Consider the following 134,669-nt stretch of genomic DNA (forward strand, 5'->3'; position numbering starts at 1 on the left):
TAAAATCTATTAGGAATGAAGCTCTTAAGAGAATGGGTCTATTTTATTCAACGGTTTGGCTTTTTTTCAATTATTAAATGTATCTGTGGAGGATGAATTGAAACAAATTTGGCATCAATTTTATTCCTATTATCACTTTTTGAGACAATTGCAAAAAACCTTCTCATAAATAGAAGTAGAAGGAGTATAAAAATGTTACTCAATTATTTGAACAACTCAGTTTTACCGATAAAAAAATCTTTTGAAGGTATACCACTAGAAATAATTTACTGTATTAGTTGTCTATCACTACAGACACTACTAATGAGCTGGCTAGGGGGCTGGAGGGACCCCAGGTAACCTCAGCCTGGGGTCTAGTCTCCAGAAAGGTCAATGTGGAGTTAGCGGGATGGAACTTTTAGCTCCGCCTCATGAGGGAGAAGAGAAGGACAGGAGATCGTGTTCAATCAACAATGCTTAATCAATAATGCCTATATAATCAAACCTGCATAAAAATCCCTCAGCAACTGGGACTGGGAACTCCTGGGTTGGTGAACAGTTGAGGTGCTAGGAAGGTGATGGGCCTGGGGGATGGGGGATGGGCATAGAAAATCCTCCCCTCCTCCATCCCTTGCCCTCTCTCTTCCATTTGACTGTATCTGAGCTAGATTTTTTTATAAGCTCGTAAATGTTAGTAAAGTGTTTTCCTGAGCTGTGTGAGCCTTTCTAGCAATTATCGAACCTGAGGAGAGGGTGGAGGGAAGCCTCAGTTTCCAGTCGGTCAGTCAGAAATACCGGTGTGAGCGCAGTCTGGTAGGTTTGTGCTAACTCCAGGTAGGTAGTGTCAGAATTGAACTAAATCTGGAGTTCCCGTTGTGGCTCAGCCAATTAATAACCTGACATATTGTCTATGAAGGGGCAGGTTTGATCCCTGGCCCAGCTCAGTGGATTAAGGATCCAGTGTTGCCTTAAACTGTGGCATAGATCGTAGATGTGGCTGTGGTGTAGGCTGGCAGCTGCAGCTCCATTTCAACTCCTTGCCTAGGAACTTCCATATGTCTTGGGTGTGGTCCTAAAAAGGAAAAAAGAAAAAAAAAAAAGAATTGAACCTAATCTGGAGAAGTGTGGTAAAAACACCCACACTTTTTTGTCAGAAGTGCCCTGAGTTAATGCACTTCAGAAGCCAGTTATCTCAGGTACCAGCAAGCTGGGGAGACGGTGCACCCTCCACTCCCCCAGGACACTGGCACAAATCCCCTCTCCTGGAACAACTGAGCCCCTCTCTCCCCTGTCTTTCTTCCCTTCTCCACTAGGAAAGCCTGGGGGCAGGGTTCAAGTTTGGTTTTTGTTTCTCTCGTACCCCAGACAGCTGGCTTCCATTCACTTCCACCTCCAGACCTAGACACTTTGCCTTGAATCCGACTAGTTTGGTCGAATTTACAATGGTTATTTTTCAAATGAGAACACCGAGATTTTGACATTTAAAGCGAATTTGCCCAAGCTCACAGAGCAAAGCAGTGTTAGGACCTAACAGCTGTGCTCTCCGCTCAGTTAAATTCAAGACAGCATGTTTTAAGAAGCGATCTCTGCTTTCAGGAATTATCACCCCATTACCCCATGGGTAACGTCTTCTATTCTTCCCACACACATTTGGAAGGTTTCCCTGGCTCAGCGTTTCGTTGGCAAGGCTAATGTTCTGAAGTGATGCTGGAGGATGGGAAAAGGAAAGGGGCTTTCCTGTGAGCATGAGGTAAGAACTAGAAGATTGGCGAGGACAGGGAGTGCTTAAGTTTCTAGATGTGTCCTGCCAGATTCGACAAGAATTCTTCACGAAGAATCAAAGAGAAGGGCCCCTGGTAAACCACTGTGTCTTCCCCTCACCCACTCTCACTCACCTACCTCCAGGAACGTTTTACTATGACTCAGCCCCAGAATTTTTGAGTCAGGGACACACCCACACATACTTGACAAGTCTAGGCCTAGATGTTCTGTCTGCTCAGACCTCCAGGCTTCCCTAACTGCTTTGAGATTAAGCTGGGTCTTTCTCAACAATCATACGGTTCTTTTCTCTGGTTAAGACAATCATTGCAACATAAAACAAAATTGCAACAGTCTGCCCAGTGTGGCCCATTGGGCAGGTCTAGGAGAACCCGGCAAGACAATCCTGGGCTATGATTAGGACATTAGGAAATGTGAGTCTTTCCTAAACCAGGGAAATTCTGAGGCACCTGTTAGGAAGCACGCCTGGACTTGTGAGGCTCCAAGACAGGTGCTCGTTTTCTCATTTTGGCCTCGTGCTATTGTCCTCAATTTTTAAATTAATGTATTAGTTTTATTTACAGTGATAGTTTCCACTCTTCCTAGAAAACATAGGCTAATACCGAAAAACATGGACAGTTTTGTGTCTATAAATGATAATACCTTACTAGGAATGAATAACCCTAATAGCAAACACATATATAGCACCTACTGTATGCCGGGCATTAAGTTCTTTCCCTGTATTAATTCATTTCATCCACACAGCAACTCTAGGATGTCAATTCTGCTATCATCCTTGCTTACAGATAGGAAAACTGAGCCACAGAGAGCTTAAGTAACTTGCCCAGTGTCTCACAGCTATTAAGTGATGGGTTCCAAACCAGAATTTATACCCTTCACTACCACACATTCCTGTTTCTCAGATGGTGTATTTCTGAACAAGACTCAGTAAAAGCAACAATCTCAGACATCAATGGAAACCATCATTCAGATCTCAAGAGCCTCCCAATCTCCAACAGATGTAGCAGTCTCAAATGCGAACAGAAAAATATGAGAAAGGCTTTTGGTCAACTACTGAACATCTTTACTCCTGTCTTTCTCTAAGAGAAAAAAATAATGGAGAGAGTGGGTATGCAGATTAACTTTGAAAAACAACTGGTGAAAATGGGATTCTGTCAAAGAAATGCAGTTGACTATCAGAACAGTTTTATAGAGATGCAAATCAACTCCTCTGTAGGAGATCTATTCTCCTGGAGTTCCCATGTGGCTCAGCAGTAACAAACCCAACTAGTATCCATGAAGATGCAGGTTCCATCCCTGGCCTCGCTCAGTGGGTTAAGGATCCAGCGTTGCTGTGAGCTACAGCGTAGGTTTCAGACACGGCTCACAGCTGTGGCTGTGATGTAGGCCAGCAGCTGCAGCTCCAATTCAGTCCTTAGCCTGGCAACTTCCATATGCACAGGTGCAGTCCTAAAAAGAAAAAAAGGAAAAAAAAAATGAGCTATTCTCCTTTTGTAACAGAAAATAATAATTTGTACAGTATTTATTTTTAAATAATCTGAATCATTGTTTGATGATAAATGCAAACATAGAACAACAAAAAACTACACAAATATCAAACCCTGAAAGATCTATCTTTTAAAAAAGGTAGCAGAGTTCCCTGGTGGCTGAACTGGTTAGGAGTCCAGCATTGTCACTACCATGGTTCAGTGTGGGTTCAATCCCTGATCAAAAAAAAAAAAAAAAAAGTAGGAAGATTATTTTTCCTTCCCTGAGTCTCTGATCTAGGATCCCTAACATCCGGGAAAAAAAAAAAAAAGAGATAGCTAAACCTTCTATTAAATGGGTACTAATTTTGAATATGATTTCTTCTTTTTAATTTTTTCACTGTGATATGCACCATAGTATCAAAGAGTGTTTAAAACAGTTTAAAGAATAATTATACATGAACACTTGTGAAACTGCCACCACTTGTTATTAAATTCTGAGCCACGGAATATAGATGGAAAGTTAGTATCTCTTTTCATATCCAAATTCCCTCTCCTTATATAAACACCAATTGGATTGGATTGGGACTTACCCTAACAGGTCTCTCTTTAACTTAATCACCTTTAAAGGCCCTATCTCCAAATGCAGTCCCATTTTGAGGCACTGGAATTTAAGATTTCAACATGTGAATTGAGGGAAGGAGGACACAATTCAGCTCAGAACAGTGACCTTGAAGACAAAAGATGGCAGAGCCACAAGGTGGAAAGAACCTGGGTCCCTGAATCACCCCTTGGAAGAGAGAGGACCTCTCCGCCAGGAACATCAGTATTAGATGTTACGTGACCAAAAAATGAAATTTTCATTTTGCAAACTCAAACTTTGAGATTTGTTATAGCAGTGAGCCTACACTGAGTAATACTCAAGTAATAGAAAACTCAACCATCCCTTACTGAGTTTGTTTACTGACACCAGGTATTAATACACTGGCTTTGGGTGATGAGAAAAGAGTGCAGACAAAGAGAAACAATTCTAGAGCTATACCCTCCCAAACTGATTTCATGAAATTGACCGTGCACAGTAAGTTCTACAGTGAATTAAAACATTAATTAATGCCAAATCAAATGAGTAATTCAAATTAAATTTTTTCTTTCTTCCTTCCTTCCTTTCATTTTAATGTCCACACCAGAGGCATATGGAAGTTCCTGGGCCAGGGGTTGAGTCCAAGCTGCAGCTGCAGTAATCTGGGTCCTTTAACCCACTGCTCCCAGCCAGGGATTGAACCCTCGCTCTGCAGGGACCCAAGCGGCTGTGGTCAGATTCTTAACCCACTATGCCACAGCAGGACCTCCCAAACTAAATTATCTTTAAGTGCAATGAATAGTTCTGGTTCTTAGGTGTGCCTGAAAAGAACACAGAATTACACTTCTGAATTAGTTAATTTGCAAGTGTTTGGGAAATTGATCAAGCCCATATTCTGACAGTTTTATGAGCTCCTCTAGGTCCGTTGAATGTGACTGCTGGACGCAAAGGGTCTGCCAACACTCAATATTTTTCTGTTCAGAGCCAGTAAATTAGGATTTTAAGGGAAGAACAAGAGGAACTAGAAAGGCAACTCCTGGAGTTCCCGTTGTGGCGCAGCGGAAATGAATCCAACTAGGAACCATGGGGTTGCAATTTCAATTCCTGGCCTCACTCAGTGGGTTAAGGATCCGGCATGGCTGTGAGCTGTGGTGTAGGTCACAGACAAAGCTCCGATCTGGTGTTGCTATGGCTCTGGTATAGGCCGGCAGCCGTAGCTCCGATTTGACCCCTAAGCTGGGGAAACTTCATGTGCTATGGGTGCGGCACTAAAAAGACAAAAAAAACAAAAAAACAAAAACAAAAAAAAATCAACTCCCTGAAGCTTAAATGTCCTCTGCTGCTGAAAAGGGGATTTCCCACAGTGAGCTATAAGAAGATGCTGAGCACAGATGTGGGATATAGAGCAAGTGATGTTCATGGACAGTCTCTCTGAATTAAAGGACACACAAGGCATGTAGGAGATAAAGGATGCTCGTGGATAGAGCTGGGGGTCTGTAGGTCCCACAGAGGGTCCCTCACAGCTTCCTGGTGCTAGTGATGCCACAGCTGACCCTGCCACCATCCCCATCTGCTTCCTGGTCCCCAGCCTCACTGAACTCTCCCCCTCTTCAGGTCTTGTCCATCTTGGACAACTTCATCTCATCTTCAGTGGTGGGAGAACTGGATCTGACTGATCACCTATTCCTTACATCTTACATCTGGCTATGGGCTTTTGAAACAAAACTCCAAGAGTTTTTTCTTGTTTCTGTGGTTCTGATAAGACATTTCTCCCTGAAGGCAATAGAGCTTGGTTTCTGTCCACACAGGAGAAAGAAGTTCATAGAACATCCCATCAAAAACTCAGTCAGTACATCAAAGCATCTTCCTGCCATGATATCAAAACGGAGCTGGAAAAACATCACCCTCATTTGCATCTCATTGGAGGAGAAAACAGTCAAAGAAAGCTATAACTTATCTAAGGAAACATTTATGGCCAAAGGCAATCTGTTCTCTTGTGGAAATTCTTAGCAATAAATCTGATGGGAGGATGTGGTCACACTGCTTGACAGAGAAGTGACCTGCTATGGGGCAAAATGAAACAATCCTCAGAGACAACATGAAGTTTATGGATTCCCAGGCACTGGGGTCTTCTTGCAAAAGAAACATGACCCATGGAGTTCTCTTGCAACACAGCAGGTTAAGGATCCAGCATTGTCACCACTGTGGTGCAGATTCAATCCCTGGACCGGGAATTTCCACATGCTGTGGGCCATGGCTGGAAAAAAAAAATTAAAAAAAAGTATGACCCTGTTTGGTGGCATTCCAAAGGTACATGTCATCTAGAGTATTCAAGTCAGGGCTACAACCACGAGAAAGGACCTTCTGTTTAGATGACGAGACAATATTGAGCAAGGTTTAGAAATACTACATTTGACTTAGAATTAAACATGAGCCAGTCGGGGATGGCTTTTTCCCTTGTTTCACAGCAGGCTGAAAAAAAGCCAAACTTATAGAATGTTTAAACATTCAAAAGTTGAAATGATATACAAGGCTTCAGGCTTCAAGACCATGATATTTGACAAGGCCCTTATCATTGTGAGACATTTTGCTTTTGAGAGTATCAGCAAGTGACAGATGACTATCAGCTTTTTGGCCCAAGCTCAAAGTATTATTTAGGGTGGGTTGACTCCTCAATTTTTTTTTTTTTTTTTGCCCTTTTTTTGAAATAGGGAGGCTCTGAAAAAGACCAGAGACTCTCCCTCGGATTTAGAAACAGCCAAAGATGAGCATAAACATACACAAAGCTAAGAGCTGGTCAGCCTCTTCCAGGGAATCTGAGCAGGAGATGGTCAGTGTTACTGAGACATATTTTTGGTGGTTTGGTTGGTTGGGTAGGAGGGTGTTTGGTTTGGTTTATCACTGCATACAATATACAGAATAGGTGGCAAGTCACAAGACAATTAGCCATTATGGATACATTTCTCCCTCATTTTTCTACCTTTCCTTATGCTCTGAATTTTGAAAGATACAAATGTAATTTAAGAATAGACTGATACAACAAACCAGTGACTACACCCAAAAAGAACCAGACTCACAGATACAGAGAACAAACTAGTGGTTACCAGTGGGGAGAGGGAAGGGGGTAGGAGATTAAGAAGTACAAGCTATTATGTATCAAAAAAAGCTACAAGGATATGCCATCCAATACAGGGAATATAGCAAATTTTTCATAATAACTGTAAATAGAGCATAACCTTTAAAAATTGTGAATCACTGAACTGTACCTCTGCAACTTATATAATATTGTGCATCAACTATACTTTCATTTGGATAAAAAGAGTGTTGAGAATGAAGTGAAAGGGGTGAAGTATGGGAGTGGCCATTGCCTGCCGGGTCCTAAGTCCTGGTGATACGGTGGACACAGAAGCACCAAGGCCCCTCTGCTCAGAGGCGCTCGGTTCTAGAGTAGGCATCAGACTGGTGACAAATCCACAAATCCATATCAAGCGGTGAAGAAAGACAAAGCAGTGTTGGGGCATAGCAAGTGATGGTGCAAGTTTTAAAAGGACACTCACGGAAGGCTTCTCTGACAAGGTGAAGAATCAAGAGAGAACAGAAGCAGGGGACCATTTAGGAGAGCATTACAAGGATCCAGGTGAGGGACGACGGTGGCTCTGACTGCAGTTGAACAGAAAAGGGCCATCCTCAGAAGGAACAGCTGACAGAATTGCCAATGGAGCAACAGAGCATGAAATGTAATAGGAAGGAGAGGTGCCCTGAATGGTCAAGACATCTGAGTGTGGCCTGAGTGTGCTTTGCTTCAGAACCAGCCCAGCTAAAACCCAGGTATCTTTTTTTTTTTTGGTGCCCAAAACATGTGAAAGTTCCATGGCACATCAGTGACCTGAGCTACAGCAGTGCCAATGCCAGACCCTTAACCTGCTGAGCCACCAGGGAACTCCAAAACCCAGTATCTTGTGAAAGATGAATGATGCTTCCCTTTTCTGAGCATCTGTTACTTACTTTGCAACACACCATGCCCAACCCTTCCGTTGTCTAGATTCCCAGTAGTCCCATTATCTCCATTTTATAGTTGCACAAAAAGGAATCCTGAGCTCAATACATTCACCGGGTCACAGCACAGGTGAGGGGTAGAACTGAGACTAAAATGAACGTTTTCCGGGGTACCCAGGGAGTTCTCCCAGAGGCCAACAACTCCGAGATAACTGGGACCATGTGTTCCAGCATGCATATTTCCCACACTGCCCAGGCAAAGCACCTGGCTTCTCAACAATGTTCATTGAATGCATTCCCCAAGGGAAGAGGCCACGAGCATCTCTATGGTGAAGACCAAGGTCTTTGGAGTCAAATGGATCTGTGTTCTACCTCTTAGCTCTGCATCTAGTCTTCTGATTGAGCAGACTTGCAAGCCTTCTAACCTTCCATTTCCGTCGTGATAAAAACAGGTGGGGATAATCATACTAGCATTGCGAGTTGTTGGAAGGATTAAATGAAATTATACTTACAAGATACTTAATGCAGGAGCTGGCACACATCAACCAATGGGAAAAGGTAAACAATGATCAAAACAGGGACCTAGAGACAGTATTTAATTCCTCCTCACTCCCCAGCCAATGGAGCAGTGCCTAGCAAACCTGTTATAAGACCCTGTAACTTAAAATAAAGCAAGGGGAGGTCTCTGGTGCTCAGCAACACTGGGCCCCACCCTGCCAGGCCCAGCAGTGTTGGCTGAAGAACGCGGTCTGAGTCATCCCAGCTGCCGCCTGGGCAATTTTAAGTCCCACGGGGCCATGTGTCTGACCAGATCCACAACACCCCACACCCAGCTTTCCTGTTGGCAGAGAGATAAACGACAAAGGGGAAAACCCAATGTATGTCTGGGTGTCTGGACAATCAAGTATGAGACAGGGTGGTCTTAGCTGAGTCTTTACTGAGCTTTGGTTTATGTAGGGGATGGCAGAGAGACAGACCCCTGGCTTCTACAACACTAGTCTGCAGAGGAAAGCAGAGAAGTGCAGGTGGCTAATTAAACAATGAAAGCTATTTCCATATCCGACATAAGAAGCTGAAATCAGGGAGTTCCCACTGTGGCTCAATGGAAACGAAGAACTAATATCCATGAGGATGCGGGTTCCATGCCAGGCCTACCTCAGTGGGTCGGTTTTCCAGCATTGCAGAGAGCTGTGGTCTCAGACACGGTCTCAGACACGGCTCGGATCCTGTGTTGCTGTGGCTGTGGTGTAGGCTGGCAGCTGCACTTACAGCTCCGATATGACCCCTAGCCTGGGAACTTCCATATGCCACAGGTGTGGCCCTAAAAAAGCAAAAAAATAAAAGAAGCTGAAATCGTTTTCAGTTCTATTAACTTACCTATTTGTTTGTTCCCCTTCACTAGCTGGTTAAAACAAAAAAAAAAAAAAAAAAAAACACACTTCCTGATAACTACCCTGCTGAGTCACCCAACAACTGTAGTCCGTCTTCAGGAACAAGAGGGTATTGAACTGGCTCAGTTTTCAGGTTTGCATTAGATGACCTATCCTCATCACCTCCCATCCCCCCATCTAGTTGTGGGGTGGTTTGCTTGGACTCCCCCTCTCAATGCATCCCCTTGGAGGCTGTGTTGGTATCCTCTTTTGTGCTGGAGCTTCCCAAATACCTAATGGTATAGGAAGGAGTGGAGAGAAGCTCAAAAGCCAGGCCCCTCCACCCCATCTCCTCACACCCTGAGCAGCAGCAGAATCCACCAGAAGTCTACAGGAAGTGCTTGAAATGCACACCAGAAATATCTCAAATTATAATATTCTGGGGGCTCAACATGATCTAGTTCATCATGCTTGTATTCTTATTGTTTCCTCTGAGAGAAATGAGCTAGTTAACTTCTCATTCTTTAAGATTCTTTGTGGTGGTGGAAAACCTTTAAAAATGGATTTCAGGATTTCCCTTCATGGCTCAGGGGTAACGAACACGACTAGTGTCCATGAGGAAGCAGATTCAATCCCTGGCCCTGCTCAGTGGGTTAAGGATGTGGTGTTGCCGTGAGCTGTGGTGTAGGTCACAGATGCAGCTCAGATCTGGCATTGCTGTGGCTGTGGTGTAGGCCAGCAGCTGTAGATCCAATTGGACCCTCAGCCTGGGAACTTCCGTATGTCACAGGTGTAGCCCTAAAAAAAAGTGGATTTCCAATATCTCCAATTCCTGGTATTTATGCCCTAGTAATCCCTTCCCTCTTGTTAAAATCATGTGGGGATAATCATACCTACTGTTGAGAGTTGTGGGAAGGATTAAATGAACCCCTTGAATGAACCCCTTGAATGTAGGTTGTACCTAGTGACATTTCTAACAAAATGGAATACAGAGAAAGTGATGAGATATTACTTCCATGATTAGATTATAATGACTGACTAGTTCCCTCTTGTTCTCTCTCTCTCTCTCACTCTCTCTCTTTCTTTCCCAATACTTGCTCTGATAAAGTAAGACGGAGAGGCTCATATGGCAAGAAATTGAGGGTGGCCTCTAGCCTACCACCACTTAGAAAATGAGATCCTCTGTCCAACAACCATCAAAGAATTGAGCCCTTCCAACCACACAAGAGAGAGCTTAGAAGTCAGTCCTTCCCCACTTGAACCTTCAGGGAAGACCGTGGCCCCAGTCACTTGATTGCAAATTTGTGAGAAACTCTGATACAGAAGATTCAGATAATCCATGCCTAGACTCCTGACCACCAAAACTCTGAGATAATGAATGTGTATTGTTTAAAGCTGCCAAATTTGGGCTATTCTGTTTCACAGAAATATATAACTAATGCACTCATCTCAGGTAACATCTATTCTATGACACATCTTCAATATCTCCTATGAGACACACACACACACACACACACACCATTCTGTGAGTCTCAGAGCTCCCTCAGAACTCCCCTTAACACAGTATTTAAAAGATTAGTTGTAATAATCTGTTTTTTGTCTTGGTCTCCCCACTAGTCTTTGAGACATTTAAGGCCGTGACAACTATTCTTGGTTATTTTGTCTTTATATCTGTAGTGTCAAATGCAGTTCTTGGCACATATGGTCAAAATTATTTTATGAGTAAATGAGTCGGTGAATGCCATTTTGTTAAGTGATGCAGGGGATTAAACAATAAATTAGACCTGTGTTCCATCCATAGGAGCTTATAATCAAGTTGAAGAAGCAGACATAAAATCAATTAACAAAAATGTGAATGAAATCAGTGTTGTATCCTGATAAGAAAAATGTGCTATGGAAACATAAAAGAAAGACTGTCCTTTCTGATTGGGGAACCTGAAAATACTTTTTGAGAAAATACCTTTTGATACTGGCCTTGAAGAATAACAGAGCTTTGAGCAGCAAAGATGAGAAGGAAAGGAATTTGAAATTAATGAAAACTATAAACAAATCCTAGAAAGTAAAGAAATAAAGCTAGGAGACAGAGTCAGGTATGTGCCCATGGGGAGAAAGCAGATGGAGAAGAAAACTGGTAATCAGCTTAAAGGGAGCATGTGAGGTCATTACTCTTAGAGAACATGTTGAAAGCAGAACCTTGGGAAACTGACATTTAAAAAACCAAGAGGAAAGAGGAACTTTCTAAAAAGAGCTCAGAGGGCTTTACATAAGTCTGAAGGAGGAGGTTCAGAGGTTGAACATGATGCAACATAAAAAGAAGCCTTGGGATGTGGCAATTAGGTTGCTAGTGACCTTTAAGAAAATGATATCTATGAAAAAGTGGAGATGGAAGACAGATTACAAAATGATAAAAATATAGTATGTTTGAGGGAATCAAGGAAGAGTGGCCTTTGGAGAAGTCTCAGTGAGGTAGACCTTCTGTTAAGACTTCTAATCTCAGAGTTCTCTTGTAGTGCAGCAGGTTAAGGATCCAGCATTGTCACTGCAGCACCTTAGGTCAATGCTGTGGCGCAGGTTCAGTCCCTGGCCCAGGAACTGACAAATACCATGGACACAGCAAAAAAAAAAAAAAAAAGACTTCTGCTCTCTGGTGAATTTGATAGTGAAATAACTCATCTGATAAACATCTTTCTTTATTTGAAATAAAAAATACCTGACCCTATCAAGTTGTCTATACCTCTACCTATAATATTCTAACATAATTACTATCAATTTATAATGTCATTTTTTGGTAGTTCAAGTACTCACTTTTTACTCAAAAAAAAAAAACAAAACAACTTATTGGGATTTTTAAAAATAAAGTGTAATTGATTTACAATGTCATGTTAGTTTCGGGTATACAGAACTGTGATTCATATGTATCTACATGTATATCTCCATATATATATAAAATTAAATCACTGGGATATTAATTTGCCTACTTTAGGGGTTTTGTTCTTCCATGTACACTAGGACTAAAGTTGTATTGGATCTACTAAAAAAATGCAAAAGGGGGAGTTCCCAACATGGCTCAGTGGTTAATGAATCCGACTAGGAACCACGAGGTTACGGGTTCGATCCCTCACCTTGCTCAGTGGGTTTACGATCCGGCATTGCAGTGAGCTGTGGTATAGGTTACAGACATGGCTCAGATCCCTCATTGCTGTGGCTGTGGTGTAGGCTGGTGGCTACAGCTCTGATTAGACCCCTAGCCTGGGAACCTCCATATGCCACAGCTGTGGCCCTAGAAAATACAAAAACAAATGTATGTGTGTGTGTGGTTTTGCTCATCTGTGTCCTCAACTAAACTGTAAAGTCTGTAGTCAAAGAGGTTGCTTTCTCCATCTCTTCACTCAGTATGTACTTAATAATTCCACTAAAACCATGGTAGTATTCAGTTTTCATAAACTCTTCATAATCTCCCAGAGTATCTTTTCAGCAACCATTTATTGGGAGCTTACTGACTGCCAGGCCCTGGGCTGAGAGCTTTGCGTTCATGATCTCTTTTAATTCCCTCATGAACTTTGTGATTCCACGGGGCTGGGAGTTATTTCTCACAAATGGGCCAAAAGTAGAAAAAAGAAATGAGACACTGTTTATTTAGATGGAGATCACCAGAGTTAAATCTGCTAAAGATACACTTGCAGGCACATTACAGCCACACAAGGGTGACCACACAGAACTGAGGCCATTTCCAGGACATGAGACTTTCAGTTTTTTGAGGTTTTGGGGGGTTTTTTGTTTTATTTTAAGTATTGGGATACCTAATTCAGAGAGGTATTTTGTTTTATTTTATTTTGGCCATGACCACAGCATGTGAAAGTTCCCTGGACAGGGATTGAACCTGAGCCACCAGAACCACTGCAATGACAATGTCCGGATCCTTAATCTGCTGTGCCACAGGGGAATTCCCAAGACTTTCAGTTTTAAAACTAGGGTAGTCCCAGGCAAAGGAGGACCAGAGAACATTCCAGAGTCTTTAGGAATGAAACAATAAAATATTGCCATAAAAAAGTGGGCCAGACGCTATATCCCTTCAAGAATATGTATTGTGAAGAGAATTCCAATGTAATCATAATGTGAATGGGGTTGAAAATTATAGCAGAGTATGTCTCTGAACATGCAGAAAGAGAGTTTTTCATTTCACCAGCTTATTCTTGGAAAAGTGCTGTTTGCAAGTATGCCACACCTAGGCCATATAAACCTCCCTTCTTTCTCCTTTACGTTAATTAAAATCTGGAAGAAAAGTCCAGATTTATCATCCAGGCTGGTACTTTCCCAGGGCCCCAAGGAGTCATCTGTGAAGTGTTAGCCTGACTTCCTCATATTCTTCTAGAAGCACATTTTGCAAGTTAAATAAAAGTTTTAGTCTCGATTTGCTAATTCTCAGAAATCCGTCCTTTTTGATGTGACACCAGTGAAAACTTCAAAAGGAAGAAAGAAGACTTTTTTTCTCGCATTAGTTACAGGTGCTGTATTCTGTTGTATTTTTTTTTTTTTTCCCCCAGCATGGGATGTTTTTCCTCCTCTGGTCTCTGATGAAGTGATAAATGTGTACTGTTTCCTTAAGATGGAGGATCTGGGAACCTCTTACTAAAAAGCAACCTTTATAAAAGCAAAGGATTTCATAATCCAAACAACTACATATTACTCCCTGCCCCTCCTCCAACACGTGTCCCAATGAATCATCGAGGCCGCAGACTGGTTGATTTTGATGTTCTACAGTGTTTGGTTTTGTAAAAACGATGGCAACAATGTCTTCTTCCTTCCTAATTCCTGCTAGGCGTGACAAAAATAGGGCAGTTACGGCGGGGCGGCCGACAAAACACACAAATAGCTGTTTTTACTGGATTATCTGAATTCTTTCCTTTCCCCTTACAAATAGCTCCTGCAGGTCTGTCTCAGTAGGTGCTGTTTGGGGGTTAGCTGGTAAAAAGCGAGGCGGTGGGGAGTGGATCTTTCAGAATCAATTCCTCTCTTGTCCAACACGAAATCCCTCCTCCCCGGGCATATGCTTCGGGCAACACCTTTCCAGCTGGCTCAGTCGGATTTCTTGGAATAACGCGTGAGAGTGAGGTTGCAGAGTGATCACAGGAGATTGGGAAGCGATTAGTCGCTCCTGACGTTTCAGAGTGATCACGGGAGATTGGGAAGTGATTAGTCGCCTTCTGTGCTTGAGGAATTCGAACTGGCCCTCCACTTAATGGTATTTTTCTCATTTATCAGCCGGTTTAATAATCAACCATCCACCCTCAGAAAACTCGGGTGTAAAAAAACCTGGCTGTCTTGAATGAGACGCTGGGCTGGAAAACAACTGGCTTTGCTCTGGCATGAGGACCCTCCCCGCCCCCACGTGGGAAGCTGTTGTGTCCTGGTGGCAAGAGGAGAAAGCTTTGAAGTCAGGAAGGCACACGTTCAAATCCTGTGTCTGCCATTCATTTGTCAATTGACTTTTGAGGAATGGCTGATTCCCTGAGGCTGTTCCCTTCACTAAAAAATATGAAAGAGAATCGTATTTTCCAAATAGAAGGATTGTAAGCACTAGATGAAATAATAAAATTATTTTTTCTAAAATGGTGATCAGTAAAGGGTATTCATCTTGAAGTTCTGTTCCTAGGAGGACAGACTCAGAGCACCCCTATGGAAACCCTATGGGTGGATGAAACTCCAGTTTCCTAAAGCCAGGATTTTACCTCTGTCGTCCAAATTAACAAGTTTTTGGTTTTATCTCAAAGGAGAGCCTGTGCTTTGGGATTCCCCACTAAAAAGAGCCTTATCCAAATCTATTGGAGTCTTAACTAACTAGACTGATTCTTCCTATTTCTTGCGATGATATTGTGAAAATCAGGACTCGAATTTTTATATGAATACATGCAAGGGGGCTTCAGGCAAATCAATAGTATTCATGAAACCTAATATGTACAAGGTGACAATTAATGCTCTGCCAGGCATTCCCATCGTGGCTCAGTGGTTAACGAATCCAACTAGGAACCATGAGGTTGCAGGCTCGATCCCTGGCCTTGCTCAGTGGGTTAAGGACCCGGCTTTGTTGTGAGCTGTAGTGTAGGTCACAGATGAGGCTCGGATCCTGCATTGCTGTGGGTCTGGTGTAGGCTGGTGGCTACAGCTCAGATTAGACTTCTAGCCTAGTAACTTCCATATGCCAGGGGTGCAGCCCTAGAAAAGACAAAAAAAAAAAAAAAAAAAAAAAAAAAATTGCTCTGTCATCACTAAGAGGTTACAAATTAAAAGCAGATGGCCTCATCAATGGAAAAACTTCCACTTCCTCTCCAGCTCTTCTACTGCCCCACCGCCTTCCTTCAGAAGGTTTCAGTTTGGACTAATAATGTTAATTGGGCAGGATCTTCCATAACTTGGTGAGGAAGCTAATATCTAACCCTTCATTTTGAAGGTAAACATAACAACATTCACAGAACATGACTGAGCCAGATATCGTGCATATTCTCACCCCATTTGATTCTCAAAATGGTGGGAAATTGGCTCATTTTACAAGAAAATAGAAATTGAGCAATTTATCCAGATTTCCCCCAAGAGTAAGTGGCCAAACAACTGACTGATTTTAGAGTCAGAAGCCAGTGACAATTGCGGGAAAAGAATTATTGTGGTTTTGAAAATAGCTGGATGACGACGAGAAGCTGGAAATGAACAAATCTCAGAAGTTTAGATTGTCGGTGAGGGTATAACAAAAAGGAGAGAAAACTTTTCTGAAACGCTAGAAATATTACAGAGGTATTTGCACATTCTATTTTCAATCCAAACCCAAGCTAAGTCTCCATGCACTGTGTAGTTTCTAATCACAGAGTAGAAAGTAGGAGTTCCCACTGTGGCTCAGTGGAAACGAATCTGACTAGGAACCATGAGGTTTCGGGTTCCATCCCTGCCCTCTCTCAATGCGTTAAGGATCCTGTGTTGCTGTGAACTCTGATGTAGGTTGTAGACACAGCTCGGATCTGGCGTTGCTGTGGCTGTGGTGTAGGCCTGTTGCTGTAGCTCCAATTTGCCCCCTAGCCTGGGAACTTCCATATGCCGCACCTGCAGCCCTAAAAAAAAAAAAAAAAAGAAAAGAAAAGAAAAAAGAAAGTACACTGTGGGAGGCCGTCTGAGATCCAGACAGGACTTCTAAGTCAAGGAATGCCAAATCCCCACCTATAATTCTTAGCAATTTTCTCATTTCTCTGGTGTTGTAAAAAGTAGCCAGTTTGGAAGAAGACAGTAGGTGGGTGTGACTGTTTGGATTTGTTATACCAATGTCTGAAAGTCCTTGCAAGAGAAGCTCCAGTTAGTGCCTGGATTATATGGACAAAGGTTTTTGCTCCTGAACCATGACCTGTTACATAAGAATACCCAGGTGATTACACAGCCAGGTGTGTTTTGTCATGTGACTCTAACTATTTTCAGCCTCATATAAGAAGCAGTGACACCACCATCAGGGAAGCCAGAATACATGGGGAAGTCTCACTTCCCAGAAAACACAGGTCCAAGAAGTTCTTGCATAATTTCTCCAGGACTTAGAATCAAGATTCGGGAGAAGAATCTGGAATACACACACACACACACACACACACACACACACACACACACACACACACACACACATATATAATCTGGATGTGATTAGAAAATATATATTACTTAATATAATTAATATATATGGATACATTAATATATCTGGATTTTATATATATATATGGCTTTTTACATTCACTCTTTTACTTCTGTTTGCAAACTCTTCAGTTTTCTTTTTCTTTTTCTTTTTTTTTTTTTTTGCTTTTTAGGGCTTCACCAGAGGCATATGGAGATTCCCAGGCCAGGGGTCAAATCAGAGATACAGCTGCTGGCCTACGCCAGAGCCACAGCAATGCCAGATCTGAGCCACATCTGTGACCTACTTCACAGCTCATGGCAATGCCGGATCCTTAACCCACTAAGCAAAGCCAGGGATTGAACCGGCAACCTCATGGTTCCAAGTCCGATTCATTTCCACTGGACGAGGACAGGAAATCCCAGTTCTCTTTTAATACTGTCTGAAATGAAGGGGATTAGTAGGACTGGGAGTGTGATGGGAGACTTTTTTCAGCCCCTTTGTCATCCCCTTTTCTCTTTCACACAAGGGAATTTAGAGATGATCTGGGTCTCTTAATTTCATAGGACTAACTCTGGCTCATACAGGCTGCCTTGCTCAGGGTCACACAGCTCAGTAATGGCTTTGCCTTGCAAGTTCAGCTTAAGCTCTCCAAAGTGGGGTGCTCTTTGTATCTCATCACTACCAGTCAGGTCACCATTCTGTTCAAACTGTCAGTTATTTCCTAGGGCATCTTTCCCTCTGACAAATGTCAGAGGAGTTTGACAGGATTCTCACCATTTATGCTGTTCTTTGCCCAGTGGTCTGTGTGTATCTGGACAGAGTTGCAAGGGATTAAACACCCCAAATCTCAGTGCCCAGCATCTTTAGACTAAAGAACAACTTGCTTCCTTCATAAATACATGATAGATGATCAAAATACAGATTCTTCTCAAATATGCAGACTACTGAAGTTTTCTTTTTAATGTAACTGCAAATCAAAAGGTATTTTTTAAATTCATAATAACTTTTTGTCAGTCAATAGATAAATTACAATTATTTGGACAAGGAGTTCTCTTGTGGCTCAGCAGGTTAAGGATCCCACCTTGTCACTGAAGTAGCCTGGGTCATTGTTGTGGCACAGGTTTGATCCCTGGCCCCAGGGACTGCAGCATGCCATGGATGCAGGAAAGGAAAGGAAAGAAAAGGAAAGGAAAGGAAAGGTAAGGAAAGAGAGAGAGAGAAGGAAAGAGAGAAGGAAAAAGAAAGAAAGAAAGAAAGAAAGAAAGAAAGAAAGAAAGAAAGAAAGAAAGAAAGAAAGAAAGAAAGAAAGAAAGGAGAAAGAAAGAAACCAAAAAAAAGAGAGAAACAAAAAAAAGTATGTGGGCACAATGGGAATTTTTTCACATTAAAATAGAGTTCCCAGGAGTTCCTATTGTGGCTCAGCAGCAACAAACCTGACTAGTATCTGTGAGGACTCGGGTTCGGTCCCTGACCCCCCTCAGTGGGTTGAGTTTCCAATGTTGCCATGAGCTGCAGTGTAGTAGCAGATGTGGCTCAGATTCCATGTTGCTGTGGCTGTGGTGTAGGTGAGCAGCTTCACCTCCGATTTGACCCCTAGCCCGGGAACTTCTATATGCCACAGATACAGCCCTAAAAAGAAAAATTAGAGAGAGCAAGAGAGAGAGTTCTCAGAAGTCTTATACATAAATATCATGAACTGTGCCTAAGCCTCTCTGTGTGACTCCTTATATAAGAGAATCTGGGTACTTTTAGCAAAACTAACACCAGTGGTTCAATCCTGGCTATGCAGAGGATTAGGGACACAGGCATAGGGACACAGACAGGATTCCCTCTTCCAGTGACCCTCACATCATGTCATGCACTGACCCCACACTTTATGATGCCAATGCCCCTGTCCTCCAATTCTGTCATCTCCCATTGACTCGGAGGGCAGAAGTGGGTCAAAGATGTGGTTCTTAGATTGAGGTCACACACTTAGGGTATCTTTTGGGTTCTCACACTCAAACAGGAAGGCCACTAGAGTCATACCTACTTCTGCACATGAATAGCTTCAGATGAAGCAATACTTGCTGCTCGGGGCTAGGGCAAAGAGAGAAGCATGAGGTCACCTACATGGAAACTGCACAGCTCCTCTTGCCTGGCAGACAAACCCAGGAGCAGCCAAGGATGGGGTCTCACCTCTAATTAGACCATGAATCTCTGTAGGCTTTTTTTTTTTTTTTTTAACTGACTTTATTTGTTGAGCAGTTTTAGGTTTACAGAAAAGTAAGCAGAAATCACAGAGTTCCCATACACCCTATCATTTCCATCAGTGTGGTATATTTGTTACAATGAGCCGATATTGATACATTATTAGTAATTAAAGCCCATAGTTGACATTGGGGTTCTTTCTTTCTAAGTTCTGTGGGTTTTGACAATACGCAATGGCAAGTGTCAACTATTACAATATCATACTGAATGATTTCACTGCTCTAAAACTCCTGGTTTCTATTCATCCCTCCCTTCCCTCCCTCAGAGTCCCTGGCAACCACCAATCCTTTTACTGTCTCCATAGTTTTTCTTTTCCAGTGTCATGTAGTTGGAATTACACAGTATGTAGCTCTTTCACTTAGCAATATGCATTTAACAGTTTTAGTTTTTTGTTTCTGTTTTTTTTTAGGCTACTTTAAATACATCTCTCCGGGCATCAGTGTGAGGGCCTCAGCAGCATTCAATACCTATGCCTGGCATTCATTTCCAATTTTTCACTACTTCCTTTCCTAATTAAAGTCTAAGTCCCTTGATAGCAGAAATGATGCCAAATGCCCCTATATTTCCCACTCCCACCACAGAACTGGAGAAGAAGGTTTGGTCAAAAGGTACCTGCTGATGGAAATCAGTTAGAATATTTTGGTTTCATAATGAACACTCGGTAGTTTACATTATGAAGAAAACAAACAGAAAAAATGGTGTTGATTTTTAATAGTTCACAGCTACAGTATCATTCATATGTATATATGCATAAATAGTTAGATCATAAATATTCACATGGCAAAATAGCGGCCTCTAGGCAAACCAAAAAACAAACAAAAAAAAAATCTTTGTAACTAAATAAACTAACAGCTTTAAGTAATACTGAAGAAAAACAGATGCTGAGGTAATTTTTCATCTAAAGTGACTATAGCCTATATTAAAACATTCTTATTGTAAGAGTTAAAGTAGTTATGAAGCCCTTGCCTCATAAGCCAAAAATTCAACTTTAACTAAATACACATTTTTAAACTAAACAGAAAATATTTTAATTATAAATAGGTAACATAAATAAAGTTATTCCTATTGAAATTTCATCATGACATTCTTTTTTTATATGTTTGGGGACTTCGTTGATAGCCTGGCCTTTTAATAATAACAAAAAAACAGAGTTCATAAAACTTAGAATGTACAGATTACTGTAATGCTACATACATAGCACATAATGTATACTCTAATATATATGTATATATATGGATGGATGGATATCATAGGAATTTTTAGACATTAAAAGATTTTCATTCTGGACAAGTCATCTGTTCATATATATATCCCAATTATGAAAACATGCTTAATTTCTCTTGAAAGATCACCCTTATACAATGCATACCAACTAGTATGAGAAAGGATGCTCGACAGATTTTAGAAACTTCTTTAGAAACACATTCGTTTTCTTACTAAGTTATATTTATTTTACTAATAAATATTTGTTTTACTAAGTTTATATTACAGCAATAAAAAAAACTGTCACTTTTTTTCATTATTCTTGGTTATACAAAATCCCCATGCTCTTTATCTTTTTTTTTTTTTTTTTTTTTTTTTTTTTTTTTTTTTTTTTTTTTTTTTTTTGTCTTTTTGCCATTTCTTGGGCCGCTCCCGCGGCACATGGAGGTTCCCAGGCTAGGGGTCAAATCGGAGCTGCAGCCGCCAGCCTACGCCAGAGCCACAGCAACGCAGGATCCGAGCCGCGTCCGCGACCCACACCACAGCTCACGGCAACGCCGGAACCCCGACCCACCGAGCAAGGGCAGGGATCGAACCCGCAACCCCATGGCTCCCAGTCGGACTCGCCAACCACTGCGCCACGAAGGGAACTCCCTCTTTATCTTTTTAATATTCAAACTGAAAGAATTTTACTGATACCAAGTAACACTTCCATCAAATTTTTTCAAAATATATAACTTCCTAGTTAATTCCCATAAGAACACATTTAATAAAAGGTCATCGGCACAGAAACAATACATTTTGAGTCAAAAAAAAACCTAGCAAATTATATTTTGTAGTGACCTATGCAATCAACATTCATTATGACATTCAGTGTTCTCATGAAAAAAATCCTTACTTTTAACAAGATAATATATATAAACTAAATACTACACATTGCTCTGGAGCTGCCATACAAAAGCAGAAACAAACATTGAACATATTCTGTTTCTTGACCCTTGCCCATAAGCTAATCATTTGGCAACTCCTTTTACACCAAGCTGGGCAGCAACCTTCAGCAAAAAGACTAGAACAAGACTCTAAAGCAAAAACCAAATGTATAAATAATAACTCCCCTATTTTCATAACTCTCCCATTCCTGCTTCAAAATTAACAAAGTCATTTTTTAATGTTCTTGCATCCGAAACATCGACTTCTGGAAAACCTTCAGCAGAAACTCATTTTTGACCCATCCGTCTTCGATTCCTAGGGCATCCAAAAGCAAGTGAGAGCTCCTTCACATTCTTCTCCATTACAAGGCATTCTCTCCTCTAACTGATGAAATCTGCACCTACTGGGGAATCTTCCATTTTAAAGGAGTCTCCTCATTCACAAGCTTCTGAAGTCAGGTTCCTAGGCGGAAGAGTTTGGCTATCAGATTCAGAAGTTTCTGCCGGAAGTTCAGTTTGTCTCCAATCCTTCTGAACTGAATGGCACACTCGACTTCAGGATCTGAAAAAGAAAACATCAAAGTTATCCTGACAACATTGCAAACGGCAACCAGCAAGAGTTAAAACGTTCATCCCAGAGACAAGTTGAGTGTTTATCCCAGCGTTTACCTTTTAAGCACACTTGTTTTCTAAAATGTGAGAAAGGCTACTTGCTGCCCCTCTCAAACACACACACGTGACATACACCAATACACGGTGATTCATAAACAACCAAAAGTTAAAGAATAAAGACATTTATTTTGCAATCCTGGATGAGGCAAATGTTATCTTACTTTCAAATATAGACATTTATGTCACACACCACAAACAGCAAGCCTTTGCCAACCCAACTGATGTCATCCTTTTCTTTCTCATTTAAAATTGGTTAGAGACAAGTCAAATTCTAAATTCTTCTATGTTGTTTTTGAGTATAATTTATTTTGTAAATGGCAACCAATAATTCATAGCTCAAATTATGCCCTCATACTAGGCAAATCTAAATGTATTCTTAGCCTCATGAAATTTTCTCTTGAAGGATTCATAAAATCTTATTCCAAAATGAAGTCCACATTTTCTAAAATAATTATAAGTTTACACATGAGTCTAAGCCAAAGTCTCCCCAAACTGTACCAATCCATTGCCTTTATGGAGATAAGTGAAGCACAAAATAAGTAATATTTAATTCATATACTTACTACTTTTTAAGATATTGTATGGGGGGGAATCTTTATAATCTAATTTCCAAGTGAACTTTTTAAGTAGATGGAATTAACACCAAATCTATACTGGTCATAATTTCAATTTTCTTGGATATTTCCAAGAACAATTCCGCTTCTTTTTGGTTCAATTCAACATCATGATTATAAACACTAAAAATTATGACTGTAAGTTAAAATCTGATTTATTTTATAAGCAGACCCTGCAGATAGCCTATTTAGGCTCAGATAAACAAAAACTGTAAATATATATTAAAGTGGATTTTTAAACCTACATTTCAACCAATTTATCTTTTCCTAAGAGCTGAGTTAAATTTTCATAATTCCTAAAAAAAAAAACTTTATATAATCTCTGAGACCTAATAAATCTCTTGTAAGCTATCTTTCTTTATAGGCTACGGCGTCAAGCATTTGGAGAAGTATCTACAAAGACATGTTTTTTTCAGTGAGTGGAATATATTAACATGCTATCCTAAAAAACAAAAACAGAAACAAATTATCACTTAGCATACAATTTTGGAAGCCCTGAATTGTAAGAGGAAAAACTATCCCTTTCATTAAAAAGGGCAGATAATAGCACCTAGTTCTTTCCTTTTTGTTTTTTACATCTATAAATGTATTAATTTTTTGTTACATCTATAAATGTATTAATAAAAAATGTAACTGTGTGGTGATCGATGTTAACTAAACTTACTGTGGTAATCATGTCATAGTACACACATATATCAAATCATGGTGTACATCTAAAACTAATACAATGTTACATGTCACTTATACCTTAATTTTGGTTTTGTTTGTTTTTTTGTTGTTTTTACTGTATTACTGTCTAACCAAGTTTAAGAGGGACCTTTCTGCTGTCTCTTATTAATAGGGAGTAAGTCGGCTCTTGAAGATGATGGGAAATTTTTTGAAACATGGCCAGATTTCTGGGCCAGCACAAAAGACGGGCAAAGTTTCTTCCCTCCCAAGCAAGAGTCAAGAGAGCAGCCTGGTGCCAGCTTTGCCATGACCACACGGGCAATGCACCACTTCCTTTGAGCGGTCCATGGGCTCTAAAAAGTTAAACTAAGTATAAAACGGCCTATTACCATCTGATGTAACAGCAGTATGACCCACACAGATTTCCAGCTCAGAGACTTATTTGCCTTCTTTGCAACTGCTCCTTAGGAGCAGATGGCTGCTCCATTTGATAAGATTTATAAGGAAACCGACCTTAAATTATTTGATGAGGTACACGGATGGGGAAGGGCAGAGGAACGGGTGGATTGAAAAACATTGCGGACCAACTCCTGTTCTCCTACCCCATTTCTGCAGCTAATATCGATTGTTAAAATGTTACACTTCTAACAAAGAAGAAAAACTTTCTATTATCCTGATTTCACCAGTCCTTGTGGGACCTCCAACCCCTCCGTCAGTTTTTTGTGGAAGGCCTGTGATAGTATCAAGCATTATTACTGCCTGGGGTAGGGGGGTAAGGCTCAAAAGATCCAGAATACGGGAGGGAGAGGGCCTCCCTCAGAAAACGCTGGGAGGCCAGGAAGCTCCTGGAGCCTCTCTCGGCCCCACCCGCCATGGCAATGACTTTCTCCGCGTGGCTGGCGCCCGTACTTGCTCTTTTTCTTCCCATGGCCCAGGGGCAGAACAAGTGGGGATGGGAAAGCTGATCTCAGCATCCTCTGAAATGCTGCTGCATCCCAACCCTAAGCCGGACTCCCTCCCTGGTCATATCCACGGTCCGCGGTTAAACCCCTAAAGAACTTCCTGCCGGCGCCCCTAAAACATGTGCAAGGGCACAGCGCCGGCCTGACCTTGAGGCCCGGCGCACATGGGGTGACTCCGCCCGGACCGAGACCTCGACCCCAGCCTCCGCCCCGGGTCAGGATCTCCGCGGGCCCCAGCTGCTCTCTACCTGGCGGGAGGGCCACCCGCGTAGGGTTCGTCTGAGTGTTCCTACGAGACCTCCTTCCAGGCATCTCCGCAAACAGCAGCCGGAACTTTGCCGCAAAACTCCGAGAACTCAGTCCCCGGACCCGAGCACCTTGGCTCTGCAGGTAGCAGGCTGCGCGCGGGGCGGTCGGGCAGAAGCGAGCAAGCGGGAGAGAGCTAGAAAAGCAACACCCTGAACGCCCAAAAGCCTCTGAGGTTTGCGCTCCCGCCGCTGCCCGCGCTCCGACCTAATGGGGACTTCCCAGTGACGTAGAGAAACTTGACGCCGGGCCCGCCCCTGTCCCCGCCCCCTCGGACCAGCGCGCAAAGGGGCGGGGGGAGCGAGTAACTGGCCCAGCGCAGCGCGCGGTGCAGCGCGACCCGCCGGGACCCGCTGGCGACCTGCGGCGGCGCCGATCCGCGGCGGGGGGCGCCGGGAGCTTGGCGGGAGAGGCAAGGCCCAGCCTGGAAATTACTTCCTTGACAAACGAGTCAGCTGCAGACTTGTCGGGGTGTAGGAGTCGCGAGCGGAGAAAGGTTCTCCTAGCAGAAGGTTGGGGATGGGGAATCCTGGAGCTTCGTCCTTATCAGAAATGGGCAATTAGCGACGTCTGTAAACAAACCCCGAAAAGAGTTTAGAAGAGGACAGTTTTCAAACTCCGAGAACTTAGGAAGTTTCTGGGACGTGAAATGAAGAAAACTTTAATAACCATAGAGATGGTACCAGAAGCCAAGTGAGAAAAGTACCAGATTGAAACTGAAACTATTGGGAAATTGTTGCAAATTGAAAACTCGGAGCACGCGAGCAAACACTTTAGATTTGGGAGGGGGAGGGAATGTGAATGAGGGAGGGGGCTAACTAATTCACGGCTGGGTTGAAAAAGTAGAGCGTTTATTCCCCATGGGTCTCCTGACCATTGTAGATGTTTAGTAACACAAAAAAAGAGTAGGTCATCGTGTAGAAAACTTTCAATGCTTTGGTGGAGGAAAGAATGAGGAATCTGGGAATAGGAAGTTATTTGCACGATGTTTGGCTGGCACTTGAATACTTTTGTTTTTGTAAAAAGGAGGAGTCATTTGGAATGGTCATAGGTATTGAGGACCCCTTCATGCTAAGGGATTCCGCAGGCATTTCCTATTCTGTCCTCAGAACTACCCTACCAAGCTGGCATTCTTAGCATCGTGTGGCCACTTTAGATCGTGTGGTTCAAAAGCTGAAATTTGCAGAGATCGAGTTGCCTCAGCTCACACAGGCAGAGATCAGTGGCAGAATCTGAACCCTGGCAGGCCCATACCGAGCAAGCCCTCTTACCCACTGCCGCCTTACCAGGAATCAGTGTTTTAGAAAAAGAGTGTTCTTTTATTATCTGCCCTGAATAATGCAGAGGCTGTAAATTGGTTGCTTAGAGCTCCATGACTTTCTAGAAGTGCTTGGTTTGGTTCTCCGTATTGGTCTACCAGATGTCTTGTGAAAATTCGAATTGGTTTTCCAACATTTAAAAATGGAGAGATTACATTAAAAGTCCAGATTTCTGGCTTCCTTTAGGAAATCATTAGTTCCTGACAACGCAGGATCCGTTTTCCTAAAGAGCAGAGCGGGCTGGAGGCTGCCATTCCCCGTAGAGAGACATTGGGCGGGGTCACTCAGGTTGGCCACGCTCCCTGCTGTTTGTTTTTCTCATTTACTTGATCTGGCCCCAGTAGGCATTTGAACTTGTTTGTTTACCTTAAGTCACTCAATCAACACAAACCTGCAGGTTTTTATTTGTGGCTTGGTCCTGCAGAAATGTAGACAATGCTATAAGCATGGAACAAAACTACTCTTGAATTTAAACAATTTGGTTTTGAGTGTGATGAACACCCAGGGATAAGAATACACAAAATTCAGGAGTTAACCACCACATGTCACAGGAAGCCCAAGAGAGATGCAGCTTATCTTGAACCTGGTAGCCCCCCAAAATTCTCAAGGCTCTTTTTGACTGACACCGTTGGATCCCTGATTAGATAAATTAGTAAACTTCTCATCAACTCCTGCACCCTGAGATGCAGTATAGACATTCAACAAAAGAAAAACACATTACATCATGTTTACTACAAAGGGTGTGTCAATCTTGACCTCTAACATTATCATTATAAGAGGTTGTTGGCCACGTGACCCATACTAGATACGAATTTTAGGCAAGTTGTGACTTAGGGAACTGCAAATTCAACTTGCTGGAAGGAAAAGGGGAGGGTGGGCTTCAGAAATGGGCCCAAATCAGACATTTATGGGGGACTTGTGAAGATTTTAGATTTTAGATGGTCCATAAACTCTTCCTCTGGTCTAACATTCTATTAAGAGAATTAAGAGCTGTGTGTGAAAAGGCTTTCTATTCTAAACTGTTTACCTTTCTGGAAAAGTTATGTATCATTTAATGAGAACCTGCACTGTAAGAAATAGAATCATGGGATATTTGGACCCAGGGGCTGACAAAATAATGAATCCTCAATTATCTGTTTTTTAAAAAAGGACTGGTGAAGACAATTTTTTAAACTATTACCAGGTTTTAGTTTTCATGGACAAGTTCAGAAATAACAGTGTAAATTTGGCCAGGCCTGTGTTGTCACTTGGAATTTTTTTTTTTAATTACTAAAAAAAAAAAAAAAAAAAGTAAACATGATTGCTAATAGAATAGTCATCCATCTATTTCATGCAGAAAATAGGATTTGACAGGAAAACAAGAGGATATGAGAGATGAATGAGGGTGGAATTTTAAGGAAACCTATGACAAAATGTATAGGCTATAGGCCTGTGTCTGTTGATTCTGTTAAAAAGAGACTGTTTTTTTTCCTGTATGGCATATGTGTTAACACAAAATCAGCCTGATGCACTGATCACTTAAATCTCTGTTTTAAGACCAACACTGTGCTGGATTCTGAGGAGACAGTGCTTCCTACCCGCATGGAAACTACTTCAAAGAGACCAGCCCCACACAAATTCAATGTGCAGAAGAATCACTTGAGGGTCTAATTCAAATGCGCATCTGATTGTGGACCTCTGGCTGGGTTTGAGATTCTGCCTCTTAGACTCTGGTGATGCTCATGCCTTTGGGCCCTAAGTACCAGCCTGAGTAGTAAGTCTAGACTTTAATACAGGTAAGTACACAGCCAGGTGCAAGAAGATGTGCATCATGGTTGTACCAGGGAAATTATAGCAGACTGTGGGACCACTTGGAGGGCAACTGAGCAGGAAAGGCAGCTCCAAAGAGATACAAGGTGTGAATAGGAGTTGGCTGAGCAATGAGGTCAAAAGGAAGAAATACGTTCCATGCAGAGACTGAAGAGCAGGCAGAGGGGGAGTGGGGAGAGAAGCCACCTGAGGAGTTCTGAGGAGTTTTCCCATGATTTCACAGACTTCATGGGGCACACATGGGGCAGACATCACAGGGGGCATCACTGAAGGTTTTAAGCACATGAGTGATGTGACCAAATTTTAGAAGGTTCACTCTGGCAGCAATGTGCCTAGCAGAATCAAGTCAAGACCCAAGACAGTGTGACTGGTCAAGATATATGTTATGGTAATTTTCATATAAGATGCTAGTGTCAGCAAAGACAGTCCCTGTTTCAACCCTGTCTTTATTAAAATTCCTGTATATCCTGGAATTCCCATTGTGACCCAGAGGATTAAAAACCTGACATAGTGTCTGTGAGGATACAGATTTGATCCCTGGCCTTGCTCAGGGGGTTAAGGATTCAGTGTTTCTTTTCTTTTTTCTTTTTTCTTTTTCTTTTCTTTATTTGTCTTTTTAAGGCCACACCCGCAGCATTTGGAGGTTCCCAAGCGAGGGGCTAAACAGAAGCTATAGCCACTGGTCTGCTCCACAGCCACAGCAATGCCAGATCCAAGCTGTGTCTTCAACCTACACCACAGTTCATGGCAACACTGGGTCCTCAACCCACTGAGGAAGGCCAGGCCAGGGATCAAACCTGTGTCCTCATGGATGCTAGTCAGATTCCTTTCTGCTGAGCCATGATAGGAACTCCAGAACCAGCGTTTTGACAAGCTGTGGCATAGGTCAAAGATGCAGCTCGGATCTGGTGTTGCTATGGCTGTGGCATAGGTTTCACCTGCAGCTTCGGTTCGAACCTCTAGCCTGGGAAATTCCATATGCTACAGGAGCAGCCATAAGAAAAAGAAAATAAATAAATCAATACAATTCATATATTTCCTGCCTAGGATAAGACCACATTCTATTAGAGCAAGGCTTGATGTTTTTCAGCCTAAATGTAATTGACATTTCCTCCTATATTATTTCCTAAGGCTGCCATAACAAAGATTCACAGACCGAGTGGTTTAAAACTATAGAAATGTATTCCCACATGGTTTTGGAGGCTAGAAGTTTGAATCAGGGTTTCCCAGTATCTTTCTTTCTTTTTCCTTTTTTTCTTTTTTTTTTTTTTTTCTTTTTTTGGCTTTTGTCCTTTTTAGGGCCACACTCACAGAATATGGAGGTTCCCAGGCTAGGGGTCTAATCGGAACTGTAGCCACTGGCCTACACCAGAGCCACAGCAATGCCAGATCTGAGCCATATCTGCGACCTACACCACAGCTCACAGCAATGCCGGATCCCTAACCCATTGAGCGAGGCCAGAGAGCAAACCCTCAACCTCATGGTTCTTAGTCGGATTCGTTTCTGCTGTGCCACAACCCCAGTCTCTTTCTAAAGACCTTAGTGAAGTCATCCTTCCTCAGCTCTTGTAACTTTTTTTTTTTTTTTTTTTTTTTTTGCTTTTTAGAGCCATACCCACAGCATATGGAAGTTCCCAGGCTAGGGGTCCAATCAAAGCTACAGCTGCCAGCCTACACCAAAGCCACAGCAATGCCAGATCCAAGTCACATCTGCAACTTATACCACAGCTTGCTGCAACACCAGATCCTTAACCCACTGAGCGAAGCTGGGAATCAAACCCGCATCCTCATGGATGCTAGTCAGATTCTTAACCCAATAAGCCACAACAGGAACTCCCTCTTCTAACTTTTGGTAATTGCCAACAATCCTTGGCATTCCTTGACCTGTGGATGTGTTGTTACTCAAAATCTCAGCCTGTCTTTACATGGCCTTCTCCCCTATGTATCTGTGACAGAATTTCCCTTTTTTTTTTTTTTTGCCATTAATTACTGTATTTATTCTTTTTAAAATTTTTTATTTCATTTCATTTTATTTTGCTTTTTAGGGCCACACCCACGGCATATGGAGATTCCCAGGCTAGGGGTCGAATTGGAGCCAGAGCTGCTGTCCTATATACCACAGCCAGAGCAACGTGGGATCCGAGCCACAGCTTTGACCTACACCATAGCTCATGGCAATGCCAGATCCTTAACCCACTGATGGAGGCCAGGGATCAAACCCTCAACCTCTTGGTTCCTAGTCGGATTTCTTTCCACTGCACCATGGGAACTCCTATATTTATTCTTTTAAAAAATTTTTTAAATTTAAGTAGAGTTGATTTACGAATTTCTCTCTTCTTATACAAACATCAGTCACTGGATTAGGGCTCACTCCAATCTAGCATGACCTCATTTTATTTATTTGTTTGTTTGTTTGTTTGTTTAATGGCTGTGCTGTGGCAAATGGAAGTTCCCAGAGCCAGGGATTGAATCTGAGCCGCAGCCGTGACTACACAGGATCCTTTAACCCACTGCTCCACAGCCTGCAGTGGGAACTCCAATATGGCTTCATTTTAATCCCATTACATCTAGGAAGACCGGATTTCCAAATGAAGTCACATTCACAGACTGGAAGGGGTGGGGGGGAAATGGAGGATTAGGATATCAGCATATCTTTTGAGGGACACAATTCAAATGGCTGACATCTCCCTTTATCAATTGCCTTAAAAAAAAAGTTATATATATACATTTTTTCATCCTATTTGCAATTTACACATTTACAAACCAAAAGGGCCTTAGTAAACTTGACAATGGATTTGAAGCAGCCTGCAATAAGGTCAAATGCAGAATAGATAAGATAAGAAATCAAATGACTGACTTCTGAGGGAACAGGTTAGAACATCTGTCAGGCAGAAAATCTGTACAGGAAAGCATGTATACCCCTCACATTCTTAGTTCAAGTTTGTGAAATAGACAGTGGTTCAGTTCAATAAGTATCATCGGAATATTGGAAACAGGTCAGGACTGCCTGAATATTTAAGTTAGCCGAATTATTGATTTTCAACAAGGAAACAAATGCAGCTAGTTTAGAGGATTTCATCCAAGAAACTATTGGCAAATGCTTTGTTTATTAGAACCCGGAATATCTGAAGATAAACAAAATGATTTGTAGGGTGTCATTGAGTAACTGCTAGGAAGGTAATTCAATCTTGTATAAGAGTTAGAAAGCAGCGATTGTTCAATTATGTAATCTGTGCAAATACAACCTCAGAATCAACTGACAAGCTTATTTAAAATGCAGGCCTGCCTGAACTCAGACTAGTGAATCACAATCCACTAGTCTGGAAATACACATTTTAACAAACCCCTAAGATAATGTTGATACACTAATGGAGAGGATGAAAAGTCACTTGAGAAATGATGCTTGACCTCAAAAAGCTTACACTCTAGTGAAAAAAAAATAAAATATATATGAATTGGGAGCAGATACTTGAAAATGGTTTACAATTGATTGTGAAATTTATGTGACATGTGAAAATATTTTCCCAAGATAGTTGATTGAAAATAATTTGTAGTTTGTATGCTTTTCTGGGTGAGTGTTGTAATTCACAATTTAAACCATCTAGGTAGGGGAAGAAAAAAGAAAGTCTTCTTAATTATCATCAGGAGGCAAAAGAAGCCTGGACCTCCAGAATAAATAGGCTTAGGGAAAAAGGATAAAAACAGTAATAATAGGTACATAATTGACCCACAGTTTATACCCTGTGAATGGGTCAGTGGCAGCACTGAAATGCATGGTAATCATGACCTAGAAGAGGCATAAGAGGCAAAACAAAGACACAATAGGTGAGAAGAGGGCAACAGGGAATCAGATGTTTTGAGCATCCGGAAGCCTTGAGCGTTACTAGTGCAAGCAGAATTGTGATCCAGCTGTGTGAATAATCAGAAGTTGCTTCCTCTGGTAGGGGATACAGTTTCATGCTGTGTAGTCTTGGAAACTGAGGGAGGCTGGATTCTTAATTACCCTCGTTCGTGCCTAATTTAGTCCAATAGCACCCGTGATGTGGACTGGGTATCACTGAACCAGAGCTGTCAGCCTTGGATTCCCGTTAGCGGGACTCCTCGGCTTCTCACTGGGACTCCCCGGGCCTTCTTCCTCAAACTCTCCGAATTTACTTCCTGCTTCTGAGCCTTTGCCCTTGACCTTGACTCTGCCTAGAATGCTTTCTCTGGATCTTTCCTTGTCTAGATCCTTCTGGCTATTCAAGTCTTAGAACAAATGCTATTTTCTCAAAAAGACCCTGGGACACACACACCGTCATGTCTAAAATTGTCCATCCCTACCCACCCAGGGACGATCTATCATGAAATAGATTGTGTTTAGTTGCCTGGCTTGTTTATCATCTACTTCCCCTTTTGAGGTCAAACTCCACGTGAGCTCAGACCTTACAGGCTTGTTCCCCACAACCCCCAGTTCCTGGACCCATGGAACCAGGCCCAGAGCAGAAGAGAGCACCAGCGCTGAAGGAGGTACATTTGTTGGCCTAAATTCACAGCGCTAAAAAGTAAACTCGTTGACCCAAAACTTCTTACTCAACACCTAGTTCATCGTTGTTTGATAAGAAAGGTTGACAATAATCAGAAGGGATTACTAACACTGGGTATTTAAATTCTGCCTCCTTTTTTTTTTTAATAAAAGTATTTCTCTTTAATAATAAACGTCCACATTTACAAGTCTAGAAGCTCAGAGGTAGCACTAGAACATGTACCCTTAGGAATTAGCACTGTCCCAAGCCTTCCGGGGTTCCTCTGGCTTCTCTCCGCCCTCCTCTGTCCCCTTTGCTGCTCCCACTACTGGAACAGGCCTTTGCAAGCTCACTCCTTCCTCTCCCCCTATATGATCTCAGGATTTCCATAGCCCATTCTCAGAGATTTCCTCCCTATATACTCACAGCGTAGAATTTCTCCCACATCCACCTGCGTGTCCTCAGACTTCAAATTTGTATGGTTCAAAAGTGAACTCTTGGAGCTTCCACTCAACCTCCAAATTTGAAGTCTGCATGCACAGCGCCATCCCCAAGATGCCCTCCAGATGTTCAAGCAGGAGACCCAACTCCCACCCTCTGCACCTCCCTCTGCCACACCTTCTTTGTGAAGTTGTCCTGAACAGCCCCGTAAGCTCATCATTGCTCTCTGCATCCTGGGCCAGTACCTCCTGCACATGGGCCACAGCAGAGCCCCTCCCAGGCCTCCCCTCCACACCTGGCCCTCTTTCAGCTATTCTCCCTTCACACTGCAAGACTTTCCTTAATGCTAATTTCCCCATATCTCTTCATGAAACCTTCATATCCATTGTCCCCACTGAGTGGTCAGATTTTTATTTTTAAAAGATAGAGGAGGAGTTCCCGCTGTGGCACACTGGGATTGGTCGTGTCTTGGGAGTGCTGGGATTCAGGTTCGATCCCCAGCCCAGCACAATGGGTTAAGGATCCAGGTTTGCCACAGCTGTGGCTTAGGTCCCCGACTGCAGCTCGGATCTAATCCCTGACCCAGGAACTCCATATGCCATGAGGCAGCCAAAAAAGAAAGAAAGAAAAAAAAAAAGTATCCATTTGTGGCTCCAGCAGTAACAAACCCGACAAGTATCCATGAGTACGTGGGTTCATCCCCGTCCCACTCAGTGGGTTAAGGATCCGGGGTTCCTCTGGATCCGGCATTGCTATGAGCTGTGGTGTAAGTCACCAATTCGGCTTGTATTTCAAGTTGCTATGGCTATGGCATAGGCCAGCAGCTACACCTCCTATTGGACTCCTGCCTGAGAACTTCCGTATGTGTGGATATGGCCCTAAAAGTCAAAAAAATAGTGTGTGTGTGTGTATATAAAATGTGTGTATATATATATATATATGTATATATATATATATATATATATATATAATGTTCTAAAAAAATACTACCCATTTATAATGCAAACAAAAATTATTAAAGTGTGCTCCCCGATACATATACAAAACCTAAAGGAAGAATCTTGGTTGTCCTGAAGGTCATAAAGGAAGAATTATTCCTGGAAAAGAAGATTCTGCCCAATTACTCTATGAATGTGATCCAATTCCAGTTCAAACCCCAGAGAGACTTCCTGAGGAATGTTAACAAATTGAAGAGATCTAGCCCTTCCATTTGCTACAATATTATAAATAAAGTCGATGTAAAAACAAGGTCTGAAACAACTAGTAGAGCAGAGCAAAGAGTTAATGGTGCAGGCCTCAAAACAGGTGAAAATAAAACATATGATGGAGGAGGCCTTTCAATACAATGGAAAAAAGATAGATAACTCCATACACTGTTTTAAAATGATTGACTTTACATTCAGGGAGCAAAAAAATTAATGTCTGATCCCTATCTCATTATCTGATTAAAACAAACTCCCGAGGGTTCACAGGTTAAACATAAGCATTGGACACTTTTGAAGGTACTTGAAGCAATCATGGGTGGATATTTCCATAATCTTAGAATTGGATTGGCTTGTGAATACCACACCCCAAGAGCACATTTGAAATGTAAAATGTCAGGTCAGAAAATAACACTATGAACAAAGTCAGAAGACAACAGGACTCCTGAGGAACAAAGGCTGAGTTCAGACCAGGGTCTGATCCAGAGTCGGCAGCAAGGGTGACAGGAGTGACAGAAGTGCCACAGCACTTGCCCATGCCCTTTGTCAGAGCCTTCGTTTTTGTTTTTCATTTGTTTGTTTTGTCTTTTTAGACCACATCTGCAGCATATGCAAGTTCCCTGGCTAGGGGTTGAATCGGAGCTGCTGCTGAGGCTTACATCACAGCCATAGCAATGCCTAATCCTTAACCCACTGAATGAGGCCTGGGATTGAACTGCATCCTCATGGATACTAGTCAGGTTCCTTTTTTTTAGGGCTGCACCAGCTGCATATGGAGGTTCCTAGGCTAGGAGTCGAATAGGACCTAGAGTTGCTGGCCGACACCACAGCCACAGCAACTCAGGATGCAGGCCGTGTCTTCAACCTATACCACAGCTCATGGCAACACCAGATCTTTAACCCACTGAGTGAGGCCAGGGATAGAACCTGTGTCCTCATGGATACTAGTCAGATTAGTTTCTGCTGAGCCACTACGGGAATACTATTAGTCAGGTTCTTAACCCGCTGAGCCACAGCGGGAGCTCCAGAGCCTTCAATTTTGAATGTGCGGAGGGACAGATCTAATTCTGACATAGCTCTCCCTCCCCCTCTCCTCGATATGAGGCCAGGCCCAGGGTAGGTTGGAGAAAAGCCTTAGAGAAAGTTCTATGGTGCCCCTGGAAGTCAAGTATCTACCCTCTCAAGCCCACCTTTACAGAAACCTGGGTCATAATTATTCCATCCTCTCTGACTAGAACACTTGAAACCACAATCAGCAGTCAACTTCTTGCTTCTTCTTTATCCCCTGTATTTAAGCTGTCATCAGTCCTAGCACATCTTTCTATAAAGTGAACTCTGGGTTTAACCTTCCTCCTCAAATTCCTCAGCCTATAGGGTGTGTGATTTCATTCTGACAGTTTTGCGAAAGTCTTCTACCTGGATGTCTGTCCCCTGCCAGGGGAGCAATCTGCCAGTAAAACACGATTTCCTTGACATGTATTGCCTTGCTGAAGAATTTAGATATCTCTCCATTGCCTGTGAGAGCAGGTCTACACCTCACTTTCTCTGGCTCCTTGGTGCAACAGGTCATTGATGGTCCCCTAAAATGGAGCAGCATACCCCCTTGAGGGCAGGTGCCCCTCCCTCCCTCATTGCTACTTTTCCTCCAGACTATCTTAGCTGCTGCTATTACCTAGAGCCAATCTTCCTTCATCCCCATTTCCATCAAAATTCCCAGGGGACTTTTTTCAATCTATCAATTTTGAGGTGGTCATCGAAATGCTGGAATAATCAGCTTTGCCTTCTTTCACAATAGTGAATGATTTGACATCATGAGCTAAGTCTCAAAGAATTATACTGTATAGACACAAGGCAGGCTAAAAGGGGAACTTTTTATTGTTTTGTCTTTTTAGGGCTGCACCCGAGGCATATGTCGAATCAGAGCTGCCGACCCAAGCCATGCCTATGATCTACACCACAGCTCACGGTAACGCTGGATCCTTAACCCACTGAGAAAGGCCAGGGATCGAATCCACATCCTCATGGATACTAGTCGGGTTTGTTGACTGCTGAGCCAGAACAGGAACTCCAGTGGAGGAATTTTGTATAAAGTTCTCTTATTCTCTTTTTTCTTTCTTTCTTTCATTTTATTTGTCTCCCAGCTTCATGGTTTCCTTGATACTTAAATTGCTTCACTTCTTTGAGCCAAGGCTTTCTATTCAGGGAGGGGAGAATAAAATAATATTGCTAGTTCCCCTACAGGGCTTTTTTTTTCCTTTTTAAGAATGAAAAGTAATAATACAGGCAAATCAGCTACCACAGTGTCACATCCGGAAAGACGATTAGGCCTTTCCCAGAATGAGGAGGGCAGGACAAGAAAGTGCCAGCCCTTCCACCCTGAAGGTCCCCATCCAAAAGGAACACATACCTCACCCCAAACACAGAAGCCCCTGCCTGAGAAAACTCAAATAATTATGCTCCAGCATGTGGATGACAGGCCAAACTCCACCCAGAATCAGGCGATTATAAACAGAATCACTTGTCTGAGTTCTTCAGAGAAAGGAGAGAGGTAACAGGCAGAGAAAGGAAACTAAAAGAAAAAGAGGAAATGAATCACTTTCTGAGCCTTAGACCTCAACAAACACAGCAGGCTGGGGGGTGGGGGAGTGGAGTCGATGGTTCATCAGCAGGTGACTTTTTTTTAAGCTATCTCTTGGGAAACATGCAATAGCAAATATCCAAATTTCTGTGACTAAATAAAATTCTGGCGGGAAAGGAGCATGGGATTGGAAACCAAGAGTGTCACCCTCTCCTTTCCAGGCCACAAGAACTCTTGGCCATAGAGCTGAGCTGGAGGGTGGGCAGGGATGCTTTGGTACAGATTCTGTCAGTTTTCACATGGCTGCTGTCAGATATTAGCTCTGATTTCTAAAGGCAGTAACAATTTCTGGTTTTAGAGTTGGAAATCCTCAATCTCTTCTTGGCCAAAGAATTTCCCTGGGGTCCACTTAACCCATCTGTTAAATGTCATTGCTAACCCTGTATCTACTTCATACATTTTGGTGATGCATAAGTGAGACAGTAGATTTTAAAAATGTATGGTGTAAACAGCAAAGTAATGCGCATATATGATTTATTAATATTATTAGGACAGCAGTTCATTAATCAGGATGTAGTATATAAAGCTGTAATTGTAACACTGATACAACACTGCAGTTCCAGAAAAGAAAAAAAAAGTGACCTCTCAAGAAACCAGTAACAGTGTGCTTCTTAGAAGGAGAAGGAGTGGTCTGTGCACAGGCGTATGAGGGGTGTGTATTCATATAAATTGCTCAAAGAATGTGCAAAGTCAACTGCAGAATGGATGAGTACACTTCAGTCTATCCCCACAATGCAATCCTATAAAGCACCCAGAATAAATTTCTACAACCATCCAGGTGATGGCACGAGGATCAATGTGACCATGTGGAGTGAACCAAGTCAAGGACAAGGGTATAGAGTATTCGCTCTCACCTATACCGGGCTCCAAATGGGCCACAACTAGTCTATGCTCTTAGCAGCCATCATGATGGTTCGTGACCTGTGGCATATGGAAGTTCCCGAACTAGGTATCAAATCAGAGACACAGCCACAGCAACTCAAGATCCGAGTCACATCTGTGACCTACACTGCAGCTTACTGCAATGCTGGATCCTTAACCAGCTGTGCAAGGTCAGGGGTTGAACTCGCTTCTTCATAGACACTATGTCATGTTCTTAACCTGCTGAGCCACAACGGGAACTCCTCTAATCTTCCATTTCTTGATCTGGGTGTTCTTGGGGTAGGTGTGTTCAATTTGTGAAAACATATCACACTCTTTTCTGTCTGTATGTTACACATCCACTCAACATACAAATGGATAAATATTGAATGGGGGGTGGAGGGGATAGGAGCCGCACTAATGGGACTCAGAAAGAAAGGTACAATAAGAGAAATTTTGATTCATATTCTTGCAGTATTCCCTAGATGGTATCCTTTTTGTGCAGGTAAGAAATTCACAAGGTAGCATTTGTTAGTGGCAGCAGAAATGAAAATACAGAGCAAAATATGAATTGGTATCTTTTTCAGTCCAACCAAGTAACAGAACAATGAAATAAAGATCTGCTATATGATTGCAAAACCTGTCAGGATCTTGAAAGGAAGTGACAGAGGTGGCAATGTTAAAATATTAGAGACCAGATAGTCGGTGAAAGCGTAAAAGACAATTATTCCTCAGAAGTGGAAAATGTCACTGTAAGCAACAGCAATAAGTATCCAAAGTAGACGAAGGGGAATGAAATGTAAGCTTGGTGAATTCTCATTTCTGGGGCCATCAGGAGGAAGACAACAGGTCTATCCACTACATTGTACAACCTCAATCCTAGGGCTAAGGCGTGTGGGCACAAAGCTGCTAAGTAGGCGTTCCCATTGTGGCCCTGTGGTTAAGGAATCTGACTAGGAACCATGAGGTTTCGAGTCTGATCCCTGGCCTCACTCAGTGGGTTAAGGATCTGGCATTGCTGTGGCTGTGGCGTAGGCTGGCGGCGGCTACTGTTCTGATTAGACCCCTAGCCTGGGAACCTCCATGTGCTGCGGGTGCGGTACTATAAAGACAAAAAGCCAAAAAAATCTGCTAGGTAGTGGAGTTGTGCATAATTTGAACCCAGATTTTTCTTGGGCCACACCCACGGCATACAGAATTCCTGGACTAGGGCCTCAGCTCTGACCCTCAGCCACAGCAGTGACAACACCAGGTCTTTAACCACTAGACCACCAGGGAGCTCCGTACCTCCACCTTTGAAGGCCAATATCCAAGCATCTGGGTCTGTTTCCCTACCACATGCAACTCGCTCCTTCCTCCAAGCTTTACCCTTATTTATATTTGCCCTAGACTCTGAAGAGGGTGATCTCTTATCCTCCAGATCCTACCTGAAATGCCCCTGAGACCTTCTCTGCCACCTAATCTGAAATAATTATCCCTCTTGATCGCCATTCCTTGTTTTCATCCTTGATAACTTGTCAGGAACTGTCATTGCTAAATCTGCTGGGTGGGAGTATTTGCATTTATTTATCAGCCTCTCAAACTAGACTATAAGCTCCATGAGGTGAAGGCCATGTCCACTGTGTCTCCCGCTCTTCTTTCTGCACCTGGCACAGAGGAGATGCTCCACAGATGATGATTTTAAATAAATCAGACTTAACTTGTGCCAGGGGAATATGCGTTTTCTAATCACATAGACCAAGAGCAGTAGCTGTAACCCAACTCTGCCGCTGGCCTTCTGAGTTCTTGAATGAGAAGCTTCCTCTCTCAGGATCTCGATTTCCTCCTGTGTGAAATGAAGGCTTGGGCTGATTACTTGCTAACTTCCTCCCTTCTAATTCCCATTCCCTAAATTAAATTAATTCCCAACAACCTGTGAGTGGCCAATGGCTTATTAGCATTCCCAGAGAGGGTTGCATTTTAAATAATGTCCCACGTTCATCTCTATTTTTAGGCTATCAGGCAGCAGATAAGTAAAAACAGTGGAACTGATTGGAGAGAGATAATTTTGAACAGAAGGCAGCTGAACCTGATGGTCTACCCCTATGAGTCAGCCGCCCTCATATTTCCTGCTTTCCTCAGCTTCAGTTTCTTCCCTTCTCTTTATTTCAACTCTTCCCTTCTCTTTATTTCAACTCAGACCTCTTCTTTAAATCAACTTCACATTCAAAAGGGCAGGATTTTAAAAATCATTCCTGCCCTTCCCCTTGTTCCAGGAAAGCAGTGTGTTCCCTGAAGTCCTGTGGTCCCAGGGAGTCTGGTCTCTGGAAACCCCAGATTTCTACTTTCTGTTTCAAGTACAGGGTTCTATCTGGCAGGCAGGCACTGTGGTTTTGCATGCGGGGAGGTAATCATCTCTTACCAAGCCTCGAGTTATTCAGCGTGTTATCCTTCTGGAACGGTAAGTGTCCTAACTAGGAAAATTAATGTCTCGGCAGTAGGACAAAGGTTGGCTCAGAAGAACAAACACAGAGCGGAAACGTTCGGTAGCAATAACAATATTGGTTTCAGCGACAAGATGTTGAACTTGCCCAGGATGGCTCAGTCCACAGTCTTGGGTTGTTTTGATCCAGCTGTTGTAAAAATCGGAAGCAGCCGGGCTCCAGTTCCCACCGCTATCCTCACTCACACACTGTGTCTTTCTCTCTAATATGAGCCCCCCAGAGCCTTAGCTAAGTGCTCGGTCACCCGGTGATCCCAGCTCCTGATGAAAGTGAGGGTGCATTTTGTCTATTCACAGGGGCCCCGCCCTTGTTTTTTCCTTTGGCTATCGTTTTCCTCCTGGCAGCTGGGCTTCGAGGTGGCCTTCTTTGATGCCTGGGTCGTAACTAACCCTGAGGGGTGTTGCTGTGCCAGGCACCTGCAACCCCACTCACCAGCGCTGAAGTGATGATGGAATGACTGATTGAATGACTTTGGTCATTGTTTCTGCAGCCAGTGTTTTCTTTCTTCTCAGCCTCAAAACTCAGCCTCCCTGCCCTAAAGATTTATTACCAGAAGACTTCATTTAAATAAATAGCCACCAAGCCAAAAACGTGCTGGCTCCCTCCTCAGTCACAGAACTGTTTTCTTTTTTGAGTGGGTCCCAAATTTCGAGGGATCCAAGCAACTTCCAGTGTCATCACCAGTACTTACGCTGAATGAGATCCAAGAAAAGTGGGGAAATTCAAATCTAAGAGAGACCCATCGTATCTGTGTGACTTGTGAAAAAACACACCCCTCCCCTAATGTTTTCTAAGAAAGGAAAATACCACACATATAAAGAACAAACATCTTTCTTGGCAGAGTTTGCCACATACATTTTTGCCTCCAGACCAAAACTCAACTTTCTAGTTCTAGACCTAACTCATGGCTACCATCCCAGCTATTCAGTGTAAGGGCAAGTGGACCCAGAACATCTGAAACCTCCTGAGAGACAACAGGCTCCTGGGCCCCACTCCAGACCTACCAAGTCCGAGTCTGCATCTTAACAACATCTCCAGGGGATTCAAACAGATCTTAAAGTTTGAGAAGCACTGTCTAGCCTCACTCGCTGCTACACACACACACACACACACACACACACACACACGTATATTTTTATATCTTTTTTTTTTTTTTTTTTTTTTTTAGGGTGGCACCTGTGGTGTGTGGACATTCCCAGGCTAGGGGTCAGATCAGAGCTGCAACTACAGACCTATGCCACAGCCACAGCAACACAGGATCCTATCCACATCTTGGACCTACACCACCACTCACAGCAATGCTGGATCCCTGAACCACTGATCAAGGCCAGGGATCCAAACACATCCTCAGGGATACTAGTCAGATTCTTTTCCACTGAGCCACAAGGGGCACTCCTGATCTCCATTTAACTCCCTGTTAAATTTTTTTTATAAAACTAACACCAAGCTATCTGAGAGAATCTAGAGGTACCTCTGAACCCGTAACAGGCCAAGGCGAGGGCATTTATAGAACTACTGGAAATGAGAAAGTGCATTGATTTCCATGCACTTAGCAGTTTAAAATAAAACAAAACCTCTGGCACCTGCTGGGATGTGTAAAAGCAGTATTTTCTCATCCTTTCCTTACTTAATTGGTTTGGGCCTATGGGTAAAAGGAAGTGTGGATTTTCTTTTATTTTTTGTCACATGTTTGGAAGACTGAGAATGGGAAGCATGATTTTTCTCTCTATCCTAACAAAATTCACAAATGGTAGAAACAAAGTTTGAGAAATTTTAGAATGCTTTAAGAGCTTTTATAAATTAAGTAAGTACATGAAGGGGATGTTTAGTGTTAGTTATCTCTGGGAAAGAGCACGGGTGATTAACTGGGCATGAGGGGGGTGGGTGTGTGTTTGAGCTGTCTCCTGGTGACCTGGAGCGTCAATGGCCACACCTTTAAAATAACCACCATCATATTGTCCCGTCGTGGGGAGGTGAGTGGCGCCCTTTGGACTAGAACTTAAACAAGGTGCACTGTTTAGATTACTTTGGTACTTGAGGAGGAGGGCAGAAATGGGGAAAAGGAGCTTCAGAAAGTCAGCTGAGCAGGAGTTCAGCAGGGAGGAGTTGGCCTAGTAATTCTCATTTAAACTTTGGCCTAATTTTCTTAAGTACTAACTACATAGAATAACGTATAGGCCAGTTTACATATCATAATTTCTAAAACATTGCCGTACAGAGAATATTAAACATGTACCATCTCCTCCCCAAACGTTCATCCTAAAGATTTGATTTTCTTAAACACTTCTACACATAATTCAAATTCTTTTCCAGGTTGAATGATAATACTTAAAAAAGAAGCCATCCTTTCAAACTACCCAAATTGAAGGGGTATATTCCCATATAACTGGGGGGGGTTGGAATTTTCACTGGGTTCCCATCAGAGCCCTGAAGGAATGTCCTAAGCCTTATTTATGGTCTAGAACAGGGACTTCATCACCTATAGGCTTCATAGCCTATTATGACCTTGTTTCAGTCTCTTGCACCCATAGCCCATCCTGTTGGTCTCTTGAGTTGGCACTTCTTTGGATCTTAAGATAAGTAAATGTGTTTTCCACCTCACCAGGATTCTTTTTGTAAACTTCCAATCTCAGGACCACACAATTCTTCCCACACATTCCCCTTAGCTTGAGATAATAGTCAAAATATCATATCATATAAGTTTAAGGTGTAGAAGGAGTTTGATTTGATAACACTTACAAAGGCATCAAAATGATCACTGCCACTGTGTTAGCTAACACTTTCGTCATCTCACATAAATACCTTTTCTTTTTTGTGGTGAGAACATTTCCAGATAGTTTCTCTTAGCAACTTTCAAGTCTATGACACAGTATTGTTAACCATAATCACCATGCTGTACGTTAGATCCTCCCCAAAATTTACTCATCTTATAACTGAAAGTGGCAACACCAGAGCCTTTGACCCACTGAGCCACCAGGGAACTCCAGGACCACCTCGCTCTTAATAAGAAAAAGTCTCCAATTAGATTCTGGGTAGAACCCATGGCTTTACATGACAATTTGGTTACAATGCTCAAGTTCATTCTACTGACACTCCAACACACACACACACACACACACACACACACACACACACACACAGGCACAACAGCCAGGGCAAATAGAAATAATTATGAAAGGCAATGATTTCTAATTTCTGGGTTAAGGAATATCTTGTACTTGGATTCCCACTGTGACAAAGCAGAAAAGAATCCAACTAGTATCCATGAGGATGCAGGTTCGCTCCTTGGCCTCGTTCAGTGGGTTGGGGATCCAGCATTGCCGTGAGCTGTGGTGTAGGTCGCAGATGCATCTCAGATCCCACGTTGCTGTGGCTGTGGTGTAGGCCAGCAGGTTATACTGCCCTAAAAGAAAAAAAAAGAAAAAAATAAAGAATATCTTTTACTTGAGAAGAAGAAATATACAAATTGCTATGCTTTCTCAAGGGCTTAGAAATAATTTTAAAGAAATCAATATATTTCTAACAAAACATAGTATATAATAATATATTTTAAAATAATATGAAGAGAAAAATGACACCTCAAAGGACTAGGAATGTTTGCGTAATCGGACGGTTTCGCACTTGGGTAAGATCTCCTAAGTAAAAAGCGGAAGTCATCTATTCTTAGTTCCTTGGATATCCATCTATGTAAAAGAGGAAGAGAAAAAAAAAGCTCCCTTTTCCCCCCACAAAAAGTATGTTTTTTGCCTTATGACAGATCAGGAAAATTAAATATGCTTTCTCTGAGTTCCCTGCTTACAGAACTTTTTTAAAGCAAATTTCATAATCTGTATATATAATACATTAAATATTTCTGGTGGAACTGGAGGTCATGGTACTAGAAAAGAACTTTGGGGACTAGAACACAAGATTCTGACCAATTGGGACTGAAAGGAGAGGGCTTGAATAAACACATTCCTTAAGATTTCCAGAGGCAGCCATGCCCTCCTTCAGTTTCCATATATTATTGAGAAGATTCTTTGTGGCTGTGGCTTCTGACGTCACTTTCCAGTGGGAGGGGAATATTTCTGAGATGCTACTTTTAGCTGATGGGTTTGTTTTTGTTTTTAAGTCACACGTTTTCAGTTCTGTATTGTTATTCAGCAAATATGTCTCCTGTTTTTGTTTTATACTCACAGGCTCCTAGATAACTAGGGGAATATAAATGGCTTAGGTAATGTTAAGTGGTAGAAATCACATATAGTTTCTTACTTAAATGCCAGTTCCACTGCATAAAATAAGTTCTGTTTTAATTTTTTTTTTTTTTTTTTTTTTTAGGGCCGCACCTGTGGCCTATGGAGTTTCCCAGGCTAGGGGGTCTAATTGGAGCTACAGATGCCAGCCTTTGCCACAGCCACAGCAACGCCAGATCCTTAACCCATTGAGTGAGGCCAGGGATTGAACCCACAACCTTGTGGTTCCCAGTCAGATTCATTTCTGCTGCACCATGACAGGAACTCCAAGTTCTATTTTAATTTTGTAAGATTTGAGAGCTGCCCTTGGCTACATAGCTAGTGAAGTGGGGGCAGAGCTGGGATTCAAACATAAGAGTTTTTCTTTTTCTTTTTGGCCACACCCATGGCATGTGGAAGTTCCTGGGCCAGGGATCAAACAGTGACTTGAGCTACAGAGGTGACAATGCTGGATCCTTAATTGCTAGGTCACCAGGGAACTCCAAACATAAGAGTTTTTACTTGTGAAATTCAGGTGAGGTTAAAGTCCTTGATGGTAGTTCTCATCAGCATCTTACAACTTCTCCTGAGAAAAGTGAAGTCCAGGTGATTTGAAATTATTACATATATCAGCTTATATCAACAGAATAAAATTTTTCCTTTGAGCAAATAACCAGATATGCATGAAGTCATTTTGTAAACCCAAAAATAACTTTATAAAAGCAACAGTATTTATCATACTTATATTTTGGTTATTAGTTGCTTGTTGTTTATCCAGTCTTCAACTGGAGCGATTCTGGAAAAGTGCCATTCCAGGTAGACCTTGTAATAAATAGGCTGTCATACTTTCTTTTTTCTTTTTTTGCCTTTTTAGGGCCGTACCCATGGCATATGGAAGTTCCTAGGCTAGGCGTAGAATAGGAGCTACAGTTGCCAGCCTGTACCACAGCCACAGCAACACAGGATCTGAGCCACATCTGCAAACTACACCACAGCTCAAGGCAACACTGGATACTTAACCCTCTGAGTGAGGCCAGGGATTGAACCTGCATCCCCATGGATACTAGACAGATTCATTTCTACTGTGCCGCAATGGGAACTCCTGTCATATTTTCTAATGGAATCATATCCACTTAGAGTTTTGTCCTAAAAGAATTTATCTAGGAAACATAAAGTTGCGGGTTCAATCCCTGGCCTTGCTCAGTGGGTTAAGGATCCGGCATTGCCGTGAGCTGTGGTGTAGGTCACAGACATGGCTCAGATCCCATGTTTCTGTGGCTCTGGCGTAGGCCAGTGGCTACAGCTCCGATTAGACCCCTAGCCTGGAAGCTTCCATATGCCGGGGAGCGGCCCTCAAAAGGCAAAAAGAAAAAAAAAAAAAAAAAAAAGAATTTATCTCACAGAACGCTGAATAGGAAGTATTCTTGTGGCCTTCTCTGCTTTCTTTAGTTTGGAAGTTTTCTAGGCTTTTTCTCATAGTTTTTCTGGATTCTTTGTGGAAGATGGAGAACACAATCTTGGAGCAAAATCTGGACTTTCATTCCAGCTGATGGAAGGTTCCATTCTGTCTAGAGATACTCACTTCTACATGTTCATGTAAATATAAGGATAGAGCCTTGTTGTTTCCAGAACAACATCAGATATAATTTGCTGCCTTACCAAGATGCAAAGAAGAAACTTGGAAAGTTTTTTTTAAATAATTAATGGTGAATTATGGAGGTTCCTTAAAAAACTGAAAATAGAGTTACTGTATAATCCAGCAGTCCCGCTCCTGGGCATATATCCAAAAAAGATGAAATCTCTAATTGAACAAGATACATGCACTCCAGCGTTCAGAACAGCACTATTTAAAATAGCTAAAACACGGAAGCAACTTAATGTCCACTGACATATGAATAGACAAAGAAGATGTGGTATATATTTACAGTGGAATATTCCTCAGCCATAAAAAATGAATGAAATAATGCCCTTTGCAGCAATGTGGATGGACCTAGAGATTATCACACTAAGTAAAGTAAGTCAGACACAGAAAGAAAAATATCAAATGATATTACTTGTATGGAATCTAAAAAAATGATACAAACAAACTTATTTACAAAGCAGAAAAAGACTCACAGCCTTAGAAAACAAATTTATGGTTACCATAAAGGGGAAAGGAGGGGAGGGAAAAATTAGGGTTTTGAGGTTAGCAGAGATTACTCTACATAAAATAGATAAATGCATAGCATAGGGAACTCTATTTAATGTCTCTTAGTAACCTATAGTGGAAAAGAATATAAAAAGGAATGTGTATATATATACATATACTTGTATATCTATATATCGTGGAAATTAACACAATATTGTAAATAAACTATTCTTCAATAAAATAATTTTTGTTTGTTTTGTTTTAAGGCTGCACCTGTGGCATATGGAAATTCCTAGGCTAGGGGTCAAATGGGAGTTGCAGCTGAGGCCTACACCACAGTCACAGCAATATCAGATCCGAGCTGCATCTTTAACTTATACTGCAGCTTGAGGAAACACCGGATCTTTAACCCACTGAGCAAGGGCAGGAATTGAACCCGCGTCCTCCCAGATGCTATATCAGGTTCTTAGCCCACTGAGCCACAATGTAAATTCCAAAAATAAATTTGAAAACAGAAAAGAATTAATGGTCAAAGCCAAAGTTTTTATCGTGAAGGCCCAATGTCATAAGACTCAATATTAAGATCTCCCAGCTGGACATGCTTATTTAAGAGTCTGAACTACATTTCATTTATTTATTTATTTATTTGTTTATTTATTTTAATTTATTTATTTTATTTTATTTTTTTTTGTCTTTCTGCCTTTTCCAGGGCTGCTTCCCTCAGCATAGGGAGGTTCCCAGGCTAGGGGTCTAATGTGAGTTGTAGCCACTGGCCTACGCCAGAGCCACAGCAACATGGGATCTGAGCCATGTCTGTGACCTACACCACAGCTCATGGCAACGCCGGATCCTTAACCCACTGAGCAAGGCCAGGGACTGAATCCGCAACCTCATGGTTCCTAGTCGGATTCGTTAACCACTGCGCCACGATAGGAACTCCTGTGAACTACATTTTAATACTAACAGCAGTACGGAAAAAAATAGCAAGAAATAGCATAATTCACTATTCACAATTAAACTGCTAATAATTCTAGATTTTTTAACATAAAAAAGAATTTCTCAAAAATACTTAAAAAGTTAATTTTTGTAATCTTCATAAGTTTCAGAAGTAGTTGCTAAAATGTATATAACTCGTTAGGTTTTTAAAAGAAACAAGAAAATAGTAAGCAGCAATACTTAAAAGACTGTGTTAAAGAGAAATAGAATTGAGGCTTAAAGTCATTTAAAATAGTGAAGGAAAACAAACCCAGGTTTGGGAGTCTAGGCTTCTAACACCTTCTAATACCAACTCTGTTTCTAATTCTATGTGAGCCTGGGTAGGTCACCTCCTATTTCTGGATTTCAGAAGAAATACTAGGACCTGACCCTTGTTTACTCATTTAAGTATCAGTTTTCTCATCTGCATACTTAAGAAAGTTTTGAAAAGGAACTCTTGGTCTTTAGGTTATAACAAAGGTAATTTTCTTTCTTTCTTTCTTTTTTTTTTTTTTTTTTTTTTTTTTTTGTCTTTTTGCCATTTCTTGGGCTGCTATGAGGTTCCTAGGCTAGGGGTCCAATTGGAGCTGTAGCCACCGGCCTACGCTAGAGCCACAGCAACTCGGGATCCGAGCCACATCTGCAACCTACACCACAGCTCACGGCAACGCTGGATCCTTAACCCACTGAACAAGGCCAGGGATGGAACCTGCAACCTCATGGTTCCTAGTCGGAGTTGTTAACCACTACACCACAACGGGAACTCCAACAAAGGTAATTTTCAAGGCAGCAAAATCTTCATCGGAATTTGCCATAGGTCCTTTTCTTGGTTTACATATGCACTATCTCATCCATGCCCACATCACAAAACAGATCAGTAAAACTGGGATTTTTTTTTTCACCTATTTCAGTAATAGTGAAACTCGTTTTTATTTCAACATGTTCTCTTTTATTTGAAAGTTCATCTTCTTTCTTCAACAGCAATATTGACTTTTTTAAAATGAAAATATACAATAAAAGATGAATAAGATATAAAAAAAACTGTCACATGCATACAATCCTAAAATGTGATGGTGGTATGATTTTTCTCCTCTCATTTGTGATCATTAATTACAGCATTTTTCTTTTTAAAATGAAATGTGGGTAAAACCATTTGCTGTGTTCATAAAGTTGCTGGGTTGTTGGGTACATTAAAAATTTTTTAAAAAAGTAGTGGAAAGAGTGGGAGGAAGATACAATCTTTCTATATTCTCATTTTGTCTACTACACATATATTTTTCTCATTGTATAAATAATCCCTGTCTGCTCATTGTAAAAATTTCAAAAGCTTATATATATAAAAATTGGGAAGCAAATCCCTTGTTATCTCATTCAACCATTATTTTTGGTATATAACTTTCTAGATTTGGCATGCGGAAGTTCCCAGGCCGGGAATTGAACCCTCACCACCGTGGTGACAAGAACCACAGCAGTGACAATGCCAGATCCTTACCTACCAGCCCACCAGGGAACTTCCCCATATATATTTTAATAGATCATAATGCATCTCCCGTTCTGTAATCTTTTTACACTTAGGAATATATCTTAACAACTTTTCCATGTATCCTTCTCATTAGGCAAACTTCATAAATAATAGCACATGCCAGCATTTATAACTCATATACCAGGATGAGCAGTTTGTTGACGTTCAATATTTCACTATTATACACATGCTACAAAGAACATCCTTGGTATCTTAGCATTCTTTTATATATATTTCTGAATAGGTTTAATTCTAAATGAAATTGTTGAGTCAAAGACTTTTTTTTCTTTTTATGGCCACACCGTGGCATGTGGAAGTTCCCAGGCTAGGGGGCAAATCGGAGTTGTAGCTACCAGGATGGAGCCTCATCGGCAGACTCCACCACAGCTCATGGCAATGCCAGATCCTTAACCCACTTAGCAAGGCCAGAGATGGGGTTCATTTCCACTGAGCCACAATGGGAACTCCAAGACTTAAATTTTTTAATGTACTACTCTGCAGAAAGCTTGAATACCCATTTATATCCCCTCTAATGTCTTTTGACACAACCTACAATCTCACCAAGCATTCATCTCTCATGCACAGTGAAGAAATTATTTTCTCCAATTTGATGTTTGTGTGTAACTTTATGATATAGTTTTGCATATAGAGTTTTCATCTTTTTAGGGACTTAGATGTAGCTCTTTTTCCTTTTACAGATTTTAGCATGGGTTCTATTCTAAGTAGGTCCTAACCCATTAATTTTAAAATATTTTCCACTTACCTCATTGAGGTCATCCATGCAGTTACTTCTTTCTTTTTTCTCCCCAGATGAAAACAATTTGACACAAACTGCCCTTCAGAAAGTTTATACCCATTTACACTCCCACCAGCAGTGAATAAAAATATGTTTTAACAGCCCTTGACAACATATTGTTTTTCGTTGTAATATTTGTCAATTTGAAAAGAAAACAAAAGTATTTCCCTCATATTCTTTTCACATTTTCTTTATTTTTTTCCTGAAACCATCCTTTAAGATCTGCTTATTTACAATTTTTGGCTATTTCTCTTAAAACTGTTTTAGTTATGTCCTTGCTATACATTTCTGTCAGGCTTCATTTTTTTTTTTTTTTTTTTAGTGGATTTGCAAGAGTTCTTTATATTTTCTTCCGCATTTACAACACAATTCAAAAAATAATGTGAAAGGACCTTTTTTATTTTGTTATGTATGTTGCAAATGTTTTTGAATTGTATTCTAAACCATGTGTGGGGAGTTCTCTGATGGCCTAGCAGGTTGAGGCTCCTGTGTTCTCACCGCTGTGGCTCTGGTTGCTGCTGTGCGGCGTAGGTTCAATCCCTGGCCCAGGAATTCCCACATACTGCCTGTGTGGCAAAAAAGAAAAAAAAAGAAAAAAAAAAAAACAAGAGAGAACCTGAAATAAACGTTGCAACTCTCATTAAAAAAAAATAAATAAATAAACCATGTGTGATAGCGATGAAGGCTCAGATCCTGCAAACTGAGTTGTTGGCTGGAGGTAAACACCGTGGTGGGGTGGGGGCTGGGGCTGGGGCTGGGGAAGGGGTTAAAGAAAACTTTCCAGACAGTTTACAGTAAATGCCAAGACAAAACAAACCTCGGCCCAACAACAAGGCCGCACAGAGTATGACTCATTCTCCCGCTAACACTTGTGTATGATGGTGGCCTCAGGTGCTGAGTCTGGGGCTTGCCCCCTAAAGGGCCAGGAGGGAAACTGATGGAATGAAAGAGTGGCTGGAAGGGAAGGGACAGGTTCCAAGGTCTTGGAGGCTCACTGAGCCTGTGATCCAGCACCAGAATCTCTTGGGGACACTTGAGACCTCCATCGTCAGCATCATGTATTTTGTCCCTGCTTTGGTTTACCCATGTGATGTATAGAGAATAGAGAATTAAACCCATCAAATACTGTGCAGAATAACACAGTATTCTGCTCCCCCTTAAGCCAGAGCTGTTAAGTCACAGGTGTTTGGGCTCCAAATTACACCCCCTCTCCCCACACCTACCCCAGCAATTATAGAGCAGTGCATTTCACGTACCATGGTAGCCACCCAGGAAACAAATGATTTTTATCCCTTGCCTATAATGGGCTCAATGCTTGTGATTTTGCATCTCCCTATTGCAAAGCTCTAGGGATTCGGAACCCCAGCCCTGTCACAGCCACACCTAGCTAGAGAAACATCCCCATTTCTCCTTCCTGCTTCATTAAAATGTGGGCACATAAGTAAAAAGAACATGATGTTTCCCATCTTGTTTTACAAATTTCCACTGATTCCTGCACATTATCTCAGCGATAGGCAGTCATACCAGGAAATAATTCCTTTTTTACACTTGCTGCAGGTTCGTAGTCTCAACACATTAATGTCCGATAAGTCTCTCTATTTGACCTTTGTCATTATTTACTGCACTTTTGTTTGTCAGGAACCTGCTAATAACACTTCCATTTAAGGTTTCCTGATTATTACAGTAAGATGATTGGAAACTTTCTACCCGGCAATTGACATGCGTCCATTCACCTTCAAGATTACTGAGTTTCGGGGCATCTCTGCTTTCAAACAAAGCCAAACCCCAGCACAACCAGCATCAGCAAATGAACTGGAGGGCAACGGTCATGGATGAGGATGTTTCAACATACATTGAACAGAATCAGGTAATCAAGACACTCTCCGGCTTGTAACCTTCCTGAGAAAACTCATGATCACTGCCATGAAAGACATCAAATAATTTCTGATAAGACATCAAATCATGTCTTATCAGAATTTGTGGTCAGATCTCTATGCCTTCACAGAGGAGCAGGGGGGTGCACACAGCTCTTCTCTCTTTTTTTTTTAAACCTTTATTTTTTTAAAATTTATTATTTATTTATTTATTTATTTAGTCTTTTTGCCATTTCTTGGGCCGCTCCCACGGCATTCTTCTCTTTTTTGACGCTATTTGACCTACCATTTTTTCTGTGGCACCAACCTGCCATCTGTCTTATCTAAAGATGAGGTTAAGTCAAGGAGAAGAAAGATAAGCATGGAGGGGTGGGAGGAAAAACAGACAGAGGTGGTCTGGCAGGAAAGCATATAGATCTGCTGTATGGGGTGGGCAGGGTGTAAGCCTTTAGAAACACTCTGCAAAGCTCTATTTTAACCTAAAACATCCTGGGTGAAAGGCATCTTCTACCCATTATGCTCTGCGTATGAGAACATCATGGCATAGTTGGAGTTATAAAATATTCTGTGGATAAGGTCGTAAACTCTGGGAGAGAAAGTCTGTGTACGTAAGGAATACAGTAGCTGTACTCAAGGTCACTGGCCTGACCCTGAATTACTCAACGGCTAGGCAACAGGGTCAGGGGCTGCTGGGGTAAGAAACTGGGACCGCAGAGGGAAGGAGAAACTGAAGGAAGGAAGGAGAAACAGAAGGAAGGTAAGAAACTGGGACCGAAGAAGGGAGGGAGCTGATGGTGAACGGCTGTATTGCTAGGGGTTAAAAGAACTCTTTTTGGGGCTAGCAGAGTATTCTCAGGAGAGTTAATACCCCCCCCAAAGCTTTTCCCATATCAAAAGGAGCAACCAGAGTTCCCCCTATGGCACACAAGTTAAGGATCTGGTGGTGTCACAGCTGTGGCATAGGTCGCAGTTGCAGCTCATATTCTGTCACTGGCCTGGGAACTACCGCATGCCACAGGTGCAGCCAAAATAAAAAGCAGCACCCTACCCTCCACCCTTTGTAACTCTGTGGTATGCGGAATTTCCCAGGCTGGGGATTGAAACCACAGCACAGCTGTGACCCGAGCAGCAGCAGTGACCATGCTGGCTCCCCAACCCACTGAGCCACAAGGGAACTCTCAGCCCTTGTAACGTTTAATTGACGAAGATTTGTGTAATTTAACCATTTCCGGCTATTTTCTGGGGTTTTTGTTTGTTTGTTTTTCAGAATCTCAGTGTGGTCTAATTCTAGTTTTCAGCCTGCCTGCCGACTCCAAACTTCCATTTCCTTTTCCAATGACAATATTACATCCTCAGAACTGTGCTTACTAATAGTTTCTCAAGTTCCTCTTACTCATCGACAACTCTGTAGCCATATAATCACTTTATAAATAACCCCTGACCAGCTTTTTTATATGCCTTATCTCACTTGTAGGGTTTGTAAATTGAGTGTTTTCCCTAGAAGTTCTTAGAAATCAGCCTAGAGTTTGGAATTTCTTCTATTTACTGACAAAGTTATTTTTAACTCTTGCCTTGGCCTTTGTTCCAATGTGTGTCATAAAGGCAATGAGCTGGGTATGCTCACCTTTCCGGAGCTAGTTTGGAAAAGCAAGGAGTGAGGGAGTAATCCCAACTGTGATGCAAACTTTGTTTACCAGAGGGTCACTTCCCAAATAACTGAAGGGAAGGCAGGAGACAACAGTGCCCAAACTTCCCCGGCAGAGGTCCATTGTTATGGTGATGACTTGTGTTCAGGATCTCTGCAGGTGCGGGGGCCTCTGGAAAATGCAGAAAGACTCCTGGCTTTGTGTAAGTCGCCTCCAGCTGCTTGGGACTTTATGAGAGAGGAGCTTCTATTCAGCGACTGTGGACAGAACCAGACCTCCATCTTAGATGCGTCCTCCTCTCTTCGAGGGGGTCTGAAATCTTCGAAAAAGGAGCACCCAGTGTGGATTCCTCTGGTTTTGGTACTTCACTGAGTGGTGCATTTTCTTTTTTTTTTTTTTTTCAATGAGAGGAGGACTCTTTTAATAGTATTTTTGAAAGGGGCAAGGGAGAGGGTCCATCAGCTGGGGAGACATAAACAGAATCTCCAATAACCGCTGAGGTCATAGCCAGAGAGGCCTGGTCCTGGTGCTAATTACACGGGCCCAGCTCAGGCCCAGTGTGCTCCAGGGAGCAGAGAAGCTCCGGGGTCCTCTTTACTGCTTATGCCAGATGTCCGCGGCACCCCAGAGATAACCAGTTCAGTCCCCAGCTCTGGGTCACTAATTACAGGTTCTTTAGGATGTTGTCTCTGCATGAGCCAGACCTGGAAGTGCTGTTTACCAACCGACTTTATCTATTTAGAACAGAGACATCTCTGTCTATCTTGATTTATAGCCCAGTAAATACAAATTATATATTCTCTGCTTGAGGCTTAAACTTCCTGCCAGCAGGATCCTGGCCCATGTCTTTAGAGCCTCCGTGCTTAGCTCTGTGCCTGGGACAGAGACAGCATTCACATTTCTTGAATGGATAGAATAAAACGTCGTGGTGGTTGTGGAGACATTAGGAGGCGGCAGAGCAAAGAGTTAAACAGAGCTGACACGGTCTCTCCAATTATTGAACAATAACTGTTACCATCTATTGATCGTCACCAAAGTGTCACAGTGGAGACCTAATCTTCCTAGCCAGAGCCACCATCTTGCGAGATAAAGGTAAAATCCCCTTTTCACCCAGGAAAAGACAACTGCTCAGAGAAATTAGGCAACTTGCCTAAGGCCACAAAGCTGTGAGGCTGTGGTGGCAGAGGTACGTTTGTCTCCAAGGCTCCTAAGAAGATCCCCTCCATCCAGCCACCTTCCTGGAGTTGCTAGAGATGTACAAAGTGAGATTGGAATTATGACCATGCAAGCCTGCTAAAAGAGGCAGGGCTGGGAAGGGCTGGGAAGCAGAGGCCTCCTTGTCCTTGATGTTGCTGCCCGATCCTGTGGGGTGAGAACCATAGGCCTTGTCTGGCTGTCTTCCTGATGGCAGCACATCAGAGTCTTGGCACCATGTGGAAGGGGTGAGTGACACATGGGCTGCCTGTCTCTTGCCTGAAAGCTCTAGAAAGTGGTCAGAGCGATCCAGGATCCTTGTGAACTGGGGAAAAAACCCAACACACATGTCCTCATTGAAACTCAAAGTCAGTCCTTCTGAGAGAGGAAAAATACATGTGTTGAAATGGTTTGAGGTAGCCATCCCCCCCTCCTCAATTCTGCCTCAGTCTCAACTTTCCCCTGAAGTAAGTCTGCAGAAGGACCAGGAGGTTTTGGTCTGCCCCTGGGGCTGTACACTGGGCAGGGCTGTGGTTTCCTTGCTTGGCCTGAATGATTTGTCTCTCCTCCCTGCCCTCCTCTGCCAGAGTCCGGACGTGCCCACGTGCTCCCTATCCTCACCCTCAAGTCCCTAATCCTGGTGTGAATCACTGCTGCAGGGTATATATTTTAAAGCATTTAACCTAAGAAAAGCCTTTCTAGGAAAAGGGGTTTTTTTGCTCACCCCATTCTGTGCAGTCATGGGGACTGGATGAGTCATAGGAACTGATAATAATGTGTACAGTTTCCTTTAAAACTGTATTTTATTTATTTTGCTTTTTAGGGTCACACCTGGGCATATGGAAGTTCTCAGAGTAAGGGTTGAATCGGAGCTGCAGCTGCTGGCCTACACCACAGCCACAGCAACGCCAGATCCATGTGGAGTCTATGACATACACCAGAGTTCATGGCAAGGGCAGACCTCCAATCCACTGATCAAGGCCAGGGATTGAACCCGAATCCTTATGGGTACTAGTCGAATTGGTTTCCACTGAGCCACAACAGAACTCCAATCTTTTAGTTTTTTTTTTTTTTTTTTTTTTTTTGGTCATGCCCATGACATATGAAAGTTCCCGGATTGAACACAAGCTACAGCAATGCCAACACCAAATCCTTAACCACTAGGTCACCAGGGAACTCCTAAGAACTCTACTTTAAACTTGTATAATATTGTACATCAACTATATCTCAATTAAAATTAAAAAATAAAAAATCAAAGCAAGGGAGTTCCCATCGTAGCGCAGTGGTTAACGAATTCGACTAGGAACCATGAGGTTGTGGGTTCCATCCCTGGCCTTGCTCAGTGGGTTAAGGATCCAGCATTGCCATGAGCTGTGGTGTAGGTTGCAGATGCGGCTGGGATCCTGCATTGCTGTGGCTCTGGCGTAGGCCGGCAACTACAGCTCCGATTCGACCCCTAGCCTGGGAACCTCCACATGCTGAGGGAGTGGCCCTAGAAAAGGCAAAAAGACCAAAAAAAAAAAAAAAATCAAAGCAAGGAGTTCCTGCTGTGGTGCAGCAGGTTTAGGATCCGGTGTTGCTGCAGCTGTGGCTCAGATTCGGTCCCTGGCCTGGGAACTTCCATGGGCCATGGGTGATGCCAAACTAAGAAAAAAAGAAAAAAAAACTCTATTAGCTACTGTTGCCTGTTTTGTTTCATCTACAGCTGCTTAGCTGCTAGAGAAGCAAAGCTGTGGACACAAGCAACCGAGGAATGAGAAGAGATGCGACAGGTGACCAGGCTACTTCACTCCCCTCAAGGTCAAGCAGGTCCCGCAGCTGTTAATTGGGTGTCCTCAGGGGCAAGGCTTCAAACTGTGGCTCAACCATGACATAGCCCTGCAACCCTGGACGTTATTTTCCTCTTTTCTTTTGTCTCCAAAGTTGGGGTGATCGTGGCCCCTTGTTATTGGAAAGCTCTATATCAAATGAGACAAACATAGAAAGTGTTTAGTACATAGTATGGGCTCAGTAGGCCGTGGGTATTATTGTTACAGGGAGTGCTGTGAAAATTCTTGTCCTGTAAAGAATAAGCTAGAATCTGCCCCACCTCTTCACCTGCCCACACCTTCCATACATGTCTTTGCTGAGGCTCAGTTGAGGTAAGAGATATCATACTAACTCATGCTCCATCATTTTTACTGATTCAAATACATTCTTATTCATTATCCCAGTGCCCCAAATGACATGGGCTTAATCAAACAGTATTGATGATTATTTTTCACAGCTATCTCAAGCTGCAGATGGGATAGACAATGATGGTGACAGCTTAATAGAGGAGGGGAACCTGCCAGGGGCTCACGGCAGGGGCTGGGCAAGCACCAGAAACTGGGTGGCTTAAAATAACAGAAATTTATTGTCTCAAAGTTCTGGAAGCTAGAAGTCCAAGATCAAGTTGTTTCAGGGGTGATTTCTGCTGAAGGCTAGTGAGAGAAAATCTGTTCCATGTGTCTGCCCTAGCTTCTGGTGGTTTGCTGGCAATATTTGGGGTTCCCTGGCTTCTAAAGCATCGCTCCAACCTCCAGCCTTCATCTTCACATGGTGTTCTCCTTGTTTGTGTGTGTGTCTATGTCCAAATTTCCCTTCTTTATAAGGACACAGTCATGTTGGATTAGAGCCCACCATCATTTTGATTACTTCTGTAAAGACCCTATTTCCAAATAAAGTCACATTCTGAGATACTAGGGGTTAGGACTCTAATGTATATGTTGGGGGGGGAATGACACAATCCAACCCATAATAGTAGCCAACCATCACTGGAGACAAGTGAGCCAGTGGCAGATGCAAGAGAGGGCTGGCAGGAAGGCTCAGGGAATTGCAAGTCATGGTCACGTGGTCCCACGAGAATGGAGGATGCCGGGAAGAGAGAGAGAAGAGGAAACAGAAACCCAAACCTTGAAAGACCTTGATTCTCTGGGGAACATGAAACCTTTAAATCTGGGAGGAACGAGGTCACAACATGTCCCAGGGCAGCTTTATGGAAGATGGTTGGAAGGCCAGAGGAGGGGCTGGTGAGAAGGCCCCTTGCTATCACACAGGCCACAATTGATGAGGGACAGTGTTAGGACTTTTGAAGATAGTTATCTTCTCTCCATTTGGTCATTCGTGCTCCAGGTTCACTGTCCCCTGTGCCTTCATCACAGAGGACAGCTGCTCTCTGCCCACTTCTCAGGTGTCAACCAGGGGTATCTGCAGAGCTCAGCAGAACAGAGTGACAGCCGAAGAGGAATAGTCAATACCACCTGCCAAGAGAGCAGGTGGGCAACATCTGGAGTGTGTGGCAGGAGGCAGAGCCACCATCCAGGTATGGGGAGCAGGACTTATATTCTTAGAATGGGGACCGGCACCAGCAAAGCAAGAGAATTTCAGAGGCTAATTACTGGTCAGCCAACTAAGACAGAGAAAGATGGAGATCTGACTGCCAGATCTGAAGAAAAAATAGGGGACCACATCTTGGGAATCAGATAAAACTATTTTGGAACCTGAGCACAATGAGTCTTCAGAGATAAACCTGGTACCCAGATGAGGAAGGAAGGAAGGGGGGCAGGAGGAGGGAACCCTCAAGGGCGTGGCATCCTGAATTCCATCCACTTTGCAAGAACTAAACCAAATGTCCCAGTTTGGTTTTAACCTGAAGGGAAGCAGGCTGCCCTGTCCACTTCTGCATCTATTGCTTTTTCACCAAATCTAGAACTAAATCTAGTTCTATGGGAGCTCCAAAGAGAATTTGTGGAGAGCCCAGGGAACCGTGTGACTTAGAAATGCAACCTGGTGACATGTAAGCACTGTCACCAGAGCTGAGAGCTGACACAGCCCAGGTGGTCAAGGGGCTCAGGAGAGCCTTCCTGCCTGCTCCTTCATTATTTTTGATTGGCCCACTAAGAATACCTCAGACCAATAAAGCATCTGGGAGCCAATCCAAACTACTAAACTCTGAATTACTGAGGTGCCAACAGGCATTAGGCTTATAAATCTGTCTTTTATTATCTGGTTGGCTTAGCCAGGTCTCCAAAAGGAACAGTAAAGTTTTATGATGTACTTTAACAAGCTGACCTTCAGAGCCAGGCTTTGTCCTGGATGAAATCCACCCCTCCCAAGCCCCCCACCCCCACCCCCAAAGCCATTGCGGTTAGACTAGATCATCCAACCCTGCCTTGATGCCACAATTGGTGGACTGAGGTTTGACCGTCAAATCTAAATAGAATTCGTATCCAATACAGGGAAATACTCTCTGCACGCTGTCTGTATTAATGCCCATTTTACCTTTTCGTAAGAGTTATACAACCTTTTGGTTGCTTAGTTCTATATTGTTGCTTTTCTTTTAAATACTACCTTAAATACTAGTTTAAAATTCTACCTTAGGGTAGGTAACTTGGAAAGAGCATTTTCTCATTTCTTTGAAACTGTTTTTTTATTGCCAGTTATTACTAGTATTCAGTTTCTCTTCAATTTACTTGCTTTTCCACAGAAATGCTATTTAAACACATCCAAATTGTTTGAAAGCTCAATGGAAATAGTTGTTTAGAATGTCTACTGCTAAGCCCCAGAAAATAATTAATAATTTGCTTGTAATAAGAACTCAAAACAGGAGTTTCCTGGTGGCATAGTCACTGCTGTGGTGCCAGTTTGATCTCTGGCCTGGGAACTTCCTTTGGTGAGGCCAAAAGGAAAAAAAAAAGAGAACTCAAAACAAATACTTAATGCTCTTTCTAGAGTAAACAGAACTATGATTGAGGATTATTTCAGGTCTGGTAACAATCATTTCCCCCAGCTAAAATCTGGTTAATGAAAGAACGACTTTTAGGAGTTTCCGTAACGGCTCAGTGGTTAACGAACCCAATGAGTATCCATGAAGACTTGGGTTCGATCCCTGGCCTTGCTCAGTGGGTTGATGATCTGGTGTTGCTGTGGAGTAGGTTGTAGACACAGCTTGGATCCCGCATTGCTGTAGCTATGGCATGGGCTAGCACCTACAGCTCCAAGACGACCCCTAGCCTGAGAACATTCATATGCCATGGGTGCAACCGTGAAAAGACAGAAGACAAAAAACAAAAAAGAACGACTTTTAACTGGTGGTATTTCAAGTATTTGAAAGTGTCCACCGAAATCTGGAGAGAATGGAAGAAAATGACAAGAAGCAATCTTACAAAAAGAAGAAATGAAACTCAACCATTCAGTGAGAGAATGGGGTCAGAAGACCACCATGGGGTCAAAGTTCAATCTAGAATTCCTTTATAACATCAAAAATGTACTGACTAGGAGTTCCCATGTGGGTCAGAGGGTTAAGGATCTGAAGTTGTTACTGCTGTGGCTCAGGTCGCTGCTGTTGCTTGGGTTCAATCCCTGGCGCAGGAAATTCCAAATGCAGCCAGAAAAAAATTATAATAAATAAATAATTTTTAAAAGAGGGAAAACATGTACTGTTTTGCCTAAATGCACAAGTTTTCATTTTCAGTTTGATTAATCTCAGAGTTTATCTGCCCCCAAATAAATTTCAGAGTCATTCTGTCACTGGTTCAATGTGTGAACCTGATTCTCTCATGAAACTGTGCTTCAAAAACTATTTTATTGATTATAAAGTTTAAAAGTCCAATTTTAAATTTAAAAGAATTTTAAAACAAGCCCAATTTTAAAAGAAGTTGGACTGAAAATCTTACATCCAGATCCGGAGTATTTGCCTTCAGGGTTGTCCTCACAGTTCACTCAATGCCATCATTGCTGAGAAAGTTCTGGAAACTCTTTAGAACCCAAGATCTATTCTTTAACTGTCCTCTGGAGTGTCAAATCTTTTTTCTTTGTTTGGAGCTTTGCTTTCCAGAAACAACTTGAAGTTTATTCTTTGAGTAACGCGGGTGGTCCATCTGGGTAAGATGGCCTCTAAAACCCCATTTAGATTCATGGGATGAATTTTCTTGTGTGCCTTGTAAATCAATTCTGAAAACAACCCCAGAAGAGCTGGGGACCTGTTTTAAGCAAAGTAAAGACTACAGGCAGGAAGTCTAGCTTCCCAAAGTGGCTGTTTTAAAGTGACATTAATCAGGTTAAAAGTCACAGAGCATTTTTAAAAGAAATTCATGTGAATTTATAGCCATGGCTCAAACACACAGTGCTGAAGGTGAAATGCTTTGGGGAAGGATAAAGAGAACTTGCAAATGTTTTACTTGTAAACCACATGCTTCAGGAGAAAATCATTTGATGCCCTTCCCCTCCACCCTCAAAAGAGGGAGATGAGAATTTCATTGCCCTCAATGCTGCTATTCGGCAGAAAGACTCACAGACTTGAGAGAAATAAGAATAACACAGGCCTTCTTGGGGTCACTAGGGAGCCTGCCAACCCAGTTTATGGCTCTGGAACAATGCCTTCCTCCTCTCCATCATTTATGTCTACAATGTACTTGTGCTAACAACCCCAACCATCCACCAGTCATAAGTTTGACCTCACAGATGGTTCTGACCCCAAATACCACTTATAACAGTTTGCATTTATGTGTTGCTTCATGTTTTTTACAGCACTTTATTTCTCGCATGATCCCCCGGAGAGGTGGGCAGAACAGGTACCGACCCCTTTTACAGATGGGAATATTGAGGCACAGAGGGTGGAGGGCTTGGCACAAAACTGCAGGGCTACTTGGGAAATAACAGATTTCAGACTCTAGGCCTAATTAACTCCTACACCACAGTTCTTTCAGGACAACATGCTTCCAGAGTTGAACTAAAATCAGCACAGTGCTATACATTCCAGAGTCTGCCCTGAAGTAATATATGAGGTCCCTTGGGCCTAGCAGTTAAGGATCCAGCATTGTCACTGCTGTGGTTCATGTCACTACTATGACTTAGGTTCAATTCTTGGCTCAGGAAATTTCATGTGCTGCGAGTGCAGCCAGCGCCCCCCATAATTTGGAGTTCCTGCTGTGGTGCAGTAGGTTAAGAATCCAACTGCAGTGGCTCAGGATGCTGTGGAGGCACAGGTTCGATCTCTGGTGGGGTGCAGTGGGTTAAAGGATCTGCTGTTTCCACAGCTGCAGGGTAGTTTGCAGCTGTGGCTTGGATTCAATTTCTGGCCCTGAAACTTCCATATGGCCATAAGGCATGTGTAGTCATAAAATAATAATAATAATAATTTTTATTTATTAATTTTTTTACTATTTAAAATTTTTATGCAATTTTAAAGGTTATACCCTATTTACAGTTTTTATAAAATATTGGCTTTATTCCCCATGTTGTACAATACCTCCTTGAGCATAGCTTATACCTAATAGTTTGTGTCTCTGACTCCACCTCTATATTCCACCCCCCAAACACTAGTTTTTTCTCTATATCTGTGTCTGCTTCTTTCTTGCTATATGCTCTAGCTTGTTGTATTTTTTAGATTTCACATGTAAGTGATATCATATAGTTTTCGTCTATCTCTGTCTGACTTCTTTCACTTAGCATAATACTTTCCAAGTTCATCCATGTTGTAGCAAATGGCACAATTTCAATTGTTTTTATGGCTGAGTCATATCCCAGTGTGTGTGTGTATGTGTGTGTATCACATCTTCTTTATGCATTCTTTTGTTGATGGACACTTAGTTTGCTTCCCTATCTTGGCAATTGTAAATAGCGCTTAAGTACATGTGTCTTTTTGAACTGGTGTTTTTGGTTTTTTTGGATATGTACTCAGGACTGAATTGCTAGATCACATGGCAGTTCTCTTTTTAGTTTTTTGAGAATTCCCCGTACTGTTTTCCACAGTGGCTGCACCAATTTTAAAAACATACTTTTAATGAAATGTTTTAGGCACAACAAAAATGTAGATATTCACACAATGGACACCTGTAACATACCATCCAGCTTAATTAAACTGTTTAGAACTTAAGCCTTCCTGCCCCTTCCTTCCTGCCCTTTCCCAACCTCATTCCTTTGCTGGCAGTGGTGGGTAACAGCGGAGGTTGTACTTTCTATTTAAGACAGTTTGCTTGGTCCCAGGCCTTCTCTGTCACTTTAACCCCAACTCACCTGTCTCCCTGTGAACTGACTGGCACTGGGGTCTGGTCTGGTGGCCAAGGCTGAAGGTCTTGCACAGGGCAGTTACCTGACCAGTCCACCAAGAGGTACGTGAACCTGCCTCAGGGCTGAAGAGGTAAGAGAACAGAGGAAAGAGGGAAACTCTGCTCCCCAAGAACTATACTGGGGTCTCCCCGCTCCACCCCGCACCACACAGTTTCATTTCTTCCCAAGGTAGGTGAAGTCAGAGAGCCCCTTCCGACTTTTCCCCTTCTGGGTCCCTTGCCTTGAGGTTCCCTTCTCATTCGGGTCACCCCTCACGTTGGGTCCCAGCTGGCCCCAAAGGGGACCACCAGGGTGCCTCAGCTGCCCACCCCTCCACCTCTGCCCACCCAGAGGAGGATCCCTCCCCAGGAAGCAGCCAGGCTCCAGCTTTCATTTTCCTGCCTCCACCAGCCCAAACTCCTTGCTGCGTCTTTCAAACTGATAATTTTGTAAACTAAGCCATGGTGAAGGGAAAGGATTGGAAGACTCCATAAAAGGGATGTTTGTGCATGTGAAAGGTAGTTCACTGCTTTGGCCTTCTTTGCCTTGCAGGGATGTTTTAACTGAAGGAATTTCCCAGGTAGAGAATAGCTCCAGGGTCGGGGTGCGTGGGACCATTGTGTGTAAATAGAGCCGCACAATCTCGGTCTGCACCGCAGGGAGCAGGGAATGTGGCTCAAACTTCAGGCCTCACTTTTGGATCCTCGATGTTCTCTGCAAAGAACCAGCTCTAAAATCATCTCATGGTAACAGAAAGATGTTCCTCAGTCAGCTTCAAACCTGTGTTTGTTATCAGACCACACAGCCTGTGGGGCCCCAATCGTTTTTAGGGATTCTATAATTACTGTTTGATTTTGAAATCCTATTTTAGCATGATTATATTGTATTTTTGTTTTAAATGTATTTGCTAAATATGTACATTTCAAATATTTCATGGTTTTGGAATTTATTTCTCCCAACTTTTTATTTTGGAAATGGGAATCCCCAGAAGCATAGAAAGATAATAATGAACATAGCTGTCACCAGATTCATCGACTGACTGTTAACCTTTGCCAATTCTCTTTATCTCTATGCATGCATAAGTGTATGTAATATATATATATGAAAAAATATATAATATATATGGAAACATATACTATTATATTATGGAAATATATGGAAACACACACACATACACATACTCGTTTTCTTGCTATAACATTAAGTTGCAGAAATCATAGTGCTTCACCCCTAAATACTTCAGTATGTATTTTCTGAGAATAAGGACATTTTCCTAATAATAATGCTTTCATTATAACATATCATCACATCATAGCAAGGGTACATGGTATCAACAAATGGGGAGTTATGCTCCCTTAAAGGTGGAGTAGCTACAAAAATTAGTTGGAATTCCTTTGTTCAAGAGATTTCTCTCTTCTCCCCTATTTATTGATGGAGTGTTAAATTAATTCTACAGGAGCCCATTAGGCTGTGGTGGCTTTAATGCTGTGGCCGCCTATGGAAGCAAATCAAAACCTAAGCTTGTTAATGCCTCAAAGTTACAAAATTGAAACCTAAGGACAACAAATTATCAACAGCCAATTAGGCTTTAGGTTATAGCCAATCAATATTTTCCTTACTCTGGGAGTTCCCGTCGTGGCGCAGTGGTTAACGAATCCAACTAGGAACCATGAGGTTGCGGGTTCGATCCCGCCTTGCTCAGTGGGTTAAGGATCCTGCTGTGAGCTGTGATGTAGATTGCAGACACGGCTAGGATCCGGCGTGGAAGCGGCCCTAGAAAAGGCAGAAAGACCAAAAAAAAAAAAAATTTTCCTTACTCTGTTTCCACCTTTTCTCTATAAAAGTCCCTTCCCTGCTCCCATTGGTGGAATCCTCCTCACTACTTCCCCTGTGGTGCTGCCTCATTCAAATCAATTTTAGTTCAAATAAACTCTAAATTTTATACTAGGTTGTAGTTTATCACCTAACAGTTCTCAATCATGTACCATGTCAGCATGAATTCATGGATGTTCGTTTTATACTTAGGGTCATAATCCAAAACAGTTTTATTTACTTTTTGCTCCACCTGAAACAGCGTTGGCCCTGGAGATCTTCCAATGCTTCCTGTGTCCTTTTATATACTGCCATCCTTGTGGGGGTTTGGGTTAGGTTTTTTAAATTTTGTTTCAAACTCTTTCTCACTTTCTGGTGGAGTAAGACGCTCTTGGCTCATCTGGTATAGTTGCTGGCTGAGTCCTAGACTCAGCCATTTTTCCAAGGAGCTCTGCTGCCTTGAATTGGAGAATGAGATTTGAAACCAAGCTCTGAGGGCTACGTATGCTAGCTGCCACTGGAGTGTCATTCCTTCTAGGCCCTCTCATCCGACAGAGGAAGGAAATATATGTGTGTATACTAAACTCTGTATTTACACCTATGTATAAATATTTCCCTGTGTAATCACCTGTGTCTACATGACTCTGAACATGAGTTCACACTGATGTCGGCAATTCAAGTCCATTACCACATGCTCCCCTTGCTTATCTGTAACCTCTTGTTCCAGCAGTGAGAGGCCTGACTCCTACCACCTGCCATCTACTTAACTTCATTCTTTATTGACGTTTTAAAGATGTTGGTATTTTTAAATGTTTAAATTTTCAAAGAATTCTAAATGTGGGTATTCATTACTGCCATTATTCTTTTGATGCTCAAAACGTCCCAAATTTGGCCAGTGGGATCCCTTCCAAGCTGGGTCCTATTACACATCCCTTCAGTCTTTGAGCATCTCATTGCTTTCAGCACAAGCAGATATTCTAGATTCACCTGTGGTTTATTTTAGGCATAAAATCAGTCATGTTTTCAAGGACCCCTAATGCCTTTTAATAAGGAAGTTATTGGATTTAGAAAACAAGACCAGGGTGCCTGGCGTGTAAATTGCTACTGACTTTTTACTATTTTTCAGCCTTTTTAGTGGGCAGAACCCATCATATCTATACAACAGCTTCAATCTTCTGAGTGATGTAGGAATCAAAGGCTCCAGTGACTGGTTTAAAGGTCTCAAATCTACATTTCCCTTTGTCAGAACAGATTTTCTTTTACCCTGAATTTCTGTCTCTTAGGTTGCAAATCTGGGGTACCTAAAATGTTAATTTGGATTTGATGTAAGGATCATATGCTACATACAATATAATTAATCTTTGAGTGAAATGGTTTTTTTTTTCCTTCCTTTTTAGGGCCGTTTCCATGGCATATGGAAGTTCCCAGGGTAGGGGTTGAATTGGAGCTACAGCTGCCGGCCTACACCACAGCTCACAGCAACACAGGATCCTTAATCCACTGAGCGAGGCCAGGGATGGAACCCTCATCCTCACGGATACTAGCCGGGTTGGTTAGCTCTGAGCCATGTTGGGAACTCCAAAATAAAATTTTAAAATACTCCTTTGAGAAGTTGTTTGAGGTTACCAGAATAACTCTTATGTATAAAGTAGATACCACAAATCTAGACACAGATACCACTGGTTATCATTCCAAACGACATCTTAAAGGCGGGAAAGCTAATTATGATCTAGGGATGCTAAAGGCCATCTTGGAGCAGCCTAGTTATTAAGCTTTCTGGCAAGTGTTCCAGTCCAAGATTATGTTTCTGCAGCATTTCTGCCCTCTAGTGGCCAAATCATGGCAGTGGAAAAGGTGGAGAAAAGTACACTGAAACACAATCAGGAGTAGATCTGTACCCATTTCAGTGTGTAAAACTAGTCCTGCCAAAAAGATATCTAGTCTCCTAATCATCTTGTAGAAATAATTAGAAGATTAGTCAATTAAAAGGTACAAAATAAGATGGGAATCTCACACATAACTACAGGTTTTGTTTGTTGTTTTTACTTACTGGCAAAATTTGAAATACTGCCCAAACTCAGGAAAGGCACATGAAAAATGAATAAGCAAGATCTATTTCTGGGAGAAGAAGTGGGTATAACCTTTCAAGAAGATACTTTGGCCATAGGGTTCAACATGTGACATGTTAATATTGTTTGACCTAGGGATTCCATCATTATTATGAAGAATCTATTCACACAAAAGCCGAAAGATGTATGTATATAGGAGAACATTCATAGTTTACAAGGAAAACATTGAAAATGACCAATGTTCCAAAATAAACATCTGATTAAATAAATATGGTTCATACATACAGTGGAATATTGTAGATCTGTACCTGACAATAAATTGCTGAGTGAAAACAGATTATAAGAATAAATAAGAGTTCCCATTGTGACTCAGCAATTAACGAATCTGACTAGCATCCATGAGGATGCGGGTTCGATCCTTGGCCTCGCTCAGTGGGTTAAGGATCCTGTGTTGCCCTGAGCTGTGTTGTAGGTCACAGATGCAGTTCGGATCTGGCATTGCTGTGGCCAGCAGCTACAGTTTCGATTCAACCCCTAGCCTGGAAACCTCCATATGCCGAGGGTGTGGCCCTAAAAAGCAAAATAAATAAATAAATAAATAAAAGTTTTGTATTTATTAAAGATATATGTCTGTGCATGTTTGTATATGTATAACACAGGAAGATGTCTGCAAGAATGAATACTAGATAGAATGTTCACAGTGGTTGTCTCTGAATTTGAATTGTAGGTAATTTTTACCATCTTCTTTGTATTTTTTTGTATTTTTTAAATAAATAGATGAACAAGTACTTTTTTTTAGATTAAAAAAGTGCTATATTTAAAATTAAGCAGGAGTCCTTTTGTGACACAGCAGGTTAAGGACGCAGTGTTATCACTTTAGTGGCTTGGATGGTTGCTGTAGCTTGGGGTTTGATCCCTGGCCTGGGAACTTCCCTGTGCGATAGGCACGGCCCAAAATAAATCAAATCAAATCAAAAAGAATAAATACAATTGGTGACTTAAACAGTAAATAAATGAAATTTCACATTTTGTTAAAAATTGTTTTCTTAAAACCCATGCTGAAATATTACCCATGAATAAAAAGAAATGAACTACTGATTCATGGAACCACACTTTTTGTCTCAAAAACATCATGCAGTGTGAAATAAGCTGGACATACTTTCATTTATATCCCATTATAAAGGAGGTGGAACAAATCTGTATTGATGGTAAACACATCAATGGTCATCCGGGGCTCTGGGTCTGGATTCACTTCGAAGAGACACATGCAAAAAATTTTTGGAGTGATGGAAATATGCTATAGCTTGATTGGAGTGTGACTACACAGGTGAAATATATTATGCAACCGTACACTGGAGATGGATCCATCGAACACATTAAAGCCAAGCTGCTCACCAGAATCTCCACGGCTCATGGAGACAGTGTGATTGTCTTGGCATCCCTAATCTCTAGCTGGGTGGATTTTTGTTTGTTTGTTTTTTTGTCTTTTTGCCATTTCTTGGGCCGCTCCTGCGGCACATGGAGGTTCCCAGGCTAGGGGTCGAATCGGAGCTGTAGCCACCAGCCTACACCAGAGCCACAGCAACGTGGGATCCGAGCCGCGTCTGCGACCTACACCACAGCTCACGGCAATGCCGGATCATTAACCCACTGAGCAAGGGCAGGGATCGAACCCGCAACCTCATGGTTCCTAGTCAGATTCGTTAACCACTGTGCCACGACAGAGCAAGGGCAGGGATCGAACCCGCAACCTCATGGTTCCTAGTCAGATTCGTTAACCACTGTGCCACGACAGGAACTCCTCAAGCTGGGTGTTTTAGACAAGACAGGCCCCAGGCACCCTGGAAATGGGTAAGATATATACTTCCTTCTCCCAAGAACCCACTTCAGTCCCTCATTCCATCCATGACTTCAGACAATAGTATTTTTCACCCCTTCCTAATAAGCAAATGTCCTGGAGCTTTCATTCAGAGAAAGGTGAACATTGTTATAACCAGTATAATGTTTTATACTGCTGGGGGAGGGGAGGGCCACCCTGGGGTGGGGCGGGGGGGGGGAGGGGGAGTGGTTTATCTGTTTATCTGGATTACAATCTAAAGCTGAGGCTAGAGAAAGGAAACCCAGTGAAAGTCAGTAGGGAGAAGCTTCTATGTCGTCAGGGACTTTGGAAGAGCCTACAAGGAGTAGCCCATCTAAGGGTTAACATACCTGGCTTGGGGCCCACTACATCAGTCTAGAGCCTTAGAGCTGCAAAGGACCTCACAAATCATCTGGTATATCCATTCATGGGTTTGGAATCCCAGTTCCTGAAGGCCTCCTGAGGCAAAAAGTGAAGATACAGAAGGGAGCTAGCAAACAGGTCCATCCTCAGGTTGCTGACTGTCATTGTAGGAGATTCCAAGATGGCCATTACAGGTCAGGAATCATCACCTGAATTCTCCAGCCCCTCAAGGCCAATGCCCACAGAAGACCTGGGTGGGAGGGAGAATCACTGGACCTGTCTCCACACATGGTTTGAGGTAGCACTGCCAGCCACACAGGGGCAGGAGCAAAGAAGTTAATCCACTCTGCCCTAGATTTTACTGCTAGAAATCTGGAAAAAGAAAAGATAAGTGATTCTTCTATTGTTTTAAGGCTGGGCAACTCTAAGGAATTTGTTCAGAGGTATGCTAGATAAATTCACAGTTACAAGGGAAGATCCTGTTTTCAGACAATGATCTGTCTACCTGTATTCATTCCAAGGTCACTCTTATCCTCCTGTTTTTGATCCAAGTTACATTTTTAAAGGAAAGAATAAATGTTTATTTCACAAGGATAGCACAGTGAACTCACTTTTGTAACATCTGAACTGCTATTTCCTGGAAGAAACTTGGAAGACAGAATAGAATAGATGGGAAAAAAATTAAAAAAAAAAAATCTCAAGACCTTTATAAAAGATAGCAAAATGACTTCACTCTAATTGGCTGGGTTTGGGCCTGTGAAATTACTACAAGTACTAAATATTCTTTTTAAAAGTCAGGTTTAAAACTTAACACTCAGAGTTCCCATTGTGGTGTAACAAACTGGCATCCATGAAGATGCAGGTTCGATCCCTGGCCTCGCTCAGTGGGTTGGGGATCCAGTGTTGCTGTGATCTGTGGTGTAGGTCAAAGATGCAGCTCAGATCCTGAGTTGCTCCGGCTGTGGTGTAGGCTGGCAGCTGTGGCTCCAATTCATCTCTAGCCTGGAAACTTCCAAATGCTGAGGGTGCAGCCCTAAAAAACAAAACATGCAAACAAACAAACAAGCAAAACTTACAATCAAATTACATTCAATGAAGTTTACTCTTTTTATGTGTATAGTTCTATGGATTTTGACATATGAATACAGTCATATAGACTCCACCAGAATGGAGGGGGCAAATATTCCTACCGCCCCAAAAAGTTTCCCCATGCCCCTTTGAAATCCCAAGATACAGCACTTTGGAGATGAACAAAAATTCCAGTTGAAATGTCTCAGGAACCCAAGTTTTTTCACCTGGGAGATCATTTGCAAAAATCCGATATGCACCAGGCAACCAGCTTGTTTGTTGTTGTTTTTGTTGTTTCTTCTCCTCTGTAATCCCTGCTGTTCTTCCCCAGGAGCTCATCAGCCTTAAGTGATTTTTAGCAGGGCAATATTGTTCTTTTTGCTTTGCAAATTTACTTTAGATTTAAATGAGAATTAGAATGAATTACAATGGGAGTAAAAACAAAAACAAAAACAAAACCAAAACCTCTTCACCCACTGTCTAATTCTAAAACAACACAACATTATTGACCAAAGAAGAAGAAGGAGAAAAAAAAGAAAAAGGATGGGTGGGTACCTAAATTGTAATCAGGCTGCTGGAGTTTGCTTAATTCTTATTAGGAGGCAGGCAGGGTGGCGATGCTTGGTTGGGGGAGGGGCAGCTCTGGGGCCCACTGCCTTTCCAGGGCTTCTCATCACCACCAGTCCCCCAGAAACTCCCCAGGAACAAAATCATATTGGAGCAAACAGAATGGGAAAGGATACACAAGTATTTTCACCAGTACTTTCACCTGGAGTCACAGTTCTGCCAGTCATGGAAATTCTCCCGGAATTTTCATTTCTTTAAAAGACTGTTGATTTCAGAATACTATCAACAATTGCTAGTTTCCAGGGTCCCTGGTAACACTAAATACAATTCTCTTTTGCTTTTGTGAAAAGATTAGGTGGAGCTTTCGTTTCAAGATGTGTAAATTTTGAGGTGTGTTGAGATAACTAGTCAAAACATCCCTCCATCCGTGTTTCATGGATGGTGGTCTTTAGAGACCAATGGGAGGGGGTGGGGGAGCTGCCTGTTTAGACCACCAGGGTCTTTTATTTAAATTAGCAGGATGCATAGAAGTGGTTCCTCCTGAGTGATCAGTGAAAATCAAGATGAAGAAAGATAGTTAATACTACCAAGTCCTTGGAGGGCTTTTTGCAAAAATGCTTTAGCATCAGAGTGACTTGATAGCAAGCATTAGAACATCTAGCTGAAAATGGTTTAAACTCAGGGTAACGGGTTGTTATCTCAGATGATAAGAACCCTGTGGGTCATTGGGTCCAAGACTGGTTCATTGGCAGCTCTGTGATGTCTTCCAGGCAGAAGGCTCTTAAGGGTGGACTCCCCTAGAAGCCCACTTTCCCTCCCAAATCCCTTGTCACTGGGTCTGAGTGTTCAGAGAAGAGCAGAGAAGGAGCAGATTGTTGTTGTCGCACTAAAGCTCAACAAGGGATCATGAGGGTTCATTTCATGTATGTGAGAGCAAACAGTTTAAACACTGGGGTGAGAAAACATTACATTGGCCACCAAGACAAGAAATAGCATCTTTGCTGGAGGATAATAGTAGCTCACTCACTCCATGCCAGGCACTGCTCTAAGCTTCTTACCAATATGATTTAGTCTTTGAACAACACCCCAAAGTGGGTACTGTTGCTATCATCCCTGTTAAACAGAGGAGTCAGAGAACGGAATTAAGTGTTCGGGGTCACACAAAATATCTGTCTGCTCCAGCTTTAACAAGAATGCTTTGGGATGAAGGCTGTGGATTAAGAGATGGGTGCATCAGTGTGGCCAGGGACCCTCTTCTCCAAAACAAGCCTCTATATATTGCCAACCTCAGGATAAACCAGACCACTAGCTGTTTCACACTCACCATAGCAGATTAATTCTCAATCCCCTTCTGATTCTAAAAGTGTGTGTGTGTGTGTGTGTGTGTGTGTGTGTTGGGAGTAGCTCATTGGGAAGGGTTCCCTGTTCAGAACATAAGAACTGTGCTCATTTATTTTACCCATAATGATGTGTCACTGACTTGAAAAAACAGGACTCTGGGCCCCCAAACAACTCAAATTCATTTTTATTGTTTTGTTTATTAAACAAAATGGTTGCTTTATGGCCTGGCTCCTCTTGCATTTGTTTCAGGTTTTAGTTTTGGTTTTTTTTTTTTTTTTTTTTTTTTTTGGCTTTTTAGGGCCACACCTGTGGCATATGGAGGTTCCCAGGCTAGGGGTTGAATCAGAGCTGCAGCTGACAGCCTACACCACAGTCACTGCAATACCAGATGCAAGCTGCATCTGTGACCTACTGGGCAGCTCATGGCAACACTGGATCCTTAACCCACTGAGGGAGGCCAGGGATTGAACCTGAGTCCTCATGGATGCTGTGTCAAATTCTTAATCTGCTGAGCCACAACAGGAACTCCTTTATTTTGATTTTTTTCTGTAGAGGATTATTTATTCCCATTCTTAAAGAAGCATCAAAGGGGGAGTTCCCTGGTGGCTCAGTGGGTTAAGGATCCAATGTCACTGCAGAGGCTTTGGTTGTTGCTGTGGCACGGATTCAACCCCTGGTGGTGAAACTTTCACATGCTATGGGCATGGCCAAAAAAAATTAAAGAATCATCAAAGGAAACAATCAATGAAAACATGCTTTTGAAACACGGGAATGCATTTTTGTAACATTACCCATCTTCTTTTGTATTTCCCTGCTGCTCATTTTACCCTTTCTGTTTCACTGGTCTCTGAAAAGTCTCAGAAAAAAATACCTTCACAGAATTTTAGATTTGCAATTTCCTGCTTGAAATCGATTTTTGGTTCGTCGCTATTTATGGTTTACCCAAAAATGATCAGAAAGTGTTTCAAAGTTACCTGTAAGAATTCAATAAAATGACTGCTTTTAAGTGATACTTAGGAACACTTATTTTCTGGAACGTGTGGAAAGAAGGCAGAACAGGTGAGGGTGAGGATGAAGAACCCCCACCTCAGTAGCCTGTGGGGGTTCCTGTTGGTGTCAGGATACAATGGTCAACCTCGGAAGAGGAGGATTGTGAATTGAGACTTGCTCTCTGGATGTAGCTGACACTAGCTCTTGCAGCAGCAGGAACCCCAGAATCTCTTCACACTTCCAGCCTCAAGACCACGATTAGCTGGAGGCCAAGAGATGGCGCTGTGAGCCCAGCAGAAAGAGCCACCTCCCAGCTAATAGAGGGCCCCCAACAGCACTCACTGCCTGGGATGTTTTAGATTTGCTTTCGCATGGCCTTTGTGGTTTCCCCAAACCCCAAACAGATGCTGGTGCCAGATGCCAGGGTGTATAAGAATCTTTTCTTTCTCATCCTCAAGAAGGGTTTGGCCCCATCAACACATGATGTAAAAGGGCCAAGGAGGCTGAGCCAGCCCTGGGAGAGTCTGGTTTTGCTGAAAAGGGATGCTTGCAGGGGGTTGGGAAGGCAGGGGAGGTGACTTCTGAAGGCTTTTTGGAAAGCTGTGACTGTCCTAAGAGGTGGCCTGGCATAAATGACCAAATCCAGGTGTGGGTGAACAGGAGAAAAACAGATAAACCCAAAAAGCAAAAAGCCAACAAAAGTAACTTGCGTCAGAAATCACTGAGGAGCGGTTGGAATGCTATCAACTTCTGCTTTCCTGAGATGAACATGGTTTTTATCCCACTCTACCCAGATGTGCAGGAAAAGTCCAATCAAAATAAATATAACTAGTGCTTATCAAAATATAATTAGAAAGATAAAGCCATAGGGGAGCATGCTTTCAATAGTGCATTGATGGATGGGAATAAGATGGCAGAATAGAAGGACTGGAGCTCAACTTCTCCCCTAAAAACAACAAAGTTCACAACTAAAGACTGAGCACTCTTCACCCAAATGGACTGGAAACCTTAAAAAAGATATCTTACTCCAGAAGAAAAAGAGGACACATCAAGAGGTAGGAGGGGCAATTTTGCGATATAAACAACCTCATACCCCCTGGGTGGGAAGCTTCACAGACTGGAAACTAACTGGTTCACAGAGACTCACCTACAGGAGTGAGAGTTCTGAGCCCCACATCAAACTCTCAGGTGTGGGGATCTGGCACAGGGAGAAAGAGCCCCAGAGCATCTGGCATTGAAGGCCAGTGGGGCTTGTGTGCAAGAGCTCCACAGGACTGGGGAAAAGGGAGACTCCATTCTTAAAAGGCGCACATGGACTTTCACGTGCACTGGGTCCCAGGGCAAAGCAAAGTCTCCATGGGAATCTGGGTCAAACCTGACCACAGTTCTTGGAGGACATCCTGGGAAAACAGGGGTGAATGTGGCTTGTTGTGAGGGAAGGACATTGAAAGCAAAGCTCTAGGGAATATTCAGCAGCTGCCTTTCTCCAGAGGTGGCCATTTTGGGAAAATCTGGCCCCACCGTCAGTCAACACTGAGAAGCCCCAGGACAAACAATAACCCAGGTGGGATCACAGCCCCGCCCCTCAGTAAACAGGCTACCTAAAGACCCCTCAGCACACAGCTTCCTCTAAGCCCATCCAGAGACTAAGCCCCACCCACCAGAGGGATTAGAATCAGCTCCACCTACCAGTGGGCAGGCATCAGCACCTCCCATCAGGAAGCTTACAGCAAGCACCCCATACCGACTTAAGCCACAAGGGGGCAGCCATCAGCAGTAAAGAGGCTACAACTCTATTATCTGTAAAAAGGTCACCACACCAAAAACCTATAAAAATGAAAAGACAGAGAACTATAACTCAGATGAGGGAGAAAGGAAAAACCCCAGAAAATCAGGTGAGTGAGGAGGAGATTCTTAGCCTCCAGGAAAAAGACTTTAGACTGTTGATGCTGAAGATGATGCAAGACATTGGACACAAACTGGAGGCAAAGATGGATAACTTACAGGAAACACTGACCAAAGAGATATAAGATATAAAACTTAAGCAAGAAGAGATGCAAAATACAATAACTGAAATAAAAAATTCACTAGAAGCAGCCAACAGCAGAATACAGGATGCAGAAGTACGAATAAGTGAGGTGGAGGACAGATTAGTGGAAATTATGGATGCAGAATGGAAAAGAGAAAAAAGATTGAAAACAAATGAAGAGAGTCTAAGAGAACTCTGGGACGTTAAACACAGCAACGTCCGTATTATAGGGGTGCCAGAAGGAGAAGAGAGAGAGAAGGAGACAGAAAAAATATTCAAAGAGATGATAGCCAAAAAATTCCCTAACATGGGGAAGGAATCATTCACTCAAATCCAGGAAGCACAACGAGTACCATATAAAATAAACCCAAGGAGGAACACTCCGAGACCCATACTAATCAAACTGACCAAAATTAAAGACAAAGAGGAAATCTTGAAAGCAGCTAGGGAAAAGAAACAAATAACATACAAGGGAACCCCGATAAGGCTATCGGCAGATTTTTCAACAGAAACTCTGCAGGCCAGAAGCGAGCGGCATGACACACTTGATGTGATAAAAGGAAAAAACCTCCAACCAAGATTACTCTACCCAGCAAGGCTCTCCCTCAGATTTGAAGGAGAAATCAAAACCTTCACAGATAAGCAAAAACCGAGAGGATTCAACAACACTAAACCAGCTTTACAACAAATACTAAAGGAACTTTTTTTTTTTTTTTTTTTTTTGCTATTTCTTGGGCCGCTTCTGCAGCATATGGAGGTTCCCAGGCTAGGGGTTGAATCGGAGCTGTAGCCACCAGCCTACGCCAGAGCCACAGCAACGCAGGATCCGAGCCACGTCTGCGACCTACACCACAGCTCACAGCAACACCGGATCGTTAACCCACTGAGCAAGGGCAGGGACCGAACCCACAACCTCATGGTTCCTAGCCGGATTCGTTAACCACTGCGCCACGACGGGAACTCCCTAAAGGAACTTCTATAGGCAGAAAAGAACAAGAGGAGAAGGAAAGAAAAAAGAGCAACAAAAACAAATCCAAAAGCAATTAATCAAATGGCAATAAGAACATACATATCAATAATTACCTTAAATGTTAATGGACTAAATGCCCCAACCAAAAGACACAGACTGGCTGAATGGATACAAAAACAAGACCCATATATATGCTGTCTTCAAGAGACCCACTTCACTTCTAGGGACACATACAAATTGAAAGTGAGAGGATGGAAGAAAATATTTCATGCAAACGAGAATCAAAAGAAAGCTGGAGTACAAATACTCATATCAGACAAAATAGACTTGAAAATGAATATTTTAAGGGACAAAGAAGGACATTACATAATGATTAAAAGGATCAGTCTAAGAAGATGATATAACAATTTTAAATATCTACACACCCAACACAGTTTCACCACAATATATAAGGCAACTGCTAACAACCTTAAAAGGAGAAATCAACAATAACACAATCAAGTGGGGGACTTTAACACCCCATTTACAGCAATGGGCAGATCAACCAGGCAGAAAGTCAATAAGGAAACACAGGCCCTGAATGAAGCATTAAACCAGATGGACTTAACAGATATTTATAGGACATTCCATCCTAAAGCAAGAGAATACACATTCTTCTCAAGTGCACATGGAACATTCTCTAAGATTGATCACATCCTGGGCTACAAATCCAGCTTCGGTAACTTTAAGAAAATTGAAATCATATCAAGCATCTTTTCCAATCACAACGCTATACGACTGGAAATCAACAACAAGAAAAAAACTGCAAAAAACACAAACATGTGGAGACTCAACAACATGCTACTCAACAACCAATGGATCACTGAAGAAATCAAAGAGGAAATTAAAAAATATCTGGCAGCAAATGACAACAAAGATACAACACTCCAAAACCAATGGGATGCAGCAAAAGCCATCCTAAGAGGAAAGTATATAGCAATACAAGGCCACCTCAGGAAACAAGAAAAAGCTCAAATAAACAAGCTAACTTTACATCTAAAGCAGCTCGAGAGAGAAGAACAGACAAGGCCTAAAGTTAGTAGAAGGAAAGAAATCATAAAGATCAGAACAGAAATCAATGAAATAGAAACAAAGAAAACCATAGAAAAGATCAATGAAACGAAACGCTGGTTCTTTGAAAAGATCAACAAGGAGTTCCCGTCGTGGCGCAGTGGTTAACGAATCCGACTAGGAACCATGAGGTTGTGGGTTCGGTCCCTGCCCTTGCTCAGTGGGTTAACGATCCGGCATTGCCGTGAGCTGTGGTGTAGGTCGCAGATGCGGCTCGGATCCCAGTTGCTGTGGCTCTGGCATAGGCCGGTGGCTACAGTTCCGATTCAACCCCTAGCCTGGGAATCTCCATATGCCGCGGGAGCAGCCCAAGAAATAGCAACAACAACAACAACAACAAAAGACAAAAGACAAAAAAAAAAAAAAAAAAAAAGAAAAGATCAACAAAATTGATAAACCCCTAGACAGACTTATCAAGAAAAAAAGAGAGAGGACTCAAATCAATAAAAGTAGAAATGAAAAAGGAGAAGTAACAACGGATATCACAGAAATACAAAGGATCATAAGAGACTACTATATGCAACTATGCCAATAAAATGGAAAACCTAGAAGAAATGGACAAATTCTTAGAAAAGTACAATCTTCCAAGACTAAACCAAGATGAAATAGAAAAGATGAATGGACCTATCACAAGAACTGAAATTGAAACTGTGATTAAAAATCTTCCAACAAACAAAAGTCCAGGACCAGATGGCTTTACAGGAGAATTCTATCAAACATTTGGAGAAGAGCTAACACCTATCCTTCTGAAACTATTTCAAAAAATTGCAGAGGAAGGGATACTCCCAAACTCATTCTATGAGGCCACCATTACCCTGAAACCAAAACCAGACAAAGATTCCACAAAAAAAGAAAACTACAGGCCAATTTCACTGATGAACATCAATGCAAAAATCCTCAACAAAATACTAGCAAACCGCATCCAACAATACATTAAAAGGATTGTACATCATGATCAAGTGGGATTTATCCTAGGGATGCAAGGGTTCTTCAATATCCACAAATCCATCAGTGTGATACACCACATCAACACACTGAAGAATAAAAACCATATGATCCTCTCAATAGACGCAGAAAAAGCCTTTGACAACATCCAACACCCATTTCTGATAAAAACCCTTCAGAAAGTGGGCATAACAGGAACCTACCTCAACATGATAAAGGCCATATACGACAAACCCACAGCTGACATCATTCTCAATGGTGAAAAGCTGAAAGAATTCCCACTGAGATCAGGAACAAGACAAGGATGTCTGCTCTCACCACTACTTTTCAACATAGTTCTAGAAGTCCTTGCCACAGCAATCAGAGAAGTAAAAGAAATAAAAGGAATCCAAATTGGAAAGGAAGAAGTAAAACTATCACTATTTGCAGATGACATGTTACTATACCTAGAGAATCCTAAAGACTCTACCAAAAAACTGTTAGAGCTCATCCACGAATTTGGCAAAGTTGCAGGATACAAAATCAATACACAGAAATCGATGGCATTTATATACACTAACAATGAAAGAGCAGGAAAGGAAATTAGGGAAGCAATCCCATTTACCATCACATCCAAAAGAATAAAATACCTAGGAGTAAACCTACCTAAAGAGACAAAAGACCTGTACTCTGAAAACTACAAACTACTGATGAAAGAAATCAAAGATGACACAAATCGATGGAAAGATATACCATGCTCATGGATTGGTAGAGTTAATATTATCAAAATGACTATACTACCTAAGGCAATCTACAGATGCAATGCAATCCCTATCAAATTACCAAGGACATCTTTCACAGAACTTGAACAAAATATTTTAAAGTTTGTTTAGAAGCACAAAAGACCCAGACTAGCCAAAGACATCCTGAAAAAGAAAAATGGAGCTGGAGGAATCAGGATCCCAGAATTCAGACTATACTACAAAACAACAGTCATCAAAACAGCATGGTACTGGCACAAAGACAGGAAATATAAATCAGTGGAATAGGATAGAAAGCCCAGAATTCAACCCACGCACCTACAGCCAACTAATCTATGACAAAGGAGGCAAGGATATACAATGGAGAAAGGACAGCTTGTTCAGTAAGTGGTGCTGGGAAAACTGGACAGCCACAAGGAAAAGAATGAAATTAGAACACTCCCTAACACCATACACAAAAATAAACTCCAAATGGATTAAAGCCCTAGACATAAAACCAGACACTATCAAACTCTTAGAGGAAAACATAGGCCAAACACTCTCTGACATAAACGACAGCAACATCTTCTCAGATCCACCTCTTAGAGTATTGACAATAAAAACAAAAATAAACAAATGGGACCTACTCAAACTTCAAAGTTTCTTCACAGCAAAGGAAACCCTAAACAACACGAAAAGACAACCCACAGAATGGGAGAAAATCTTTGCAAGTGAATGAACTGACAAGGGATTAATCTCCAAAATTTATAAAGACCTTTTGCAGCTCAACAACAAAAAAATAAACAACTCCATCAAAAATTGGGCAGAAGATATAAACAGACAATTCTCCAATGAAGACATACAGACGGCCGAGAAACACATGAAAAGATGTTCAACATCACTCATTATTAGAGAAATGCAAATCAAAACCACTCTGAGGTACCACCTTACACTAGCCAGAATGGCCATCATCAAAAGGTCTACAAACAATAAGTGCTAGAGAGGGTGTGGATAAAAAGGAACCCTAGTACACTGTTGGTGGGATTTTAAATTGCTGCAGCCACTGTGGAAAACAGGATGGAGATTCCTCAGAAAACTAAACATAGAACTACCATTTGATTCAGCAATCCCACTCCTGGGCATCTACCCAGAGAAATCCATGATTTGCAAAGATACATGTACTCCAATGTTCATTGCAGCACTACTTACAATAGCCAAGACCTGGAAACAACCTAAATGTCCATCGACAGAGGAGTGGATCCAGAAGATGTGGTACATATACACAATGAAATATTACTCAGCCATTAAAACGAATGAAATACCGGCATTTTTAGCAACATGGATGGACCTAGAAAGTATCATGCTAAGTGAAGTCAGCCATCCAATGAGACAGCAACATCGAATGCTTTCACTGACATGTGGAATCTGAAAAAAGGACAGACTGAACTTTGCAGAACAGATGCTGACTCACAGACATTGAAAAACTTGGTCTCTGGAGAAGACAGTGTGGGGGGTGGGGCATGTGGTTGGGCTGTGGGATGGAAATTATATGAAATCAGATTGTTATGATCATTATACAACTACAGAGGTGATAAATTCATTTGAGTAATAAAAAAAAAAGAAAAAAAAGTAATGCATTGATATAATTCAGAGCCTGAAGTGTACTTAATAGGCCTTTGCCTGAAGGTGACAGAGAGCTAGTTAAAAATAGAGCTGGCTGGACCCAGGGGCCAGATTTGCTGAATCAGAATTTCCAGGGATATCGCCTGTCATCTGTACCTTAACTAAGTCCCCCAAGGTGATTCTTGTCATCAAGAAGCCTACTCACTGATAACGGAGAACAAACTAGCAGGCACCAATGGGGAGAGTGCAGCGGGGAGGGGCTATGAAGGGGTAGGGAAGTACAAACTACTAGGTATAAAATAAACTCCAAGGATACATCGAACAATACAAGGAATATAGCCAATGTTTTGTAATAAATGTAAGTGGAGTATAACATTCAAAACCTGAGAATCACTATATTGTACACCTGCAACATGTAATATTGTATATCAAATATACTTCAATTTTCTTTTTGTTTTGCCGCAGCATATGGAGGTTCCCAGGCTAGGGGTCGAATCAGAGCTTTAGCTGCCAGCCTACACCACAGCCACAGCAACACTAGATTGGAGCCGTGTCTTCGAACTACACCGCAGCTCAGGGCAACACTAGATCTTTAACCCACTGAGAGCGAGACAACTTGCTGAAGCTGCAGTTAATTGGTGGTCCAGTCAGACCCAGGCTCCTGGGCCCCAGAACAATGCTCCTTTATCTGCTGCCCACCTAGGCCCTTGGACGCTTTAATTAATAGAAATTGATAAGAAGCCAGATGAGACATTGCATCAAGGCTTTATTGGGCTCATGCTGCAGCACAGGGGAGTGAAAAACAAGAAACAGGTGACCTTGCTGGCTCTCTGAGGAGGGCAGGCTGTCTCCTTAAGTGGGGTGAGGTTGGGGTGGCTTGGTGGGTGGGGCCAGAGGGGTGGCTTAGATGGACCATCCACCCTTTTGATGGTGCTGTGAGCAAGGATCACGGGCTGGTGCCCTGCTTTTGCTCCTGGCACCTCAGAAGTGGCAGTTGGTTTGTGGCTTTTTTGTATTTTATTGTTTATAATTTCCCGACTGCCCTGTATGCAGTTATTTTTAGTCTCTTAAAGTTTCTTTGTATTTGTTGCCAAGGAGATGTTTGTGCAGATGCAAGCACTGCAGTTAAGGGTCTCCGGTTCCAGGTCCCAGCCTGTCTCAACCCCACCCTGTGCTTCCCTCCCAAGTTGACTATTGATCTACTCTGTGATTCAGGGAGGGAGGAGCACGTGGAGGTTCTCAGGCCAAGGATCGAACCTGGACCACTGCAGTGAGCTGAGCTGCTGCAGTGACAACACCATTGGTCCACTGTGGTTGATTCACTGCTTGGGAATAAATATTCTGCAAGGCCACCTGTGGTCAGAGATGGTCAGAATAAAGAAATGTCTACATCTCTCTCTCTCCCTCTCTCTCTTTTTTTTTTTTTTTTTGTCTTTTTGCCATTTCTCAGGCCACTCCCATGGCATATGGAGGTTCCCAGGCTAGGGGTCTAATCAGAGCTGTAGCCGCCGGCTTCTGCCAGAGCCACAGCAATGTGGGATCCGAGCCTCGTCTGCAACCTACACCACAGCTCACACAGCAACGCCAGATCCTTAACCCACTGAGCAAGGCCAGGAATCAAACCCGCAACCTCATGGTACCTAGTTGGATTCGTTAACCACTGACCCACAACGAGAACTCCAAGGAATGTCTACATCTCTTACAGAAGATCTTGGCATCTCCTTTCTCTGGTAGATGGGTCAAAAAAGAAAAAAGAAAATAGAAAAATAAAATACTGACTGGTTACGTTAAAGCTTAGGAATTTTCTGGGTCAACTAAAATTTTCAAGGCTCTAATTGCTTTAAAAAAAAATAAAAAGTTCTTTTAAACTTATTTGTGACCGCACCTTGAATCACCTTGAGAGATTCTCCAGACATGCCTCTCTGGTAATGCCTGACCCCTTTGTAACAACCTTCCCAGAAAGCCTTCATTATGGCAAACCAACTTCCTCTTTGCCTGTTCTCATGGCAGTAGGGAGCATCTGGTTACCATTTTCTTTGTATATCGGAAGAGCCATCATTAAATGGCCACATAGTTGTTCTTTTCCTGGCAAAGTGGCCGTTTCTCTCAGACCGTTTCTCTCAGAAAACTCGTCCTCTAATCTTGAAGTCATTTCTATGGGATTGGAGCCTTCTCCAGGCTGTCCACACTCTCTTAAACCACATGGCTCTCAGCTGGTGAGTTTTGAGAGCTAAAAGAACTTTTAAAAGAGGAGATTGTGTTTTCCTCTATTTGCCTTCTAGGGCCTACCGTTACCTAATGGGTGATCCTTTCTGGTGTGAGTGAGCCATGTTCTAAGTTTATCTTGGGGGAAATCAGAGAGTCAGGATCCTGTTTACTTTTTTGGAGGAGGTCATCACTCTCACTCAACCATCAGAAGCTCCTGTCGGCAAGGAATATTTTGTTTTTGTTTTTGTTTTTTGCGGTGGTTTTGTGTGTGTGTGTGTGTGTGTGTGTGTGTGTGTGTGTGTGTGTGTGATTTTGTTTTGCTTTGTTTCGTACCCAGAAAAAAATTTGCCCAGAATACGGAAACAGTCAGGCATTTTTGGAACCCCTGTAGAATTAATTATTTGTGGTGCTGGAATTTAGGAAATTTTTAGGAATGGAAAACAATGTAGCAATAACTGCTTACAAAAACCAGAGAGCATTTGGCATTCAAATGATTCTGGTCTCCTGCCCTTTTAGACTTTCTTGTATCCTGGGTACTTCCCACAGCCTACCATGGTTAAGGGTCTTTTTTGTCACCCAACTTTTATTTGGAAAAATTTCAAATTTATAGAAAAGTTGAACACATATATACTCTTCATCTAGATTCAGGAGCTGTTAGCATTTGGCTACATTTGCTTTATTGCTATCTCTGTTCATGCATGCCTTCACCAACACAAACACACTACTTTCTTATTTTGGCTGAAATATTTGAAACTAAGTCACTGAATCGTAAAACGTCACCTCCAAGTACTGCAACTTGTGTCCTCTGAAAGTAGGGCAGCCTTCTATATAAACATTAAATGAATGTCCATTCTAAGAAAATTAACAAAAAATAATTCACATAAATTATCTATTATGTAAATGTATAATTTAAATATGTTAATAATGTAAACATGTGTGCATGCACATATTTACATAATTATGTAAATATGTATAAATATGTAATACATATTTATATGTATTCTAATATACAAATCTGTGTTTAGAGTTCCCCAGCTGTCCCCAAAATGTCTTTCTTTTTCTCTCTTTTTTGTCTTTTTAAGGCCACACACGCAGCATATGGAAGTTCCCAGACTAGGGGTTAGATCAGAGCTGCAGCTCCCAATCTATACCACAGCCACAGCAATGCCAGATCCGAGCCAAGTCTGAAGTCCACACCACAGCTCACAGCAATGCCAGATCCTTAACCCACTGAATGGGGCCAAGGATCAAACCTTCTTCTTCATGGATACTAGTCAGGTTCGTAAGCAGCTGAGCCACAGTGGGACTCCCTAACTGGTCTATTTTAAATTGCCATCCTTCCATCATCCTACACCCATGATCACTTTTACTCAGTTCTACTTTATAAAATACTATGTAACGTACGTATGTTTTAGGTGAATGATTCATTGTCTATTTCTGCCATGAGAATGTAAGACCTGCAAGGCTACAGTCTCCTTCAGTTCTGTACACTGATGTATGCCAGGCCATTAGAACAGTGAACTCTCCACAAATATTTGAGGTGCATAAACGAATGGATGAAATTAGCTTTTTTTTTTTTTTTTCATTTCGTATTAAGCTGTTTCCATCACTTTCAGAGGAGGAAGTGTTTAGGGAACACTTGATAAATTGGATGAAAAATAATCTCTTGTAAAACAAGTTATACTTTAATCTAGAAAAGCAAACTGTTGATTTAATTTATACTTTTAAAAATCTTATGTACCTGCACAGTTTTAAAAGTCAAATATTCACATTTTGCTTAAAAAGAAAACCAGCATAACTCTTCCCCACCCCTTTCCAATCTTGATTTTCAATCGAGGTAAAAAGCATTTTCACCTATTTTGGCTATTTTCCTAGCATTTATATTTCTTATCTATTTATGTATTCTTGTATTACTGATTTATATTAATATTTTTTAGATATTCTCTAGTGACTTTCTTATTTAGAAGATGAGTATTTATTGCTCTTAAACTATTTCCTCTCTCCAACATTTCTTCTCCCCCTACCCCCCAGTCTTACCACTATAAATGTGTCATGGGTTTTGGTTAAATCAACATTCATATGCACAGATGAGCCATGTAATATACTTTTTGTACAGCTTTTTATTTTCCTTGGAGATAATAATGGCCTCATTTTTTCATTTGCTTTTCTTTGTATCATTAATCTGTCTCCAAACTCTCTGCCAGCAGAATAAATCTCCTTTCAGTAATTTCAAACACATCTCCCAATTTCCTCTTTTTTTTTGTTTTTGAGACATCCCTTCTGGAGCCCTTCATCCTGTTACTCCAATCCACATTGGATGCTCTTGAGGATGGTTTTAGAGTTGTTATTCTAGGATCTCCCTCTGCCATTATCCTTGGTTCATCCCATTTCCTAGAACCCAGTCATTCTCTTTCTTGATTTACTCTCGTATTTTGATGAATGAAATTCGCACTCCAACATCTTCCTAAGAAATAAATGGGAGGTAAATATGATGGGATCCTGCATATATGAAATGTATTTATCCTATCTTCATACTTGATTGATATTTTAACAGGATATAAAATTCTTAGTTGGCAATCACTATTTTTTTATAATTTTGAAAGGAATGTCCTTATTTTCTGTTAGCTGAGTTGTTTTGTGAAACCTGATGTAAATTTTATTATTTTATGAGATGTTATGTGTGTATTTTTTCTGCTCTCTAAACAGTCTTTGGAGCATGCTTATTTTTGTACCCAGGATTCTAAAATTCGCAGTGACCTCCTTGCTGTGTGTGTTTGTTCATTTACAAATTCACTGACCAAATCACTCAGGGGTTTCATTCAATCTGTAAACTCATGTCCTTTGGGTCCAGGGAATTTCCTTGAATTAGTTCTTTGTATTTTCCTCTTCTGCATTTCTTTCTATTCTCTATGGATCTTTTATGATTACAATGTCAGACCTCCAGGATTGATCTAAACTTTTCATCTTCTCTCTTGTATTTTCCACTTCTTCATCTTCACTTCCTTTTTTTCTGGTAGATTTTCTCAGCGTCTATTCTAATACTTTTATTGAATTTTAATTTTTGTTAAATAGTTTTAATTTACAAAAAAACCATTTACTTCTTATTTCAAAAGTATTTTTTCTATAGCTTCCTGTTTTTGTTCAAGAACACATCTTCACTTTTGTCTTTGTGCACTTTAAATTTTTTTTCTCTTTCCTTCATTTTTCCTTCCTCTGAGTTCCTTTATTTGCTGATTTGTTCCCTGTCTTTTCGTATTAGATACTTTCCTTACATAACTAGTGCCCCCCAACCTGTTCTTTCATAATTAGCAAGGCCCCTGGAGGATGACTGGAAACTCTGTGTGATGGGAAGGACTTTTCAGCCTACAATTAACCTTTTCTTTTTTATCCTACAAGTGATAGCTTCCCTGTGTATCTGTTTAGACATCTGAAATATTGTGAATGGAGAGGGAGAATCAATAATAATATCCCTTTATTCCCCTCCTCACTTGAAGTGAATCGAGGCATACAAATGGTGAACAGAATATGAGCTTTATTTCAGATAATGCTGATTGGAGAATGTGGCTTTTTTTTTTTTTTTTTTTTTTTTTTTTGCTGCCCAGAGCATATGGAGCTCCCAGGCCAAGGGTCAGATTTGAGCCTAAGTTGAGACCTAAGCTGCAGCTGCAGCAATGCTGGATCTTTAACCACTATGCCATGCCAGGGATCAAACCTTCATCCCAGCACTCCCAAGATGCCACCAATCTCGTTGCACCACAGCAGGAGCTCCTGGAGAATTCGGCTTTAGATCTAGTCCTTGATTAGAGCAATTCACACCTATGCTAACACAGATAGGAGATTTCAGGTCTCTGAACAGGCAAAGCATCTTACCACACAGAGGAGGGTAAACCTTATCATACTTTCTTGGAAGAATGTCTGAAACGTCTGTACACTGATGCTCCACCTGTTTCCAGTGAGCCCTTATTTGGCTCAAAAACTCTTTCGTGGTGAACTAATCTCTACCTTAACCTCTTTAGAATACTAGGTCCAGCTGTGCCTCTGAAGTTTAGGGCAAGCTGCAGCTCCTCACACCAAGGCTAAAATATTGGCTTCCTGCCCTTTTCAGAATAGAAGCATCCATCTCTACATTTTATTTCAATATAAAAGGTCAACCTTGTGCTTGTGCCTCAGTATCCTCAGTTAAAATACCAAGACATTGGGGTTTGGGAGTTCAATAAGCATCACCACCCAAATTTGGAACCAAATGAGAAATAAGACCTAGGAGACAAATAAAGATCCAAACATCAATATATTACTGATTAAGGTAATTGGAGAAGAGTTCCTGTCATGGTTCAGCAGTTACAAACTTGACTAGTATCCATGAGGACATGGGTTTGATCCCTGGCCTTGCTCAGTGGGTTAAGGATCCAGGGTTGCCCAGCACTGTGGTGTAGGTTGCAGATTTGACTCCGATCCCATGTTGCTGTTGCTGTGGCTGTGGTGTAGGCCGGCAGCTTTAGCTCTGATTCAACCCTAGCCTGGGAACTTCCATATGTTGCAGTTGTGGCCATAAAAATAAAAAATAGTAAAAATAAATGTCTGTTGAGTGAATACGTATGTAAATAAATAAAAGAAAGTGTAATTGATAAAAAAATTTTCCATGGCAATATAGTCTCTATTCATTTGGGAATAACAAAAAAAGAAACAAAAAAAACTAATACTGAGAAAATGTGGCACTTAGCTTTTTCTAAATTTGTGTGGATCCCGGTCCTGCACCTGAAGAAAAGTTGTGTCCAACTATCCAGGAAGTCACCAAGAATCTATTTCTGGATGTTTATATATTTTTTTTATTTATTTTTTTCTTTTCTAGGGCTGCACCTACAGCATATGGAGGTTCCCAGGCTAGGGGTCCAATCAGAGCTGTAGCCGCCAGCCTACACCACTGCCACAGCAATGCAGGATCTGAGCCACCTCTGTGAACTACATCACAGCTCACAGCAATGCCGGATCCTTAACCCACTGAGCGAGGCCAGGGATCAAACCCACAAACTCATGGTTCCTAGTTGGATTCATTAACCACTGAGCCACGACAGGAACTCCTATTTCTGGATGTTTAAAGAGAAATAATTTCCCAAAGATTATTGACCATTAATACACTTTATGGTTGGGGGGATTTTTATTTTCATTTTTCATTTCCTGTTTCTTATCTTATGTTCTCGAACTGAGGCCACTCCTTGGCCAGAAAAGCATGTTTTAGCACGATCTGCCTCCCTCCATTTATCAAAAGTTTATCTTGACCCTTTTCAGTTAATCAAAACCAGGAGGTAAAATTTCCGAAAACGACAGAGCTGTGTTTTTCATATCAGGAGTAGTGACTCTGTGTGTGTGTGTTCACATGTCTGATCAGAGATAGTATTGGTATTAAGATACAAAGAAAAGCATGGACTTTGGACAGCAGTGAGAGAGTGAAGGACTTTTAAAGGAATGCCAATGTAGATATCAATTTATACTCCTGAAAATATAATATGATGCAGAATAATTATGCCAGGATCCTTGATAACAATAACAAAGTTGATCAACTTCAACCCCAAACAATTGTTTTACTATTGAACTTGTTTTGTTTTTCACTAAATACAAGGTGGTGAATTTAAGGTTTCCATTTGTGGTTTCCAAAAAGAAAGCAATTTGGCAGTGAAAAATTTCCACGAAGGGCAAATAAATCATGCTATGACACAAACCTGGTTTCCTTCTTGTCAATAGAGATTATTGTATGTCAGCTAGGTGCCTGATTTGTGTGTGTGTGTGTCTTTTTTTTTTTTTTTTTTGGCATTTCTTGGGCCGCTTCCATGGCATATGGAGGTTCCCAGGCCAGGGGTTGAACTGGAGCTGTAGCCGCTGACCTACGCCAGAACCACAGCAACGTGGGATCCGAGCCTCGTCTGCAGCCTACACCACAGCTCACGGTAACGCCGGATCCTTAACCCACTGAGCAAGGCCAGGGATCAAACCTGCCCTCATGGTTCCTAGTCAGATTCGTTAACCACTGCGCCACTATGGGAACTCTGGTGCCTGATTTATCTGTAGGAGAAATTTCGTGATCAGCAGCTGTGACCACGGTAACCACTGAAAAACACTGTTATCTCCTTTTTGGCTTGGACAATTTGGGGAACCAATGGTAATTTTTCTATGGGAAAATGGAGTACCACTTTCCTCCTGGAAAATGTTTTATGGGTAGGTGGCAAAGAGGGAAAATGACAACAGCTAACTTTGAACTGAATGTGTATTTTCTTCCAGGTACCCTTACAAGTACTTTACATTTCATTTATTTATTATAACTCTTTAATAGAAGAAAAAAAAACTGAGTTTGGAAGGATTAAATATATTTCGCAAGATCTTACAGCTGGTAATCAGTAGGTGTGGGGTTCAAACTTTGGTTTGTTTGGATTTAAAGACTAAGGACCTAACCACTTCTCCACATGGCCTTACCACCCTACCTAGGAACTGCCATCTATGTATAACTTTCTTTCTCTCACTCCATGTAGAGTTAGGCAGCAAATCCTATCAGCCACCCCAATTGGTCTTAAAACTTCCTGCTCATTCCTAGTGCCAATACACCTCCTTCTGCCATGTTGAGGTCATCATTTCACTTTCCGACATGATCTGCCTCCCTCTGCAATCTCCCCTCTCAACCCATTTTGTACATCACATCCAGACCTATCTCCCTTCATCACCATGTTTAACATCCACTCTACCAATAGAGAGTAAGCATCCATTTGGGGCTTAGATAGGTTCTGCACAGACCCATCCTTAAGGGATCTATTCAAGTTCAGAGGGTCACTTCGCTATATTGACACAACCATAGGCCCCATTGCCTACTCCAGCAATTCTTTTTTTTATAATGATTTTTATTTTTTCATTATAGCTGATTCACAGTGTTCTGTCAATTTTCTTCTGCACAGCAAGGTGACCCAGTCACACATACATGTATACATTTTTTCCCCTCATATTATGATGCTCCATCACAAGTGACTAGACATAGTTCCCAGTGCTATAGAGCAGGATCCCATTGCTTATCCATTCCAAAGGCTATAGTTTGCATTTATTAACCCCAAATTTCCAGTCCTTCCTCCTCCTTCCCCCTCCCTCTTGGCAACCACAAGTCTGTTCTCCCCATGTACATGATTTTCTTTTCTGTGGAAAGGTTTATTTGTGCCATATATTAGATTCCAGATATAAGTGATATCATATGGTATTTGTCTTTCTCTGACTTACTTCACTTAGTAGGAGAGTCTCTAGTTCCATCTATGTTGCTGCAAATAGCATTATTGTATTCTTTTTTATGGATGAATAGTATTCCATTGTGTATATATACCATATATTCTAATCCATTCATCTGTCGATGGACATTTAGGGTGTTTTCATGTCTTGGCTATTGTGAATAGTGGTGCAATGAACATGCAGGTGCATGTGTATTTTTCAAGGAAAGTTTTGTCCAGATATATGCCCAAGAGTGGGATTGCTGGGTCATATGGTAGTTCTATGTACAGTTTTCTGAGGTACCTCCATACCATTTTCCATAGTGGTTGTACCAATTTACATTTCCACCAACAGTGCAGGAGGGTTCCCTTTTTTCCACACCTCTCCAGCATTCATTATTTGTGGACTTATTAATAATGGCCATTCTGACTGGTGTGAGTCGGTACCTCATTGTTGTTTTGATATGCATTTTTCTCATAATCAGTGATGTTGAGCATTTTTTCATGTGCTTGTTGGCCATCTGTATATCTTCTTTGGAGAAATACCTATTCAGGTCTTTTGCCCATTTTTCAGTTGGGTCATTGGCTTTTTCGCTGTTGAGTGGTGTAAGTTGTTCGCATATTTTATTTTATTTTTTTATTATTATTTTTTTGTCTTTTGTCTTTTGTTGTTGTTGTTGTTGTTGCTATTTCTTGGGCCGCTCCCGCGGCATATGGAGGTTCCCAGGCTAGGGGTTGAATCGGAGCTGTAGCCACCGGCCTACGCCAGAGCCACAGCAACGCGGGATCTGAGCCCGCGTCTGCAACCTACACCACAGCTCAGGGCAATGCCGGATCGTTAACCCACTGAGCAAGGCCAGGGACTGAACCCGCAACCTCATGGTTCCTAGTCGGATTTGTTAACCACTGCGCCACGACGGGAACTCCTGTTCGCATATTTTAGAGATTAAGCCCTTATAAGTTGCATCATTTGAAACTATTTTCTCCAATTCTGTAAGTTTTTTTTTTTTAATTTTATTTTTATAGTTTCCTTTGCTGTTCAAAAGCTTGTCAGTTTAATTAGGTTCCATTGGTTTATTTTTGCTTTTATTTCTGTTGTTTTGGGAGACTGACCTGAGAAAACCTTTATAAGGTTGATATTAGAGAATGTTTTGCCTATGTTCTCTTCCAGGAGTTTGATGGTGTCTTGTCTTACATTTAAGTCTTTCAGTCATTTTGAGTTTATTTTTGCACATGGCGTGAGAGTGTGTTCCAGTTTCATTGATTTACATGCGGCTGTCCAGTTTTCCCAGCACCACTTACTGCAAAGACTGACTTTTTTTGCATTTTATATTCTTGCCCTCTCTGTTGAAGATTAACTGGCCATAGGTGTCTGGGCTTATTTCTGGGTTCTCTATTCTGTTCCATTGATCTGTCTATTTTGGGACCAGTACCACACTGTCTTGATTACTGTGGCTTTGTAATATTGCCTGAAGTCTGGGAGACTTATGCCTCCTGCTTGGTTTTTGTTCCTCAGAATTGCTTTGGCAATTCTGGGTCTTTTGTAGTTCCATATAAATTTTTGGATTGTTTGTTCTAGTTCTGTGAGAAATGTCATGGGTAATTTGACAGGGATTGCACTGAATCTGTAGATTGCTTTGGGTAGTATGGCCGTTTTTACAATATTAATTTTTCTAACCCAGGAGCATGAAATATCTTTCCATTTCTTTGCATCCTCTTTAATTTCCTTGATTAATGTTTTATAGTTCTCGGCATATAAGTCTTTCACTTTCTTGGTCAGGTTTATTCCCAGGTATTTGATTTTTTTGGACTGCAATTTTAAAAGGTATTATATTTTTGTATTCCCTTTCTAATATTTCATTGTTAGTATACAGAAATGGGACTGCTCTCTGAATGTTAATCTTAAATCCTGCTACTTTGCTGAATTTGTTGATCAGTTCAAGTAGTTTTGGGGTTGAGTCCTTGGGGTTTTCTGTATATGGTATCATGTCATCTGCATACAGTGACAATTTTACCTCTTTTCTTCCAGTTTGGATACTTTTTATTTCTTTTGTTTGTCTGATTGCTGTGTCTAGGACTTCCAATACTATGTTTAATAAAAGTGGTGAGAGTGGGCATCCTTGTCTTGAGGAACAGCTTATTTTCTTTGTCCAGGATCCAACCATCACCCACAGCTTTCAGATTAAAAAATAATAAATAAAATAAAATGAAAAACAAGTATGCCTGCTTTCAATTTGAGTCACATCGGTTTAAACAGTCTGATTTACAATCAAGAAATAAAAATTTTATAAAGGTAACGGGGAGCTCTATTTAGTAATCACATGTGCATGCAAAATGGAAATATGAATTGCACTTTCGTTCTGTGTTGTGGTCAGTTAAAGAGTGAGAGGAAGGAGGCAGAAAGAGAAGTGTTCACAAAGAGATGAAATAGGAACTAAATGAGATTCCAACTGAGGCAAAATATTCACAGAAAGATGGGACCATGGAAGTTGGACCCATGGATTAAGAGGCAAATTGGCACAGACACAGCTACTCCTCTCTACACCTGATTGTTAAAAATATGCCTGTGAGAAAGGGGCTGCCTTCCCTGGAAGTGTAGACCCTTGCTTGGCAGATTGAACTGCGGGCCGACCTGACTTCTAACACATTTTCCTCTCTTAGAACAAAATGATGAGAGGCAAGAGCTTCAAATAAGCAAAAGCTAATCCAATTCGCAATCAAATGAACATGCTTTGGGTTCAGAGCCAACTAATAGTTTGAGCCGACTTTTGCAGTGCCCTTCATTTAAGCAGCTGGAATGTTTTATAAGTACCATCCATTCAATCTTTTGAAATGAGGGCTTTGCTTCTCTTGTTGGGAAATATGCATCTCGTCATAAAAATGGAACACAATGTCCTAGGTTCTGTTATTGTCTAGAGGAGCCTTTATTGCACTAGATGCCAGGAATATAATAAAGGGGGATAAAAGCTGATTACAGTGAATTTATTTTAGGCACGAGAGACTGGGAGACATTAATAGAGAGAGATGGATAGATTAGGAATATAAGAACTATAGGCTCCACTCCCAGGGTGCCAATATATGGAACAAACTCTCAGAAGGAAATCAATCACTACTACTTTTTTTTTCTTCTCATGTCCGGGAATTCATGAAGATAGAACAAGCCAAGAGCAAAGGACCAACTTCAGAAGAAGTGTAATAGAGAGTCAAGGTTTTCAGAAACCAAAAGATCAGTTATAAAGGAACTGGGACTAGTCTAGATATGAAACAGCATTCCAGGGCTTTTTCTCAAACTTAAGCTTCTTTTGCTTTAACTTTTGAAAAAAAGTAAAGATTGAAGCCTGTCTTGTACTACACACCTGATACTGTAAAAATACCCCAGACTGATTTGACATTTTAATGGAAAAAATAAAACCACATAAGAACCAAAGAAAAACACAGCAAAGGTAATAAACAAAGAAAGAAAAACAAACAAAAAATTAAAAAAAGAATATAGATGAATATTTATATAATCTTGAGGTACAAATGGCTGTTTGAAGACTAACAGCAAAATTTACAAAGGAAATGAGAGCTACATTTGACTTAACCCCAAGTTAAAAAAAAGTTTTTTATCCATGATTCAAGAATCATAAACAAAGGCAAATCAAAAGAATGTGTGCAAAATTCTCATGTTTCCTTTGGTTGCATATAATCCACTCAAGCTGGCTCGTGACCAAAGAAAGAACAGGGGTGATTCACAGACTCAGAGACAGGAGCATCCTCGGACAGGAGCATCCTCAGGAAAGCTGGACCCAGGGCAAGAAAGCATTGGGAATGAGGGAATGAAGTGACACTCGCAGAGCTGTCCTGGGACCACAGAGTCTCCTGTCACTCATTTTCCAGCCTACCCTGGTGCTTCCGTCTTTTTTTTTTTTTTTTTTTTCTCAAGATGTCTTTCCCACCTTCTTTCTCACCTAACAGCTCTTGAGTTTATAAGTCTTCATTTCTTTTTTCTTTTATTCTTTTTAGGGCCACATCTGCGGCATGGGGAATTTCCCAGGCTAGGGGTCAAATTGGAGCTGCAGCTGCCAACCTACACCACAGCTCACCGCAACACCAAATCCTTAACTCATTGAGTGAGGCCAGGGATTGAACCAGCATCCCCATGGATTCTAGTGGGTTCTTAACCCATCTCCCTGGGTTCTTAACCAGTTGAGCCACTACGGGAACTCCTGTAAGTCTTCATTTCTGCCCACATCCGGAAGCTGACTTTTCATTCTGATTCCTAGTCCCTATGACAGAGAATCTTAGTGGCTCAATGTTTCTACCTGTCAGTTCCTAATCCAGACGGTTGTGGCCAGGGGCCCATGGACACATGGAACACACACGGCTGAGGGTCCCCGGGGGCACCTGTGGGGCTGTTAGAGAACAAGGATCACCATGGGCTGAGCAGATACCAGAAAGTTTGACTATTATAACCATAACCGGATGGCGATACTATTTTCTCTGTACCTTTTACAAATTAACTTTTTAAAAATCAATAGAGGGAGTTCCTGACATGCCTCAGCTGTTAAAGAACCCAACTACTAGCCTTGAGGACATGGGTTTGATCCCTGGCCTCGTTCACTGGGTTAAGGATCCAGCATTGCTGTGAGCTGTGGTGTAGGTCGCAGACACGCTCGGATCCTGTGTTGCTGTGGCTGTGGTGTTGGCTGCCAGCTATAGCTCCAATTGGACCCCCAGCCTGGGAACCTCCATATGCCACAGGTAAGGCCCTAAAAAAACAAAAGAAAAAAAAGTCAACGGAGAAATTAAGCAGAATATTAAATGCAAAAAGCCAATAATCTTATAGAAATGCTGTATCTTGCTTAAAGCAAAACAATGACAGTTAGAATTTAAAAATTCTATTATCTTATTTTTATTTTTTGGCCATGCCGGCAATTTGCGGAAGTTCCCAGGCCAGGGATCAAACCCACGCCACTGCAGTGACAACCCGCTGTACCACAACAGAACTCCCCCAAATTCTATTTTTGTATAAAGTTGATGAGCATTTAAATATAATAAACTCATAGCTATAATAAAAGAGCTATTATAACTATCCATGGTTATACTAATAATTACATTATAATAAAATTATACTTAGAATAGAATAAAATATTATAACAGCAAGGATCTGCTGAAGGTGCGAAGAATGGGACATATGCATGCACAGTATATGTGTGTGTATATGTATATATATATATATATATATATAGCCTTTATTATATTGTTTCATTCCTTCCTTCTAAATCTAAATTGTTGATAGTCTCTATCATGAAAGGATGTTTTACTTTGTTAAATGCTTTCTCCAAATCTACTGAGATAATCACATGATTTCATTCTGTTAATATAGTGTATCACATTTATTGATTTACCTAATTGATTTAAACCATCCTTGTATCTCATGGATAAATTCCACTTGATCATGTTGTTTGATCCTTTTAATGTGCTATTGAATTCGATCTTTTGGTATTTTGCTGAAGATTTTTGTGTATCTGTTTATGAGGCCTGTAATTTTCTTTTCTTATAGTGTCCTTGTCTGGCTTTGGTATCCAGGTGATGTTGGTCTAGTAAATGAAGTCTGAAAATGTTGAATTTCCTTCCATATTTCGGAAGAGTGTGAAAAGAATTGGCATTAATTCTTCATTAAATGTTTGGTAGGATTCAGCAGTGAAGCCATCTGGTCCTGGATTTTTAATAGTTGGGAGGTTTTTATTTGGCTGTGCCCTTCATATGTGGAAGTTCTCAGGCCAGAGATCAAAGCTAAGCCACGAGAGCACTCAGTTGGGAGACTCTTGATTACGGATTCAATTCCCTTACTCATTATTGGCCTGTTCAGATTTTCTATTTCTCAACCCAGTCTTAGTAGGTTGTATGTTTCTGGGAATTAGTTCATTTCTTCCACGTTATCCAATTTTTTGTCACATAATTATTCATAGTAGTCTCTTACAGTCCTTTGTTTTTCTGTATCAGTTATGACATCTCTTCTTTCATTTTATAATTCTCTGTGTTTTCTTTAAACTGGTATTTGGATCTAGAAGTTTGATCAGATTTAGTTTCAATTTTTTTTTGTTTTCTAACAAGATGCCTTCATGGATGATGTCTGTTCTTCCATCAGGAGGTGCACAGACTCCTTTTTTTTTTTTTTTTTTTTTGTCTTTTTGCCTTTTCTAGGGCTGCACCCACAGCATATGGAGGTTCCCAAGCTAGGGGTCAAATCAGAGCTGTAGCAACTGGCCTTTGCCACAGCCACAGCAATGCAGGATCCGAACCATGTCTGAGACCTACCCCACAGCTCACAGCAATGCTGAATCCTTAACCCACGGAGTAAGGCCAGGGATCAAACCTGAGTCTTCATGGATGCTAGTCAGATTTGTTTCCGCTGAGCCACAACAGGAACTCCAGACTCCTTTTGTTATATTTATAGCTATTGATGTTCAAAGCCTAGATCTACGATGGTGATATTCCAGTCTTATCATTCTGTATTTCTCTATTAGCTATAATACTTCTAAGAAGAGAAACTTTTCCATATCTAGTATTTGGTTACCCAGGGGTAGAGTGCTTATAGGAAATTCATGATAAGTGCTTGATTTTTCCTCTTTAACTACAGATATTTAAGTAAATGAGTTATTTTGGATAAGATTTTGATAGGCTAAGATGAACATCCCAAGCAAAAACTTTGAGGGTAGATGTATTAGTTTGCTAGGGCTGTATATTGGTCTGGGGTCCCCAGAGAAATGGAACCAATAGGAGATATATAGATATAGATACATAAAAAGTTTTACTGTAAGGAATTGGCTCTTGTGAGTATGGAGCCTAATAATTCTTAAGAGGTACAGCTGACCAGCTGGAGACCCAGGAGAGCTGGTGATGTAGCATCTATCTGTGTCTAAAGGCCTCAGGACTAAGAGAACCAATAGTGTAAGTTCTAGTTTGAGTTTGAGAATGAAGGCAGGAGAAGACAGACGTCCCAACTTGAAGACAGTCAGGCAGAGAGAGCTGATTCTAAGTTTTCAGCATTTATTATTCTATTCAAGCCCCCAACAGAATAGATGAGGCCACTCATTTGGGGGAGAGCAATCTGCTCCCCTTGGGCCACTGATTTAAATGTTAATCTCAGAGTTCCCTTGGGGTCTAGTGGTTAGGACTCAGTGCTTTCACTGCTGCGGCTCAGGTTCAATCCCTGGTCTGGGAACTAAGATCCCACATCAAGCCCATGCATGATGCGGACCAAAAATAATAATAATATCATTGAGAAACAGTCTACCTAAGACATTCAAAAAGAAATATTTAACCAACTATCTGGGCATCCATGGGCCAATCAAGTTGACACATACAGTTAGCTCTCAGACTGACATAACAAAGTACCACACGCTAGGGGGCTTAAGCAACAGAAATTTATTTCCCACAATTCTGGAGGCCAGAGGATAGACCAAAGTTTCAGCACAATTGGTTTCTTCTAAGAGCTCCCTCCTTGGATTGTGGATGGCCATGGCTGACTTTCCCTGGTGTCTTCACAGTGTTTATGTCTTAATTTTCATTCTTTTCTTTTTTTCTTTCTTTCTTTTTTTTTTTTTAGGGCTGCAACCAAGGCATATGGAAGTTCCTAGGCTAGGGGTCGAATTGGAGTTGTAGCTCCTGGCCTAGCCCATAGCCATAGCAATGCGGGATCTGAGCTGAGTCTATGACCTACACTACAGTTCATGGCAACACGTCAGATCCCTGACCCACTGATCAAGGCCAGGGATTGAACCCACATCCTCATGGACACTAGTTGGATTCGTTTCCGCTGCACCACAACAAGAACTCCTTAACTTCCTCTTCTTATGTAAGGACATCATATTGGACTAGGGCCTACCCTAAAGATCTTATTTAATGTTAATTACCTCTTTAAAGTTCCTATCTCCAAATACAATCATATTCTGAGGTACCAGGGTTTTAGGACTCAACATATGAATTTTGAAGAGACATAGTTTAGCCTATAACAATAGGAAAACCCAACATAGAGAGGCAAATCTAGCTAAATCCAAGAAACCCTGAGTCTTTGTGGGAAATTTATTTAGGGGATAGAAATCAGAATTGTGAGAGATATGTTAGCTTGCTTTTGTATTTAGAAGAAAACAACAATTCTTGATATTAATAATTTACACTTTAACATTTTTAGTTCATTAAATTCTGTGTCTCAGTTTCTTCATATGAGAAATGGGGGTAATAATAACAGTGCCTCCTTCATGGGATTGTTATAAGAATTAAATGAGGAGTTCCCGTCGTGGTGCAGTGGTTAACGAATCTCATAGGAACCATGAGGTTGCAGGTTCGATCCCTGCCCTTGCTCAGTGGGTTAAGGATCTGGCATTGCCATGAGCTGTGGTGTAGGTCGATGACGCAGCTTGGATCCTGCGTTGCTGTGGCTCTTGCATAGGCTGGCAGCTACAGCTCTGATTCGACCCCTAGCCTGGGAACCTCCATATGCTGCGGGAGCGGCCCAAGAAATGGCAAAAAGACAAAAAAAAAAAAGAATTAAATGAGTTCATATAGCTTCCTGGGATGTAGTAAGTCCTATATAACTGTCTATTAAATAAATAGGTTAGAGCGTCGCGTAATCCTTTACAGATAAGGTGAGTTGGGTGGGGTGGATGTTGTTCTCATTTCATAGTTGGAAAAGGTGAGACTAGGTGAGGTTGTGACTAGTTCAAGTTCACAGAGACAGAGAGTGGCCATGACTCTTAGTTCAGTGCTTTTTCCACTTAGTAGCTGGCAACTTTTCATCCCTATGAAAATTAAAATTAATGAGCCACGTATATATTAAAGCCACTTCTGTGTAAAAGCAAGCGCATAGAGCCAGAGTGAAAGTCATGTGTCAAGGGCTATTTCCAGTACTGTGTAGCCCAGGGATGCTTTGGCCCTGCCAGTGGTCATCCAACATGTATGATCATATAGCAGTGATCATAGTGTCCTTTTGCCCCTTTAGGGTTTTTTTTCATTGAATTGACCATTTGGACTCAGCCTAGATCAGCAACAAACATTTCTCAACAAACATTTCTCAGCCTAGATCAGCAACAAACATTTCTAGTCAAATCCAGAATGAAAGAAATCATTAAAATAAATTTGACTGCAATGATTTTTACATCTCTCTCAAAACCTTTTGAGTAATTTTCTATTCAGCATAAAGTCACCAGTACTAAGGGCTGGAGGTGGTGAGGAGCTGGCTTCTCCCTGCTGAATTGAGCACACGATCTGCCTCAGATTCTTCTTTTAAGGTTTGTGGAAAACTTGCTGACCCTCTTCCACTCAATTTCTCTCTCATAGGAATAAATGCCAGCAAAGCTGAGCTCTGGAAATTCCAAGCTTGGTCTTCTGGAGTAACCAGAACAGCCCAAGGCAAGATCATCTATTGTCAGACTCAAGTAAACTCTAGAACCAGATCCACTCTTTCTGATATACACAAGGCACCATGCTGTGCCTTGTAACTGCTCTGAATCCTTTAAAAGCCAAGGAAGGAAGGAATCTTTGGAAATCAAACAGTAAACAAAGCTTTGAATTGGATAGTTCTGAAGATTTCCAGCTCTTCTAGAGCAAACTCGGCTGAAAATTGGCTTCCATGGGACTTTTGCTAGGACTGTCTTATTAGATAACACAGAGTTGCTCTGTAGAAATAGCATTACAGGAGTTCCAGTCGTGGCGCAGTGGTTAACGAATCCGACTAGGAACCATAAGGTTGCGGGTTCGGTCCCTGCCCTTGCTCAGTGGGTTAACGATCTGGCGTTGCCGTGAGCTGTGGTGTAGGTTGCAGATTCAGCTCAGATCCCGTGTTGCTGTTGCTCTGGTGTAGGCCGGTGGCTACAGCTCCGATTAGACCCCTAGCCTGGGAATCTCCATATGCCACGGGAGCGGCCCAAGAAATAGCAAAAAGACAAAAAAAAAAAAAAAAAAAAAAAGAAATAGCATTACATGGGAGTTCCCCAGTGGCCTAGCAGTTAAGTATTCGGCATTGTCACCGAGGTGGCATCGGTTCAGTCCCTCACCTGGGAACTTCCAAATGTCATGGGCTTGACCAAAAAAAAAGAGGAAATAATATTATATTTCAAGTCGATTTTGCAGGAAAGACACAATCTCACGGCAAACTTTTCAGGATCTGCGGTGTGCAGTCAGCTGCTCGCAAGAGAGTGCTGATGTGGTGATCGGAGCAGGGCAAGGGCATCTGCTGGCCCACCAACCAGTCCTTTTCTGGTGAGAACACAAGTTTCTGACCTCCTCATATTATCTGATCTTTCTACCTAGGATCCCCCTTCACCCCAGAGTCTGTAAAATTGTTAGGGGACCATTGACCAAAACTGCCCACCTTGTCCAGGCACAATAATAGCTGCTCACATGAGCCGACTCACGGCAGGAGGCCCTGATGAGGAACACGGTGCTGCCCTGAAGACTAACCAGGAGGATTAGGGAGAGGAGACAACCAACCACCAGGATCTTTGGCACTGGAATGCATCTTGGCTGGGAGGTGTGCAGGCCACCAGGAAGGACGTTGGGTCAGACCAAGCACAGGCCAGGAAAGATGAGTGGTCAGAGACAACCCGGAAACTAACTCCATTCCAATAAAACCAGAGACTGTGAGGCACATGGCAGAGCAGTTCTCCTGGATTCCCTCACCCTGTTGTTTTCCAGCTGGGCACTCCTTCCTAATAAAGCCTCTTGCATTGTCAGTCCATGTGTCTCCTCTGACAATTCATTTCTGAGTGTTAGACAAGAGCCCATTCTTGGACCCTGGAAAGGGTCCTCCTTCTGCAACAAAATGGTAAGAACTTTTACACTTTCTGAAGACCCATGCTGTGCCATCTCAAAGAAAAGAGTGTAGGTCCATTTTACTTTTTATTTTTTTTGCTTTTTAGGGCCACACCTGAGGCATATGGAGGTTCACAAGGCTATGGGTCCAATCGGAGCTAACAGCTGCTGGCCTCCACCACAGCCACAGCAATGCCAGATCCTTAAACTACTGAGCAAGACCAGAGATTGAACCCCAAACCTCATGGTTCCTAGTCGGATTCATTTCCACTGTGCCATGACAGGAACTCCTGTAGGTCTATTTTAAAGGGTGGATAAAAAGATAGGCCAATTGTTTTTCATCTTTGCTATGGTCAGAATAAGATGCAATGACTTAAGTTTGAAGGACAAGCTGTCTCCGTTATAGAGGAGAAAGAGCGGTCCTTTATCAGACCAGGAACCATCTCCCCCCCACCCCCCACCCCAGTATGCTATCTTCCCGTATTTATTTACTTATTTTTGTCTTTTAGGGCTGTACCTGAGGCGTATGGAGGTTCCCAGGCTAGGGGTCCATTCAGAGCTGCAGCTGCCGGCCCACACCACAGCCACAGCAACACCAGATCTGAGCCTTGTCTGCAACCTACACCACAGCTCACGGCAACACCAGATCCTTAACCCACTGAGCAAGGCCAGGGATTGAACCTGCATCCTTGTGTGTGCTAGTCAGATTCATTACAGCTGAGCCACGACAGGAACTCCTATCTTCCCCCTTTTTAATGGAAACCTCTTGTGTTTCAGTTTCAGCCTATTTGGTCCTTTGCAGTGATGAAAACACACAGGGCTTTCACTCTTCATTGTGGCTTCAGATATACTGAGAAAAAGTCCTTCCCCACAACTCTTCCCCTCTCTTCTTTATAAAAAGGATATTTTCTGATAACACATGCCTCTAGTAGAAAACTTGCAAAGATATGTATGTATCTTCATCTATATATACATATAATATGTACATATACATATTAAAGACATACACACTCATATGTAAGCTCCCCCCCTCCCATTTCTCCTGTCAGTAGGGTTTGCTAGGCACCAGCCAGATTGAGGACCCCAAGGGCAGGTGCAGGAGTGGTTCTGAGGCCACAAGGAATCATCAGAATCTGGTACACATATACCACCTCCCCCAACACACACCCATACCTTTTAAGTAATATCAGTTTACTGCAAATAGAACTGGCTTCCCCTATGCACTGTGCCCTGAAAATATCCCACAAAGGCCTTAGACTCAGGCTGGTCACAGGTATGGTTAGTGTAGGCAGACAACTGCATGATGCTTTAAGAAATCTGAAGGAGGTCTTTCTGCCCTTAAATCATTCCTCCATAGTTCTTGAATTTCTTTTATATGACCTGATATTGTAACAAAGGAGACCAAACCCTTTAATTTAACCAGAAAGTGGCCTTCAAGAGCTTAGAGAATATTTGGAAATATATGCAACAGTTTCTATTGTAACAGTGGTCTTCTTATTGCCTCTATATCTTAATTTTTTTTTAATGGCCACACCCAAGGCACATGAAGTTTCTGGGCCAGGGATTGAATCTGAGCCACAGCTACAAACTACGTCACAGCAATGGCAATACCAGATCTTTAGTCAGACCAAGGATCCAACTCCACAGCCACCCAAGCTGCTGCAGATTCTTAACCCATTGCACCATGGCAGGAACTCCTAAAATTTATCTTTAAATTTATTTCAAGGCAGGAGAAAAAAATACCACATTGCCCATTTTCTCTATATCAGTTTCCTAATCATTTCCACCTGTAGGATCTGTCTATCTATTCATGAGCAGGTTCTGCCCCAAAGGTTATTTTTGTAAACCATAAATTTGTCCCGAGCTTATCAAGGTATGAATATGTACTCATGATTACTAAAGCATGGAGGAATCTTCATCTGAATTCAATATTGCCAGAATAAGAAAGGGCTACATGTTAAAGACCTTTATAAAACAATAGTTGTAGAAGGTATTTCATCAATGCATTTTACTGCAAAATTTAGTCCAGCCTTGACATGTGTTTGTTTGTTTGTTTCTTTCTTTCTTTCTTTTTTTTTTCTTCTTTTTGGCCACACTGCAGCATGCAAAAGTTCCTGGGCCAGGGATCAATCCTGTGTCACAGCAGTGACCCAAGCCGCTGCAGTGACAGTGCTGGTTCCTTTGCATATGTCATGAGAACTCCCTGACGCATGTGTTCTTGTGCACAATAAACATACCTAATAGAGTCTTCCTAAAATTTACTTTGAATTTCTGGATCCAAAACTACATCTTTAGCACAAAGAGAAGAGCTCATTCCAGGAAAATAATATTCTAAGTACATGCATACAATGCATTAAGATGATGCACTGGACATTGGCTTTGGAATCTGAATTTTAGGGATATTGTTATTTACTTAACACTGTTTAGAAAGCTATTCTAGAGTTTGTGGTGAAATCAATTTTCTTCTCATTTAAGTCCTTTCAAATAAAAAAATCTATTTTTAATTACATATTTTTTCTTCCAGTTTTATTGTGATATATTTGACATACAGCACTATAGAAGGAATAAACCTACCTAAAAAGACAAAAGACCTGTACTCTGAAAACTGTAAGACGCTGATGAAAGAAATCAACGATGACACAAACAGATGGAAAGACATACCATGCTCTTGGATTGGAAGAGCCAATATTATCAAAATGACTACACTAACCAAGGCAATATGCAGATTCAATGCAATCCCTATCAAATTACCAAGGACATTTTTTCACAGAACTCGAACAAAATATTTTAAAGTTTGTTTGGAAGCACAAAAGACCCAGACTAGCCAAAGACATCCTGAAAAAGAAAAATGGAGCTGGAGCAATCAGGCTTCCTGACTTCAGACGATACTATAAAGCTGCAGTCATTACAACTATATGGTACTGGCACAAAGACAGAAATATAGACCAGTGGAACAGGATAGAAAGCCCAGAATTAAACCCACACACCTACAGTCAACTAATCTATGACAAAGGAGGCGGGAATATACAATGGAGAAAAGACAGACCATTCAGTAAGTGGTGCTGGGAAAACTGGACAGCCACATGTAAAAGAATGAAATTAGAACAATTCCTAACACCATACACAAAAATAAACTCAAAATGGATTAAAGACCTAGATATAAAGCTAGATACAATCTCTTTTTCTATTAGTTTGTTTTCGAAGTATAATTGGCCTACGACACTAGGTACATGACATGGTGATTCAATATTTCTGTACATTACAAAAGGATCACTATGATAACTAGTTACCATTTGTCACTATACAAAGATATTACAGCATTATTGACTATATTTCACATGCAGTACATTTCATGCCTATGACTCAATTACTTAGTAACTGGAAGGGGAATTCACAAAAGAGGAATTAATTTAAAATTCTGTAAGCCTAGTACAGTAATCCCCTCCCTAAATTGAGAAGATGTTCTGTATCAAAGTACCATTCTTTATGTTTTCGGAGGTAGAGAAAAAAACGAATATAAAACCACATCAAACCAGACACGTTGCCGTATGTGTGGGCATTTTGGAAACAAAGCAAGTTGGGAGCTGAAGTTGGTTCCGTGACTCGCTCCTCTATCTTAAAGTCAACCACACTAATAGATCTTTCCTCATTTATTGAACATTTTCTGAGTGCCTGCCAGTATATTCGACCAGAACACTAAAGGAAAGTGAGACAAAGTCCCAGCCCACAGTATCATTTCTCGGCGGAAGAAGACAGAACAGGTATGAGAGTGGTAGAGGTACTCCTCGGAGGGACATATCAGCAAGGATGGCAGGCAGGTGGGAGGGGTCAATTCCACCGAGGAGGTGGGCGAACAGGTTCTAAGGAAGACAGAGAGGAGGAGTCAGGAAAATATACAGGAGAAAAATTTGGAACTAGTTCCTGCTACCAGCCTGACCTGTGGTCCAGAAGGTCATCGTGGATGCGTGAATATTCACATCCTCGGGGCATCCAGGAAAATGCCAGTGGAGACTCAATGAGGTAGTTTCTCCATCCTTCATCAGCGCACACAACAAGTGCAGCTGAGAAAGCGAGGCTCTAACAGAGCAGAGAAGGATCCCAGAGGCCAAGGCTGGGGGTGGGGCGGCAGGCAATGGGGTGAGTCATTAAGTCCACGTGTCCTGTGCGGCCCAGACCCTCAAGGCTTTTGCTTGCTGAGGTTGTGCAGAGTCCAGTGCCAGGTACTTGCATGAGAGGCTTAGTGACTTTCCATCCAAGAACTGTAAACACGCATTTATGAATGATCTCACACTTCTCCCTCCCGGGGGTTCAGCTGCCTTTTGAACCACAAGTGGGAACATCTGAGGACTGTTTGTTTTTAAAGATGCCATTGAAGGCGCTGAAATGCTATGTAGTTCCTGGATTTTCTGCCTGGTTCAGAAGATCCCCGGTAAAGATGTGATCCTCCTTTGCTCAGTTTTGTAACGTTTCTTAAACCTGGTGTTTTCATTTTGGTTAGAGGGACTTGAGGCAGATCCTTCAGGACCCTATTTTGGGCAGATTTATACATCACGTTAGTAGGCAGTCCTAGAATCTAACTGCCCCATGTCCTTCTTCCCAGGAGGAATTAGGTTGCGAGTTTCCAGAAGTCAGCTTTTAAAATGAACCTTTAAGACTGTAACCCACTTCTCTCCAGGGTCTGGTTGCTGTTCATACTCAGGAGAGGTGTGTGAATGGGGAAAAGGAGAGCTATACTTTGGCAGTAATGTTTACACTGTATGCTCCGCACCTAGCACGAAGCCTGCGTAGAGGAGGCACTCACTAAAAATGTGTGAAATGAACAAATTGTAATCATTACGAAAACATTCAAGTGGTAAATATTTGCATCTAATCTTTCTATTTTTCTATATATCGTTCATAATATTGTTTCTAATACTAAAGTGCTTTAAATATTTTGAGCAGGATGCTTAAATGCATTAAACATCATTTTGGAAAACAGTAAGAACAAAATTAAATGGCTAGGTGAGTTGGAGTTCCTGTTGTGGCCCAGCAGTGATGAACCTGACTAGTATCCATGAGGATGCAAGTTCCATCCCTAGCCTCAGTCAGTGGGTTAAGGATCGAGTGTTGCCTGAGCTGCAATGTCAGTCACAGTTGAGGCTCAGATCCCATGTTGTTGTGGCAGTAGTGTAGGCCAGCAGCTGCAGCTCCAATTGCACCCTAGCCTGAGAACTTCCATATGCTGTGGGTAGCAGCCCTAAAAAGATTCCCCCCACCAAAAAAAGCTAAGTGGGTTGAGCTTTCTGAGTTAAACATACCTATAGAACTTTTTTTTTTTTTTTTTCCTTTTTCTAGGGCCGTACCCAAGGCATATGAAGGTTCCCAGGCTAGGGGTCTAATCAGAACTATAGCCAGCGGCCTACCCCAGAGCCACAGCAACGGGAGATCCAAGCTGCATCTTTGATCTACACCACAGCTCACGGCAACCCCGGATCCTTAACCCACCGAGCGAGGCCAGAGATCGAACCCACAACCTCATGGTTCCTAGTCGGATTCGTTAACCACTGAGCCACGACAGGAACGCCCCTGTCCCCCTTTTTTTTAATGAAAAATCTACCAAGGAGGCTGCAGCAATCTGTGACCTCACCAATTAATTGCACACCAAGTACTTCAAAAACAAAAGATCCTCAAATCCCTTCCTCACATTAACAGAACAAACAACAGACTCTCTAGACTTTAAAAAAAGTTAATAAATTATGACACGGTAAAGGAAACAAAGTAGATATTCACTGTGCATGGGGCAAGTCCCCCTATGGCAAGAGTCACGGGTTGTGTTTCTAAGGCTCAAGGCCCAGAGGTGTCACCAGTTAATGCAGCCGCTGGTGCGTGCGTCTTAGGGAGGAAAGCTTTTCCTGGGATGTGCTCTTTGTCCTGGTAATGAGAGTCCTAGTGAACAAGAGGGGGTTCCATCCGTGTGGTACATGAAGAATAGCATCCCCATTGGGAAATTAAACAGCGCTAACATATATTCAAGGCATGTTCAGAACCTGGGATGGCGCATCTAACATCCAGTATAGTGCCAGTGATCATTGCAGAAATCATTGCAAGAGAAGGGAAGGGAGAGATGAAGGAAAGGATGCGGGGAGCGGCGGGGGGTGGCGGGGGGGGGGCGGGGGAGATGACGGTGAAGTGGATGGGAGAGGCCAGATCCAGACCAGTGCTCTCTGTGTGAATCCTGTGGTCGCTAATAGTGCTGGTCTGTCTGGGTTTTTCCTCCCCAGAAAAACCAAAGTTTGCTCAGTTCCTTCAAAACCATCAAAACTTCCTTGCCCTATCCTTATTTCCTCAGGTCCCAAACTTTTTCCAACACCCTGATGGATGACTCACCTAACCTGATAACGCAGTGAGAAGAGGTTTTAATGGCTGGTCTTAGTGGAATGTCATCCCCTTCAGATCACGTTTACATTTTAATCCAGACCTTAAATGCCTTAACCTGGAAGGATAAGAAATGGCTACAGTGAGAATCTCAGGTGAGGATAATGAGCTTCTATGGCCGTTTTTATCAGCTAATCACAGGGTGGCTGTCATCTATTAGGGTGAGAAGCCAACAAATATCTAAATCTTCCAGAGTGGAAAGTTGTGTATTCTTTTGAAGGTCCTCTAGGAACCCATGGCAGCTGACTTCTGGGTTTGATTTCCCAAGATCGGCAAATCCAAATATTTATCCAAAAGATCTTCCTTTAAAATTTGGAGTTCCCATTGTGGCTCAGTGGAATAAGAACATGACATAGGGTCCGTGAGGATTCGGGTTTGATCCCTGGCCTCTCTCAGTAGGTTAGGGATTGCTGTGCTGTGGCAGCATAGGTGGCAGATGCGGCTTGGATCTGGCATTGCTGTGGCTGTGGTGTAGGCTGGCAGCTGCAGTTCCTATTCGACCTCTAGCTCGGGAACTTCTATATGCCATAGCCTTAGCCAGTTTAAAAAAAAAAAAAAATTGAACTCATTTTCTTCTGTTTATAGCTCAGAGAAGTTGGAGAACAAGTGGGCAAAACCCTTCTCATTAAGCACCCCTTTATACACATGAAAATGGTAATTAAGTATCATCCTCTCATGGCCATATAACCTTAGTTTCTCTAGACTTCTCTTAATAAGAATCTGTTTTGCCCTGCTTTAGCACTATCATAAACTTTTTCTGGATTTACTCCACTTTCTTACCTAATTTGTAAAATGCAAGGCTTTGTGCTTATTTGCTGTGTCATTGGGAAAACCAACAGCCAATACAGCTCACTTCACCATCAGCAGAGCTGCTGTTTCCCCAGAGGCACTGTCATCATACCCCCTAAAACGTTTTAAATAAAATAAAACTAAATTACTGTCTCTTTTTTGAGCCTCCCCAAATCTTGCCAAAATCCTCTAGTATCAAAGACACAAAATCAGGAGAAGATGTCATGTTTAAATTGCCTTTATTTTGTTCACTGCACTTGACAGTCTATGTTGACTGTAAGAGATGCTCATAAAAATGCTTGATGCTGAAGAAAGGCTGTTTCAGCCCAAACCATCTTTCTCAATTGGTGTATTTCCCATGTTTCTCAACCTTCATATTTAGCCAACAGACAAAATATGAATTCTAAGCAAATGCAATTTAGTCCCACAGTGTATTTGGGGCTTAATTTTTTTTTTTTTTTTTTGTGGTCACATTTATTGAGTTAGCTTTTTGAAGCACCAAGATTGAATGTTGGGGACGATTTTCTTGGATCAAAGCCAGTGCTCTTAGGGATGTCAGATCCAGAGAAATTCAAGACCTTTATCTAGTTGAGCAAAGCTTTTTATCACCTCATCACGGTGGCTGTCATCTACTCAGATGAGAAGCAGCTAAAACCTCACAAGAGAGCAGTGCGTTCTTTGGAAGTTTCTCTAGAGGTACGGAAACCACAGAAACTACTCTGGGGATGGGGTGAAAAATTAACAGAAATATAACAATGCTGTGTCATCAAAATGAGGGTTTCTTTTTTAAGAGTTAGAAATAATTTGTAATTTGGGGCAAATGATCTTAATGTCAACATCATAGTAACCTTATTTGAAATGGGTGACCTACGTTAATTGAAGTTTAGGGATTGGGGGTGGGTTTGATAGGATGTATCAAGAGATGAATAAGTTAGGAAATTTGAATACAGCGGGAATGATTCTGGTTGGATGGAATCCAGTCTCATCTCCTAGTCTGCTTGGGGCCGGTGGAAAGAGCCTGAGTCCAGCCCTACACAGCATTCAAACATGTACGGTGCTGTTTATGGATTGTGATTTCCTGGGGGTCAGAATGAGTAGAGAAGGCGAGCTGATTGGGCCAGTTTGAGCAGCAGGTCCAGGATATCACAGGGGTCATGGATGGCCAGGTAATCTCATATCTCAGCCTCCCTCATGTCCACGAACTCTGTCATCAGGAGCCTGCGATTCTGCCAGCGGTCTGTTTTCTGAAAGAGCTTATCATGAGGAATAGAGGATCTTTTCTCTTTGGTTCAAGGGACACAAGAGAGGTAGAGGTCAATGGCTTGGGGAGACTGTCAGTGGCCCATAGTCTGTAGGAAAATCGACATCAATAGAATGAAAGGAAAGTTGTTGTAGATAAGGGGCTGAGAGCCTCAGCTCTGACTATATGGGAAAGCCTAAAATGAGGGTTTTTTAAGGATCGTGATTTTAGATCTGCAGCCTCCTTTCTGAGGCCCTTATTCCCTCTGAGGGGATGGTTTCAGTGGTTTCATTTCCACATATTTACACACAAGCTCACTCCCAAGGGTAGCAGTTTCCCCCACTATTTGACAGTATATAGAACTCCTAAGCATTACTCCTTCAACCTTTCGTATGTCATTGTTTTTACTGTAAAAATGAGATATTCTCATACATACCCACAGTTACCAACTTCAGGAAATTGAATAGTAATACCATAGTGTTTTCCAGTCTCTAGTCTGTATTCTAATAGTGTCCATTGTCCCAATAATGTCTTCTAGAGCGTGCAGCCTGGGATCACAGCTTGCATTGCATTATGATTTAGTCTCCTTTATTCTGGAACAGTTTCTCAACCTCTCTTTGTCATTTAGAATATTAACATTTTTTACAAATACAGGCTGTTTATTTTATTGCCATTGTTCACTTTGGTTATGTCAAGTGTTTCCTCAGATCTACTTTCAAGTAGGTTCTGAGGGCTCTTCCCTAAAAGCCAGAAAGCATGGACTCTTCCAGTGGCTTCCCATCTCAGAGTGAAATCTACATATTTTACCCAACCGTACAAGGCCCTGCTTCCTTGCGACTGGCCCCTGGTGCTCTCTCTGCCTCAGGCCCTTTGCACTTGCTGTTACCACTTCCTAGTATGCTCTTCTCCTGGATCTTTGCTTGTCTTGTTCCCTCACTTCATTCAGGTACATTTAGCCACAAACTAAGTGATAATCTCAGATTTCAACCCACAGGCATCTTTCATTGTTTGGAGCCCTCCCTTCCTGCCAGATTTCTGAAAGCCTTCCTGTCTGGGTTTCCTACCCCTAGAAAGTACATGTGTGTGTAACTTGCTCTTTGAAACTAACCTGGGGCCCCTTCGGTGCTGTGTTATAGATGGAGCTTGAATTCAGAGCACTATTAATTTGGGTGAGAGTGACATCTAGTGGACCACTGATGACAGTCTTTGAGCTATAATTTCTGGATTAGCCCCAAAGATCCAGGGAGGGGCACACCAACAACAAAACAGCAAAAAGCCTACCCTGGTTCCTAGACAGACTCCATTGTGAGATCTGGAGTATTCAGTGAGATTCCTGTTGACATTGATGCAGTCTTTTGATGGGTTAAAGATATCTGAAGATTTCGATTTCTATTATGTGTGTTTTAGAGGAAATATAGAGGACAGGTCTAAGATGAGACTTCGGTGTGTGAGACAGCTTAAACTGCTACTAATTCATTTTTTCAAGAGGTTTATTTATCATCCAAAAGGAATGTGCATGAAATAAATGTATGCTGTCACCAAGTGGTGGTAATGATTCAAAAGTAAAGACTTGGTTCATTAGATGCATTGGCTAATGAAGAAATTACGCATTTTTCTACTTATACTTTAAAATATAAATATACTAATATCAACAATATTGAAATATATAAAAATAAACCTTTAAAATTTAAGAGAAAGGAATATTTTAATCAGTATTATAAATTCGAGTGATCTACGTTATAATGAGTGATGTACAAGAGTGGTTTTTCCTCATCCCTTACCAACAATATGTGTTACCAAGTTTTATATTATGGCTAATCTGATAAGAAAAAACAAAACAAAAAGTATTTTTTATTTTGCATTTATTTTATTAAGGGTGAGACTGAGTAATGTCTCATCTGATTTCCTTCTTGGCAAATTGTCTACTTACAGTTTGCCCATTTTTCTATGAGTTATTGGTCTTTAAAAACTTATTTGTAGGAGCTCTTTATATTAGGTTAATTAGCCCTTTAGCTGAGATATGAGTTGCAAATACTTTTTTTCCAGTGTGTCCTTTGTCTTTCAGTTTTGCTTAGGGTGATTTTTGCCATGTAAAATGTTCTCATTGTTTGGGTTTTTGAGTCATACTTGAAAAAGCATTCTCTTTTCTGAGATTATGAAAGAAAATTATGGTATGGTTTCTTATAGTACTTTTATGGTTCATCTTAAATTTAAATATATGATCAATCTGGAATTTGTGGGATAATGTTCTCAACTTCATTTTTTTCAGTTGTTGAATCACCCAATATTATTCATTCAATAATATATCTTTCCCCAGTGATTTAAAATACCACTTTTACTAAATACTAACTTCCTTTGTGCTTTTGGGTAGCAGTATATTTTTGTTATCCATCCATGTTGATATACACATTTGGGAAGATTTTATTTTAATTTCATCTCATCTCATTTCATTTACTTATGCACCATGTGGAAACTCTGGGAAGATTTTAAAAGATATGTGCACAACAGGTTCCTGGGTTAAGGATCTGGCGTTGTTACTGCAGTGGCTAGGTGGATGCTGTGGAGGGAGCTCAATCCCTGGTCCAAGAACTCACACACACACACACACACACACACACACACACACACACACACACACAGATGTTTTGTTTCATCTCTCCAGGATATAGTGGATATGACCCTGCTTTCTCCTCCTGCTCCTGCTGACTGCTCTGGGTTGTTTTTTTTTTAAAAGAACTTCCCTTGACATGTGCACTGTTTCACTTTCTCTCCTTCTGTTCCCTGCTGAACCCTATCAGTCAAGCTTTTGTGGCCAACAGGCCACCAGGAATGTCCTAGTCAAGGTTACCAATGATGGGGGTTCTGATTTGCCCAGGATTGTCCTGGTGTTTACTTGTCGACCTGGCCTAATTATGAATTGTGTCCCCCTTTCACTCTCAAAAACATCCTGGTTTGAGTGATAAATTATCACCTTCCCATCAATGACAACTGGTACAATTAATTAATTACCCTGATTCACCCATGATTAACGTTTCCACAATGCCTGTATTATTTGTGCTTTCTCTAAATTTCCTAAGAGCAGAAATAGTCTCTTATGTAGCCATAGCACAGTGATTAATTTCATACATTTCCTTTGAAGCAAGACTTTTATCTAATCTCCTGTCCGTATTACAGTTTCGCCTGGTGACTTAATAATTTCCCGTATAGCATCTCTGTGCCTTACCCCCACCCCTGTAACCCCTGCTGCTGTGCCAAGTATGGGATCCAATCTAGAGCCAGGCATTGGATATACTTGTCATGTCTCTTTGGCTTCCTTTAACCTAGAACATTTGTCTTTTACAGCATTGACATTCTTTGGAATGACAGTTCCTTTATCTTTTTATTCCAGAACCTTCCATATTTTCTGTGAATCACAGTCACTCTCGTAATCACACAACTCCACTGCCTCAGTGAGCGTGAAGAGAAACTGTTGGTCACGTCCCCTCTTTAATCTTCCATAGAACTGGGTCCCAGGCTTCCTGCATGAATCCTGGCAGTGGGGTGAGGGGTGAGTGAGGGAAGGCTGGGTTCTCCTGACACACTGGCTTTGGGGACCTACTCTTTCCCTATCACACTCCATTGCTCTGTTCTAGAAAGCCTTTGATTTGGCGATTGGCTGACCCCAGGTCTTGGTCAGAGAGATGGATGCATGGGGTTCTGGGGGGTAGAAGGGAGGCTCCTAAAAGTCATGGGGCCAGAAAAGGAATCACAGCACCCAACTGTCTGCCTCACTTCCTTCCTCCCTGCTGCCCTTCTCCCGCCACCCAAGCCACTCCAATGACAGCTGGCAATCTTTCTCTATATCACCTAAAGTCATTCCAGTTGTCTCCAGGGACAGAGTTGCGACCTGTTGGGAAACTTGGGAAACTTAGGAGCTGTCCTCTCTTCAAGGACACTCCATAAACTGCTATTTTCCTGAGTCAGACTGAGAGGAATCTTGAACCAAATGGTATGATGCTGTTTCCTCAACTGAATAAGAACTCCTTTGTTCTCACACCAGGGCCACCAAATATCTGTGCCTCACTGAGATTAGAGAAAGATCTCCTCCAGCCAAGCCTCCCAGGGAGCCCAGGGGAGTCTGCTATATGTAGCCTTTGACCACAAGTCCATGGTTCTGTACCTGGCTTGCTAGAAGAAACCTTGGCCGGGCTCTCCCATTGTGGACTGGTCCTGATAGGGCTCCTGCTCAGCTGTGCTTGTTTGGAGCAAGGCTTATATCTGATTGTCCCAAAGGAACCCCCACCTCAACTCCTGGGCTACCTCCATGCCTATACTTGCCTCTCACTGATTCTGACTTGACCCTGACCTCCTAGATGGGCATTTGCTGATTTCCCACTCAACCAAGCCCACAGGGATCTTGGGACCTCCAGTCAACCCGCCCACTTCTTTTCTAAATATTAATTTACAAGAAGTGGACACAACTAAAACCACTCCAGCCTGGCAGAGAGAGGCCCCCGCCCTGCCCTGGCAAGTCCCTGCTCCCTGGAGCCCTGACTCAGCGGAACGTAACCATGGGAGATTTGGGAAGGACTGAAAGAAGATGCCAGGGCTCCTGGGAACATCCTTCCTTCCTCCAGATCCCGAGGCTCTGCTGTGATTAGGAAACCTTTGTCTTATGCAGAGGCACATGCTTTGGCCTTGCCGTTGTTCTGCAGAACACGAGGCCCAGGGCTAAGTAGGCACCAGGCTTACAGGCCCACAGGCTCTCTCCATCATGAACAAAAGATTTGCTTCTCCCCAAATGAAAAAATGAGATTTCTCTTTTGAGAGTTTGAAAAAAATCAAAGGAAAAGTGAGGTCAGTGTGTCAAAGAGGGTGTGGGCAACAAACTGAACAAAGACATTCACTTTCCAAAGACATGTTTAAACATTTTATCTAAAAACTCTTGGGAGTTCCCATTGTGGCACAGTGGAAACAAATCTGACTAGTATCTGTGAGGATGTGGGTTCCATCCCTGGCCTCACTTAGTGAGTTAAGGACCTGGCATTACTGTGAGCTGTGGTGTAGGTCGTAGATGTGGCTTGGATCCCACAGTGCTGTGACTGTGGCGTAGGCTGGCAGCTGTAGCTCTGATTGGACCCCTAGCCTGGGAACTTTCATGTATCAAGGGTGTGGCCCTAAAATAAATAAATAAATAAATAAAGGCAAAAAAATAAAAAAATAAAAACTCTTCCCAAAGTTTATAAATAGCGCCTAGCTATCAGTTCCAGCATCAACCTTGGAGAAGTACTTCCAGCTCTATGACTGAGTGTGCGTGCCTGTGGCCAAATGGGCTTGGAGTGGAAAATTTTTTTTTTCTTTTTTGTCATCTGGCTTATTGTTGTTCCCTTCTGAGGCTGCAGTATTCATTTGGACCATGGGATTACTCCATCAATCAAATATTTATTGAGTAACCAGACAACCATTGGAAAAATTAGCCTTGGACCACATTGTATTTCCTACTATCTGCCTTAAAGTCTTAAGGTAATTAAGATCACTAATGCTCGTCTTTTGTTTTGGAGCTTAGAAAAAAAATCCGCTTGGTTAGAAAAGAAGGAGTACATATTTGCAGAAGCAAATGCATTCCTATGACATTTGGCAGATAAAATATTCACACATTCAGTTGTTCCATTCCTATATCTATTTATGCATGTTTATCTCCTAAGCTGTTTTCTCTGTAATATGTTGACTCTGCCAATGACATCCATTTAAAAGTGGGAATTAAATTTTGGTCTCCTTAATTTACTATAGGAACAGGTCCCTGAAGACTAAGTCCAACATAAATGATGTGTGTGTTGGGGGAAGAGCGTATACACACATATTCTAAATGGGTAGGGAGAGTCACCAGAGCTATTTACCAATATTTCTGCTTTTCCTCTTTCTGAAGACATGGAAATATTTCACTTCTCTGCCCACTTGAAGTTGGGGTCTGCCATCTTGGGAGCCAGTGATATGTAATCAGAAATGAAAGGTACCACTTTGGGGTGGATGCACAACTTTCCACATTCCCTTTCATCTTCTATGGCAACTGGTAACATTCCACTTGGTAGAGATTCTATGGGCAAAGGTTCAGGGGTGGGGATAATATAAAGAAGTATTCCCCATTGACCTGAGATGGGCATGTAATACGAGAGGAAAATAATAACTTATTCTAGGCCACTGAAATATCAAGGTTGTTTTTTCCTATAGCACAACATTGCATACGTTGAATATAATTGGTAGATATAAGTGGGCTGCTGTAGCAAATGTCTTAAGGGCCAGGTGGTAGATGGCAAGGACAACGTGTCTGCAGTAAACTGGGATGTAGATGATGAGCTTTTGCCTCTAAGGGAAAGGATGGGGGGAAAATTATTGTTAGTAGCATGAGAAAGAAACTGATCTTGGCCAGAACCCAGATTGGGACTTGAACCCACATGCCAGGACTCAACCCAGCCTAAACCCAGATTGGTACTTGAACCCATGATTTTTATATGAGAATCACTCACCCAGTGTCTAGACTTACTGAGGTTCAAGTTCTTTGTGCTTCAGAGCAGAAGGAATTCAGTGAGAGACAAAGTGATAGGCATGAAAGAGATTTATTAAGAAGAGACACTTGTGAGAGATGCAAGCAAGCAGGCAAGGAGGCTCTGCGTAGGGAAGGAGTAAAACACCTGACTAACTGTCCCTTCTCTGTTGGGAAGGCTGTAAGCCAGTGTTGCTCTGGTTAACATTTGTTTAATTCATCTCAAAGGTTCTGATGGCTTTTTGAGTAATTATTAACTTACCGTGGTCTTCCAAAATTCCCTAGGTTTCCTTCTCTTTCTTTCTTTCTTTCTTTTTTTTTTTTTTTGTCTTTTTTTTGTTGTTGTTGTTGTTGTTGTTGCTATTTCTTGGGCCGCTCCCGTGGCATATGGAGGTTCCCAGGCTAGGGGTTGAATCGGAGCTGTAGCCACCGGCCTACGCCAGAGCCACAGCAACGCAGGATCCGAGCCGCGTCTGCAGCCTACACCACAGCTCACGGCAACGCCGGATCGTTAACCCACTGAGCAAGGGCAGGGACCGAACCCGCAACCTCATGGTTCCTAGTCGGATTCGTTAACCACTGCGCCACGACGGGAACTCCTCCTTCTCTTTCTGCGGTTCCCTCCTGGGGCTTCCACAACTACCTGTGTAACTATCCTACTCATCCCTATCAAGATGAGTGTATTTGGCATGTGGAAAGGAAAGTGAACTGAATATTCAGTAGCAGAAAGGGCAAACTCAGGGTTCCTGCTGTGGTGCAACGGGTTAAGAATATGGATGCAGCGGCTCAGGTTACCGTGGAGGTGCAGGTTCAATCCTTGGCCTAGGAACTTTCATATGCTGCGGGTCTAGCCGTAAAAAGGAAAAAAAAAAGGGGGGGGGGAAGCTTTTTTTTTTTTTTTTTTTAAGTGGTCATTAGGGCTGTTCACAGCAATTCCCATTTTTCTCTTTCTAGGCATTAAAAGCTTAAGCATCTTGCCCCCTTGATGTTTAGCAGGCCATGTGATTTCGCCTTGGCCAATGAAACAGGCATGAACATGACATGTACCACTTCCAGACAAAAGACTTCTATGCAGTAGAGTTGACCCTAGAACAACAGAAGTTTGAACTGTGAGATCCACTTAAAGGAGGAATTTTTTTTTTTTCAATAAATACATACGGTACTACACCGTCTGCCATTGGTTGAATCTGCAGATTGGGAACCACAGTTATGGAGGACCAACTATGGGACTTGAACATCTGCAGATTTTGCTATATTCGGGGCTACTGGATACCAAGGGACGACTCCTCTGTATTTGCCATTTTCCTTCCCCCTGTCATGGATGGCAACCTATGATATTCTAGAAAGTGGAAGCTCTGGCAGCCTAGGTCCCCAAGTCCTGCTCAGCCAAGATGGACACGTAGCATCAATGAGAGATAACTTTTTTATCTAAGCTTCTGTGATGTTGGGTTTGTTTGTTTGTTTGTTTTTCTGCAGTACAACCTAGCTAAGGCTGACTAATATAGGTGGATGTATTTAAACTAAATAATGAAATCTGAAAAGGTTTTCCTCATAGATAAAAGGCAGTGTGCCTTAACAGATAAACTTTCTTTCACTGAGCAGTTCTGCTAGTTGCTTCTCATAAATTTCTGTTGAAATTTCAGTGAAGCAAATGAGCTAGTGTTTTACTTTTTTAATTTTTTAAGTTAAAATTTTAACATTTTAATGCAATTTTTAAAGGTTAATTTCCTTTTATAGTTATTACAAAGTATTGGCTATATTTCCTATGTTGTACAGTACATCCTTGAGCCTATCTTATACCCAGTAATCAACTCCTTTGGGGATTCTATAAATGTGCCATGCTCTCACTGTCTGGTAACATCTTTTTCTTATCTTTTTGACATTTGTATTATAGCAAGTTCAACAATATATTCATTTTTATTTAAAATTCACCTGTCTTAAAACAGTACACTATGTCTGTCTGTCTATCTATCTATTGTTTATGGCCGCACCCACAGCATAGGGAAGTTCCCAAGCCAGGGACTGAATCCGAGCCACAGGTGCAGCAATGCCAGATCCTTTAACCCACTGTGCCAGGCCAGGAATATAACCCTCGCTCTGAAGTGAACTGAGCTGCTGCAGTTGATTCTTAGCCCACTTTGCCACAGCAGGAACTCCAGCACACAATATTTTCAAACATATGAAAGAAGACCCCAAAATGCATTTATTTTTACATATTTTTAAGTAGAGAAGAGCTGTCCTGAAGCATTCAATGTGAACTAAATTACTGCTGTTGAACATTAAGTCAGCTCTGGCATTGGGTTATGAAGTTATCATTGCTTGATAACAGTGGATATATAAATGTATTTAGGGAAAAATTCTTTTTTACACTCTTTAAGGATGGGTAACATGGTATATATGGTGTCTATGGTGTGTATGATTTTTGCAAAAGATAGGAAAACATTCTTCAAATTAATGCTTATTCCTCTTCTCCAGATCCAAAGACATACCATTAATTAATCTTAGTTCTATGAAAGTTAATCTGTGAGAAGATAAGAGTTGAGGAATGTCACTTTCTAATTATCTAATTTGCTTTAGGGATAGGGCTTATGAAATTTAGAGAAACAGAGAATTAACAGATTTCCTTCAAGTCCCAGAAGTGTAAGGCAGACTTTTGGCAAGTGCTGAACTGCAGTTAATTCATGATGGGATTCTTTAACAAATGCCTGAAACGTGGGCATCTTCAGTGCCTTCTCTTTTGTTAATATTGCCTCTTCAACTTGGAATGTTCTCTTTTTCTCCAGCCATCAAAATCCCTCGTCTTCCAGATCAAACTAAAATGCTAATCCTTTGTGGAGCATTTGATAGAGGCAATAACGATAATAGGATAAAGTTTTAATAGAAGTAAGACAGTAATATTTAGGTTCCCACGTGCCAGACACTGGGTTAATGCTTTGGGTGATCATTTCTCTTCTCACTATATGCTTATGTCTTAGAACTATTTTTATCCGTATTAGTCATTCATTGGCTCAGAATTCCATAATTATAGAAATGCTCCATCTTGCTTTTGCAGCAGATATACCTGGGTTTGATTCCTAGCTCGAAAACTCTCTAGACCAACTTGTGATCTTGAACAAATTATTTATCTTTTTTAAACCTACATGTACAAGGCTTAAAAGAACTAAAAAGCCATGAGCATAGCTGTGGTCCTGGAATCATCCTTCATCAACAACTTGGGACACCCTGTGCCTCCTTTTTGTGTTCAGTCCCGTGTCATCTTGGTTCTTGGCTTACTCTTTTATTTTGGTGGAACACATCCTCCAGATGCTTTTGAAGAAAGTAAACATGAGCTAGAAGGCTATGTTTGTGAGACCTTGCATGTCTGAAGTTTTATTTACTTGACTGTTTCTTTAAGGTGCCTGGAGCCTCTTCCTGACCTCTTCCAAGTTTACCTCTGTTAATCAGCTTGTTTCCGGATTTTCCTCTCTGCCAGTTAGGTTCTGATGTTCTTTGGTTTGCCAAGTCAGCTCCTATTTTCTCACGTGCTTTTCTACCTTCTGAGGTGTCTTCTCTTCCTCGTCTCTTTGTCCTTGTGGGATTATGCTTCTTTTTCCATTCTTTTATTGTAATGGGAGTTGTTCTGTGGGAGTTTTGCTGGAACACAGATACCCTACCCACAATTATTCAATCCACTACATTTGTCTTTTTTTTTTTTTTTCCCCCCTAGGGCCACACTCGCAGCATATGGAGGTTCCCAGGCTAGGGGTAGAATCAGAGCTGCAGCTGCCGGCCTACACCACAGCCACAGCAATGCAGAATCCTAGCTGTGTCTGCAACCTACACCACAGCTCATGGCAACACCATGTCCTTAACCCACTGAGCAAGGCCAGGGATTGAACCTGCATCTTCATAGATACTTGTTAGATTTGTTTCTGTTGAGCCACAATGGGAACTCCTCAATCCACTATTTAATCAGAAGTGGGAACTGTTGTAATTTCAGCATGAAAATTTAGAAGGACAACTAGAATTCTCATGCATATAAGTCACACCTCTCTTACTTAAAGACTGGAATATAGAAAGAGGAGTTGGGTAGGGCAGTTAATGATTTCCTTTGGGGAAATTGAAGTTCCTCAAGGACATTCAAGTGGTGATTTATCAGAGACCTTTGGATAGAAGAGCCTGGTGCTGAGGAGATAATTTTGAGTTAGATAAGGGTATATGCAAGCTATCTATCAGTAAGGAGTAAATAGTGGGGAAGAGTGTGTGAGGAGAGCCAATGACGGAGGATAGAATAACAGTAAAAGATCAGAAAAAAGAAAGCTTTTTGTAAAGACAAGATTATTACCCAGGATTTTGTTTTGTTTTTTTACAATTTCTGGGGTCAAAAAAATATTTTAAAGCAGTGCTTCAAATGCCCCTTTTTATTTTTCTTTCTTTTTTTTTTTTGTCTTTTTGCCATTTCTTGGGCCGCTCCCGCAGCATATGGAGGTTCCCAGGCTAGGGGTCTAATCGGAGCTGTAGCTGCCAGCCTACACCAGAGCCACAGCAACGCCGGATCCGAGCCTCATCTGCGAGCTACACTACAGCTCAGATCCTTAACCCACTGAGCAAGGGCAGGGATCAAACCTGCAACCTCATGGTTCCTAGTCGGATACATTAACCACTGTGCCACGACAGGAACTCCTCTTTATTTTTCAAACAGACTTTATTTGGGGGAACAATTCTGGGTTCACAGCAAAACGAGCAAAAAAACCCAGAGAGTTTTTCCCATAATCTTGCCTCATACACACAATCTCCTCACTATCAACATCCTCCACCAGAGCCCAACATTTCTTATAATGGAGGAGCTACACCAACACATCATTACCATTCATTTTCAACCAAAGTCCATTGTTCATTTTATTTACTGTTCACTCTTGGTGTTGTACATTCCGTGGGTTTTGACAAGTATATAAGGACACGTATCCATCATTGTAGTATCATGCAGAATTGTTTCACTGCCCCAAAATTCCTCTGTGTTCAGCATTTTTAGGAAGTTATGCACCTTACGCTGGTTTCCAGTACTGCTTTCTGAGTCTTAGCCTACTTGAAAGCAGAACAATGAGATAATGGGGATAAAAAAGCGAAAATAGATGGAGGGTTTCTCCAAAAACCGTGGATTACCTTAAAAGGTCTAAGTGATTTGTAGCACTTCACTAAAAACTGCCTTTCTCCTTAAACACCCACAGACTGCAGACAGGCTAGAACCAGCCACCGCACCAGAGTAATTGGTTGTCCTAGCTAATGAGCCAGTAAATGCTGACAGGAAGCCAAATAATTTTTTTTTTTTTTTTTGGTCTTTTTAGGGCCGCACCTGCGGCATATGGAGGTTCCCAGGCTAGGGGTCCAATCGGAGCTGTAGCCACCGGCCTACACCAGAGCCACAGCAATGCCAGATCCGAACCTCATCTGCGAGCTACACTACAGCTCAGGGTGATGCCAGATCCTTAACCCACTGAGCAAGGCCAGGGATGGAACCCGCAACCTCATGATTCCTGGTCAGATTCGTTAACCACTGAGCCACGATGGGAACTCCTGAGGAAGGCAAACACTTTTGACCACATTAGCAGAGCAGTTACTAGGTGAAGTCACACATACCCTTACCACATTCAAAGTGAGTATATATGTAACATCCTTTGAGAGAGTGGAAAAAAAAGCTAATCACTTAAAGTGGGAGGATTTGCCTCTGTCACAGTAATTCTGTGAATCCTTGATGGAGGCTGGGCCACTTTAAAGGGAACTAGAGGAAGACACCTCTCAACTGAGGATGCGAGTTTCTCTGGCGGGGCTGAAATAATTCTCAAGAAAGAGCTCTGAGTTTGCACAGGTGTGTGGGCAGGTATTTGGTTAAGAGTTCAGTCTTCTGCGCCATGAAACAAGACACAGACAAGTTTGATCTGAAAACATTTAAGGACAAGTGTTATGCATCATTCAGCAAGATGATGAAAAGATCACTGTGGGGCCCTGCAGACTGATTTTGAGTGAAATTACACCCCCGCCCGTATATCCTATGGTTCTGCTAGGACAATAGCTTTCCACTTAGGCTGCTCATTATACTCACTGGGGAATGTCTAGAACCAGTGACTTCCCTGGTGTCGTGGGTAGAGTGCTGATTAAATGGACTAAGTGGGGCCTGGGCATCTGTCTTCTGGTGATTCTACAAGCAGCCAGCGTTGAGATCTAGTATACGGGTTAGCTTTGCCTGTAGCTGAAGCAGCAGGTCCACTCAGATGTCCACCTCCACTCACCAAATTGACCCAGTAAGTAACAAGGGCGCAATGACATGATTTGTGTTGAATGAGTGTTAAGTAATGCATGTCCTTGAATTCCAGATAAGGAACCAAAGCTGAGGGAAACAAGGGCCCCTACTCAAGGTCATAAAGCCAGACCCATACTAGCTCTAGAATCAAGTTCTCCACTAGACACCAGACTTGGTTCTCTGCTTCCTCATCACATTGGCTTCTAGTCCACATTCCTTAAATCCGCTCACCTGGTGTGCTTCGAAGTCCATTAGCACTGAGAGGGGTCTCTGCCTGGTTTCTTGAGTGACTTAGGGGCTTGTTTCATGCAGAGGTGGCTGGGGGTGGGCAGAGACAGAGGGAGGGATCAGAATGGACAGGACTAGATGCCCTGCTCCTATTTCCATCAGAGCAATTCACAGTATATTTTGGTCTTCCATAGAAAAAATTTTTGAAGGAAAGCATCCAATGCCAAGAAACAGAAAATAATATAAAAGTAATGACCAAGTCCAGTTAATCTTCTAGTGTTATAAAAGAGAAAACAAGGCCCCAAAGTGGAGACATTTGCAAGGCCCAAGCAGCTGATGGCCCAGTCAAAAGTAGCTTCTCTCTCTGTATCCATATTTTCATAGTCATACTGCAGACCATGCAGTGATCAAAACTTCCAGAATGATGCTAAGTAACAATGATATCAAGCATTCTTGTATTATTCCTAATTTTACCAAAACCATAAAGTTGGAGTATGAAGCCTCATTGCTGTCTAAATGGATCTTTTTGGTGATGTGAAGAAAAAAATTTATTACAAGAAGGTTAATTAGAATTAATGATAGGCACTGTAAAGATCATATGATTTGTCTCATTTTAGCTATAGGTATGAAATTTAACAGGCTTCCAAATATCAATCCTCTTCATATTTCCAGGTAAATATTTCTTGGTTATGGTGGCTTACTTTTTTTTTTTGTCTTTTTGCCATTTCTTGGGCTGCTCTCGCAGCATATGGAAGTTCCCAGGCTAGGGGTCGAATCGGAGCTGTAGCTGCCATCCTATGCCAGAGCCACAGCAATGCAGGATCGTTAACCCACTGACCAAGGGCAGGGATTGAACCTGCAACCTCATGGTTCCTAGTCGGATTCGTTAACCACTGCGGCACGACGGGAAGTCCTGGCTTACTTTTTTAATAGACTACTTTGTTGTAACTTTTCATCTTGAAATAATTATAGTGTCACAGAAAGCTGCAGAGATACTTCAAAGTGGTTCCAGATTCCCTTCACCCAGTTTCTCCCAACAGTTAGTTTATGTAACTATAGAACAATATCAAAATCAGAAAAATTGGAGTTCCTGTCATGGCTCAGTGGTTAACGAACCCGACTAGTATCCATGAGGATGCAGGTTCGATCCCTGGTCTCACTCAGTGGGCTAAGGATCTGGCATTGCCCTGAGCTGTGGTGTGGGTTGAAGACATAACTTGGATCCCGCGTTGCTGTGGCTGTGGCATAGGCTAGCAGCTGTAGCTCCAACCCCTAGTCTGGGAACCTCCATATGCTGCAGGTGTGGCCCTAAAAAGACAAAAAGACACACACACAAAAATTTAGAAAAATTGTCATCATTCCCACATGGAACATGTGGTTTCTGCTCTCTCTTTTGTTACTTTCATAATATTTTTTGGTGTTTTTTTTTATTGTGATCACATATACCTAACAAAAATTATCCTTTTAAACATTTTTAATTGTACAATTCAGTGACATTAAGTACATTCACACTGTTGTGTAACCATAGCCACTCTCCATTTCCCATACTTTATCATCATCCCATTAACAGAAGCTCTGTACCCATTAAATAATAACTCCCATTTCTCCCTCCTGGTAACCATTATTCTACTTTCTCTCTCAATGAATTTGCCTATTCTAGGTCTTTTAATTTTTTTTTTTTAATCTTTTGAGGGCCACACCCCACAGCCTGTGGAAGGTCCCAGGCTAGGGGTTGAATCAGAGCTGTAGCTGCCAGCCTACACCACCATTCACAGCAATGCCAGATCCTTAACCCACTGAGGGAGGCCAGGAAGCAGATGGAACCTGCATCCTTGTAGATCCTAATCTGGTTCTTAACCCGCTGAGCCACACCGGGAGCTCCATTTTAAAATGTGTTCTTGATTTCAGTTTACAGCTTTGTATTAAGTGTTCCTATTTGCATAGTTTGATCATTTTCATGCTTTACCAGCTGTTCTCTGCAGCTGAGGGCACCACAGATACACAGATTGGAGAAAATGAGGAGCTGTTGGTCAAAGGGTACAAACTTCCAGTTATAAAGTTGAGTAACACTCTGGGACTCTAATAACAGCACAGTAACTAGAATGAACAATACTGTATGGTATACCTGAGAGTGTCTCAGAGGATAGATCTCATATGTTCTCACCACCACCACCACCACCACCACCAATGCCACGACAACAGCAAAATGGTAATTATGTGAGATGATGGATGTGTTAACTTCCTTAAGGATAATCATGCCACAACAGAAACACGTATCAAATCACCAGGTTGAACACCTTAAACTTACATGCTGTTATACGTCAGTTATATTTCAATAAAGCTGGGAAAAAAGCAGTTGAAAGTCCAAACCAAGCAACTGACATTATTTCCTCTTCCATTGGAAGGTCTAGATTCCTCCTTCTCATTCAGGCAGCCTGATTACATTGATCGATATTAGACTTTTCTAAAACAGGCAAAAGGCAGAAATGTCACATTTCCTTTTTATAGACTTGGAATCAAATGTAAGACTGCTTAGCTTTACAAGGGAAGTGACTTTTCTCTTCACCAGTCCTGGTAATGGTTTGAAGATCATATTAAATACAAACAACTAGTTTATAATAAAGGATAGTTTATTTAATCAACTGTTATCTTTATCAAGTTTCACTAGTACCTTGATTGTTTAGTAGGTTTCATTAAAATTTTGTGCTTTTCTTTATTCTTTGCTTAAGGCGATATTCTTTCTAGCCTTTTTATGACCCCTAATGAGGACAGTAAGTAACAACATGAGACTAGATTTTCCAAAATGTGTTCCAGTAGATGTTGGGGGGCGGTGGATTTTCTGTGGCCAAATACATTTGGGAAACATTGGATTAAATTAATTTAAATACGTTTCTTTGCTACGGGATTTCTCAAACCTTTAATATGCTGTGTGTAGTATGAATCTCCAAGGCACGTAGCATGTAGTGCTTCCAGAACTAATTTTTCTGGAGAATTTCTTTTCCCAGGCCAGCTTATAAGTGGTGCCAACCAAAACACACTTTAAAAAATCAAAATTAGACTAAGAACAAAAGGCGCAATAAGAGCATGTAATTTGTTGAACATCAATGGGCTTGAATAAATTGACAGCCTTCAGCTGTAATATATGTAAATCTGGTGTATTAAAGTGCTGATTTTCAAAATGCAGTTAGATGAGGGCATACTGCCAACAGAAAACTGGCAGTACTGCCAATGAGTAGTAAAGAAGTAAAGAATGAGCCTCTGGAGTTCCCCAGTGGCACAGTGGGTTAAGGATCTAGCATTGTCACTGCTATATCTCTGGTTACTGCTGTGGTGCAGGTTTGATCCCTGGCTTGGGAACCTCATCGTACTGGGGCCTTGGCCAAAAAAAGAAGAGTCTCTGCATTAGTCATACAGATGCAAAACCATTTTGAGTTTTCTTAGCTGTATTACTGCTTAGAACTTGTGAAAGATTTAAGACAGAAGAAATTGCCTTTGATCTCAATAAAAGGATCTGAGGAGCAATACCACCAATAACTGAAGTAAAAATGTTTGTATTAGGAAAATAATCACACTGGCATCCAAAAACAGTCCATAAAAGTCATAAAAGGTGGATTAGTAACTGTTTTAGTTAAGGTTCTCCAGAGGAACAAAATAAATAGGAAATACAGTGGTATGGAGATACTCCATGTATAGTTGATCCTTAAACTGCATGAGTCCACTGGTATGCAGGGTTTTTTCTTTTCTTTTACTTTTCAGTTATCTTTTAAATTTATTTATTTTGGCCACACTTGTGGCAGGTGGAATTTCCTGGGCCAGGGATCGAACCCATGCCACAGCAGTGACAACACCAGATCCTTAACTTCCAGGCCACCAGGGAATTCACAGGGTTTTTTTGTTGTTGTTATTGTTTTGTTTTGTTTTGTTTTGTTTTAATAAATATATAGTTGACTATACACAGTTAGTTAAATCTGCTGGTGTGGAATCATAGGTATGGAGGGCCAGCCATAAAGACATATGCAAATTGTCAACTTCTGGAGGGTCAGCTCCCCTAATCCCTGTGTTATTCAAGTGTCAAATGAATATAAAGAAAGAGAGAGACTGATTTTAAGGAATTGACTCACGTAATTGTGGAGGCTGGCAAGTTCAAAATCTGTAGGACAGATCAGCAGGCTAGAGATCTAGGAAAGTGTTGATGTTGCAACTTGAATCTGAAAGTGACCCTAAGCAGATTTCTCTTCCTCAGGCAGGTCAGTCTTTTTTTTCTTAAGGCCCTTCAACTGATTGGATAAGGCCCACCTCACTGTGGAAAGTCATCTGCTTCACTCAAAATCTATTGATTTATATGCTCATCTCACCTAAAAATACTTTGACAGCAATATGTAAATTAATGTTTGACTAAGTATCAGGGTACTGTGAACCTACCAAGTTGACACATAAAACTAACCATCACAAATGACCTATAATATAAACTATCAAAATTACATAAGCTTAAAAATTATCTGTGTCAACTTCATATTGGGACCCTAAAATATCTTAAAAATTAATAAATCTGTCAGTGAAAATATTTGGTGAATTAGCCAACTGTTCTATTGAAATCATTTAGAGCAGGGGATGACAAAAATGGCCTCTGGCCCTGTCTTTGCATAGCCCAGAAGCTAGGAATCGTTTTTACATATTCAAATTATTGGGGGGGAAAAAAAAAAGCAGAATAATAGTTCACGATGCATAAAAATGTCATTAAATTCAAATTTCAGTGTCCATCAATAAAGTGATGTTAGAATTCAGACAATTCCTTTGTTTATGACTAATCTATGGCTGTTTTGCACTGTATTGGCAAGGTTGAGTAGTTGCCACAAAGACCATATGGCCCCTAAGGCCTAAAATATTTACCATTTGTCCTTTCACAGAAAAGCCTGGTGTAAGCAACTGACAGGAAGAAATTGTAATATGTTACTGGATTGAACTGGCATCCTATTATAGCCTGAAGAAGACATGCGTGTAAGATGGGAGTAGGTATAATGGGTTATTTGCAACATCCAAGGATAGTCTATCTTCCGTGGAATAGTTAAGGCCCAAATACTGCCTTGATGGTATGAATTCTGTGCTTTTCCTTTGGGTAAAGCAGGAAAGAGAGTTTCCCTCAGTTAGCAACTGGTATATATGCCACATTTTCTTTCTTTTTTTCTTTTCTTTTTCCTTTTTTTAGGGCCACGTGTGTGGCATATGAAAGTTCCCAGGCTAGGGGTCAAATCGGAGCTACAGTTGCCAGCCAACACCACAATCACAGCAACTCAGGATCCAAGCCGCGTCTGTGACCTACACTGCAGCTCGTACTAATGCCAGATCCTGATCCACTGAGCAAGGCCAGGAATCAAACCTGCATCCTCATGGATACTAGTTGGGCTCACTACCACTGAGCCATGATGGGAACTTCCCCACATTTTCCTTTTAAAAAAATTATATAAAAATAAATTTTATTGGGAATTCCCATCGTGGCTCAGTGGTTAACAAACCCAACCAGTAACCATGAGGTTGCAGGTTCAATCCCCCGCCTCACTCAGTGGGTTAAGGATTTGGAATTGCCCTGAGCTGTGGTGTAAGTCGCAGACACGGCTTGGATTCCGCATTGCTGTGGCTGTGGCGTATGCTGGCAGCTACAGCTCTGATTAGACCCCTACCTAGCCTGGGAACCTCCATTTGCCACGGGTGCGGCCCTAAAAAAAAAGACTAAATAAATAAATAAATTTTATTGGAGTAGAGTTGACTGTGAAAGTTGTGTTAGTCCAGGCGGACAGCACAGAAAATCAGTTATACATGTACATGTATCCATTCCTTTTCAGATTCTTTTCCCATACAGGTTATTACACAGTATTGAGTAGATTACCTCTGCTATACAGTAGGTCCTTGTTACCTATCTATTTTATATATAGTCATCTATATCACATTTTCTTGATCCATTCTTCTGTTGATGGAGACTTAGGTTGTTTCTGTACCTTGTCTATTGTGAACACTGCAACAGTTTTCATGGGAGTGCAGATATCTTTTCAGGATCCTCTTTCATTTCCTTTGGAAATATACCCAGCCTTCTTGGGCAGCTGAGATTGCAGTTTCCTCCCAAAGCAAGCAAAGACTCTCTTGGGCTGGATCTCCTAGATTCCCAGGCGCAAGTCTATGAGATTTCCAGCCACCATAGGGTGGCTCTATAACCCTGACTCAATTCTTTCTGGAGTTGGGACACAAAGGTTGCTGGACTTCCTGGGTCTCTTAAAAGTGCCAAGTAGAATGCACTTATTAAAATGAATTCACATTGTTTTGCCTTGAGTAATATGCGACCATTGTGATAATTTGGATTTCAAAGATTTAGAATCCCTTTCAGTAAACTTCATGAGTTTGGATACTCCAAAAAGAATGATTTCCTAGTTGGCAACAAGGAAATCTTGATTGAGCTATAGCTGAATATTCAAAAAATAAGAGTGGCATTTTTCTAATTCTAGTCTCCTATTGGTGTCTTATGGCAAGAGCACGCATTCAGTGTGGCCATCCTGGAGGGAGCTGAGTCACAGAAGGGATGCCTCACAGAACAGATGACTAACAAACACACCAGGCACTGGTGCCCACAAAAAGAAGGGGGTAGCGGAATTAAGAGGGAGGAAAAGGGGGAGAGGGGCACTCCAAGTCCAAGCAGGCAACTTTAAGACCATTGCCTCAGGTTGATGAACTAAAAGACATTTCCAGGGAGTCTTTTGGGCTCAGCCCTTTTGCCACCACTTTGCTGGACATGGAAACTCGCAGGATCCAGGCTTAGGTTCTACTCCAGTGTCAGGTGGGGTCTCTGGTTAGTCTTGTATGTTATATCAGGAAATATAGACCAGGATTAAATTACAAGGCTTCCTGTTCTCTATACTACAGAGCTTAGAGATTCAAGTTCAAGGTCTAGTTTATAACTATGGATGAGTCCATTGGTGTGCAGTCTTGAGTTTTCTCATCTGTGAAATGGAAGTGATCAGGGGATGGCAGTCTTAGCACAGCTGAAGCATATTCAGCTCTTTGCATGACACCTTCAGAGATACCTGCACACACTGGACACACTGAACTACACTGAGGAGAGTGGCCAGGATGGTGAGGAGGATAGAATTCATATGTTTGAAGAAAATGGACATGGACAACCTGAATACAGAGACACTTTGGAGGGTAAGATAGTTTCTATTCTAAGAACTTTTATATGGAAAAGAGAGTAAGTTCTAAAATGGGCTAACATGGGCCAAGAGGTGTAAGTGATAAGATTCACATCAAGGAAGGTGTTCCCTTGTGGTGCAGCAGGTTAAGGATCTGGCTTTGTCACTACAGCGGCTCGGGTTGCTGCTGTGGCATGAGTTTGATCCCTGGCCCAGGAATTTCCACATGCTGTGGGCACTGCCCAAAAAATAGTAAAAGATTTTGTCTGCCTACTTAAAAATTTTTTTAAAATATTCATATCAGGAGTCCCACTGTGGTGCAGTGAAAATAAATCGGACTAGTATCCATGAGGATGGAGTTGGATCCCTGGCCTCGCTCAGTGGGTCAGGGATCCAATGTTGCCATGAGCTGGAGTGTAGTTCTCAGATTCGGCTAAGATCTGGCATTGTTGTGGCTGTGGCTTTAGCTGGCAGCTGTAGCTCCAATTCGATCCCTAGCCTGGGAACTTCCATGTGCTGCCGGTATGGCCCTAAAGAACAATAACAACAAAAAAGATTCCTATCAAGGAAGATGTTTTCACTAGTCAGAAGTATTTTTTAAATGGCATGCTCTGCTTGGTGATGGTGAATTCCCTGTTACTAGAACCATCTACAGAAAGGATAAACCACCACGTATAAGTGAACTTGGGCTTCTAATGGGACATGTTAGAGGTTGTCTTCAACCTGGAAATTCTAATTCTCTAAGCCTGTCCTGGCTATTTTATTAAGAAATGAACTAACGTATGAGAAAAAAAGTTGAAAAGACTTAGATTTACAGATGTCAGGGATGTCACAAACACAATGTGGCAACATGAGTAGCTAGAGAGCCTTTTACAGCTCATGTTCCTACATGATGCCAGTCTGCAGTCAAATGTGAGTGGCTAAAAGTTCATTCTGTTCCATAAGAGAAAGCTAGAGCTTTGAAATGCAAGAAGGAAATGGTTTCAACTTTTCCTTGACCCTTTACCCATTTGTGTCCTATGGATTTGTGGGAGTAAGAAATAGAAGGTTAAGATGAGAAGAGGGGAGGCGTGCCTGTTGTGGCTCAGTGGTAATGAACCCGACTAGTATCCATGAAGACAAGGGTTCGAGCCCTGGCCTCGATCAGTGGGTTAAGGATCCAGTGTCGCCATGAGCTGTGGTGTAGGTCAAAGATGCGGCTCAGACCCCGCGTTGCTCTGGCTGTGGCGTAGGCTGACAGCTGCAGCTCCAATCTGACCTCTAAAAAGTGAGATTAGGGGAAGGAAAGAACAGCCCACATTGATTCAAAATAAGGACTAATACTAGAGCTGCCCTATAAAGGGAGAGGAACTATGGCTCTCGACTGCTCTGTTGCCAACAGAGAGCAGTTATGGACTCACCAATGTGTTACAGAAGGTGACAGTGGAGAGTATCCCCATGATGGGGAAGAAAGCTGCAGACCTCCTACCTCTGAGTAACTCACACTTTGAGTTTCCTGCTCAGTGTCAAAGAAATAGAGACCAGAAAGCTCGGGCTATGACAGTTCTTAGACCAGAATAAGTCTAAGATAATAATAATAACTCTCTTGAGTTATGCAGCCTCGCACATGCTGGTTTTCAAGTAAATATCACACATGTTATATACCAGGTGTAAAATATTAGCACACACTTTAGTGTTGGGAGTATTTTTTTTTTAATTTCATCAGATTTATTCCAAATTAAGTAACCTATGTGTCACCAAACTTGTCATGCAAACAGTTTCCATTTACTGTAGATGGTGAGTACACTCAGAATTACTCAGCTGGGGGCGTTCTTGGGGAAACTGACATCTCATTTACATTGAGTCCAATTCTTTTATTTTTTTTACTTTTTAGGGCTGCACTTGTGGCATATAGAGGTTCCAGGCTAGGGGTCAAATCAGACCTACGGCTGCAGGCTGCACCACAGCCACAGCAACGCAGGAACCAAGCTGTGTCTTCAACCTACACCACAGCTCATGACAACGCTGAATCCTTAACCTACTGAGTGAGGCCAGGGCTTGAATCCACAACCTCATGGTTCCTAGTTGGATTCATTTCTGCTGCCCCATGACAGGAACTCCTTTTTTTTTTTTTTTTTTTTTTTTTTTTCCTAACATAATGATTCAGATTATCCCTCCTCCATGGTCTGCTGAATAACTGCACTTATTTGCCTTACCTGGAAGGGTATATCTTTCTTGGCAAGGCACCCAGAGTTGGTGGTGGGCTCCATGAAATTTTCAACAGGTTTTTATTTTGATGGTGATTAAGAGTGTGACCTAATGTCCTGTCTGACCACTTGGGTATGAGGCCAAACTATTAAATATGATTCTCAGGGGGGCCTTAGGTGCAACAACTTTAAATATAAAGAGAGGAGGAAGAAAAGGAGCCCCAGAAACATATAACACACTCTGCTCTGCTTGAGAAAGAATGACCACCAACTTCAGAAATCCAAGGAAAAGCCTCAGGACTAAACCAGAGATGAATGAGAAGAGAAAGCAAAGGGTTAAAGCAGGCTTCATTAGAATTTTCCAAAGGAGGAAATATGTGGGCAGGAAGTGGTTTAAGACGTTCAGGAACCCAAATGTATGAAAGACCACGGTGAGGAAATTGGGGGTTTTTATTTAAAATAAAGTTGTGGCTCAGAAACGGATCTGACTAGTATCCATGATGATGTGAGTTCGATCCCTGGCCTCACTCAGTGGGTTAAGGATCCGGTGTTGCCATGAGCTGTGGTGTAGGTCACAGAAGTGGCTCGAATCTGGTGTGGCTTTGGCTGTGGTGTAGACTGGCAGCTGTAGCTCTGATTTGACCCCTAGTCTGGGAACTTCCATATGTTGCACGTGCAGCCCTAAAAAGAAAAGAAAAGAAAAAAAAAAAAAAAAAAGAAAAAGTAAATGGTGAAGAGGGAATTCTAATCCTTCTCCTGGGTGACACATGGAATCCCCTCCCTAAGAGGGGACATAAATACCACATTATCTAATAGAGTGTCCAAAGGGGGGAAAGGCAAATGAGAAAAGAAAATTGTTTTTTTTGTTTGTTTTTTTTTTTGTCTTTTGTCTTTTTGTTGTTGTTGTTGTTGTTGTTGTTGCTATTTCTTGGGCCGCTCCAGCGGCATATGGAGGTTCCCAGGATAGGGGTTGAATCGGAGCTGTAGCCACCGGCCTACGCCAGAGCCACAGCAACGGGGGATCCGAGCCACGTCTGCAACCTACACCACAGCTCACGGCAACGCCGGATCGTTAACCCACTGAGCAAGGGCAGGGACCGAACCCGCAACCTCATGGTTCCTAGTCGGATTCGTTAACCACTGCGCCACGACGGGAACTCCAGAAAATTAATTGTGAAGTGCTCCCCAACAGTGTATCTCTATGCATAGAGATACACTCTGTTGTCAACTTGTGTGAATTGAACGCTGTTAGCGCCCACTTGTTCTTCCAATGGAGAGTGGCTCCCAGAGGTCACTTAAGGAGGACCCTCTGAAGCACCCTAGTTCACAGGCCCACAGTCTAGCTCTCCCCCGGAGTAGAGATAATCCTGTTTATCGCTCCTCCTCCCCCCAAGAAGGAAAAGAAATGCGAGTTCTCCAAGCCAAAGTTAAGACACAGACGGCGAGTCATACAGAGATGGACCCAGAATGAGTGAAATCTGACAGATTTTTCCTCTTGTCTCAAGGCCTTTCTCATCCCGTGAGCTGGTGAGGTAATTCTACCACATCATGACCACAAACACCCAGCACTCGATACTCCAAAAGGGAAGCCACGGGAAAGGCGGGGTGTGAAAATCAGGAGTTCAGCCAAAACATCCCAAAGTGAGAAAGACGTCCTGGCTGCCTGGAACCACTTTGAGGAGCCAATGGTTATCAACACCTTGTGAAGCCTTAGAAGCTTCCTCACTAGAGGTCCTGGCCCTCTCTCCTCCGTAAACCCAGAACCAGTCAACAGTTATTTGTAGAGTCCTTTCTCCAAGGTGCTGGGCCGGATGGGCCATGCAGAGTCCACCGCCATGAAAAATGACATTGCAAGGCTGTAAGTGTTAAGTAAAAAGTGTAACGCAAACGTCTGTGAGTTTTCAGAGTGGGAGACAACCAATGACAGCCTCTTGAGTTTCTGTCCTTCAGTTTCAGGCTAAGTGGGTGCTCCAGTGACCCCAGAGGCTCAAGGTAAAGGTACAAGCCAGGTCTACATTATGTAAACCAGGATTGTGTGGTCATTGTAAAACCGGTCATGCACAGTTGTAGGATGTAGGTAGTGCTCTGGTGATGGCAGTAATGAATTGAAGGAGAGGGGAATCAGCCAAGAGAGCACATTCTAGCTACTACTGATCCTTAAATGGTTCACCTCCCTTTCCTTTCTATGCCTCGATTAATGTTTTTAGGGCCAGAGAACCAATTTAGCAAAGGAAAAGACAATTGTAATGTATTCCCTAACTCTCTGCCTAAGTTCTGTGGCTCGGATAAAAGAAAATATAAGTCTTCAGGGAATGTTATGATCTAATTTGGAACTTGTGATCTAGTTTGGAATATCCAATGAATGTGCAAAATGACTTGATACTGATGGGAGTGAGATGGGGATATGATACAGTGTCAGAGGCGGAAGAAGTGAGATGATGGGTTAGGGACAACAATGACAGAGAAAAAGGCTTGGGTTAGACATACGAGCTTGGGTTGCATTGGGTGTCTGGCTGTCTGGCAAGGATAAGGACAGAGAATTTCTGTGTGTGGAGCACAGAGTTATCCAAGAATAACAATAGAAGACGTGGTGGTGAGGAGTAATGGGAAAAAAGAGGTGGGAAGTACAGGAGTTAAGAACATGGTTGTGAATTCACATTTGAATCCCAACTCTCTTTCCTTGCAGCTGTGTGACCTCGGGCAAATTAGTTAACCTCAGAGTCTCGGTCTCCTCTCTGTAAGATGGAGCTGTATACTTCATCAGGTTGTGAGGATTAAAAGAGACAACAAGGAGTTCCTGTCGTGGCACAGCAGAAACAAATCCGACTAGGAACCATGAGGTTGCAAGTTCGATCCCTGGCCTCACTCAGTGGGTTAAGGATCCAGTGTTGCCATGAGCTGTGGTGTAGGTCACAGACGTGGCTCAGATCTGGTGTTGCTGTGGCTCTGGCATAGGCCGGCAGCAACAGCTCCAATTAGACCCCTAGCCTGGGAACCTCCATATATCCCCTAAAAAAGGACAAAAGGCAAAAAACAAAACAAAACAAAAAAACAGAGACAACACCTTAGCTGGTGTGGTAATCTTGTAATAAATATTAGCTCTTCTATTTTTTTAGTCTCTACGAGGGTAGGGACTGTCTGTCTTATCTGTCACTGTTGTGACATATAAACTGCCACTGATTTTGAATAAATAAAAGAAGAAATGAGCAGGCGACATGAAAGAGCAAAGTAACCTAAGTGAGCTTACCCATAATAAGATCATCACCAAGAGTGCCACATTTCTTTAAACCCACCGTCCCATTTTATTTAGATAGAATTTCCTCCTTAGGAGTGTTTCCTCCTTAGGTCATGGGAAAAGCAAACACATAAAGCACAAAGAACCTGATATCTCACTGATGGCATTACAATTAAAAAGAGGATTATCCAAAGGAATTATGTTTGGTAACTTTATCATGTTCAAATAAATCCAATTCTTTACTTGTAAAAGTTCAATGTGTGTTCAGGTTTCTCTATAGTAAAACAACAAATATCTCTGTCCATTCTATAAAACCCCAGCTAATTTGTTCAGGTACACAATAGAGCGATGGCCCAGTTTTAAGAACAGTATTTTTTTAACTGATAAATGAGGCTGCATATAATTATGATTAGTCACCATAGCCAAAGAAAATCTGATATTCGATTTAGCAGGTTAGTTGATTGTAACCTAAATTTAATTGGAAATTTAAATCTGACTCTGGGCATGCACCTGGAATATTGTATGTCATGTCTGACAGAGAGAGATAAATGGAGTTGGCTGAGAGACCAGGAGAGAAGAAAGGCTAGCGGTTCTGATGGGTGCTGATTTCTCATTATCCACACATTTCCAGGGATGAGGGCAGGTAATCTTCCAAGATGACCAATTTTTTTTTTTTTTTTTTTTTTTTTTTGTCTTGTTGTCTTTTTGTTGTTGTTGTTGCTATTTCTTGGCCGCTCCCACGGCATATGGAGGTTCCCAGGCTAGGGGTTGAATCGGAGCTGTAGCCACCTGCCTACGCCAGAGCCACAG

The 134,669-nt window shown here is 41.8% G+C and overlaps 1 protein-coding gene and 1 long non-coding RNA gene across 4 annotated transcripts; both read right to left on the bottom strand.

The window, feature by feature from the left end:
- Positions 1-19,038: 19,038 nt before the first annotated feature.
- PMAIP1 (phorbol-12-myristate-13-acetate-induced protein 1) lies at positions 19,039-24,602 on the bottom strand. Of its 2 annotated transcripts, NM_214147.3 has the most exon segments (3): positions 19,039-20,617; positions 20,928-21,756; positions 24,360-24,600. In NM_214147.3, coding segments are annotated over 2 exon segments (171 nt in total). In that variant the 5' UTR covers positions 24,424-24,600; the 3' UTR covers positions 19,039-20,617; positions 20,928-21,649.
- Positions 24,603-40,490: 15,888 nt separating this feature from the next.
- Positions 40,491-103,869, bottom strand: LOC146406846 (uncharacterized). Of its 2 annotated transcripts, XR_014816477.1 has the most exons (3): positions 103,733-103,860; positions 63,711-63,864; positions 40,491-43,078 (listed from the first exon to the last, which is right to left on the bottom strand). It is a non-coding gene; the product is annotated as an uncharacterized LOC146406846 (long non-coding RNA). The 2 variants fall into 2 exon arrangements; XR_014816478.1 differs by lacking the exon at positions 63,711-63,864 and having other exon boundaries at positions 40,808-43,078; positions 103,733-103,869.
- Between the last annotated feature and the right edge of the window lie 30,800 nt (positions 103,870-134,669).

Source organism: Sus scrofa, chromosome 1 (genome assembly GCF_054392235.1).
Source record: "Sus scrofa isolate SSC_HxYL_T2T_F1_AM1 chromosome 1, Sscrofa_HxYL_maternal_Yorkshire_Landrace_v2.0, whole genome shotgun sequence".
In the NCBI taxonomy this organism is placed as follows: Eukaryota; Metazoa; Chordata; class Mammalia; order Artiodactyla; family Suidae; genus Sus; species Sus scrofa.

Excerpts from the sequence above, each read along its gene's own strand:
- PMAIP1 (XM_085010012.1), bottom strand. The coding sequence starts at position 24,423 with ATGCCTGGAAGGAGGTCTCGTAGGAACACTCAGACGAACCCTACGCGG. Across the intron at positions 21,757-24,359 it reads GCGGGTGGCCCTCCCGCCAG|ATCCTGAAGTCGAGTGTGCC; the intron begins GTAGAGAGCAGC and ends TTTCTTTTTCAG.